Source organism: Lissotriton helveticus, chromosome 4_1 (assembly GCF_964261635.1).
Source record: "Lissotriton helveticus chromosome 4_1, aLisHel1.1, whole genome shotgun sequence".
Taxonomy (NCBI): domain Eukaryota; kingdom Metazoa; phylum Chordata; class Amphibia; order Caudata; family Salamandridae; genus Lissotriton; species Lissotriton helveticus.
Genome location: NC_136063.1, coordinates 240,090,942 through 240,235,120, shown reverse-complemented (window position 1 = coordinate 240,235,120; position 144,179 = coordinate 240,090,942).

The following is a 144,179-nucleotide window of genomic DNA, read 5'->3' as shown; positions in this document are numbered from 1 at the left end:
GCAATGACAGTTTGACGGATGGCTGATGGAGCAGTATGTCACACTTTTAGTATTTCTTTTATTTTCAAAAACAAAATGCTAGAGCAGGATTTCGTTTTTTAAAATAAAAAAATCAATGGCCTACTCACCCTAAGAGTTTCTCTCATGGCGTGAGGGTCAATTTGCAGTTTTCACTGCGCCTTACTGCCAGGTTTTACATGATGATGGCAGACAATGCAAACTTGCCATCTGTCTGCCCACTCTGAATAGGGCCATCAGACAAATGGCAAAACCTCCAATGGCCATTACTCTGTTGGGCCGTCAAAGTTGTATGTGGGTGGAGGAGACGGAGTAGACTCTGCTGTCGACAAGTTAATGGTCCGCCCGAAGTTAAATGAAATAGGCAGACATTCAGTTTGGTGGAGAGGGTACTCTGATGTTGTTGTGATCGAGTACACTCTCCATCAAACTATAAATCAGTCCCTAAGTCTGTAGGTAGAGATTTTCACTGTGTGAAGGGGCAAAAAATACCAGCCAGCATGGGCTATCCAAGGGTGCGAAATTCTAATTTCTCTGATTCTATGCTTTCCCACCAAAAATTAATGGCTTCACTAAACTTGGGGTGGTGTGTTCCACCAAGCAGAGGCTAAGAAAGAGGTGATCCCGGAGTGATACAGACAAAAACAGCTCAGAAAGGATGGCTTTTGTTATGAAGTGTGAATCTGTTTAGCCTTCTTTAAGAAATATGGGACAAGATTTACAAGCCCCTTGCGCCACTTTTGCATCACTTTTCCCTTGTTAAAAATTACGCAAAAGTGGCACAATGGCCTTGTAAATAAGTCCCTCTGTGTTTTAAGATGTGCTCAGGGTGCTCATGGAGCACTTAAAATTATTGTGCTATCTAGATAGTGGGTCTGGAGGGAGTCCTGCTGTACCTTCAATTTAGAAAATTGAGTGACCTGGTTGTCTGAGAGGGTTTTTCTTTCCTTCAGCCCTGCGGAATCTGTACCGTTATCGCAGGATCAAAGAATTTGATTGGCTTGGCGGCAACTTGGAGAAAAATGTTACGACATTACAGGACTTGGGTACATGGGGGCATATTATCAAGAAACAGCGTTAAAATTATCGCCGCTTTATCGGCAGGAAACAGCCGCTAAAGCGGCGATAATGGGCTTGATAATATGCCCTTGTGAAATCCCTTAGAAGCCCATGTTCTGGTGTGAACATGGGCTTCTATGGGAATTCTCAAGGGCATATTATCAAGCCCATTACCGCCGCTTTAGCTGCAGTTTCCTGCCGCTAAAAGTGGCGATAATTCTAACGCCCTTCTTGATAATATGCCCCTCAGTTCCTCTGTCCTTAGTTTATAAAAATATTAAAATACAAGTGGCAGGGTAGGGGTGCCCTGATGCCCTAGCCCTTATAGGGAGGCAGCCAAAATAATTAAAAAATAAATTGTGCCGTGGCTCCTGTATTATACTGCAGGACCCAGCACAATCTCTCCATGTAGTGTTGAGGGACTCTTGCGGGAGCCATCGTACAGGGAGACCACACAAGCTACAACAATTGAATCATGGAACCGTGGGTGGTGCTTTAGTTGCAGTACCACAGGAGTACCGTGGTACAGTGAAAAATAAATAAAATAATAAAATAATAAAAATAAACATTTGTATATATATTTTAATAACATTTTAATACAAATAGACACGGAAAATGTGGGGTGGGGGTTTGAGGGAGGTTGACCTCCTGTGGGGGTTAGGGGAAGGACCTGGCCAGAGGACCGGCTCTGCAGCTACCCACACACTTTACACAACCAAAGGTCTGGCATAGAAGGAGGTGGCCACCCACAGGGAGTTTGGTTTAGGCCCTGCTACAAATTCCATGCACTTATTGTAAAAAGCAATGCTCAGTGGGAAGGTTGGGTGAATAGGATAATAAAAACAAATGGTACTTTTCATTAAAAAAACTAGAAATTCAATGAAAAAACAAAGGTTAAAGTGGTTATAGTTAGGTAATTTAGGAAGAATTTAGCTTACATAAAAAACTAGAAATTTACTGAAAAAAACAAACATTAAAGTTAATATACAAAACACAGCGTTGCTCTCGCACACAAAAAACATAGGGTTTGCCACTGGTAGGTGATTAATTCAAACACAACAACAGTATCATAAAAGGACAGATGCAGAATCTTGGAAGTGTGTCTCAAGGCAGGTTGTTTTAATAGGTCCACAATCAGCCGACACGTGTTTCGTCGTGTGGGTGTAGTTCACAATGACTCTTCAGGGCTGATGACAGAAAAAACGATATGTGTATAGATTTCGTTCAAAAAACTGTTACAGCACTTTACCAAGTCAAAGTTGTGACTGTGTGTGACTGTTCAAACCCCCATGCCGTGCCGTTCATCCCTTAGAATCCAGAGTGTGAGAGGGTATTATATGTGACTCAAGTGACTGTTTTAAGAAAAAGCGTTAAAGCTACATTTATACGTTCACATGATGACATATCGTATGTCTTTTTCATATTATGGGGTCATGTACCACCATATATCTAGAAGTGGTAGGTGCTGTATTAACAACAAACATTAGAAGCAAAACGTATATCTAAATGCCAACAACGTCTCAGAGTAAGTGTATTTCAAATGATGTTATGTGAACTGCATGCAAGAGAACCTGGTGCATGCAGAAGAATCCAGAAGGAAAGTAAACATCACCAGAAGTAGCGGTAAACGGAAGAGAGAGCCTACCTTGTGGCTAGCCTGCACGTGAGCAGGTTTAGTAGAATAAATATTCATGTAGATGTCAATCTATTAGAATAACAGGAAAGCATAAGTAGAGGGCAGAACATTTCTTACGGAGAATCTTTTGTCATTGGAAAGGAAGGGGTCAAGAATACAGCTTACCAAGTGTTCACTGGGAGTCGATAAGTTGTGTAGATTGTAAGGCAAGTGTGTATGCCTCTGTTAATAGTAAGACCGTCGAGTCGAAGATGGTTTCCGTATGCTGTATAAAGAACCGGTGTATGGTATAAGTACCTGTAATGTGCTAATGGGCTATAACAAGTACTGACAAAAAAAAACCAGTTCCACAATAAAGGTAAGATAAGAAACACACTGTACCTTAATACGTGTGTGTATTAGGCTGTAACCGGGAGGGGATCCATTAAAAGTACATTTTTCGTCCTCTGGACGGTTGTATCGCACAGTCCTGGCGATTTGTTCTATTAATTGAATTCAAGAAAAGATCATTATAATTAATGAGTCAGCAATTCTAAGCTGTTTCTTTACTAATTAAAAGTTCCTGATTAAGAACTTTTATCTATTAGATAGAAAACGGGGGGTCGAGGAGAGCGTTCTTACCTGAAATGTGGTATCCCTCCTCCGAAGTTTCCCGGTCGCCGTTTTCCAGTGAACGGACACGTGACCCGGAAACAGGAAGTGTATTTATGTCCTTGCTAACAAAACTGCTAGACCGTAAACAAAAACTATGGGTCCACCATGTTGGGTGGTGTTTTCGTTAAGTGTGTCATTATAAGTATTTACACCCGCAGGTTGAAGTAAGGGTTTCGCGAAAAGGAGAAAACGGCGTTATTTGTAATCGTATTTACTAAATTAATAAAGAAAATTCCGTGAATATATGGTGGAAATTATCTGTTTTCAAATTTTTTTCGTCTATGTTAGTATTACCTCAACAAAAGAGATATGTCTGTCTCGAGGAAGTCTGTAAACAGATGGTTTCCTGGGAGATATCTTTCTCATGTGTCAAGTGTCGAGTTTAAAGAGCTCATGCCTCAATGTGTCGAGACCGATGGTTTGATCGTCAAAATAACGGACAAGTTAAGTGCTCTTGTGTGGACTGTCGAAATTCGAATAGTGTACAGAAAATTAGATCGAAAAGTTAGAATGCAAACGTGCGGTTGGTGGTAACGTGATTATCACAATGCATGATGTTTCCATATTGTCCAATACATATATTTTTATCTGTTTTTTTGTGTAAAAACCGTGGCATCCTGCAACATAGCGGTGCTCAGTGGTGTCTATGATGAGTAAGTTACAATCATTAAAATTTTTGTGACATGAGGCATGGTTTGTACATCACCGTATTCCCCTAATCTGAGTCCAGAGAGATATACATGAAATACATTATTATCATATTTCTCTTTCTATATGTACCCTTAAGCATCATCATTCTTTAGATCATTCAATACAATCTCTATTAAAATCACATATGTACAATGCATAGTGGATCCCTAAAAGTTGTTTAAAGAATCAATCGCCCAAGAAGAATTGCATCTCAGGGTCGTAATTGAGCCCGTGTTCCACGCACTGCAAGCGCATGATCCACATGGCTTCCCTTCTTCTCAATGTTAGTTCTCGGTTGCCACCTCTAATGTTCAGTGGGACTACATCAATGCCATAGAAGCGTACTTTGATATCATCCTCCATAGGTTGGCATTCAGCAACATGCAAGGCCACTGGATATTTCGGATCCCTTTTCTGAATTGCTCTCATATGTTCGGCCAGTCTATCCTTCAGAGCCCTGATGGTGCTGCCAACATAGAATTTGCCACAATGGCATTCAATAATGTAAACTACGTATTTAGTCAGACAGGTGATATTCTGTTTTATTTTGTACGTGGTTTTGTCAAAACCTTTAAAAGTTAGAGTTCTATGTTTTCTCCATATGCACATGGAACAAAAGCCACATTTGTAAAAGCCCAAACTCTTGGTGGTAAGCCAATTATGAGCTGTGGTATTTCGAGGAACAGTGGGACTAAGTATGTTCTTAAGTGTGTGGCCCTTCCTGTATGTAATCATTGGTCTGTTCGGAATCCATTCCTTGAGAACAGGAGATTCCAATGTTTATTGAAACTCTTCCTGATCGTATGATGTAAGGCATTGTATTCAGTGATTAGTCTCACTGGTGGTTTGGAGGATGTTGGTTTGGTACGTGTCTTATTAAAGTTAATATACAAATTAAATCTTAAAAACCAAAATAACCACTGGAATTTATCAGTTTTATCACATTTCCTCTCAGTTACGCCTGTCTACTCTGTTCCATAGCTGCCAAGGATTAAGCCAGGATTAAATCACTGAAACCTTTGGCCGGACCTACCAGGACAGTGACTTTGTTACTTTAGGTGGACCTCAGTTGACCCCAAATAAATAAACCACTTTCTCGCAACAACATTAACTAAATCACAAGCATCATTGATAGAGATCAAACAGATTTCATAAAAAGTTGATATACTTTAAATATGACTTGGAAAATATGAAATATGAGTTATTTTACCAGATCTAGATTAAATCCACGCTTGACAGAAAGAAAGACTCCCATAATGTTTTTTGGACCAATGTAAAGGCATTTATAAAAATCATGAATTTTGGTATGTAGGTTCTCCCTGCAGAGGTTTTACAAATAAATTAAATGGCAATGGACTTTTATCAGAGGATTTTGAACTTAATCAAGGCATCAGACAGAGTCGCCCTACATCACTGTCATTATGTAACATTCCTTTGGGACCATAACCAATAGAAATAAGAAAACCTTTCAAGTTATCATTCCTCACGATAGGTTACCAAGACTACAAAAGCCTGCTTTATGGAAATAACTTGCTAGTACTTATGATTTCTCCTGAAATGTCAGCACCATCACTTGTGGGTCATGTGAAAAAGTTTTTTTTTACTGCCCCTTAAATTAGCAGTGATGACAGTCTCTTAACTTGTTAGACAACATGATTATGAAATGTGGGTTTTCAAGTAAATGTTTGAAATACTGCGTATTATTCTTCCTAGCAATCCAACCATTTGTCCTTCTATAACTACCGAAACTCTCAATGCTAAACGTGACATTAATCTGCCAGCAATAGAAGAAAATGGATCTCAGCAGGTGGGTGCAAATAAATGATTTAAACATATTTGTTCCTCCACAAATTCTTTACTTATTCAGCAACTTTAAAAGCAAATGTACATTTATAAAACTCTTTAAAATTTGATGAGCTCTTTTTATAGTAACTTTTACAGAAAGTGAAAGTTGATGTTAACAAACAGAAAATACCTTTAAACACAATGGCTTTGCATTTTTTAATTTAAATGACTATAGTTCTACTTCTAATATTTTATTATGATCTATCAAAGATACGATTTTGGATCCCCCCCTTGCCCCCCCCGAAAAATGAACCTTTCAGATTGTTGTAATTAAAATGTGATGTGTAGTCTAAAGTACAGGCCTTTGGCATTTGCTTTACTCTCTAATGGTGAGATAGTGTGTACTCTTCTAGGTAGCATTGCCTTCACTCAATATATCTTTAGAAATGTGAATAAATCCACATACGCTTCACATAACACTCATCCTTAACTTTCAATCTAACATAATCCTCTGCTGAAATTGTAAGCCAAATCTTTTACTTAGAAAAAATGTTTTGATTATGAATACTAAACTACAAACAAATTAGAACTAAGCTGGGACGAGATTTCGGTTATATCAGCATAATCTTGTGGAATGTTTGTAATATCGTGTTACTCTTGTGATGTAAAATTCCTGAAATTACACTATTATGCCACATCCCTTAATTATTAACAGCTGTTAGCAGAAAAATATGTCCTCAAGCACATGAGAATAAAGCAACACCCTGGGAGGATTCTGTTTGCTACGTTTCTGTTTTTGGTCCTATTTTGGCGCAAATAGACTCCTCACACCCAAAATAGATACATGTTAAAATATAGCACCCTTTTGCTTACCTATGGACAGTTTCTCGTAATTTTCAGAACATTTTGAAATAACACGTATTTTTCATACCTCTAATTACAACTTGGACAAATTAGAACTTTGCAATTATTTTTATGTTAAGAAGTTGTATTTTACAAATGTTGCTTCTTATCATCTTCCACCAATAACACTTTTATTACTACTCACTGCGTTGGCAATGATGATCTCAGAAAAGGAATCAAAGAAATCTTAGGGGTATATTCACAAGAAGCCATCGCCGAATTAACGGCACAATGTCACAGAAGTCGTGATAAATTTACCCCACCATTCACAGCCATCTGCACCAGTATTCCCACAATAGCAGCTGCAAAAACATCGCCAAAGAGGACCTCCGCAGCTGTTGTTAATGAGATGCAGAGTAGGCGTTCCCATGCACAAATCCGAGACAACACCACAACTCAACATTCACAATGACCAGACAGATCGGTGATAAGAACACAAAACACGCGATAAGGCGCGTTAACAGCATAAAATTTACACCTGCTCCGACCTGGTGTAAAGTCGGACGGCAGCCTGCACCACAATAGGGAGCCCAGCCCAGGGCGTCATCGGAAGGGCAACAGATGCCATGGAGCAACTGAACATGCAGCCCGGACACCCAAGAGGGCCACAACACCCACCCGGCACAACCCCTCCGGACCACCACAGAGGCAGCACAGACAAAGACAGCGGCCCCCCAGGAAACGCACCTGCCTCACAAGCACAACATCTGACAATGTCACTGTCCACTACAGGCTAAATGGGACATCCATCCTACGCATCCTGGCCGTCATCTCCCAACAGGCCAACGGCACCAACATAGCGGACGACAAACATCCCACCCCACACCAAGCTGCTGGCCGTGCTGCACCTGTTGGCCCCTGGCAAACCCAACCAACACCCGCCAGAGTCGAAGGAGTCTCACAGACAGTCACATACAAGTTCCCCACACCTGTCCTGGGCATCACCATCACTCTGGCATCATAGGCCCCGTACGGCCAACACAATGCGCAGGAACTGCTGGAAACCAAGCAAGGACCATACGGCACAGCCGATGCACGCACGTGTTGGAGGTAATCCAATGCACACATGTCCCACCTTTGCCCACTGGTGACACAGCGCACAATCAGCACAACAGGAAGTACAAGTCACACATCTATGTTCAGGCAAGAGCAGAACACCGTGGGACCTTCACCAATGTCGCCTCAAAATGCACAGCCAGTGTGCATGATCCCTTCACCCTTGAACAGTCCATCAACAACCAGACTTCCCAGGATGGCACCAAGGGAAATGCACAGACTCACCTCGACTCAACAACCATATAATCCACAACTCTGGCAATGCACACGTCACAAACTCACAACCAACATGCACAATAACATGCCCACCCACCAGACACGATAGAACAACTTACAATCGTAACCTTGGCAAGCCATAAACATGACCAACCAATGGCATGGCACCTCAGCCACACAATAGACAAATGTGGGGAGAGGAGAGGAGGCAACCAGGCATGTGTGAAGGATGCAGTAGAACCATGATTGGGAAAGTACACAATGCCAAGAGTGGCGGTGAAGTGCTGGACAGTCCGCAGTATGCAGAACACACCCATATACACGCTGACATACACCTCTGGTGTATGGAGTGTAGTGGACAGTGGACGCAACAATGTTATCCCAGCCAGTGTGGGTCCTCGTGTAAATGTTGCTTGTTACACCCCCGTAAGCGTGAGCAGAGTGGGATGGGCCGGCATACACCAGGGCAGCGTAGGGGTGTGAATAATAAGCACATAGTCCTGGGTGTGGTCCTCTTCCGGAAAGCCTAACATCTCTGCCAGGGCGGCGCCTCCCACCCTGCCATGAGGCTGATGCCATCCTCATTAGCGGAGTTGCCTGGGATCCAATGCACCTGCCGTACCCCGGCCCACTGGAGCGCGAACCCATCAGGCCTGAGCCTATGCAGCCAAGACACACTGATCTGACTCCGGCATGTGTCATGCAGGGTCCACCATGTGCCAATGTAGGCTCCAAGCCCAAGGCCCATGACCCGACCAGCCTTTCAGACCACTGCTGTCCCCCCCCCCGACGTTGGCCCACATTACTCCTTCCTCGTTGACATATTCTACTGGCGTGCTCTGCTGCCTAGTGGGTTCTTATATGTGAAACTTTGTCCTGGCTCATGAATGGCAATGAACCCTAATTCGGGCCAGCGGCCTCAGCACCAGACCCCCACCGATCAGTGAGGCATAGTCCCATATTGGCATCTTGTGCTGTCACAAACCCTGTTCAACGCCAGCTGGTGACACATGCTGTCACAAACCTTGACCACTGGTAGCCGGCGACACATGGGTGAGGGACCAAGACTAACCTGCGGACCAGTAGGTCTCACATCCAGCACCTAGTCGCGATTCACGAGTGGCAGAGTACACACCAGTACACCACACACCAGTACACACCAGTGGTCGCACAGAGAGGAGTAAGAGGAAGATTCGTCTCAGTCTGGACGAAAGCAGGGTCACAGTCACGGAGGTGACCGAACACCTGGTGCCACTGAACCTGAACTACGCAGGCCTGTGGGGCCACCAACCTGTGCCGGCGACACTCGGTGTATGACCCGTGCTGACCGCTGCCTCTGGCCTACACTGCTCTCGGCCTGGGCTGCGCTCGAGTAGGTCACAGATTCTGAACTGAACATCGAGTTTGCAGATTACATATCATTACATGCAAGGAGAGGCGTAAGTTTGATGACTTGCATCTTGTTGGAGAGAAATGGATCATCGTTACGAAGGTAATCGTACACTACCGACAACTTCCCTGGTGTTACTAGCGCTGTGCATCACGAGCCAACAACACGTGGCTGTGGGCCACTGCTGACCGCTGCCCCCAGCCTACACTGTGGTCCAGTAGGTCACAGAGTCATAATTCAGCAATGGCGGAGTTCATATCAGTGTACCAGCATCATCGCAGAGTGCATCCCCACTCAGCCATGGTGTCACTAAGTCTGTTCCCCGACATTCACGGACACTCTCTGGTCGAACTTTGGTGGCGCCTGAGTCTATGGACTAGGGGACAGTTTTCATCCTCATGTAGCTGATACCGAATTGGTGGTGGCAACAAGGCTGTTGCATTCCACTCCTCCATTGCTGCTTCTGGCTAAAATCAAACCTTTCAGCATCTTGCCTTGGAGGACACCTTCCACTGTTCCCCGAAACCGTCTGCAACTTGCACCTCAAACATTGATGGTGACCCGCTCAGCTCGAATGGCCGATCTGACTGCTCCGCAAGTCACCGTCCCATGGCTGGGTGCCTGTGCCAGCCACAGTCCATCCTGGGCCACAAACTCTGTGCTGGTCAAGTCCGGGGCCCCTTCTCTGGGGACATGGGACGGGCCTTGCCCTGTACGCTGCCTCCGGGCCCAAAAGTGTCCCACCAGGGCTCACACACCAAAGCGAGTCCAGACCAGCACAGACTACGCATCACGGCAGGAGGCACACGCCACCATCGCAAGGACTACCTACAACCGCCAGAGTTGAAACGGTGGTCCTGACAGACTTACGTAGTTGCTCAGGCCTGTCGTGGGTGCCATCATTGGCCTGATGCCCTGCTCAGCATTCCAGGTGCCAGTGACTCAGTGCCCCACAGGCCATTGTCTGTTGCTGATTGTGTTTTGTGCTGTGGAGTGGTTGCGCAGGTATGTCACCTCAAACAGTGTGGGGGCTGAGACGTTGATGGGGAAAATTATGCAGGTCTAACACACTCCACTGCATCTGCATGAGGAATATATCGAAGGGACACAATCTGAGACTTTTTCTTCACATGAGCACGGTCATCTCTAGTGTCTAAACCCCAGTGACTGCAACTCATGGACACTACTGTTTGCATGTAGGCTGTCCTCTGGACTTTCTCCGGCTCACTCCATGTTGCTCAGCAGTTGACTCTGTATTGCATGTGTTTTCTGTTTCTGTAGCACTGGTGTCCAATGTTCAAGTGATTACCAGCACCAGACATGCCATGCGGAATGGCTTACACTCACCCCGCACACATCCAGGACAGGTGTCGCTGTACATGTGGCCCGGCCAATAAAGGGACCAGGCACATGTGTCCATAGCCAGTTCAACATGACCTGTGAGTGTGTCCCTGTGGTCTTGTAGTATGCATATGGGTCCTGGGCCCTACGACATTACATTGTGCTGTGTACATCGGATGCAGACATATTACCACAGGCAGCGGTTTTGAGCTTGGACATGTAGCTTTGTCGACACCCACTCAGTTCATAAGGGGAGTGGCCCGGGCCATCATACGCACAGCCAACATGGGTGTGTGACTGCTATTTGAGTGCCCCTGGGCATGGTTCCGTGCTGTGCATCTGCATGTGTCTCTATGGTAGTGTGGGTCTCCTTAGTGGGGTGTGGGTGAGCCCTGAATGGTGATAGACATCCACATATGTGTCCTTATTTGCATTCCATGGGTTCGGACTCCACCCACACCTGTTGGGCCACCTCCTTCTGGCATGCTGACACATGGCATTGGGGTGCCATGTGTGGGTGGGTAAAGTGTTGTGAGCCAGCTGTGCTTGATGCTGTGTGGTCTGTTGCAGGCTTGGTGTTCTCCTCTGAGTATCTTGGCTGGCCGGGTCCTGGTGGGGGGTTGCATGGGATATTCATAGACTGTTGTAGGGCATGTGTTGACGGTGTGATGGTCCGCTCCGGCATCATGGATATGTTGTCTTCTTTGCTCTGCTGAAGGTGTTGTGCTGAAGGTACTTGTTGACTTTGTGTTGACATATATGTTGGCACATTGTGCTGGTTTGCATTCAGGCTGTTTGGCAATGTACATTGTGACTGTTTGGGAGGTGCTAGATTCTCCTGCAGGTAAGTGTACATTTGGACTATATGATAAATGTGAGGTCGTATGCATAGATTTCCATTTTACTGTGCAGAGCCAGTTGTGTCCTCTGTTCTGCAGTGTCGTATTTGCGCATGGTGCCACGTTGTCATCAATGTGGGATTGCTGTTTGTGCTATGTGTGTGTGCTGCAGTGTGGCAAGGGATCAGGGACATGATCCTGGGTATTTGTGGGTATGTAGTGTGCTATGCCTCATTGTGCATGTATGCCATTGTGCCCATCTCCCCCCATCCCCCCAGTCCTGGTTCGCGGTACTTCCTGTTAATGTTGAGTCAGGTCCTCTAAAGTGTCCGTGTGTCCGTACTCCCTACTCCTTGCACCGTCTCCACACTGATGACTGTGGCCTGGGTTCCTCCAACTCCTCCGGTGGCACTTGACTACCACCTCCCATCCCCGTTGCTGCCTTCCTGTTATTTCTGGTGTAATATTTCTGTGGTTTTAATGGTGCACTGTCCCGCCAGACGCATTGGATTTGCAGGCCTGTGGCAGATTTTCACGACTTTTTTGTACCGCGTTTGGCCTCATCCCATGTTTTTTAGCGTTTGCGTATCGCATTTTAGCGGCGTGGCGTTGACTTGCACGCGGCCATTTGCCACGTTATCTGGTGTTTAACGCATGCTACCGCCTTTTTGTGAATTGGTGTCTATCGCATGCTACCGCCTTGTTGTGAATTCCACGTTGACACAGGGTTATTTTCCCGCGATAGGCTGCGATGTTGAAAGTTGCGTTACGCTACTCTTGCGGTAGTTATCACACGTTCTTGTGAATATACCCCTAAATTGTTTCTGGTTAACAATGAAATCATTTCAGACACTCTGCAGCATGACAAGAAGTGTACATGTGGGAATGCTTCTTCTGACAAAGCTACATTTATATATTTTCGTTTCATTTTCAATAAAGTGCTTTGAAAAGATTGACTCATTTTTGTCATTTCGACTTTAATCCCTTTAGCATCATTGCTAACATAAACGTTAATTTTTGTCACTCTCTAAGGCATGCTTCAGGCAAACCCTCTTAATCGGTTATTAGGAAGGATGTCATCATTTGTGAAACTAAACCGTTAACGCATTACGCTTTAAACAGATTTCATAGGCCTACGTAGTCGGCAGGTTAAAATTTGGAATTCTGTTCTTAGTGTTGTTTTCATATTTATTTGAGATCAATGCAATGGTAAAGATGTAGTCTGAAGTGTATATCAAGTACCAAGCAATACATTTCGAATTGGGAGTATAACAATGTCATATAATTTCATAAATATTATGAGAGTCTAAACAACTTCATATATTCATTTCTTGATTCTGTGCCCCGGCTATCAATCATGTTTAATTACTATCTGCAATTAATTTTCTTGATTGAGGTGGACCTTGTGCAAAATTAGGAGGAGGCGCTATTCTTCAAATAAAACAAACTGCAAAGGTATTTCAGAACATATAAGCCAAATTGTTCAACAAAGGATACTCCCTTTCTTAGGATAAAATCTAATCAGAAGATACAATCTGCAAGCTACAATGAATGTTTTATTACCTTATTGACTTCACATAGTGTGAAATTGCATCGTGCCATACGATGTTTTAGGTTATATTTCTGATGTTTGTGTGGTTGCAGCTACACTGGTGGGGTCAAGTCAAGTCAATTAACTTTATTCGATCGTGAGAAATCAGATCATAAAAGTACAGTACAACATAAAATGCATATTCAATAATCATCACACTTCCAATGACTTAAGTACAAATAGTAGTATTTATAAAAATATAAAATGCCATAGCTAAAAACAGAAGCTAAAAACCCACTATTACTAAAAACGGTCCAATTCATAGTGTAATGTGCAAAATTCCATACTAGGATTAAAGTAATGCTACAATGTAAATAATCTCCTAGGGGCAGATTTACAAGCCCATTGCACCACTTTTGCGTCACTTTTCTCAGGTTAAAAGTGACGCAAAAGTGTCGCAAGGGGCTTGTAAATCTGCCCCCTAGTTTTTAGGGCCATACATAAACAAGATGCAAGGGAAAACACACATAGGAATCAGAGAGCATTTGGAGGAAGTAAAGAGCTGGGGGGCATTGCACAAACTTATATTTCCGGAGAAGAGGAAATATAAACTTTTTACGATCTGACATACAAAATGTGCAAAAAAAGATAAGGTGAAGATTAGATTGGGAGCAGGTACCATCACAGGGGCAAACTGTCAGTTCATTAAGTGAGCAAAGTCCAGCGGGAAAACCCAGCATGCACGCATCAATACATTTCGATGTCGGATATTGGTCACAAAAAACAGGTAAGAATTTAAATCAAAAGGTATCGAGGGGAGCCCTAAATATGATGATACCGTAGTTTTGTTACAATTTTGTGCATGTCTTACATTTCCCCCTTGCATACTGAAATGAGTTTTAATTTCAACTTTAGAGATCGAGTGACAATTGAGTGGATCCTTATAAAGGGATTTGAGACCCAATACTATCAATATTTTTTTTACAAATTGAATCGATAGTACGTTATGAGCCTGCTCAAGAGTTAAGCAATCCCTAATTATATTTTGTGTCAATACCACCGTATCCCTTTCGCCAAATTGAATGCCAAAGTAAAACCGGAGCAAAGGATATTAAAACTGATATATAGGGATCGTTCAGCTCTTTATGTAAAATAACATTTTAGCAGTTTATAGAATAAGCTAATAATTTCTTGTAAAAATCATCTTGTATTCTTTGAAATGCATCAGCCTTCTTCATTCCCCAATTCCCTGCCCTGTACGTGGCTGAGGAAAAAACCTTCGGCTTGGGCCTTTAACGATTCAGCGGGCCTTTAATAGCCGGTATAGCCCGCTACGGCGGGCTATAAGGCTATATTATAGCTTCATCAACACCCATTTCTTTCATAATATTCCATAACGTACTATGTCAGACTCTGGTGGGGTCATTTAGCACATGTAAATTGCCTCACTTTCTGAGTAGTTTGGAATGTGGCGCATCATGCTTTTGAGCTGTTTTAAGGCACTTTGTTCAATGGATTTACAAGGCTAGGAAATTAAGGGCCTCATATATGAAATAAGGATTTTGCAATTACCAAATAGCGATTTTTACTGAATCGCTATTTGGTCATCACAAAATGCAATGAATGTAGGAATTGCCAAAGATTTTGCGATTCATTAATATTATCTAATAGCGATTCGGTAAATAGCGATTTGCTAATAGGTAATATTACTCCATTTGTTCCTAGGAGTCCAATGGTTTTTCACCTAACTTGAAATTACTTCATTGGTAATCGCAAATAAGGTAATGCAAAGACGAGGGTGTCTGGGGGCCTAAGGCCCCTCAGAAGCACCCCATCAACAGAGAGTTTGCAAATTTAAAGCACAAATATGCCTTAGAGGCATGTTTGTGCTACATGGCACTTTGAAAATTGCTCTTTTGTGCATTTTTCAAAGTTTGCACATGGCTACCATAAGCTTAAAGTTGATGGTAATAGTATTCCCTAAATGCATAGTTCGAATTTAGGAAAGGCTTCTTACATGGGCATTAGGCATTCGCAAATTGTGATTCCCTATTTGCATTCGCAATTTAGGTGATTGCTAAAAATTGCAATTACCTAAAGTTTGAAATCCAAAGTCTTTCATTCATTCAAAAAGGCCATTTTGCATTCGCAAACGGGGGAATTTAGCGATATGCACCGTTTGCAAATGCAAAATATTTTGATACATGTGGCCCCAAATCCACTGCGCAGGAGTACTTTAGTTAGTTGATGGTTCTGTGAATGTTCGAGACATGCATGTGCATATTTACTTGGTCATGAAAAAGTCTCTCATAATTTAGTAAAATTGCAAAAGTAGACACACGCAGTGGCAGCATCGGTTGGGAATTGTATATTGGTAGACACATTCTAGATTTCACTTTGTCTCTGGAATACCCACTCCACCACAGAACAGCATTTATCACTGAGCACCTCCACTCGCAGACTCTCTTTGGACTTTGCTGCTATCTCCGAGTCCTGGGTTGATCACAAGGCACCCACATACCAGCAGCACTCAAGGTAGACTATACCACATTTTCACATGTACCTTGAGACAAAAGGAATGGAGAGGGAATGGGCATTCTCCTTAACAAGTCATTTGTGCCAGCTACACCAATCGCCCTCCAAAAACCTTTTAAATATCACTGATTGTTATGATGGGATTGTCCACTGCATGGCATGCGTGCAAGGTCCTTCGTCCTAAGTGCCTGACTGCACAGGAATCAGGTACCCTGCCATTTATTTCACATTGGCAGAAGCCTTGGGCTTTACAACAGTTGGCTTCCCTAGGGAGGTGGTGTCAGACAGAGGTAGTAACTTCATATTTGGCTACCTAAAGGCAATGCGAAATGAATATCATCCACAAACCAATGGTTTAGTTGAGAGATTCAACACAATCATGAACGTTATGATCATGATGATCACGATACTCCCTGAAAAACTCAGGTGGAGAAGGGATGTAATTTTGCCATGCCTGCTTTTCTCCTACAGAGAAGTACCACAGAAGGGAGTAGGGCTGAGTCCCTTTGAATGTCTGTTGAGTATCTTGTAAGGAGACCACTGTGTCTAGTTAAGGAAGGCAGAGAGACACCTCTCGAAGAGCCTAAAAAAGACATTGTGGACTATGTACAAGGCCTATGTTCTAGGATGACAGAGTACATGGGTAAAGCATCCAAAAACCTTGAGGCCAGCTAAGAGCTCCACAAGTATTGGTATGACCAAAAGGCTTCACTGATGGAGTTCCAACCAGGGCAGAAGGTGTGGGATTTGGAGCCTGTGGCACTTATGATTCTCCAGGACACGTGGATTGGTCCCTACCCTATCCTTAAAAGGAAAGGTTTTGTCACTTATCTGGTCCCCTAGGAATTAGCAAGAGCCCTCACAGGGTCATACATGTTGTCCCTAGTAAATAATAACCCTGGTACCTAGGACAAGTAGGCTGGAACGTCAGCGGCAGTTTAAGTCTACAAACTGTAAAATTGAGATTGGCAAAAAGGAGCCATTTTCCCCAGTGGTCACGGGGGTCGGTGAAGTAGCATCTAACCAGGCCTTATCGTTGGTGTTCCGAGCCCTGAGGGGGACTAAAGAAGAAGAGAATTTAGAAAGATGGCACACGGCCAAAGTAAGAGCCCGTAAAACTATAAAAACTGGGAAAAAGACTGAGAAGAACATTCCAGAGATTGGGGAAGGGAGTGGAGTGGGCAAATCAAAGGGGGTGTTGAGTGAGCCAGCTGGAAGGAAGAAACAAGCTACAAGAAATATACAATCCTTGTCATTAACGCCCAAATCAGCGAAGCCAAAAGTATCAAGGGGTGGCTCATCAGTATCCAACTCGATTAAAGACTTCTTGGGAAGACATTTTAAGGGGAATGTAATAAGGAGGCAAGTGCCGTGGCATATCCAACCTCTGAGACCAGGAGCGATGGTGATTTAACCTCTCTAAATCAGGCTATATTCAATTTATCTGGGGTTCCGCTGAATCCACGGTTGTCTTCTTCGCCAAGAATGTTACAGCGGTCACTTGAACGTCAAATTGAGGATGAAGGTGAAGATGTATCCATAAGTAGTAAAGAAATAAGTTCAAAAGACTTAAATGAAATAATGACTCACCCTAAGGAGAATGTGGGTGTGGACTGCTCTTTTGGTATAGGAAAGGAACAATTGCACTCACCACTGCATGGGCTTGAGGTTACAGGTACCTCGAGTACTTCCATGCTTGAGGTTATGTGGATCCTTCAAAAAACCCTGCAAGGCTTGTTAGAGGTCTCTGTATTAAATAATGATCTTTTAAAAACCCAAGGGGAGCAGACTAAAGTAATTTTGGGTGAGCTGACTCAAATTAGAGGTTTAATGCCAATTTTAGTTAGACCGATTGGTGGAGATCAGGAGGGGGTAGATAGCAAAGAGGAGGAGGAAGCTGGGCTAAGGGTTCCTAATTCAAAGAAAGAGGAACCTTCTGTATAAATGTCCAGGCAGCCAATGATTGTGAAAAAATGGGGTGAAATGATACACTATATGAGAGGATTCCAGTGGTCAAGGGGAGGGGAGGTCGCCCGCACCAAAAGACGTTTAATAAAACATCCCGTAAGGAAGTTGAGAATAGAGAAAGGAGAAAAGATGGAACAAGTAGGAGAAGAGAGGGAAACAATGCAAAGACTAAAGGACAATAAGGTAAAGTTCCTAGTGGAACGTGAAGAATATCGGAAAAGTTTATTTAGAAAGACCAAAGATCAATAAAAGTGGTCTGGCACCTACAGTGAGTGAGATGGAGGGGAAAGAGGGGAAAAGTACAGAAAGGAGGACAATGATACAAGCATTTACCTTTACATTTTCCCTCTTATTTTTGCACTACAACAGTTGGAGGTCACAGTCTACAACTTTGCTGATGACCTCCAACTTATTTTAAATTTTTCTTCCCCTTCTTCAGGCATCACTAGCTTCCAGTCTGTCATGCTGTTTATCCGGGATTGGATGAATGCAAACCACCTTAAACTCAACCCGGATAAAACAGATTTGATTCTGACTGGAGGCAGTGGCAACCCCTGGTCTCCCTCATTCTGGCCCCCCTCTCTTGGCTCACCTCCCACCCCCTCTTTTTCAGTTAAGACCCTCGGCATCACACTCAATCATCATCTGTCACTTTCCACCCACATTAGTTCTGTAGTTTCTTCTTGTTTCTTTACCCTGCGTATTATTAGGAAAGTATCCCGGTTTTTCTCTCCCTCTGCTCTCAAACTGATTGTAATGGCCATGGTCTTATCTAAGATCGATTATGGGAACATTATTTATAACGGTGCTCCCGCCTATGCACTCCAACGCCTTCAGCTGGTGCAGAACCAGGCAGCTCGCCTGGTACATGGCCTATCTAAATATCACCACTCCTCACCCCTTCTCACTGCCCTTCACTGGCTCCCCATCAAACAACGGGGCCTTTTCAAACTTGGCTGCCTTACTTTTCAAGCCCGGGCGGGCACTGCTCCTGCTTTCATTAACTCTGCCATCACTAACTACTGCACTTCTAGGGATCTACGTTCCTCCACTAAATTCTTATTAGTTATCCCTCGTTTCAAGAAAAAAAGATCGGGAGGTCAGAAATTTTCGGTTCTCGCGCCCACTTTCTGGAACACTCTTCCGCCTCTTGTTAGATTCTCCCCCTCCTATATTGAGTTCCGCAAAGCCCTCAAGACTTTCCTGTTCCAGCAAGCTTTTTAGCCTATAGTCCCTTGTGTCCTCTCCAGCCCAGGAATCCTCTAGCGCCAAGAAACTGCATAGTGAATGTGCGCTCTATAAATTTTTAAAAATTCAAATTCAAATTCAAGATCTAGAGATCCCGGAAATCCTAGATGCAGGAAGGCCCCCATAGAAAAAGATAAGGGACATCATATGATAAAGAGAAGGGAAGCCAGTTTAAAGGGGGATACCTATGGGACAAGGCAAGTATGTACTTACGATCTATGGGTTTTCCTAAAACCTGATAGTAATGGCAAAGGTGGGAACAAATTTAGAAAATTCAACCCATTAAACCGATCTCAACTTCTATTGACTATGGCAAAATGTGCAAGTCTCAGGAGTATTGGCACAGAGGACCTTAGAGAAGTAGGGTTTGTTACAAGTAGCACAGGAGGTGATGTGACCAAGGTCCTTTTTAGGGCTCGGCTATGACGCGCTGAAAGCGCGTTCTCGCCGATAACTATTGTCGGCGTCTCAGCAGTCTGAGACGCCGAAGGGAGACAAGACCTGGCCACGCGCAGCGTTTCCCCATAGGATAACGTTGTGCGCGCGGCCAGGTCTTGTCTCCACAACATCGCAGGGCAGACAGGATCGCGTTGTGCGCCTCTCTGGAATGCGGGGGGGGTCTGCAGAGGGCCGCGCGGCGAAGCTTGTTTAAAGATTGTCTTTTCCTCCGCATAGCACAATATTTACTGTTGTTTTCACCCGGTTGCTATAGCGCGCTAACGGTAGTGATAGTTGCACACACTGCTGCTGTCTCCAATCGCAACTGTGCCCCCTCCCCCTGTGCCCTCATTCATACAGAAAACATATGGGCTGATGTTCCTTCCAACGGTGCTCGTGCGCAGCGTCCGATACTCACACACAAGCGAACAGAAACCCGTGTGGGGGAGGTTTCTGCCCCCTGCCCCCCCACCTCTATAGCCTGTTGTACTCAAACATACATGTATTCATTCAGGTAAAAGTACACAGAGATCAGGACTAGTGACGGATTAAGTTTCCATATCAGAACTCTGTATGGTGAGCGGATACCTGCATCAGCCAATCAAAATGCTTCTGCGAACAACTCTTTACTGCCTCTTTAAAGTCAATGAGATTGTGAAGCAGGGATATTAATCAGGCATGGGTCGAGGTGAGAGTTATGTTAGTAGCCTTATGGCATTAACGCTGCCGGGCATTAATAGGTGTTAATTGCCCCAGATCATCTTTACATAAAGGTCTTACAGAATTGCAGGATAGGAAATGAATAGTGGTTAGCGTCATCAGTTTCTGTGTTTCTGTTAACGCCCTGCGCAGAGTGCAATAATAATGCACATTCATATGACAACTAATAGTGTGAAGACGTTAGTCTTCTCAGCACTTCCAATCCACAGCTGTGTTTCTGGGGTTTTCAGTTTACAAACTCCCAACACCAAACACGGGTTCTAAAAAGGACAAACCTCTCTGGAGTAAAAGCAAACGTGACGCTGTACCTTAAATTCAAGTTAAAAGTAATAGGTATCAAAATAGTTTGTATCAGGGGCCAACTGGAAACAAATCAATGTTACGTCATAATACTACTACCTCATTTTAAATGTCACATTCAAGGACTCCACGCTCTTTCTCCCCTCCCTCGCCTCCCCAGGCTACTCTACAACAAACAACCACATTTCAAAATTGTTGTGGAAAGGGCACGGTCTGAATGTGGGAGCTTAGGTGGAAATCAGGCCATAAAGTATATGTCAAAAAGCAGGAGAAGGTCACATCTGTTTGAAATACACAGACGGATTCACTGGTTAACACGACCAATAAACCCGCAGACTCCAGCATGGATTGAGAAGAGCAGCCACAGATAACCCAGGGTTATCAGTACAAGGCACCGCTCACCTCCGGTCAGACTAGGAGACCAGGCGCTGCACAAGGAGGGCCCGGCGAGCAGGCATTTTCAGGGGCCATCTTGCATAGGCCTTATGGGAACTGCAGAGGTATCCAGGTCTAGAACATTATGGTACCCACCCTTATGACGCACATGCCTTCTTGCTGGCCGCTGAACTAGAGCATAAACTAGTTCATTCATAAAGCATCCTACCACGCAACACCAGACCATTCACAAAGAACCCAGACATTCCACACCGGACCAGTCAAAATGAACCCAGCCATGCAACACTAGTAGATTTAAAACGAATTCAGACATGCAACACCAGTACATTCAAAACAAATCCAGCCACACAACACAAGTCCATTCAAAACGAATCCAGCCATGCAGCACCAGTACATTCAAAACGAATCCAGCCATGCAACGCCAGTCCATTCAAAACAAATCCAGCCATGCAACACCAGTCCATTCAAAACTATTCCAGCCACGTGACGCCAGTCCATTCAAAACTAATCCAGCCACGTGACACCAGTCCATTTAAAACTAATTCAGCCACGTGACGCCAGTCCATTAAAAACTAATCCAGCCACGTGACGCCAGTCTATTCAAAACTAATCCCGCCACGTGACACCAGTCCATTTAAAACTAATCCAGCCATGTGACGCCAGTCCATTCAAAACTAATCCAGCCACGTGACCCCAGTCCATTCAAAACTAATCCAGCCACGTGACACCAGTCCATTCAAAACTAATCCAGCCACGCAACACCTGTTCCTCGATATGTGCCTCGAGGCGCCATACACCAGAGCTGTGCACGATGCATGGTCCTTTCAAACCTGGACACAGTTTCTTGCCCGAACTCCCAGCAGTTCTTGGCAGCTTCGGGCATGTCTGGAAGAACAGGTTGGCGGCGCCAACACACAGCGGTATTGCGATATGAATACAGTGTGTGAAAAGCGCAACACACAATGGGAAGGCCTGTCCCGACTATCGCACATTGTTTCAGTATTTCACCCTTCTGTTTTTAACGACAGGCTGCTCTGGCCCGCATTGTCGCAGCCACCCTGCAGGGTCAATGCAATAGGTCTCATCTTTATTACACTTAAAGCAATTCTGTTTGTAAACAGGTGGCTTTTTAGCTTTACTTTTATTACTGTTTGTAAAACTTTCATGTACATAACATGCATATATATGCATATGTATGTGTGTATATATATATACACATACAGATATAAACATATATAAACATCTGCATATCTATATAAATACCAATATTAATGCATCCATACATATACATACATATGCATGGTATGTACATAAATGTTAAAAACACACTAATAAAAGCAAAGCTAAAAGCTACCTAATTACAAACAGAATTGCTTAAGCTTCACTAAAGCCGAGACCGTTGCATTGCAAATGCTTGTTTATTCTGCCTGGGTGAAAGATGCGGTGAAAAAAGCTAAAAATGAGTTGCAAAAGGAGGGGATTAGATTGGTAAAAAAGGAGGAAATACAGGGACAGTATTTCCTGACGAACCATGCTAGCCTAGGGTTAAGTCAGATAAGGTTAATTAACTCAAATTGGAATAAAAAGGAGGATCTTGCAATAACCATAACTGACAGCGAATTTGCACGAAATGAAAAAGATATATTTGCCGGAAATAGGTATAACGCCTTAGCATCCCCAGAATTTAGGGAGTATGATGAGGACTGATTTCTGAGTGAAATCGACCAGGAGCATGGGTCGTCACACAGCCTATCAATCCTATCATGGAATATGAATGGTTATAAGAAAATATCGGCACAGGTTGAGTTTGATCAAATTATAAAGAGTAACGGTATTTTGTGCCTACAGGAGACATGGCTGTGTGACGATACCCTAGAAACCTTAGTTACAGAAGGATTCGCACAACACTCCAAAGCAGCAAAGAAAAATAACCTGGGGAGGCCATCGAGGGGTCAACTAACGCTGATCTCCTCACAGTCAGGAAAATTGAAAAGTTAAAACTATTTTGTGAGTGGGCATTAGGCTGCAGGATTCTACTGCAGAAGATAGATCCCCGTTATGATGGAATATGCATCATAAATGTATATATACAGAAGGGAAAGGATCACGAATATAAGGTGAACTTGGGAAAATTGAAAGAAGATTTAGAATCTGTCAGTGTTAAGTATCAGAAGGACATAGTATTGGTGGTAGGTGATTTCAATCATAGATTAGATCCCCGAAGGGTGGATAGCTGGTACAAAGAACTGTTAGAATCTAATAATATTGAAGTAACCATCTTTCCAATAGGTGAGATCTCACCTCAGGAGGAGACTTTTACCCAGTTAATGGGGTCACTGGGCATGGTATGTGCAAATGCGAGACTGCAGCTAGATCGGCCAGCGGGCGGACTTTTGTGAGGGGCCAGCAACTCTGACTAATAGATTATGTGTTCTGCCAGGCCTGGTGCTTTGATTTAATTAAAAACTTTGAGGTGATGAAAATGACAGGTAGTGACCACTTTCCATTGAGGGTAGAACTACACATACCAAGAAGTAAAAATAGAGAAAGGGCTCTGCAGGTACACGTGGACTATCCAAAACGGTTAACAACTTGTATGACGGATGAACATATTAAAAAGTTAAAGCTAATCCAGCAGACAATCTCAACTGAAGAAATTCAACTTGAAGTTGGAATCTATTAATTTGAATATACCATATGTAAGCTGGTGGACTCCCTAAAGAAGAAATTTAAGATAAAAAAGTCAGGGCTGGGTAGCCACGTTGCTAATAAAAATAGGATGACCTGGTTTGACGAAGATTGCAGGGTAGCCAAGGCACAGATAAGACAGAAGGAGGGAAGATTAAGGGCCATGTTTAAGGTGACCTATATCAGGCACTCCAGCAACTAAAGTTAAAATATAAAACATTAATTCGGAACAAAAAAAGAATGTATGAAGATAAGTGTTGGACAAATATGTTGGAGGTAATTGAAACTAGAGATGTGAGAGGTTTTTGGAAATTAGTCCAAGAAAGTGTGGGTAGGAAAACAGGTTCCTTCGACTGTATGGTCCCCGAAGATGACTGGGTGGGCTACCTGGGAGAAATCTATGGGAAATGGCCAACACAAGAAGCGCCAAGGACCCAAGATTGGCCACGGGTGAGGGATGACATAAAGGAATACTTTACCCCAAGATATATTTAAAAAGTCATAGCTAGCTTGAATCTTACCTGTGCTGCAGGCCCAGATAACCTTCCAGCAGTGATAATTAAAACGAGACCTGAATGGTGGGCTGAGCTTTTTGCAAAGATGTTCCTAGTAATCTTAGAAATGGGAATTGTACCAGAAAGTTGGAAGGGTGCAATTATAAGGCCAATACATAAAAAGGGTGATCATAAAATACCAAAAAATTATAGGTTGATAAACCTCCTAGATAATGGGGAAAAAGTCTTTGCAAAAGCCATACTGAATTTATTAAAAGACTGGGCAGAGGAAAACCAGATTATCCCCCGGGAACAGGGGGGGTTTAACGCTGGCCATTCCACAATTGACCATTGGTTTGCTCTTTGGGCCATAGCACGGAAGTCGATGGAAATACGGGGAAGTTTATTTTGTTGTTTTGTAGACTTTCGCGCAGCCTTTGATCTGGTGGATCGAGAGCTGTTGTAGGAAGCCCTAACTAGATATGGAATTTCAAATGATCTGCTACGCCTGATCCAAAAGCTCCACACTAAAAATTGGGCCCAGATAATTTTAGATATAGATAGTAGCCTATCTGGGTAAATAGAGATTGGAAATGGGCTGCGGCAGGGAGGTGCATTGGCTCCCCTGCTGTTTTCCTTGTTCTTAGCAGACTTGCCATTGACTTTGGGGAATGCCATTGGGGCGAGCCCGAAACTAAATGGCAAGCAGTTTGCATGTTTACTTTATGCCGACGATCTGGTGATCGTGGACCGGACAAGAGGTTGGCCTGCAAAGGAAACTGAATATATATTAAAGGCTATTGTTCCAGGAAAAAACTTGTGATTAATATGGATAATACCAAAACCTTGAGCTTTGGCTGGGTTCTCATGGTGGATAGGGTCAGAGAAAGTGGAATTGGTTACTGAATACAGATACTTGGTTCTATGGTTCGAGAAAAGTTTGAAATGGAACACTCACCTAGAGGCGTCAAAACTAAGAACCTCTGCATCGATTAGCGGCCTGAAATTGTTTAATAAAGCCTATGGCACAATGTCAGATAGACCAGTGCTAAAAGCAAATTCGGCTATTGTACCCCCGCAATTTCTGTATGGCATAGAACTGTTATATTGAAGCGGCAAGGAAGACTGGGATGTCGAGGAAGGTAAAAACTTAAAAAAGTTATTTACACTTCCATTGTCAGCAATGGTCCAGGCTGTAAGACTGGAACTAGAATTGACTTCATGGGGTATTCTAGCGGGTATGGCCCTACTTCGCTTCTGGCAACACCTCGGAGTAGGCGTAAACACCAAAATATCTCAATGGTGTAAAACTGAAATACAGAATAGCGAACTAAAATGGGCAAGAGAGATTAGGGTGATTATGACAAAGCTATGCCATAAGATGGAGATTAATGTGTACCCCACTATTTCTGTGGTTAACATTGATAAGAAGATACTTAGGTCGTTGGGGAAGGAAATATCTCATGCACAGGACCAAAATTATCTTGCAAATAAAACCTCAGTTTGTTTTATGACTGCTGCATGGAAAAATTATCAATGCTTCCCCTACATTGATAGGTTACCGGATTGCCGATTACGAAATGACGTTTTGAGGGTAAAAATTGGGGTAAACCCTTGTTATATAAACAAATCGGTAAAATGTGCAATGATTGATAAGACGGGAAGATGCATCTATTCCTTGGGCACCCAATGTGATCTGCTACATATTTTAATTGATTGTCAGAAGTTCCTGGATTTACGAATTATGTTCTTAAAACCAATATTTAAGAAATATGAGGTTAAAACAAGGGCCCAGGCTGTGACCCTGATGACTGAAATGATCCATCTAGCTAATCCCGTTGCTATGGGGAAATTTATGCAGAGAGTGAAGGCATTTTTTTATACCTTTTAAGGAGTTTTAGCAAATAGTTTACCCGCATTTTAGGTAACAGTGGGTTTTTAGATTGAACATGTTTTTAGGATGTATTTATGCGTGTTTAATGAAATGCTCTTTTAGCTGTATTTTTTTTTACTAAGATATGTATTGTTTGTGGACCAATGGTCCGAATAAATGTGAATTTACTACTAAGTAGGCTAAAGGGGGTCTCTAAGGCCTGCAGCATGTATTGTACTAACCTAAGAGACCCCTCAGCACCAACATGCAAACTGTCATTTCAGGCTGCATGTCATGGTGCAGAGAAAGTGAAGACATGACATGTCACATCTCCTGTGTGCCATGCCTGCAGACACTGCATGCAGTATAGGTAAATCACCCCTACAGCATTCCTTTTAGCCCTAAGGCAGGGTGCACTATACTACATGTGTGGACAAATCTGCATGAGCAGACTTGCCCCTGTAACGTCTAAATCGATTTTTAGAAATTGCAAGTGGACATGAAAGCCAATTTGAGTGCATGTGCTGGACACTGATAGCATAGGTTCACTAGCTACATGATGGCTTCACTGAAACTGCAACGTTCCATGCTCAAACTATGGTAAAACAAGCACCTTTTTGAGAGGTTTTGTGAAAATTCGTCAAACTGCACCAAAGTTATTAACGAAACAACAAAAGGCATTTCCTATCGAAACTCTGACCTAAATATAACTATAGTAGTTATAGTTAGGTATGAGTTTCCATAGGATTGGTATATTTTGCTAATAACTTTGGCACAGTTCAAAGAAACTTCACAAAGCTTTAAAAAAAGAGTTCATTCACCTTCTTTGGGGTGATCTGTGAAGTGGGGGCCAAGTTAAGGGGGTCCCCAAACATGTTTTCCCATACAAATTCTAATTGGAATTTTAAGAAGCAATACAGTCTAACCAGCTGAGCACTATTAAACTAAATGTTGCAGAAAGCTAGATCTTTACTCAGAATGCATGTTTTGACATATGGTGTGAATCTGTTCATCCTTTTTTGAGAAATTAAGGTTAAAAATATAGTCATATGAAAGTTAGTGTTTAGTTTCAGGGTTGAGGGGAGTGAATTACATAGAGTGGGGCCTTTGTAGGAAAGAGCACGACCTCCCTGTCTAGATTTTTTAACCCTTGGGACCTGGAGCAGTTGCTGACTGCTAGAACGCAGAATGCATCCAGGACTATAAGGGTTACATTTTTCTTTCAGATATTTAGGTCCAGTACCAAACAGACATTTGTGTATTGTGCAGCAGATTTTAAATTTTACACGCTGCCAGACCGGCAGCCAGTGAAGTTTGTCCAGGAGAGGACGTGAAGCTGTCCTAGGCTGGGCATTGAGAACAAGTCTCGCTGCGGTGTTCTGGACTACTTGTAGTCTTTGCAGTTGTTCCTCATTGGACGAAATGAACAGGCCATTGCAGTAATCTAGCCTACTAATTACCAACGTCTGGACAAGTGTTTTCCTATAGATGTCTGATAGGAATGGAAAGACACGTCGTAGCAGTCCGATGACACGAAAACAAGATCCTGCTACTTGATTTGTGTGTTGTTTAAACAAAAGTGCCTTATCAAGCCGCACAACGAGATTTTTTACGGTCTGTTTGGGACTCGGTACTGGTCCCAGATCCGGGGGCCACCATTCTGGAGACCACAAAAGGGTGGCCTCTCCGAACAGCATGACCTCCATCTTGCCTACATTGCACTGGAGGCAATTTAATGCCATCCAGTCCGATACTGCCCTCATTCCGTCCGCAAAAGATTTTTGTATTGCGGGCGTGAGGGTCCGAAAGGGGAACAAAAGCTGAGTGTCGTCAGCATACGACACTGGGGTGAACCCATGTGCTCCTACGATGTCTGCCAAGGGGGCCAAATACACATTAAACAGTGTAGGGCTTAGGCATGAGCCCTGTGGCACTCCCTTTGAAGTTATGGATTAGAATTTAGATTTTCCTAAGGGCCTTTGTGGATCAATCCTGAAACATTCAAATCCCTATTAGCAAAAATGAAAAGAGAGAAGAGTACTTTCTATTTGCAATAATTGAACATGGGTTTTCCCTACATTTTCAAGTTTTACACTCCTTTTAGAATGTTTAGTGGTCAGTTAAAAAGGTTAAAAGGTGTGCTATAGGAGTAACACTTTATATGCTTCACAATGCCTTTCGTTAATAGGCCCCTCTGTTGTTACTGTGATGGAAAATGCTTTCATGTATGTTATGATATAACACTCTTTTGATACCTTTCTAGTACCTTCATTTTCTGAATTTCTTCAAACAATGATTGAAATTGGCTGATTTGTCACTGGTGTGTCTCCGGGGTGTCTCTTCCAAAATGACCACCACCCTGGCAAATAACTATGGTGGATTTGGAATGCTGACTTAGCAGATGTTGTTGGGCTACCACGAAAGAAGAGAGGGAAATCCAAAGACTGTCCAAACCTCTTTCAAAGGGCCAAGGGGCAAGCAGGAATTGCTGTTTAAGGCATTTTACTCCTGATGTCCCGGGGCCCAGCCTACCATGGGCACTGAGCAGCTGAGCTAAGTACCCCTTCAGCAATTTTATTCTCAGCGGTAGCGTGGAATAAGCAGTCAAAGGCTTCTCAGTCAGAAGGGAGGTTTAAGGTAAGCAAAGACTCACAACTCAAAATACATACAACAACCCATCAATGTTTTTCCAGTCAAATATTTTCTTTTATGTAAAAAGAAGTATTTATCTACTACTACTAACACATAGTACAACACACTGCAAATAATACACACAGCCTTCTTGAGGCAAGCTCACTAGCATTACCCGGGTCATCTTTCCAGTTCCACTTCCCTGTTTATGGCTAATGGTTATTCCCCAATATGGAAATAACAAGGACCCCCTGTGAAGGTAAATACAGTTCCTAGGACAGGGAAAACAATTATGTGTATAACCCTAGGCATTCAATAACAACATGAAGGAAAAATGAGATCACAATAAGGGAGAACAAACAAGGCAAAAAATTCATTAAAAATTAACTTATTTTTAATCTACACAAGCATATAAAAAACAATTCATATCATACAAATGTAATCAAACTCGATAATACATAATTGGTCATATAAAAATTCAAACACAGTTTTAAACAAAACAATAAATCTAAAATCAACTGGTGGCATTAATAGGTCTCTACGCGCGTTTCGGCGTCAAACAAAACGCCTTCTTCAGGAGCCACGAATAATTTTAAAATAGCTTATAGATGTTGCCTTTCCTGACCAAACAAAGATATGTTGACAGGTAAACTCTATACGGTGTAATTGCGTTGTCTTGATACAACTATTGCAACCTGCACCAATTAAAAACTCTGACACCCGTTTCTACACAAATTAGTGTTCAATAACAGCTTCAAAAACGGGTATGTTTGATTACATTTGTATGATATGAATTGTTTTTTATATGCTTGTTTTGCCTTGTTTGTTCTCCCTTATTGTGATCTCATTTTTCCTTCATGTTGTTATTGAATGCCTAGGGTTATACACATAATGGTTATTCCCCATACATGTGTGGCGACATCCAAGCTAGGTCCTGCTAAGGTGTTCAAGTCTCAGAAGTTCTGTGGGGGCTCTTTAGTAAGATCCCCAAGCCCCTGTGCTAGAGCACGCCAATTCAGGGCAAGTTCCACAAGGAATCTCAGCCCATTTGCCAAGCATACACCAATTTACAGTGTGGCAGTTCAGAATACTTGGGTGCCCCTCAACAGCTCGGCTGTGTTCAGATGGCAAAATGATGTGCTGGTGGCAGCCGCTGTCCTCAGCCCTGTGATAATTCTCTCCTGAGATCTGGGGGCAGGTCTCCTACGTTCCCAAATGAGGCAGTTTAAGTTGCTGCTCTCACTCTCCATTTGTTTGCTGTAACACTCAGGATCCATGGGTCATGGGCCACTTTGTCTTCTTAGCTGCATGTGGATTCAGGGCAAGGGCCATCCTCCTCCTTCACAGCACTTTCTTTCAGGTAGAGTCACAGCAGTACATGCACACAATGGCCCTTACACTTCACCTTGGCCCCTAACTGGCATATGAGGGTCGCCGGTGGCATGAACAAGATTACAGCCCTTTTTAGTTCTTGCTGCTGTATCGGGCCCTCTCTCTTGGTCCAGCACCAAAGGTGATAACCCTTATTCTTCATCATAGCTCCCTCTTGGCAAGGAGGTTGTAGACTTTGGTGCACAGGGCGGCATTCCATTAGGTGTGGTGGTCCCAATGACCCAGAATTATTCTGACTCCACTTCCGGGGTTCATGTAATGGGATCCCTACTGGACTTTGCTTCCTCTAAGCAAGCCTCTTCACCTCACAGGGCCCACATGTCTCGTGCCATGCAGTAGGTGGTGCTACAAACTCCAGGTGAGTGTTCTTGGTTTTCCTGAGTGATGTTGCTTCACCCATCATAGGAGACTGGCAGACCCTTAGTTCCACGTCCTGGTCACAGCAGGCAGAATGTGTGCTGAGCTACTCCACACTGATGTACAGCTTCAGTTTGACAATTTTAGTTTCTCAAGTTCCCCTTTTCCTAATCCAATTCCAGGCACACTTGTGATTTAGTGTCTCTGTATTGGAAGTTCATGTTCTGGGGACTTCTCACTGTGAAATGTCTGCTATTTTAGATAACCCCAAGCACTTCTCAGTGACAGTGACTAGAGGTTTGCTTCTGGGTGTAAGTATCAGTGATATGTGCTTCAGAAGGTTGCAAAAGGGACCCTGTCCTAATCTTTATGATTCTCTTTTCAGTCCCATCTCCTTTCTCAGATATGCCCAAGACCATGAAATGAAAAGCCTGGCTTTTCCTTCCTCCGTTGTGCATCCAACCCAGGTCTCAGGATTGCATCAATCTACAAATCTGTCTGAGGGAAACCTCCACCTCTCCCTGCTCCTCCAGCAAGCCCTGTGTCTCCCTAAATGGAGTGCAGTGTCTTCCATGTTTTGTGCACAAGCACATACATACCTCCCGACTCACACGCATTCAAATGGGAGCAGTTGCCAATGTACTGTACCTCTTCCCAGGCAAATACATACATCCTAACGTGCTCCTGCAACATCACACGCTATAGCCAATGTGATGTACCCTTACACAGACACATACACTTAGCTGCTTATACTATTTTTCCCACACTGTACCATTACTCAGACACAGGCACAACATTGTGCACACATGCAACTGCTTGCCCTTTTTTGCCTGCACCATACCATCTCTCAGGCACACGTACATCCTCGAACTGCACACAGCCCAATGCAGGCCAAGGGTTGGGTTAAGCACACAGCAGCACAACTTTACTAGGATGAGCCAAGAGGCACTACTCTGATAAGACAGGTAAAATGGGTCTATTCACTCTACTGAACACTAACAATAGAGTATGCTTCCACCACTGTGCTTGTGTAACATACTCTAGGTGAAGGTAGTAGCCTTACTCCTCCTCAGGGTAAAGCTTAGGCTGACCCTTCCGGTCTAAGCAGATAATAGTCCATGAGACAGGCCTAGGTCATAATGCACACACATGATCCATATTTGCTCATGACCAAAAATTATTTCCAAGGATCCAGATATCACCACAGCTGGGACACTCTGGGCACTTTTCAATGCCCCACAAAGAACATATCTAAACCAGGCTATTAGCCTGGGGATGATATACTTACAATCTTTTTGTGACGGATTGTACTATTAAATGAACAAATATTTCGCTGGTGAACTCTACGAAGTAGGACCATGTGCATCAAGGTTAGTGACTAAATCAAAGACATGCTGCTTGCTTCACCACAGTCTGCAAAACATATATTATTAACGTCACAGAAACTATAATGTTTGTTGTCCTTTTATCTTTTTACCTTGAGATTTCAAGGGACATTTCAAATGCTATGGTGTGCAGCAGTCAACACTGACTGGCAAATAGGGCCTGTTCAAACGGCATCAACAGCCTATTTTCACCTGAGTTAAAACGAAAATTGGGCTACACAAAACAATAATGAATGCATATCACCAACACTTTCATTAGTCACATTGTAGTGCAAAATATCCTTTGTGCTTGGACTTTCTAGTTCTCTGAAATCCGACTGATAGCCTGAGTACATTTATAAATCATCATATGAAATTAAATGCCTCTGGTTCCTGATAAATTGTCAAATATAAGCCAATCAAACCCTCGTTCTCATTAGAAACCAATAGTAGTATAGATATAGTTAGAGCAAAATAAATAGTATGGGGATCTAAAAGTTCACTAGCTGCATTTTAATACTAAGAACATTGACAGAAATATATTGAACTATTTGTTTATATCTCAGAGCACAATTCTTTCAAAACAAATATACACTTCTACTAACCATCTAAGGGATCAGGCATTGCTTAATCACATCAGTAAACCTTTCATACCTCATTTTGTAACAATGTCACAACATAGATAGATGCGGTGTGCACCATGTAGAATTACCTGTCTGTCCAGGTGAAAGATTGACATTGAAAACTCTTGCAGTAAACAAACATTCCATGCGGACAAATTCCGTTCATCCTACAGGACCTAGAGACCAGATATCACATAATGATTAAGCATTTGAGATGATGGAAATCTTAGCTGGTAGTTCTCTCAGTGGGCTTTGTTATGGTAGATCACAGGCTTTCTATCTATATCCTATCCATCAAAAAGGATTTAAGCAGGATGTTCCTGGACTTCCATTGCAGACCTCACTTTCTGAAGATTTAAAAGGGGGACTCCCATTGACCCTGGCTTGATCAATTCCTATCATGGGCACTAGACTCAACCACATAAGTGGGGTCCCTGTTTTATTGAGGCACACGGGGAACGTTGGATGGTAGGAATTTTGTGGATCAATGCCGAATCTGGAAGCTTAGGTCACTGAAATGTAATTAAAATGTGCAATTTTAGGCAGAGGTTCAGGTTTGAAGGGCATTTTAGGTGAGAAACCAGTGTGGGATCAACACAAGACACACCACCCAGTCTAGTTTTCCAAAATGTCAAGGTTTGGTAGGTTTCCCTGGGCAGCCATCCAGCCAGGGACAAAATCTGTCAATACCACTTCTGCTGATTTTTCCATGTTTTATTTTGGGGCCTTTTGTGTTACGGGTGTAAGGGTGAGCTGCACATGTGGTACCGTTTTATCGGGACAAGTGTGAGAATGCTGAATGGCAGGAAATTTGTAAGTCCCCAAAGATTCTGGAACTTTCCTTCACAGAAATATGAGGGAAATGCATGATTTTAGGAACCGTTTGAGAGAGAACATGGTCCAGAATAGTGTAACCATTCACCATGACAAGTAGGAGGAAATTTAGATTTGCTCCTACTCTCCATATGTCAATATTACAGCCAAAAGATCAGTATTTCCTCTTGCTTACCATGGGGTTGGGGCTCTGCCCCACACCTGGAGGGCTGAAAGACTGTTCAGGTTTCCGGGTTGGAGAATAAGCCTAACTCAACGGTGGTCCATCCACATACCATATGTTTTTCCTACAGCAAAAGCATATATCACTGGTGTCTAATTGTCTCTCTGGTCCCACTAGGGGTAGAGGGCAGATTGGTGGTCAACACCTGCATTTACTGTCTGGGGGTGGCGGAGCACAGGCCAATTTCCGGGAGGGCATTCTCCCTCAAAAAATACTGTACTCTTAAAAAAAAACAATGGTGTCTAGTGGACTTTTCTGCCCCCATGGGAGGGGGGGACAGAGTAGCGTAACTACCCCTTCAATCCTCTGGGAGTCACAGAAAAGCTAAGCGAGACCAGGATGGGAGGATCACAGGTCCATGCCCAAGGGGGCCGCTCTTCTTCTAAAAAATACTAGAATCTAAAAAAAAAAACTGGTTTCTACAGAGTTTTCTGCCCGGGGGGTGGCAGATTTGGGGGGAACACCCTTCATCAAGAGGGAAACACTGCCTAGGAGGCCACCTGCAGGCAGGTTAATGCTTTTTAGCCCACTGGAGCTTTAGGCAGGAAAGGTCTACCTTCCTAAACATTACTTTCGCTGTATATTTATATAAATCCAACATTCCCCATTGAATTTGTTGTTTAATATATATTGAAAATAGTGATTAAATGGACTCTGTAGTGATAGAGCGCGCGAGGTCACCCAGCCAATAATTTCGCCGTTTCCGGCTTCGGGCCCATATACTTTCAATTCACACTATTCATTGACAGGGTGACTTCACGGGCTGCTACCAATTTGTGTGAATTTCCTACTGATATTACTCAGTGTACCCGACTTACCATCCACCGACACGGGTACCTATGACCTCAACGGATCAGGGAGCTAGCTGTAAAAGGAAAGGCAGCAAAATACCAACTCAAATGACATTCAATACTGTTGTAAAATGACCACGGACAACTGGAAGTTTTAAAAGCTGTATCTAAAGTTCGTTTTCATCAAGCATCAAGCTTACAAGAATAAGGCAATCAATAACCAAGATAATGAAAAGTACATAACTATAGAGAAATAAAGTCAGGGTAATCATGGAAATTGCTAATATGAGATGCAACAGGAAACGCTATGCATTTAAGGTAAAAATTCTTTAGACAAGTTAAGTAAGGCCGTTCTAGACCATATCAGAAAATGACAAACTGCAATGCAAAATATGATTTCTAAAAGGTAGGGTAACATGGGAACACGTTATGAAACTATGCAATGACTTTACGTTTCAATAGTTGCGGCAAAAGCATGGAAAAATCAACATGTGCAAGATGTCTCTTTATTGAAGCAAAGACAGAAAATTAGAAAGGTGCAAGTTTAAAGAGTTTAGAGCGATATTTACCTAGACTGGTGTGGAAACCAAACCCTGGCCACGGGTCAGTTAAGGACAGGAAAACCCTCAAGGAAGGATACCCCTCAAAGGACAGCAGGTGCAGAATGGACACCCAGGACAGGACAGGATACCCTCAGATTAGGAATCAGGACAGGACCCTCAGGACAGGACAGCAAACCCTCAGGACAGGACCGCTCAGGACAGGACCACACCCGCAGTTTGGAAGCAACGCCTGCGCTCCACCCTCTCTGCAGTTATCGATCAAGACCCCGATTGGGTCAGCGAACTCCCAGCAAAGTGCTTCGCCAGCACTTTAAGGTTCAGTAGAACCTTAGTCTATGGTCAAATTTCAGACAGAGTGCTCCGCAGCGCTCTGTATCTTCAGTCACCTATTGAGTATGATGGGTCAGTGACAGGTCAGCTAAACCAGACAAGTCGGACAATTTCCCTAGGTGAACCCAGGGTAGATATACAGTTTGGGGACGGTGTACCACCCCCCAATGTTGCAAAGTGTCAGAATCCCTCAATTTGGATTGGTCCTAAGGTAGGATTTGGGTAACACACCAATCATAACACACTATTTGGATGCCTAATTTGCATCTCTGGGTACCGCCTAGCAAGATTGGGGTTCCCATGAGAAACCGCAGGGAAATACAATGACAATTTACATTGTTGCAGAGTAGGGACACATGGCTCCATTTTCCTGGGTTTTCAGGTCAGTTCTCAGGAGCATCTTGCCCATCCCTGCCAGCTGGCCAAGTTCCACCAGTCAAGGCTGTCAGTTCCCCAGATAGAGGAGCATGCGCAGAAAGGCCCTCCAAGATGGCATTCAGCTCAGTCAGACCCCCATTCCCCGCGGTACATGAAAAGTAAGCGAGAACAAATTAATATATAGAAATAACATTATGAAAACATATCACAAGGTTTATACTTTTAACTTATCACTAAGAAATATACTTATGCAACCTAAATGTTAGCTACATATAAACAGACACAAGAGCAGTGGCACGAGCAGTACCACGTTGTTGACAAAGCTATGCATTACGCATGCGAATCTATTTCCCTCCAACTCTGCAAACACATCAGGACACGTGAGTGTGACTGACGCATGCGCAGACACTTACTTCCAAGCAGCGGCCATTTTAAAATACTCAAGTTAATTATTTTAGTAAAACACATAGGCAAGCGTCGGGAAACCTCGTTTAAACATAGAATAAACGTTAGTAAGACGTACAATTTATTACTGGATTACACACGGGCGAGGTTCATGAATAAAGCACGTCGCGAATGCGAAGCTTTGCTTCATCAATCCCCTCTTTGATGATATTTACTATCATCACAAAATAAATGGAACCAGATGCCAACTTCTCACACCTTATACATCTCTATCTCTTCCAACAATTTGCTCAACTTTTCTTTCTCATCTTTAGTAGGGTGAGAATTCTTCACCCTTTTGTATATCTTATTATTCATTTCCTCTAATTCAAGCTCATCCACACTTCGTTTCACTCCTCTGGCATTCACTTGATGCTTTCCGGTGTGTTTGCGACATTTGCAACAGGCAAATATGAAAAATAGGATAAGACCTATAATTCCAATTGGCATCAGTATCTTAAACAATAAGCTTTTACCTAAGCTAGCAAACCAATGACCTACATTTGAGAGACCATCTACCAGTCTCTTCCAGGCACTGTCAACCTCGAGTGGTTTGAGTTCCCTTTCCAAATTAGTAATGTTTTTCACATATCTTTTGAGCTGCACACTTTTGTCCGGAATATAAGTGCAACAATGTTGCGCCTTCAACATCCGGCAGACTCCGCCCTCCTTTGCTAATAAGGTATCAAGAGCAAGTCTGTTCTGCAAAACCATTGATCTGATCGCAACCATTTCGGTATTGACCAGCAGAAATCCATGAGCTGTGTCAGTAGACAACGCATCCACTATAGTGGACAATTTACAAATTCTGTGAGTGTTCAGAACCACTCCCACTCCAGGTATCAGTGCACTGAAAATACTACCCATTATTTCACCTATGCTTTCTCTTTTACTACGCACTAAGCCATTAGTATTTTCACTGCTTCCAGCAACTCCATTCACATGGTATATTTTCGGGAAGACAATGCCAAAATAGCAACTTCCATACCAGTGATCCGGCAATTTGAAATAAGCCTTGTCCCCACAAATATAATAAATTCCAGGAAACACAGGCTCTGACCCATTTTTGAAACCCCAACCTCCAATTACCTTGTAATTATGTTCGCATTCACTGGAACCAATGAAAATGTTATTATAATAGCTAGTCTTCTCGCGGTGAAGACATAGCTTGCCTTTCTTTTCAAAATCCAGCAACAGAGCAGGACCCGCCCCACCAGTTGAGGTGCCTTCCATGTTCTCTGCCCACCTTGGTCTTTTCTGACTTTCGTCATTTGCTTTCTTTTGTATTTTAATTCTCCTTTTCTCTGCCATGTTCAGGAACATCTTTTCCTGCTCACGCAAAGAACAAGTCAAGTTATCTCTGTGTGCGTCACCTATGTCAATATCACCAATAGTCAGAAAGTAGTCTCCCATGTATCGTATTACGTTGCTTTTTGTATGTACAGGATTCAAGTTCCCACGTATAGGAAGCTCAGAAAAGATCACGTCATTATTAGAGTAATAGTACTGTAACGGTCCTCTTTTGTAAAATAAACTAGCTAAAATGCTACAGGAGATTCCATATGTCAGCGGCAAGTGATGGTATGTCACGCCTTCAGCTACAGAAGTAGGTAGCTTCATGCAGACATAGCAATCTTCAATTTCCATAGTCTCTACGTAGTGTATTAACAAGTTTGCGAAAACATTTAAGTGTGTCCTGTTCTTAACTCCATGATAATGTAGTTCTCCCTCATCTGATGCTTCTAAGTCTTGTTTTGTTTGTCTCAGTGCTCTCTCATGTCTGGCTACACTCTGTGTTGTCAGCTCCTCACTGTCAGTATTTACAATTTCAGTAGGGACAATATTAGTATTTTTGCTTACAGCAAAGGGAATGAAAATTGTTAGTCCTATCCAGAGTAATATCAGTATAACTATACTACATACACATACCTTGCAGCATGTTTTGCAACGACTGCAACTAGGTCTACCATTCACGTTTGAATCAGACATTTTGGCTCAGAAGAAGTTTCTCGACCCCTCTTTGTGTCTTTACACCAGTAGCTTACTTTGTGCAAATTCACGGTGGCTCGTCTTCTTCTTCGGCAGAGTACTCAGGGACGGGTTCTCCGTCGCTCTCGTCAGTTAGATCAAGATCTTCAAATTCTTCCAACACAAGTGTCCATTCAGGTGACTTGTACTTTTTGTTTTGTCTTTTGATTCGATCACTCCTTCTCTTGGAAGTATCTTCTGGCTGTTCTGCTATGCGAGCACTTCTCCTTTCTTCTGCACGTTTTTCCTCTACTGTTTTTATTCTCAGTCTCAATTTCTTTATGTATCCAGGCTCAATGTGCTTTCTTTTCTTGAGTCTTTTAGTTGGTACTTGGACTTCGTTTTCTTCTCTTGCCCTTTTGTTTTCATTAGTTTGTGGCAATTCTGTTTCAGTTTCTTCCTTTTCTATCTGACTATTTCCAGGGCTAGCATCTATTTCTTCTGCCTGGTTACTAATCTGGCCTTGTTCAGGAGAATTTTGTTTTTGCTTTTCAAATGTCTCTGTTTCTGTTTCCTGAACACGTTCTTCTAATCCTATCTGATCCTGTTCAAGCACTTCGATCTCTGGACTTTCTTCTGCTCGAACTATTACGCTATGTCTAGTCTGTCCCTTCCCGATATCAGGAGTCAGTGGAGGAGTATCAATCACTTGCTCTGTATCCTTCACTTGTTCTGTATCAATCACTTGTTCTGTATCAATCACTTGTTCTGTATCAATCACTTGTTCTGTCCCTGTCTGACCTTCTCCTTCCTCAGTTTTGATGTGAATCTCAAGATTCTGAGGTTCTTCGCCTGTGCCTTGCTTTTCCTCTCTAGTCCACTCTCTACCTTCCCAAAGTCGCTCACTTGTTCGAATGGGGTCTTCAGTGAGATCAATCAATGGAATCCACTCCTCTGGCCATATGCTCGGCAGCTCGTCTTCAGCTACTTCTGGCTCAGCTTCTTGGACCCCTTCAGCAGGCTGGACTCTTGGTAGTTCGTTTTCAACTATTCTTGGGCCAACGTCTGCTGATTCTGCAGCTCGACTGGTACTGGGCTGTACGTCGTCAGCTACTTCTGGTCTGGCTCCTGCAGAGTCCTCCGCTGGACGCCCTTCTTCTTCAGGCTCTCCGTCTGGTAATACCTTCTGGGTGTGGCTGGCGTGTATCCAATGTGGAACCCCTGCACACTTTACTGCTGTGGTTGTTACCAGGATCACCTGACGCTTCTCTCCCCACCTTGGCTCCAGGCAGCTCTTCCGAGTATGCTTCTTTATCTTGACCCAGTCCCCCGGGACCAGTTTGTGGAGAGGAGTCGTTGGATTGAGGATGGCGTCTTCTCCGATCTGGCGAGAGATAGAACGCACTTGGTCACCCAATCTCTTGCAGTATTCAAGCACCAAATCATCAGTAATACTCAACAGTTTGCTTCCTGGCACCCATGCTTGTCTCATCACTCTTCCCATAATGAATTCATGGGGACTTAGGCCTGTCTTGCGGTCAGGAACACTTCTGAGTCCCATCAAGACCAGGGGCAGGGCCTTCACCCAGGTCATTTTAGTTGCATCACACAGTTTTGCTAGTCTGTTTTTGATAGTTCCATTTACTTGTTCCACTATTCCAGAAGCCTCTGGACGGTATGCACAGTGAAGCTTTTGTGAGATTCCAAAGGCCTTACAGAGTTCGTCGATCACTTCATTCTGAAAATGTCGGCCTCTATCTGATTCAATAGTGACTGGAACCCCGAACCTAGGTATCAGTTCCTTCAGTAAACACTTAGCTACTGTCATTGCGTCATTTTGGGGAGTAGGGAAGGCTTCCACCCACTTTGAAAATAAACAGACCATGACAAGGACATATCACTTCCCTTCACAACGGGGCATGGTGATGAAATCAACCTGTATTCTCACAAAGGGACCCCCGGACCTCCCAATTTTTCCCAGTTCCACCATAGTTTTCTTCCCTGCGTTCATCCTTTGACATGGCAGGCACCTCTGGCAGAGGGACTCTGCTACTTTCCTGAACTTTTTACTGTACCAAGTCTGTTGGAACACTAGAATCATGGCGTCCCTACCAATGTGTGATCCTTCATGTATCAATCTCGCCATTGTGCTAAGTAAGTGTCTAGGTAACACAGGCATACCAGTTGGACCTAAGATGACACCATCCACACGTCTTGGTCTACACCCATCTTCCTTCCACTTCTCTCTCTCTTGCCAAGGTGCCGCCTGCTGCCACTCTTTCACTTCATCCCATGTAGGCACTTCTTCAAACACCTGAAGTTGGCAGCTGGTTCCTGGCCCCCCTCGTTTTGGATTTACGATATACCGATCTCTGGCGCACCATTGGGCCACTCGATCAGCAAAATCATTTCCCAGTGATACAGTGTCCATGTCCTTCTTATGAGCGACACACTTTACCACTGCCAGTTCCTTTGGTAACTGGATTGCCTCTAAAAGGTCTTGAACAACTTTTCTATTTCGAATAGGGGTAACCGATGAAGTCAGGAACTCCCTCTGTAGCCATAACTGGCCAAAGTCATGCACAACCCCATAACAGTACTGACTGTCAGTATACACTGTTATGCGTAAGTTTTTCCCAATTTTGCAAGCTTTTATCATAGCAATCAATTCGGCTACTTGTGCAGACTTTACGTCAAATAGATAACCTGCTTCTTCAATTTTGGTTAAGGAGACTACCGCATAGGCAGCACTCAGGCCTCCTTGTTCATGTCTTAGACAAGAACCATCCACAAATAATTCCTTGTCATGCACAGGCAATGGTGTTTCTTTTATATCTGGGCGTGGCTTGGTATTGAATTCTGTTAAATCAATGCAATCATGCTCATCATCCACTCCACCTTCCATATCCATTGGGTCGGGGAGTAAAGTGGCAGGGTTCAAAATACTGCACCTAACAATGTTTACATTTGCAGCACCCACTCGTATTTAGTCAGCCGACTAGGGGTGAGATACTGAGTTTTTGTTCTGGTCAGTAAAATTACCACTCCATGTGGAACATACACAGTTACCGGATGTCCCATGACAATGGACTCACTCTGCTCTAAACTTGCGCAGGTAGCAGCTACTGCTTTCAGACAACCTGGTAATCCAGCAGCCACTGGATCCAGGGTGGCAGAGAAATATGCCACAGGCCTTCTCGTTGTGCCATGATCTTGTGTCAGGACTGACAACGCGCAATTATCGCGAGTGTCACAGAATAGGGCAAACTCTTTGGAATAGTCTGGCATTCCTAATGCAGGGGCTGTACAAAGACAATCTCGCAGTTTGGTGAAGGCTGTTAAGCTTTCATCATCCCATTCTACAATTTCTGGTGTTCCTCTCTTGGTCATTTTTATCAAAGGCCTAGCCAGGACTGCAAATCCCAGAATCCACTGCCTGCAGTATCCTATCACTCCCAGGAACATTCTGATCTCTTTCTGAGTACGGGGTAACTGCATCTTTTGTATTATTCTCACTCTTTCTGATGTCACTTTCCTGACCCCTTTCTCTATCTGGTGCCCCAGATATTTCACTGATTTTGCACAGAACTGTAATTTGTCAGGGGCCACTTTATGTCCTTTCTCACTCAGATGATTCAGGAGGGCAATGGTGTCAATCACACAATCCCTATGACTTTTAGACGCCACCAAGAGGTCGTCTATGTATTGCACTAGGACAGAGTTTCCAGGTAAGACCAAAGTTTCCAAACATTTTTTCAAGATCTGATTAAAGATAGAGGGGCTCTCTGTGTACCCTTGAGGGACCCGGTTCCAGACATACACGTGACCATTGAAGGCAAATGAGAAAAGAAATTTGCTATCTGGATGCAAGGGAATGGAAAAGAATGCATGACACAGGTCTATCACAGTGAACCACTCAGCATCCCATGGAATCTGATACAGAATCACTGCTGGGTTCGGGACAATAGGGCAGCAGGGGACTACTATCTTGTTGACTTTTCGTAGGTCCTGCACTACTCTGTACTTGCCACTAGGCTTCTTGATGCCCATAATCGGTGAGTTACATGGGCTACTCATTACTTCCTGTATGATGTTTCCTTCTAGCAATTTCTGTATTTCCAGAGTGACACCTGCTCTCACTTCTGCATTCATCCTGTAGGGTTTAGTATTGGGGTATACTGCATTGTCCTTGATTGCTATCTGGATGGGGTCCACGTTTTTCATTAACCCTACATCTTTCCCAGTAAAGTCCCATACCTCTGGCTTCACTGCTTCTTGGAGTTCTTTGGGCAAATCCTGCATGGTCATTCGTTTAATTTCTGAGTCAGGTCTGATTAACATTAATTTATAAATGCCGTCTTCATCTGGGGTCTGAATTTCAACACCCTTTGGTGTGCAAAAGATGGTACAGTTCATTTTGCACAGCAAATCACGTCCCAGTAAGTTCACTGGACTGGTGTCGAAAACGACAAATCTATGCATTTCCTTAAAGTTTCCAATTGAGATCTCCATTGGTTTGGTAACAGGAGTACTAATCAATTGATTAGATACACCCACTACTTGGATGGCTTCTCCCGAGAGGGGTAGGTTTGGAACGTCCACTGTTCTCACAGTAGAACGGGTAGCGCCAGTGTCCAACAGAAAAGTGACATCATTTCCGTCAACCTTTCCTTCAATGTATGGTCCGGACTGGTCTACCGGCAAGGAGGCGCCAAGTACGCACTCCTCGTCCTCCCCTCTCAGGCCCCGTCAGTACTGGTCATCACAAAGGAAGGTATCATTCAGTAAATACTGCGAAGTTGCTGCATTTCTGTTCTCATTGCTTTCCCAGACTTCTATCTCATCACCCTCTGTTCCTTTTCCCTTATGTACTTGCTTAGGAGCTCGGGGCACCTGAACCGTTTTTACCTGTGGTTGAGTCTTTCTTGGTCTTTCTTTCTGCGTCTGTGGAGTTAAATCAGGTGTTTTGGGGTTATCGTCAGGCAAATAAGGACACTCGTTACGCCAGTGTCCAATTTCCCCGCACTGGTGACAGGGAAATTTCTTCATAGCCTCCTCCCTGCTCATTTTGGGCCGGGGCTTACCTCCTCCCCCACCCCCAGGACTTTGGTTCTGAGTGTTTTTGACCATATTACTCAACTGTTTTTCCTGCTGTTCTGCGAGCTTCACCTGAGCCCACATGACCTTTTCCTTGAGTGCCTTCTTCTTTTCTGCCATCTCGTCCTCGCAGTACTTTGCGTACCGCAGGACCTCATCTATCTTTTTGGAGTGCCAAAAAATTTTGTTATCTTTTATCCACTGACAAATGTCAGGCCTTAAACCGTTTACGAACCTGTAAATAAAGTGCGTCATATCCTTCATCTCGATGTTATCTATACCACTGTACGTTTTAAACACCTGCAACAGCCTTTCATAATAGGAGTGCACTGTCTCGTCTCTCTCCTGTGTAGTTCTATCTATCCTGGTCCAATCTGTTTCCTTTGCCGGCACCTTATTTTTCAAATGCAGCATTACTTGTTCATATTTTTTCATCACTTCAATCGACGGCTCCCCTGTGTTAGAGTCCCTCGGGTACTCTTCACTAGGCCAGCCTATGGCAATTTTACACTCGGTCCATAGATCTACCGGGACCACAATGTCGAAAAATCCATCCCGGTCTTTCCACAGGCATTTCTGCACCTTTACGAACCTTTCCACTTGCCGGTACCAGTCAACTGGCTTCTCGCGTAATTTCGGGAAATCGTTAGTAAAAGACACAATATCCTGTCTGGACCATGGAACGTGCACATACCTCCCACCTGGCACTTCACGCATGGGGCATAATGTTTCGGGCTTGTCTACTTCTCTCAAAGGGTACTCAGGGGTGGCTTGTCTGGATCGAGCCTCATCTTTCTTTCGTGCCCACCTGCTTCTCCATTTTTCCACGTCTCCCCATCTTTGCAAAACTGCAAGCAACTCTTTAATCTGCAACTTTTTCCCTGACACATTCAAGTTCTCTATATCCTTGTCTGAGAATTCAGCTCTGTAAGGCTTTTGCAAGGGCTTGGATCGGGAAATATCTACTCCCATACTAGCTGCAGTGTCTGTCAGTTTTTCGTGGAGCACCCTGGTACTTCTGGTAAGGCTTTTACACATAAACAGCAACTCTTCTTCAGAGTAGGTATTTAATCTGTCTAATCCCACATTTCCTGCCATTAATTCCTCTATTTCTACCCTCAGTTTGTAGAGGTCTAAAGGTTTCGTCTGCGGAGTCTGTTTCTCTAATTCACGACTCCAATTTTCAATTTCTTCCGGAGTCACCAAGGAAACACTCCTAGTACCTGACGTGGATTCTAATTTTATCTCTTTCGCATTAAAAGGATTATGCCTCTTCTGCACTCCCTTCCCGGTCTGTTTGTTTGGCAGGTCCAAGAACACAACTTCGGACTCGCACTCACTGGACTGATCGTCTATCAGTAAGGGCTCCTGCCTCGGCGGGGCCATGATTGGGTTCATAACTGGAGGGTTTGGACTTCCTTGATTATTCCCATACAACGGAACCACTGGTCCGATTGTTACCGGAATAGTCAAAGCCTCAGGACTGGCATTTAACTGGGAGATCTTCTGAATTATTTCTGTTCTCTGTCTAGCTATGGCCTCTTGCTCCCTTTCATCTAGTACTCTTCCTAAGGTTCGGTCAGGTATTATCTGTGGGGTCAGGTGAGGGGTAAAACTCGGGGCAGTAGAATGCGTTTCACTTGGTCCCCCACCATAATTTGGTTTAGGGAACAAAGTCCCTGTGCCAAATGACCTGCGCTCTTCCCCATATGGAGGCTGCAAAAAGGGCACTCCTGAACCTAATGGCTTTTCTTCGTTTTCATAAAGAGGTCTGGGGAAGAAGGCTCTTTCACGGGAATATTTTTCCTCCGGGCTCACGGGCATACTAGGATATATATTTCGTACCTCCGCGGGTCCGGGATTTTCAAAATAGGGCAGTACTTGACCACCTCCCCCCCTACTTAGGGATCTGTCCTCCTCCTTAATAGATGGACGCTGGGGATTCTCTCCTACACTGGAAGGTCGGGCTCCCTCATTATAAGGGGGCGGGCTTCTCGTAAAAATGTCATCTAATAATTCATCGTCTGACTCCCCAAGCGCTCCCCAGTGCTTACTCTTTTCTGTCCTTTTCTCTCCCGCAGAAGGGTTACCTGCTGGCATCATGGGAAACAGACCCTCAACAATCGTGCTCTGCCTCCACCTTTTATCTCTGGTCTCTTGTTTCAGCCTTGGGTACCACTTGGTCAGACCTTTGTCCAACCGGGGTTTCTCTCTTTCAAAAGCCTCAATCTCCCATTCCTCTAATGCCTCATACTGCGTTAGTCTCGGTCTGGGATGCAATTCATTCATGCGGGTTCTCAAATTAAATAAAATCCTGCCATTGAAAGTACCGTCTAACGGAAACGCCAATATTCCGTCATCTTTTGTGTACTTCACCCAATTCTCCAACCACACACAGGTATTGTACCCCCGGTCAAACATCATGAACGAGGCGGGAGTATTCGGTGGCGGGACAATAACACCCTCTCTGGACTTAATTGGTTTGTCCGTTTTGAAATAATTCTTTACCCTATTTACAAGGGACATTTTTCTCTTAGCTCCGTACATAATATCGTATCTATTGGCTTTCCACTGATCCCTTTCAAACCCTTGGTTTCTTGGATCGGGTCTAGTCTCTGGACAATACGAGTGCCACATACGATTTCTACGCTTAACTCTGTTTACAATGTCACCTCCAATCAGAACGCCTTTTGCAATTTCGTGCGACCTATGGGAGCACGCGTTCAAAAATAATTTCGACCAATGGGTGCGCGGCCCCTTCGTGAGACTGTCCTCACGCTCCGGCGCTTCACCCCTCCTTTACAATTCCAGCCCCGCTACCCGCCCGCTGCTTCTACCAATCCCAGCGCGGCACGGAGTGACGTCAGAGACGCTTCGCGGCTGACTCCCTCCCTTCACAAGGTAACGGAAACTTTCTTTCTTTCTAAAGTGCTAGTGCTTGGTTATTTAACAACGAATACACATTCGCCACAGTGCTCAAGTGTCTAGACAGGATAGCGTTGTTTTACTGCAAGTAAACTACTTCCATTTACTTTTCACGCGCTGCGGGTAGATCTCTTCCGCCCACCCTTCACTCTAGCATCGGTGAACCTGTTATTCCCCTAAACTCATCCACTTCTCCGGGATATATCCGAGTCTAAGGTTTCCCAGCGGACCCCTCTGCTTTCACCCAAGCTCCGAGGAACCTGCTACTCTTCCGATGTGACCCTTACTAGGTTACGCCACTATGGGAATTTTGCCAATGAACCTCGTTACTGACATTTATTCACATACGTATTCAGAAAAACCCTAGTTAGTGCTTCCCGGTTATCCTAACCTGCACCTAACTTTCCTTAAGCCTGTGACCTCAAGGCAATGGATTCTATTCACCACTTGCCTTTTCAATTCCCCGGGGAGTTCGGACAACACTGACTGACACGGTTTACAAATGCATGGATTAATACATATAACAAGATAAGAACAAGAATAACAATAATAAAACAATTCATGAATTGTTTTCACAAGAGATTATTCATGCGTATTCACAAGGGATTGATCAGGTCCCTCGGAACGACCGCTCTTATAGCAGCATTAATGTACTAGCAGCTACCGACTTAGCTAGCCTAACTAATCCTGCCTAACCTTCAACTAGTGAAGTGAAGGGGTCCCAGTAGCCATGGAACATAAAACCACACAATTGAAAAATAATCAAGAACACATAAATTGAAACCACATTGTTTACTTCACAATGGGAATGCGTATCGAATATGCAAGGATAAATACACACAATAATAGAACACTCGTTTCGGTGGTGCCCCAAGGAGGGAGAGGGGATGGGACGGTGTAGTGAAGGTGAGGAATTAGTGAGGAAAGAAGTGGCGATTCAATAGTGACAGTAAAATCAGCAATTGTCAATCGTTTGACAGAGTTACACGCTATGTACAGAAAAAATAAGACACAAAATGTTCATAAGAAAGTTCGAAAAAGTCATCCTCCAGGTTATCCAATAAATGTAGACAGTGGGGAATGGAGATGACACACGGAAATGGATATCGACGTTTCGACCCTCAGGGATGCAGATATCAATGGTTATCTTGCTGGGGGGTCTTCATCAGGACTGGGGCACATAACCTAGTAGATGTATAGAAATATATATACGTTGTGAATACGGGATAGAACTCCCTGTATAAAGTTCAAACAAAGTAGCACATCACACTGGGGTTAGGATGCAGTAAATGAATTAAAGTCCCATACGTTTGGTTGGGACACAATAATTACTAACAATCGCGTTATATTGGGGTGTCAGTATAAATTTACACTGGTCATGAGCAAGTGGCAAAAAGCTGGATCCAACAGGGTGGATGGGGTGCACGATGGCACTAGGATGGTTGGTGCCGGCTAGGGTCTGGTAAATAAAGTGCCAGATCAAGGAAAAGCCAAAAAGGACTATGGGGACTGCATGAGACTGTACATATATACCGGAACTACAATGTAGAAGTAGGACTAGGAAGGACTTACCACAGTAGTGGTGTCTGAAGGACCGAATCAATTGCGCAGAGAGACACCCTGGATGATCTGGGGAATAAATCCGAGGTTGAAATGCGTACCTTGCAAGTTGCAGGGCAAAAATGGGTGGAGGTGGTTGGAGAAACTCACCGTCATAGGCACCAAACGTGGTAAGGTGGTACCGGATAGGGCATAGAGTCGAGGATGTCTTCGAGGTACACTTCTATCTAAAAATGAGGTAGAGGTGTGTTAGGGAACTTGGCGCGAAAGACGTCAGCACAGTGAGCGGGGCAGAGGAAAAGGGATATGGACTTACCCCGATATCGTGGAACGGGCGAATCCGGCGAGGATAATTGAATAAGACAGTCAGGTAGCTCAACAGTGGCGGTCTAGTGGGGAAAACATGAATTGCATAAGGAATTGCTGGTGTATGTCGTGTGGAAACACAGACATATGAAAACCTAGTTGCAGTTTGGCCCAACTCGAGCACTGCTTACCGGTCTGGGAGGTAATCCGTCTCCGATCGCAGACTCAGCAGAAAGCTAAAAGCAGGATACTCCAACACATGAGCAGAATTCGCTGCCAAGTCCAAGGTGCCCCCATGGTCGACCATGCAGTCCCCATAGTCCTTTTTGGCTTTTCCTTGATCTGGCACTTTATTTACCAGACCCTAGCCGGCACCAACCATCCTAGTGCCATCGTGCCCCCCATCCACCCTGTTGGATCCAGCTTTTTGCCACTTGCTCATGACCAGTGTAAATTTATACTGACACCCCAATATAACGCGATTGTTAGTAATTATTGTGTCCCAACCAAACGTATGGGACTTTAATTCATTTACTGCATCCTAACCCCAGTGTGATGTGCTACTTTGTTTGAACTTTATACAGGGAGTTCTATCCCGTATTCACAACGTATATATATTTCTATACATCTACTAGGTTATGTGCCCCAGTCCTGATGAAGACCCCCCAGCAAGATAACCATTGATATCTGCATCCCTGAGGGTCGAAACGTCGATATCCATTTCCGTGTGTCATCTCCATTCCCCACTGTCTACATTTATTGGATAACCTGGAGGATGACTTTTTCGAACTTTCTTATGAACATTTTGTGTCTTATTTTTTCTGTACATAGCGTGTAACTCTGTCAAACGATTGACAATTGCTGATTTTACTGTCACTATTGAATCGCCACTTCTTTCCTCACTAATTCCTCACCTTCACTACACCGTCCCATCCCCTCTCCCTCCTTGGGGCACCACCGAAACGAGTGTTCTATTATTGTGTGTATTTATCCTTGCATATTCGATACGCATTCCCATTGTGAAGTAAACAATGTGGTTTCAATTTATGTGTTCTTGATTATTTTTCAATTGTGTGGTTTTATGTTCCATGGCTACTGGGACCCCTTCTCTTCACTGATTTAACTACCCAGGTCCCCGTACCTTCCACTGGGTCAAACCCCCCCTATTAATAATTTAACCTTCAACTAGTCCCTAACCATCCTCTGCTAGCCAGAAAAACTGATAGAGCGCGCGAGGTCACCCAGCCAATAATTTCGCTGTTTCCGGCTTCGGGCCCATATACTTTCAATTCACACTATTCATTGACAGGGTGACTTCACGGGCTGCTACCAATTTGTGTGAATTTCCTACTGATATTACTCAGTGTACCCGACTTACCATCCACCGACACGGGTACCTATGACCTCAACGGATCAGGGAGCTAGCTGTATAAGGAAAGGCAGCAAAATACCAACTCAAATGACATTCAATACTGTTGTAAAATGACCACGGACAACTGGAAGTTTTAAAAGCTTTATCTAAAGTTCGTTTTCATCAAGCATCAAGCTTACAAGAATAAGGCAATCAATAACCAAGATAATGAAAAGTACATAACTATAGAGAAATAAAGTGAGGGTAATCATGGAAATTGCTAATATGAGATGCAACAGGAAACGCTATGCATTTAAGGTAAAAATTCTTTAGACAAGTTAAGTAAGGCCGTTCTAGACCATATCAGAAAATGACAAACTGCAATGCAAAATATGATTTCTAAAAGGTAGGGTAACATGGGAACACGTTATGAAACTATGCAATGACTTTACGTTTCAATAGTTGCGGCAAAAGCATGGAAAAATCAACATGTGCAAGATGTCTCTTTATTGAAGCAAAGACAGAAAATTAGAAAGGTGCAAGTTTAAAGAGTTTAGAGCGATATTTACCTAGACTGGTGTGGAAACCAAACCCTGGCCACGGGTCAGTTAAGGACAGGAAAACCCTCAAGGAAGGATACCCCTCAAAGGACAGCAGGTGCAGAATGGACACCCAGGACAGGACAGGATACCCTCAGATTAGGAATCAGGACAGGACCCTCAGGACAGGACAGCAAACCCTCAGGACAGGACCGCTCAGGACAGGACCACACCCGCAGTTTGGAAGCAACGCCTGCGCTCCACCCTCTCTGCAGTTATCGATCAAGACCCCGATTGGGTCAGCGAACTCCCAGCAAAGTGCTTCGCCAGCACTTTAAGGTTCAGTAGAACCTTAGTCTATGGTCAAATTTCAGACAGAGTGCTCCGCAGCGCTCTGTATCTTCAGTCACCTATTGAGTATGATGGGTCAGTGACAGGTCAGCTAAACCAGACAAGTCGGACAATTTCCCTAGGCGAACCCAGGGTAGATATACAGTTTGGGGACAGTGTACCACCCCCCAATGTTGCAAAGTGTCAGAATCCCTCAATTTGGATTGGTCCTAAGGTAGGATTTGGGTAACACACCAATCATAACACACTATTTGGATGCCTAATTTGCATCTCTGGGTACCGCCTAGCAAGATTGGGGTTCCCATGAGAAACTGCAGGGAAATACAATGACAATTTACATTGTTGCAGAGTAGGGACACATGGCTCCATTTTCCTGGGTTTTCAGGTCAGTTCTCAGGAGCATCTTGCCCATCCCTGCCAGCTGGCCAAGTTCCACCAGTCAAGGCTGTCAGTTCCCCAGATGGAGGAGCATGCGCAGAAAGGCCCTCCAAGATGGCATTCAGCTCAGTCAGACCCCCATTCCCCGCGGTACATGAAAAGTAAGCGAGAACAAATTAATATATAGAAATAACATTATGAAAACATATCACAAGGTTTATACTTTTAACTTATCACTAAGAAATATACTTATGCAACCTAAATGTTAGCTACATATAAACAGACACAAGAGCAGTGGCACGAGCAGTACCACGTTGTTGACAAAGCTATGCATTACGCATGCGCATCTATTTCCCTCCAACTCTGCAAACACATCAGGACACGTGAGTGTGACTGACGCATGCGCAGACACTTACTTCCAAGCAGCGGCCATTTTAAAATACTCGAGTTAATTATTTTAGTAAAACACATAGGCAAGCGTCGGGAAACCTCGTTTAAACATAGAATAAACGTTAGTAAGACGTACAATTTATTACTGGATTACACACGGGCGAGGTTCATGAATAAAGCACGTCGCGAATGCGAAGCTTTGCTTCATCAGTAGTGTATTCCAATCTAAAGTAACAAAGACAGCATTTTAATTGTACTTTAATTTATAGTCATATACAGTGTCACTGTAGGAACATGTCAAGCTTAAGTTCTTACATGTTCCACTTTCAACACTAGGGAGCCTGCTTTGTGGGTTACAAAGCCTCCTGGGATGGTACTTACATAGGGCATGAATTAGAATTTGGTGGATGCAGTTAGGTTGTCCAAACCACCTGTTTAGTTGTCCACTGCCCTGCAGGTCCGTCCATCAGATCTATTTCTTAGTGGTTAGATGGACAAAAGTCCATCAACAGTCTGCTGCCTTTAGGTTTTTTAGATTTCTCTAGATCCTCTGGCAGCAAGAGCAAAGTGTAACTCGAATCATAAAACCAGTTGTATTACAACCAACTTACAACTCACTGAGCGGTATTTGTGTGCGATGTATTTCAATTAATGAGCAATACCATGAAACATTACAGAGGTAGTTAATGGATCCCAAACCCTCTTTCATTAAACAATTACATACCCAAGAGCACTAAAACACTAGGTATACATTTCAAATACTTATTTAAAATTCTAGTCCAGTGCACATTACATTAATTGTAACCAAAATAAAGGCAAAAAAAACAGAAGCAGCAATGTTCGCCAACGCGTAATTAAGAGTAACAGCTCTAACATGGCTGCAGTGACAAATCTACAGCAAACCTATCCTCATTCTACTACTTCTAAATGCTCATTTATTTCTAGCACAGCAGAAAATAAAGTCTATTTAGAATCAGAGATGCATACCTGCATACCTGTTTAAACAGTAGATCTTATATTCAATTCAGTCACAACGTTTGTTATTCTCGTCTATTGAGGCCAGGTGCACATATTAGTCAGTAAGCAAAGGCTAAATGCTTCCCATCCTGGTATCATTTAAATGGGATAAAAAAATATGATTCTATGCAGCCTGTCCCAGTGTCACCTGGTGTGACAATTCCCCTCTCCTCTTCACTCGTTGTGCTCAACATTTATAACTTAGTCTCACTGTTGATCACAGAAAAATTTACAGAAAGTGGCCTGATGCCCTTTCAATTATTTTCACTCAACAATATTGTGTTCTTTTGAACAACAGTATTTGAAATACATATGGGTATATTTACAAGGAAACTGTTGTAGCTCTGCGTTAAGCCGATTGTTAAAGCTGTGCTCCAACAGTGTCCAAATGCAGGGATGAGCCGTATTTACAAGAATGCGGTGCACCCCTGCGTTTCCCCTAGCGCTGCCACTAAATTTAGCGCCAACACAAGCACTCCTGAACCATAGTGCAAGGGTGCCTTCGCTGCGGGGAATGATTGTTATCGTCCCTTCCTCTACGTAAACAATCAGTAATGGCAATTTATAACTTCTATGTGTGCTGCAGAATGCAGAACACATGGAGACAGCAAAAACGAAGAGAAATTAATAATTTCTCCTTGATTTGTCAGGTAAAGACCAGGTTTTCCCTGGTCCTATTTTTGGCACTGCCCCATATTTACACCACGTTTGTAAATAGGAGGTAGCATCAAAAAAGCAATGGTTGTGTAAGGGGGCATTATTCATAACTTGGCTTAACACCACCTTGTGAACAAAGCAAAGGGTCTATCGCCACCAGTAAGTAAAAAAATTCTTTATTGTGTAGTTAATAAAAACCATTACAATGTAAGATGCAACATTGATTTAAGATGGATCAGAGAAAGCACGTTCTTATAGAATAATAAAACAGACATTGATTTAAAAGGTAAACATAATAGTACTGGTATAAAAAATTGTAAATGCTAATTCAAATTCTATAAAATACAGGTTAAAAAGTTCAGGAAAATCAAATTTGTAATAGGTCTTGACACAATTTCTGGGGTTTTTCAAAATTGATAACATATTTAATTGTTCGACAGATAAATTGAGGGTCCGCTGAGTCCAACACTTGGACTATGGCTGAGCGGCATGTGCGGATTCCTAGTTTGTTAAATTTTGCCTTGAGCAGGTGCCGACGTTCACTGTCTAGTTGCGGGCAAATGCAGATCTGATGAATGAGATCTTGTACCGCAGCGCCACATAAGTTACACTCCTTTGAGCCTGGTGTCCTCCAGCCCGGTTGGTCAGCATTTGTGGGCAAATTACCCGTTCGTAGGGTTAGGTATTTGGATTTCAGATGTGAGGAAAAGGCTAGCCCTAGATAGGGTGCCGGGGCCAGCTTCTTATATGATTGGATTATCATCCAGGAGTGTGAGCGTTGTCTCAGGATTGTTTTATCGTCAATCAACGAGTGCCAATTAGCTGCCTTTTTTGTAGCCTGTTTGAATGAAGACACGGGTAACTGCTTTTGCCACAAAGACGCCAGCGCTGTGGTTTCTAGGGATGATTTTAAATACTTTACATGCTGGGAGTTTGGGTTGCTTTGCATGGCTTCCCAGAGAGCAAGGTTAATTTGTATCTCACGGTTTCGCCACACATTGTACCAGAATCTAACTGTGTCATATTTTGTTTCCAATGTTTGACATTTCAATCCAAATTCAAGCCGAACCTGGGCGGGTGAGGCGTCACATGGCAATCTGAATATGCGTTTATACACCCTTGTTTGGATTTTGTCCAAGAGCGGCGCGCTCTTTCACAATGAACCACACTGCCATAAGCTATTGTTGGAAGTAGCTTGGCTTTGATGACTGTTAAAAGGGGGGTGAACAGGGGGCCCTTAAGTGATTTAGATAAACTGCTGAATGCATGGAGTAGCGCTGTCCCTTCTCGATGTCATTGAAGTGTGCGGAGAAGGTGGACTGTGTATCCAAGTATATTCCCAAGTACTTATAATTGTCCACTACTTCCAATTTGTTATTGTGAATTATATAATTGGGTACTTTTATGCGACGATGAGTTATAATCATGACCTTTGTTTTCGTGGTGTTTATTTGTAGAATATTCTATTTGGTGTATTCAGCCAGTTCGTTTATGAGACGTTGCAATCCTATTTTCGTCTGACTAAGGAGAACAACGTCATCAGCGTAGGAGAGATGCGTGAAGGGCATTATTCCTAAGCAAGGAGGGTGTGCATGGGTCCCATCAAGCCTTGGTGTCAAGTCAGCCATGAATAAGTTAAACAGATGGGGGGCCAGGACACAGCCTTGTTTTAGACCATCACAGGTGCCGATCTTCCTCGTGAGCCGATTGCCATTATCAATCTTTACCTGCATTCAGGTGTTGGTGTATAGGTCCATTATTGGGTTTAAGATCGCGTCCGGCAGGCCCTGCTGCTTTAATTTTGCCCAGAGTAATTGTCGGCTGACACGGTCAAAAGCCGCCTTAAAATCCACGAAGCATAAGTGTAGTACTTGATGATTTTGAAGGCTTTTTTCTGCAATCAGGCTTATCGCTACGGCGTTTGCCATGGTACCAATGCCACGGCGGAACCCTGACTGGTTTACAGGTATTTTGTTGTTACTGTCAGACCATTTTGTAAGGTCGGCTAATACCAATGAGGCATAGTACTTTACCTCAGCGTCAATGAGCGCTATCAGGCGGTAATTTACAGGATTTTTTCGGTCACCACCTTTGTAGATTCGGTTGATGATCGCCCCTCGCCAGATTTCCGGGATCCGACCACCGATGTTTATTATCCGAAACAATTTGTAAAAGTTGCTGGCCCAGAAGTGAGGATCCTCCTTGTAAATTGCCTGAGGAACGCCGTTCTGTCCTGGAGCACTATCTTTCCTGCTTTTCTATATTATTTGTAGTATGTCTGCTTCCTCATGTGGTTCAGGATCTTGCTGATTGATGTTAATAAGATCAAGCGCTATTGTATCAGCATTAGATCTTTGAAATGTTGAAATTTCTGTTAGCGGAGGAGATTTCATAGGGTTTATTGAGCAGGTATCAACTAGATGCTGTGTCCATGCCTTTTCAGTAATGCAGGTCATGCATATAGGGCTAGATGATCTGTTAAGTGTGTTTACTTGAGACCAAAATGCTCTAGAATCAGATTTTTTTGCATTATGTATTATTTTTCTCCAAAAATCAGTGACCTCGTGTTTTTTTTCGATCCAAATTTGTTTCTTATAAAGTTTCTTTATGTAACGTACGTCCTGCCATGCCTTGGATTGTGGACTGTGACATTGTGCTCTCCTCACGGTCTGTCGCAAGCGCCTTCTTAGAGAGCGTATTGCATGGCTGAAATGGCTAATGTTCTTTGCCTTATGCCTTGTGTTGACATGGAGTTTGGTCTTTGGTAATTTATCCACAAAGGCAACCCACGTTTCAATGGCTAGTTCATTTTCTAGGGTAAGCTTATGCAGCAAATTCTTTGCATCTTGAGCTATTTGCGGGAGTGTGGCACTTGTCCACTTTAACCGTTTCAAGTTTATCGTTGAAGTGTCCCCTGCTAATTTTGGTGCATTTAGATGTTTTGAAGGTGTTAGTTTAATTTCAATGTGCTGGGCCAAATGATCACTATCTGGAGAGCATATGATTTGGAACTTTTTAATTAATCCCAAGAGTGGAAGGGAGACAACGGTGTAATCCAGAATTGTTGATGAGCTAGGGCCAATGTAGGTGCTGTTCGGGGGTCTGTCCTGGCTTATTCTCCCATTTAACACTCGTAGTCCTTGTTGTTCTAACTCCCACAACAACTGTCGTCCCGTTTTATCCAATCTCTTCGTGTGCGGGATTTCCTGTGTTTCGACAGCCCAGAGTTCATTAGCTGTGATGATATTTTCTTCATCCTCATGAGGGTGTAGTAAATTGGCATTGAAATAGCCTGTGAGTATTATTTCCCATGTTGGCTCTTCTAGGCGGAATTTTGTTATTACCCCACTTAGTTTCTTGAATAACTCTTGTTTAACCTTAGATTTTGGGTGGGCGTAGATATTAATAAGAATAACAGTTCCGATACCAACCGGGGATCCCATTTCTAGTTTAATTATTTGCATATCTGCAGTGGATGCTGGTATCTGGGAGGACTTGATGTTTAGTGCTGTGGAGATATGGACTGAAAGACCCCCCTTTGCTCTGCCGTAGTTTTGGGTTCGAATGGCACTAACATGGAATCCTATCCTGCCCTGGACATCAACTATAGATGTTAGCCATGTTTCCTGTAGTGCAATGATGTCATAAGTGTCCCAGGAGTCCGTTTTATTTTTATCACTTACGATGTTTTTTGCTCCCGCGATATTCCAGGATAGAATTTTTACTAGGTTTTGATCCAAGTGGGTGCCCTGAGTATTAGTTCAGGCCTCTCGTGTTCCATGGATTAATCGGAATTGAACTTCGGGCTTCCGATTTTCCGCGCCCCTGGCACCTTGCAGTACCGAGTATGTGATTCTTTTTGCCACTGGACTATTTGCTCTTGTACGGTGTTTCATCAAGAGAGGGTACGGCTAACCTGGTGTTACCTCTGCTTTCAGGGTTATCCCCCACTCATCAAATTTAGTGGTTTCGTTGAGTAATTTCGTGACCGTTTCGCTATTCCTCCAGACTGTTAAGGTGCAGTCCTGCATTGAGTAGTTGTCTGAGTTTACAAATTCTATTGATAGTAAATCATCAGTTGTTAGATGACTGAGACTCGAAATTACAGATGTCAAGTGTAGGATGTTTACTCTATTTAGGTAGTCTTGTAGGCCTTGTGGTTTATAATTTGGAATGAAGAGGATCGCCACCAGAATGTCACAAAAAGCGATCTTTTGGTGGTGCAAAGCTCTTGTAAATATGCCACATGATTGTGAACCTTCTATACACTCTGAGAAATCAAAAGTAAACACTGAAAATATATTCATGTAAGCTTGATTATCTCATTGTAGTGTAGAATATAAATAAAATGTGTATCATATTAATAACACACAATCAGCATTTTATCAGTCTAGCTTAGTCACTTTTTGATTGTCTGACTGCTACATGTAGCTCAAGTAGGATATTACCGAGAAAAGAAAAGATTTAATATGGATAACATGTCTGGCTCATTTGACTTCCTCCATCGAAAGAGTTATACCCTAAAAAGAAGGATCTAAAGACTACTCCGTTGAAATATTTGTTGAATGATTTCCATTGATGGAAACATGGTAGTTCATCCTACACACCTATTTTGGAGGCAAAAGAGCCGAAATAGACAAACCGTTCCCACTACAGAAAAACAACCTGTTGTATCAACATCTCCCTTCTACTCTAAAACCAGGGGCTGGATAATCAATAACACAATGCAGAACAAAATAGAAGGTAAGTACAATTTGTAAAACCTTTTTAAATTCACTGTTAACGATCAATAGCATGAAAACTAACTTTATGTTCATCAAACAATATCTAAAAGCAATTTATTTAAAATTCCATCATAATTTCATAAATTATGTGGATTCAAATTTCATCATAAGCACAGCCAATACGTGTTTCACAGAAGAACGAGACCTTTTTCATGGCTGCTACACTTATCTCCTTTTTCAGCCACAAACACTTAATTTACTGAATAAACTGGTTCACCATAGAGGATGCTTCTTCATGGTTGAAAGCAGCATATCTGCTTTCATAGACCATAGAATCAGAGCCCACATACAAACATATAAAAATGCAACAGAACTTGAAGCTTTTTAGCTTTAAGTTTAAATAAAACATCTATAGGAGATGTTCAGATGCAAAATTGTCCTTTCTACAAGATATTAATTGATCAAGAAAATATACTGATTGAATGAACTGTGATTTACTATGGAACTAATGTTTAATTACCTCCTATACCAGAGTTCTTGACACCTCAGTTACATACTACAGAGATGAATAGCAAAATACACTCACGTCACACAGGGCCAAACCTATGATATTTTACCATAATAATGTCAAAAAAGGCACACAATAGGACATCGTTAAGGGCCTCATTTTCATTGAGGAAGAACAGTTGCTTCATTACATATTTCATGGATATTCTATCTTCCTTATTACTATTGTATTATATTATATAGGACCTGTACTAAGGTATACAGAATATCCATCACTAGTAAAGCTATACTTAAGTAAGGGCCTGATTTAGAATTTGGGGGATGGGTTCCTCCATTATAAGCAAAGGATATCCCATCCACCTTATTAAAAGTGCCATAGGATATAATTCAATTGTAATGAGGCAGACAGGATATCCGTCACATTCATGACATAAAAACCCATCTGCAAACTCAATACATTTGGAAAATGGTGTATGGCTGTTAGGCCATGTCTTTAAAGACCAAACCTATCTGGAAAAGTGAAACACAGGCAGTTATTGATATTTTTTGACTTTGAAATTTTGTTGACAGGAATGTTGCACACATGGTGCAAGCCATGCCCAACAATCACATTTTTATTATCTGATCTCTTCTATTGATAGAAAGAATATTCTAGAACTGGGGGTTTCTGGTTGGCAGTGGTATGCATACTGTCCAAGCGGGAACCACCTCTCTAGTCAGGGTAAACTAGATACACACTAAAAGATAGCCTGTGCTCACCCTCTGGTAGCTTGGCACAGAGCAGTCAGGCTTATCTAAAGAGGCAATGTGTAAATTATTTGTGTAACACACGCACACACAAAGTAACGCAATGAGAACATCATGAAAATACTCCATACATGTTTAAAAAAGTAGATTACATTTTCATGAGTAAAACAAGACTAAAACGACAAAAACACAATAAGTAGAAATGGAGTTATGAATCTTTAAAGAATAAGTAAAAAAGTAGTGCTTACACAGAAATAGCGCTTATGGTTCACTTTAGGTTGCATTGGACCGGGGTAAATCCCATGTTCAGACCACCCATGATGGAGGGCATGCTGGTTACAGGACTCATGCAGGTCCCGATGAAAAAGTACCTTGGATGGAGCAAGCGTCGACGTGGAAGACTCGATGCGTTGGTTCCGATACGTACAGGTAATGAAGGTGTCATCAATAACCCCTTTACAGTGCAGGAACTGCATCATCACCAAGTCACACAGTCCGTCATCATTGAGCCACGCAGTCCAACTAAGCCATGCAGTCTTTAGGCTCTTACATCAGCATCGAAGAGCAATGCGTCAGTTCTGATCGGCGCAAAGTTGTCACTGCATTGATTTTGATGGTACTGTACAGCAGAAGCTCACTTTCAAGTGCACAGGACTGGGTTGGTACAACTTGGAAGGGCAGGACTCACAGATGGCAGAGTGATGTTGCAAAGTTGTTGGATGTCTGTAATGCCCCTAAGACTTCACAACATGGGGCATGCCGGCATCCCTTGGAGTCACTCTGGGTTTAAGTGAGATTGGTCCAGTCATTGCCCTCAACAGGGCAGAGATCAGCATGCAGCAGGCAGCAGGGCAGCACAGAAAAGCAGTTCTTCCACAGTAGTAGTCAAGCAGAGTGGCAATCCTTGTAGCACAGCAGTCTTTACTCCTAGCAGAATTCTTCACAGGTCCAGTAGTACTCTGTCTTGGTAGGGGCAGAGGCCCAGTACATATACCCAGTTGTGCCTTGAAGTGGGGGTAATTTCATAGAAGTCCCTTTCTTCCCATCCTTGGCTCCAGACTTTCAGTAGGGGATAATGTGCCCTTTGTGTGGGACAAATGGTACTGCCTATCTAGGTGTAAGTGTCAGCTCCCCCCTCTCTTCCTGGCCAGGAAGAGCTATCAGAATGCATGTAAGCTCGTTGACACACCTTCCCTTCCTTTGTTTGTGGCTGTCTTGTTTGTGGCTGTCTAGAGGGAATGCACAGAGTTTACCTGTCACCCACCCTTGACGTGTCTTATAAACAGGCTGCAGGCACACAGAGAAGTAAGAGCAGAGAAATTTCCACTTTCTAAAAGTGGCATTTCTAAAATAGGAATATTAAATTCAACTTTACCACTAAAGAGGATTTATCATCACAATTTCAAAGATATAAAACATGATGCAGCCACTCTTTTCTAATCAGGAATTACAGCTTAGAAGTGTTTTAAGGAATTCTCAATGTTAGCCTAAGAGAGGCGTAGGGCTTGCAGCAGTGAAAAACGAATTTAGATGTATGTCGCTACTAGAACATTTAAAACATAAAAGTATATGTCCTAACTTTTATTTACACAGCACCCTGCCCTTAGGGCTACCTTGGGCCTATCTTAGGGTTGATGACTAATATGTAATACAATAGGTGTTTAAGGCTTGGCAAGTGGTTTTAAATGCCATGTCGAAGTGGCAGCAAACTGCACACAGAGTCCCTGCAAAGGTAGGCCTGAGACAGGTTTGAAAGACTACTGGTGTAGGTGGCACAATCAATGCTGCAGGCCCACTAGTAGAATTTAAGTTACAGGCCCTGGGTATATGGTATACCACTTTACAAGTAAAAATAATGTGTCAATGGTGTATACACCAATGTTACAATGTTTAGGGGAGAAGCTCTAGTCAGCAGTGGTAAAGTGCTCAGAGTCCCAAAGCCTCAAACACAATGTTAGAAAATGAGAAGCAAGGCAAAAGGTTTGGGGTGACCCTTCAGAAAAGGCCATTTTCCAACAAAAGAACTTAGTGTGCGTTAATGCCTAGGCCAACCATCCAACCATAGTGTGTTCACACACTTTTCCAGGACCTGGATGTCTTATACAAAACATAAAATGTAGTACTAGCCAAAGGATAAAATCTGTGCAAACAGAATATTATTTAAAACACAGTTGTGGTAATAAAGATATGAGCTTGTCCAAACCTGTGTATGTATACTACAGGAGTGTGAGTCTCATGTACCACATGATGAAAGGGTAGGATTGAAATATTTAGTAGGGCATAATACACACAGTTGCAGAAATGACAGCAGCGACACTACAAATATTCTTTAAGAACACCAGAAGAATGGTTATGGTTTGATATCACTGCACTCTGTTTATCAGGTGCTCACACCCAGGGCCAACCATCCAGAATGCTCCAATAATTACACATTTCTCAACAGGAGGAAGAAGAACTCATACTAGTGTTTGACTAAAATGTCCTCTGATCTAAAATAGGGCCAAATATGGCATTGAGAGTCCATACACAGAAGTATGCACATAGAGTTATGTTACATAGAGTTTCAATCATTGAGTACAAACATCACGAGACACATGTATTCAGGATGTTCATTTTTTATTTCTTTACTTCCACTTTAAAACTACAGCTTGAAATTATTTGACGTCTACCTCGGAAAAGCCTCTGTATTTTCGTACTTACAAACTTTCTGGAAAGTTGACATTTTTTCAGTTGGGGAAACCTGCTTGGTAAGTCCAACTGGCGAATTAACATCAGCGGCTATGGTTTTTCTTCCGGTTTTGGAAGACTCTTTGGAGGAAAAGTACAGAAACATTTTCTACATGACCATTCTTTAAGGTCCGAGGGGTATACTCTAATACCAGCCAGGGGTCCAGGACCTTGTGGGCACCACTTGAGAGTTAGGACATTCCAGGGCAAATCCTTTTTAAACGGGTCAGATGGGCTTTTGGAAAAAATGGGCATCTTGCTACTTTTGTGGCACTCTTGCTTGATCTAGCCCTTGGAATCTCTCTCCACAGGTTCAATAGCAGGTGTTGTCGTGGGTGTGAAAGACTCCCTGCGCAATAGGGAAAAGCTTCCTACAGGCAACCCTGCCTACTTTGACATCATTTGCTGGGGATTGGTTCTAAAAAAATCCCCTACTGCAGTGCTCTGCCAAATCCAACATGGAAGAAACGTTCTTCCTATTGGCAGAGCTCTGACCACATCCCTGAGATGTGTCTAGGGAAACGAGAAACTCCCCCTGCAAACCAATTCTGAAACAGGTTTCCCCTCCACTGGGATTGTTGTCAGACTGACTACCTGGACAATGGAAAGAGAAGGCCTAGGTGTGAGCTGCATCTGCCTGCGACAGGGGTTGCACCATTGAAACGTGTGCCGTTGGTGGAAACATCCCGCAGTGCACCCTGTCAGGAGGAGGTCATACCCCCCGTCCCCCAGCCAAGGTCCTTTTGTTCCCATTCCTTGGAGCCATTCCTACCAGGCAGACAAGTGACAGTTGGGGATTAATTCTGGACAGCCTACCTGAAAAGGCAACCAGAAGCCTGATTCAGAAAAATAGTGACTTTCTAAAGTTACTATTTCTGAAATAGTGATATGATATTTGACTTTAGCATTACGTTGGATTTGGTTTAACTATAAAAGTGAGTGTGTGAATCATTTTACTGGCTAGTTCCAATCTGAAGTCAGCTTTCTTTAGTGTAATAAAGTAAACAAGCGTTTCCTACAGCACACCCAGCCTTGCTATAGTGAAAACGGAAAAGGGGTTGGGCCCTTTTTTATTGTAGGGAAATGTAAAAACATTAAATACATATTCCTAATTGTAAATACTATGTGGCTTGCCTTAGGGCTGGCAAGACTTACTTCTGGTGGGACTTACTATTATTGAAAAATATGATCTAGGCTTGTTAAAAGGGTAGTTTTAATACAACCTAGCTTGGCTGCTGTGGCAGGCCTAAGAGTCATGTTTTACCTTGACACTTCAGTGGTGGCACAATAAGTAGTGCAGTCCACTAGTGGCATTTAACTTACGGGCCCTGGGTATACAGAGTACCATATACTAGGGCATTGAGGGTAAGTTAAACAAGCTAGTCAGGAATTAGACAACTGTAAGATGTTTTAGGAGTTAGAGCCCATGCACTGGGGACTGGTTAGCAGGGTATCAGTACAACAGAGTCGAAAAACTGGCAGCATCAATCCCAAAATTAGAGGTGATCTTGCAAAGGGAGGTATTTTCGAACAATCGCTCTTCCTGATATCGGCCAGTGTTGTGTTGTTAGGGTGAAGTATTGCCATCTTTACAACCTAATATCTGCCTTTTGTGGACCATTAAACTGCTTTGATCGAAACTATTTTATTTTCAAGACTTTTTAATTCCATGGCAATCTACCAGAATGGGCTGCAGTTTTCTAGGGCCAAGCTTGAAACTATCCAAAAGAGTCCCACAAGCAGTGTGCATGACAAACCTATGCATAACCATACTCGAAGACTAGGAAAGAGCCTAGGATAATCATCCATATCTATTTAGCTTGGTTTGAGAGTACTTTGTATAGTCGAGAATGCCCTTTATGGGTTGTCCCCTAATAATCTTGCAAAAAGCTTCAATTTTGCTACTCCATTAAGTGTATTGCATTCTAAAGCTGATCCCATACCTATTGTTCGTAGAAAGCAGCATTCGATTTTTCAGCTTCGGCACATTTCGGCATCTGGTGCTCTGCTTTGGAGCCATCTACCTGCCGTCAATCATACTATCTCCCTTTTTAATGGTTTCTCAGAATAGCTTAAAAGGTACTGTTAATAAATAATAAATAATCAGAACAGAGAATATTGTACAGTATTTTAAAACTGTTTTCATAAATCTCTTTTGTTTGGACATGCTCAGTTTAGATTGGCTGGGAGCGAGAAACGAATGGCCTTAATCAAAGAAAAAATTCTGAGAAAGTGCTATCAGAATTTTGTATTTCCACTTGAACATACTTTTATGATTTAAAAAAAAATTGCATACAATCCAAGAAGCTGTGCTATGTGTATGTTTCCAGGTGAAATACTGGGAATGTCATACGACATCTCCTGGGTGCTCCTATTCCTTCTGTAAGAATATCTACATACAGTCGATATCAGCCCATGTGAAAGGAGTTCGCTGTGTAAATTATTATTTCTTTTCTTTTTCTCTGTGAGGAAAATATTTTCCAATCTGGAGAAAGCCCCTCTGTTACAACAACGCCTAATGTGTGGGTGATCTGCCTCTCCTCTTTTCTGGGAGCCATGTTACTCCAGCCCTTCGCTGGCATAACTTGCTGACTATTTCCAGTCGGGGAAGGGGTTTGGTCCGTGTTTGTGAATGCCTTAAATATATATGTTTGTTGATGTTCACAAACTTAGTAGGCAAACAACGACCTATATTGCCCACTCCCAATTCTTGTGTGAAATTGACTACTTTTCTCTATATTTGATTGCGGAGAAATCTGCAGTAGTAAATGCATTTGCACCTGCCTGCTAATAATTCTTTTGTCAATTCTTTGCAGTGGTAAATGAGGTACCTTTACCGCCAAAAATACCTTTGTGAATGGGACCCTTGTGTTTTTTCCTGTAACGATTTAACTGACTGCATGAGCAAATACATACATGCTAAATTGGATCTTTCAGTATTGCACAAACTAAAGGTAAAGTGATTTTCACCTTCTTTCGCACCCCAAGTCAAGTCTCAAGGATTCAACATTCATCCAACTCTCACTCTGAATCTCTCATCAACTAAATAGTTACTTCAGCAACATGTCACTCACATACAGCTGTGGGAGTGAATTTAGAATGAATAAATAATGTGTGTTTAGTAAGCATGAGTAAGTCACAAATACTGTAGTTGAGTTGTGTTTGCTATAACAATGCTTTTAAAAGCGAGCATGTCTAGGCCTCAAAGCCACATGCATTTGTTGCACAGTGCACATTTTTAAAATATAGTTTCTTGTTTCTCTGACTAAGGAGCTCGAGTTAAAATGTGTCCATCAGCATTTTATAAAATACCCTTTTACTTAAGTCGTTTTATGGGCCAGAGCCTCTTGTATCTTACAATGTATTTTTCTTGGAGTTCCTATTGTTCCTAAGGAAGAATCAGAGTTTGAGCTATATCTTTGCAAGTCCACTTTCAATGGATAACAGAGGTTTTGTATATAATTTCAAATGTGCCTTTATTTTAATCTTTATGACTCTTTGCCAGTTTTTTAAGGGTAAAAGGTCACCTCATTCTTTATGTAGGAAATTATTCTTATTTTCCATGTGATATGTTTTCTGTTTTACCATTGTATATTGTGAGGTATCATTTGTTTCACATCAAGCCAACAGTTTGTCTCTCTGTTTGAAAAACTAAATAACATGCAGTATTTGGGTCAGAAGCCAAGTTCTTTTTTGTTTTACTAAAGAGCGGACTCTATCCCTCAATACAACATTTGAGAGCTTCCATTTGAGTTAACGCTTGACAGGCTTCATGTCTATCCTATCACTAATGCATTATTTTGCTTTGTGCCAGACCTTATTTGTTTCTTGCAACTTAACTAAAATAGATATCGAGCCCTGTATTTATTCCAATGTATTTGCATTTTAAGATTTATTGCCATTGTCATTTGATCTGATCACTACTTTTGCCTTCTATTATGATTCTAAATTTGAAATAAACCTTCTTGGTTTTGACTTCGAAGCTTGTCTGGTGTAAGTGATTTGACTTGATTTATCTTTATTCAGGGGTCATTGTCTTTGGGACCTACACAAGTCCCCTGATTCAAAAAATGAGCACTTAAGAACAATTTTTAGTGTCAACAGTTTTTGGCAGAACAAATTAGCAGCAACACTCTCAGGGTGGTAGAAAATTCTAACACTGACCAGCCTAAGAACTACAATACAATCACTTGTTATAGGTCGTCTACATTTAATAATTTTTCAAAGAAATAAATTAAAGTACTTTTCAACATTGTTTGAGTCACTCAGACACTCTCTGTAAGGAACTTTCATTATAGAGTTTATTGTGCCTTGTGGAAATCCTGGTTGTAATATAATAACCTCAGCTTTACTCTGATGCTATTGTTCACCTGTGGTCTAGTTCTATGTAAAGTACGCTTATACATTTATCAGTGCTGATGTGCTTCATAAAATAATTTAAAACAAAAAGAGTGAGGTTTTAGTTATGTCAAAATGTTTATGGTGAAAGGTTAGTTAAACCATTACAATAAATAAAATGCATTTGATAGGAAAACAAAGTGAAAATAATCTCCACTTCACTGAAACATTTCCCTATACATAACATCAATGCAGTAAATTATTTCAAGTGCTCCATACCTCCTACCCAGATGCATCCATGCTCTTGATTACCCAGTCATTCATACATGTTGCAGAAACTTCACATTGACTTTGCGAATTTACTGAATTTATACAGAACCGAACAGCCTTTTTACATGTGGGTAGCTTCAATCCCTTCTGCCAGAAATATTTTTCTCAACCAAAATCTTCTATCGTTAATTAATACCCTCCATATACATAGCATGTGTGTCAAGGTTTCCTTAACTTCATTTTACTACATGGCCTGCTGAAGTCGGATTTACTGGAAATTACTCCTAAATTCTTATTTTTCAAGCGGCAAAAACATCTTTCTGTAAGTGTCATGCTTGGCCTTACAATATATAGGGGAACAAATATATGACTGTCTATGGCCCACTGTACAAGAAGTAGCCATGAGGTGACGAATGTGCCTCAAAGAGACTCCCTGAGACTGCCAGGTTTTGTAAGATACAACAAGACAGATTTTGCTTAAATAACAAATGAAGTTGGGATAGTCCAGGTCTAATTTAAAACATTTCGCTTATGGGTTATCCCTACTGTCAGCTTGTTGGGCGTGCAATGAAATAGTCCAAAGCCTCATGTAACCATCAACAGCTAATCTTGCTCAAAAGGCAGGCTCCACAAGCTGGGAAAATGTAGCCGAGTCCTGTTTCAACAGTGATATATCAAAGGAGCAATGTAGCAAGTTAGAAATTCACTAGCTATATATAGTATAGAGTATAGTAAGAGTTGTCATCTATTGTCTTCAGTGATGTTCCCTAGGCATAAATGTACTGTGATTTTGTATTTAGTTTGCACCACTTTTTTGGCGCAGCCCAGATGCAAAATCTATTTTGGTATTTACCAACCTATGCAAAGCCGGATTTGTGTGCCTTTGCTAGACTTTGTAAAATATATTTTGAAAAATAATGCAACGCAGCTCATAATACTGCCTTTTTTTATTAAAACTGGATATTCTAAAGCACTGGTGTTCTTGAATAGCCTACTGCCTGAATTGAAGGGGATTGCAGTAGATAGGCTTTACAGGGGTGGAGCATAGGCGTTCCCGGGTATCCGTCAATGTTTTTTGATGCAAATCCATATTTTTAAATGGTGTGCCATATGAAGCTGGCATAACGAGGAGAAATATCTTACTCTTTATTTATACTTTCTCTTTGCATGTGTGCTCTGAAGCACACATACAAATAGACAGAAGCCTCAAGGAAAATTTAAGTACAGGAAGGAATCGTTTCTTGTACAAAAGGTATCCTGACCACAGCGCAGGCACCCTAGTGCTTTGGCACAATGTTGCCTGCATCGGAGCTAGGCAGCCCAAACTGCACCAGAGCTATGAATGAGCAGAACTGTGACATATTTTTGTAAATTTAGAGCTGTTCTGCTCTCTTCCTTTCACACAGCACAGTAACCTCCACTGCTGTGTTGCATGAACTCTTAGTAAATCCAGGCCTATATATTTAGCATGAAACTCTGATTACAAGGCTGCTGCTAGTGCGTGAGGGGAGTTTGCCAGAAGGAGAGGGACACTCCTCTACCTCTCTTTCAGAGAGATGGAGATGTGTGGTATCTACAAACCCTCCTCATGAGCTTTGCCTTTTGTATGACTCTATCTCTACCTGCTTACTGCCCATGATTTTATTGTCGCTGTACGGTATTAAAGTTATTGGCAGAATTCTACTGGACTTTATACAGCAGTTTTATTGATTGAACATCCTATAAATCCGAATAAATAGTGTATTTCGGCATAGTATGCCAATGCGCCACTTTAGTTCAAAAGATAAAAATCACTTCTGAAAAGTATTATATGTACATATGCACCACACAATCGAGTGCACAAAAACATTATATTGAATGCACAAGTCTTATTATATGTTTGTGTTAGCCATGGTTTGGAAGAGCTACCCTAAAAATAAATTCTGCCATCAGCAAGACACATTTACTGCTTAAATCATTTAAAAACAGTAAATCCCTTACCTAGGTGACATTTTCCATACGTGACACCTCTGTGATTCGTGGAAGGCTTCATGTCGATTAAAGTCTGTGAGGATCCAGTGATTGATGACATTGAAAGGAAAATGGATGTAAAGATGGCTATTATCAACTCGAAAATTGCCCATAGATAATCCAAAGCAAAGGCCTTTGTGGAAATGTAAACTTCTTCCATGTGCTATAAAGTGAATCATGTCATCTCTGAGTGGGTTGAATGCGCTGCCTGCCTCGAGCCTTTCCTACCTACCACTTTTCTATTTCTCCTAGGAGCACACGCAGCCATTCCACTGTCTCCCGTCATTCTCCTTTGACATGCTACTCCATCTAAGCCCAAGCACAAAGTTATTTATGGCAGCAGTGTATTGAAAGACAAATGGGCTTCTTTGCAAGTACATTGCGCCGGCGGTGCCGGTGCGTCACTTCTTTGCACGCAGCACAGTGTGCTTGCCCATATTTAAAAGGCCACCTAAAGTCACCCTGCGTGACTTTTCATGGCCTTGTAAATATGGGTCCCTTTCACTTATTACTCTGCATAAATGGGGCATTCCATGCAGTGGCGTAACAAATGCTGCTGCAGCCCTCGCAGTGCGGGGGGCCTGCCGAGCTTTAGGGGGGCCCCTCAGCACAGTACCCTGGCCTGAGAGCTCCTGAGTGGGTATGCGGCCCCTCAAGTTTCGTTATGCCAGTGGTTCCATGGGTGGGATGTTCCCACACAACATCCATGGGACCTGACACATTCCCAGATTTACAAAGTGTGGCAAACCTAGGAACGCGTCAAAATACTTCCACTCCTCAGGAAAAGCTTAGGAGTGGCATAACGAGGAGAAACACTTTTGTTTCTCCTTCTTTTTTGCTCTTTCTATGTGTGATGCATTGTGCAGCACACATAGAAGGACACACATAGAAGGAGCCAAACGCCATTAATGATTGTTTTTGTGCAGGAAGGTGCAACAATCATCCATGCAACACAGGCACCCTTGCACCACGGCGCAAGGGTGTCTGCGTTGGGGTACAGCTGCTGTTTGTGCACCGGCACAGGGGAGAAAGACAGGAATGCGCCATATATTGTAGATACATTGCATTCCTGCCCTTTTATTTTGATGAACTGCAGCACAGAAGGAAGGCTTGCTGCAATGCGACAAAATATAGTAAATAAGGCCCCAAATCCCTTATCGCTGGACAATTAGTATCCTCTTGAGGAAATGAGCGCAAATGGACTCTTCACAGATGTTGCTTCAGCCCTGCGCACAGCATTTAGCATGGGTCGGCCACTGACTCCCTTCACTGTGAGTGCCAGCGTTTTGCCCCTGCCGTGTATGTGCACATCCGCCTAACATGTAGACTTCTACAGAGGAAGTGCTCATGGCATGCGGTCGCTTTCACTGTAAAAAAAAAATTTTACCTTTTTTTTAGGCTTTGATCTTTTTTTTAATTTTCAAGAGCACAGGAGTTGGGCACTTTTATCACAGAGGTTTCTCAGAAAAGGGGAGATTCTCTTTATTTTTTGATCATTAGAATGTTCTTCATTGGAGCACTGATCTTGGAGACATCATGCAGTGCAGTGGTAAACAATGTGTAGATGGAGTTCTGAATATTTTATTTTCAGGTTTACTTGTTGCACTCGGCACACTTGTCGCCATTTTTAAAACCCACAAAACCATTTTTTTCTGTTGAAGATGGGGTTCTGCTTTGACGTTCTGTTCTCACCGTCATACACCCACCTTCAGTGCAGCAGCAAGCATAAGCTTAAAGGTGCTCGAGATGGAAGCAATCTTGTATCTCAATGCACACTGCCCTGCAGGCGCGGCACAGCGTTGTTGGTTATTCAAATAAATTAAATGATCCTAGGTTGCTCTCCAGGCTCCAGTGGTTACTGTGGGCGAAGTTGGCTATTGTTTTGGGCAATGGGAAGAAGATGCATTCTAATGGAAGACCGTCTTTTGTGTCATCGATACATTTTTGGGAAGACTAACAACTTGTGCTTCCAGCACTTTCAAATTCACGGGTGAAGAGAATCAGGTATTCATGGTTATTGTTATGAAATGTAGTTAATGTATTTTTTTGATTTTGACAAGGGTTCACAGAACTAACTTAAGACAAAATCCTAAACTTACTACGATTTTGGTATTCACAGAAAGCACTTACTCATTTTGGTATTCACAGAAGGCACTTACTCATTTCGGTATTCACAGAAGTTAGGAGTCCTAACTTTAGGACTCCTAAATGCCTTCTGTGAATACCAAAAGTCTTAAAGTTAGGATTTTTCTCAGTTTGGGAGTAGTAAAGTTAGGACTCCTAAACTAAGAAAAATCCTAACTTTAAGACTTTCAGTATTCACAGAAGGAATTTAGGAGTCTTGAAGTTAGGAGTCCTAACTTTATTACTCCCAAACTGAGAAAAATTCTAACTTTAAGACTTTCGATATTCACAGAAGGCATTTAGGAGTCCTAAATTTAGGAATCCTAAGTTCTGTGAATACCGAAATGAGTAGGTGCCTTCTGTGAATACCAAAATGAGTAAGTGCCTTCTGTGAATACCAAAATGGTAGTAAATTTAGGATTTTGCCTTAAGTTAGTTCTGTGAATCGGGCCCGTGGTCTTGCAGAAATTCGAACTTGTGACCTGCAGTTCACCTCAGATGTCAGAAATGTCAATGAATCAATGTGGTGCAATACCATATTATGTAACAAAATATGGATAACGTCAATGTGTCAATATTTCTATCAAGTCTATTAAAAATATCAAATATATCAATACATAATCCATTGTTTTTTGATTAGCCTATCTCTCTTACATGTGCAAAATATCTCCAGTTGAATTACGATCAAAAGCAGTCTTCTGCATTTGCTTATGGAAGATTTATTGCAGCATCTCCTCCTACATTCGTGTTTGATTGCGCTTACCAGGCTAGTCCATCTACACATTGTAGTGCCAGGCAAGAATGTGGGAAAAATATAACTCCAGTTGTGCCTGGGTTTTAATGAAAACTTGCAGGTGAGAGTGAGAAAGATATATTGCAGGGTCTGAAGAAAGTGGTGCATTATATGGTATAGTTATGTGACCTCGCCGTCTAGCATACCCTCGATACCAACTTGGGTGCAGTCTGGCTTGTTTTTTAAACCTTAGCTCAACCCTGGGATGCTGTGGCTTTGAGCAGTCAGGTTTAATCAAAAAAACAAATGTAAACCATTTATCAGTACCAAAACAGCAAAACAGGAAAGTCATGCAACATGACCAATTTATAAAGATAGATCTTATTTCTATTAATGTTTAAGACACCAACACAAGCACAATGACTGTCGGGTTCTAGAGTTATAGGTAAAACGTAAATCTCTTCTTTGTCTGCAAAGTTTCAACAAGCACTGGAAAGCAGAAAGTTTGGAAACTTTGCAAAACTTTAAAAAGGTGTGTTTGGCTATTCCGGCCTGCTTTACATGGCCAACTACAGCAGGTATAGGCCAAGGGGGCCTGTAAGGATTTGTAGGACCTTGTCATCAAAGCAGTCTCAAGTCAAGTTCCAGGCTCTATGAGGAAACTGCCATACATTTTAATGGAGTGGTCTTTATGCTAGGCATGCAGGATGCTGAAGATGCTGTAAGATGTTGAGAATGTTGTGCTATCAATTGGGGCTTCTCCTCAGTCCATGGTTTAGGTGGGGCGGCTTTGCCCACAGGGGTCAATGTCCCTCGAAGTTCTCTTGGGTCAGCAAAAGTCCAGCTGCCACTAGACTACTTGTCTCTGGTCACAGCAAAACTACTCTTCTAGGACTAGCAGATGCAAGTTCAAATTTTGAGCATCAGGTCTTCCCAGCTGGTGGTTGGTGGTCAGTAGCAATCAGGCGATTGTGGCTACTGACTAGCGGAGACAGGCTATTTAAGCTTTTGTGACATTTGTGCTGTAACAGGAAGTCAGCCAACTGACTCTTGGAGTTCGCCTCTTCTGCCTGGGGCTCGGGAGCAACTTTTTTTATGAGCCACGCTCCACAGGCACAGTCCTCTCTTTGCTAGCCCAAGGATCAGCACGTGCAGTCCAGCGGTTGGTGAAGCCTCTCGCCAGGTCTAGTGAATATCACAGCAGTCCGTCTTTGGTCCTCTCTCCAGTCCAGATGTGATCTGAGATCTGGGCAACAGGATTGTCATAATTATGCATAGAATGTGCCCCCAGGAGATGCAGCAGTTACTAGGCAAATGGTAACCAGCGCCGTTCCCACCTGATGATGACTTCCTGCAATGTGTGTCATCGAGCTATCTGAGTGTGCACTATTCTGTCAACTCCCAAGATGGTAGAATACCTTTCTTGGTGGTTGGAGCTTGGTAGTCATCCCTATAGGTGTGGTTACCTGAGGGCTACACTCCCATGGAAAAACTGGTTTGGCAACTGGTCTTCCCTCTCTGTCCCTGATGCCAACCGGTCTACCTGAACCAAAGAACAGCACCTCTTGTGTGTACCTACCATTTGCTCCTCAAGAGCAGCTTCCACTTTGAAGCTTACCTTTTGGGCTCACACCCTGTGTTACTTCCTGCCAGCCCGAGGTAACACCTCTTCCAATGACAGGCCTCTATTTTTCTCAGTACCGGCAGTAATTACGCTTCTCACCAGGAGGGTAGAAAGCTGTTTGGTGGTCAGCATCTGCAAATAGCCAGGAAAAACACACGAACAACAGAATGGCAACTTTCTAAAAGTTTCATTTCTTTAAAAGTTATGTTAAATTTGACTGAGGCATTCTCTTGGGTTATATTTGCAATGATTATTTTAATACTTTGAAATACCAACTTTAGTAGTCCCATTCTGAAGTTGCCACAGCAGAATTGAGTTTGCAGTTCAAAAATGCTCTGCCTGTCTGAAGTGGCAGGTTGTGAGACACGTCACATTGTCACATCCAGGGTGGCACAATAAGTGCTGCAGCCCTGGTAGAACATTTTAAGGTACAGGCTCTGAGCACCCTAGGTGCTATATACTAGGGACATATAAGTAAGTACAGTTATTCCAATGGGGCATATCCCAATCATACATATATTTTATATGGGAGTAAGACCTCTGACCCCCGGACTAGGTCCACTCTCTCCCTGCAGCTCTGCTGTGCCATCTCCTGCCTCCAGACATGACCTCCTCCTTGGGAGGTTCGAGGCTGCTGCCCACTGCTGCGCCTGCTGCCTGCTCCAACTGGCACTAGACTGCCTGCAATAACAGTAACCTTTCTCAGCTGCTTTTTTTTCTGAATTTTTCCCTGTTGTGTCACTGTTATTGTGCCCATCTGTGTATTTCTCTTATTCCACCACTGTTTATATTTTCTCATGCCTGCATGTTCCTTTTGCCGCTGCTTCCCCTGTGGCTCCTCCCCACCCGGAATTCCCCCCGGAATTCCCCCCGGAATTCCCCCCAGAATTCCCCTGCTCCCGCCTCCCAGCCTCTCCTCCCTTCCACCTCCCCTACTTGATGGCGGCCGCGTGCAGCGGGCTCGCAGCCGGTGTGCCGCAGGCTCACCAAAGGCAAGCTCGTCTGTGCCCGTCTGTGACCTGACTGCAGCCAGCACCAGGAACCCTGGACCTTCCACTACCCATCGCTACGACAACACCAACCCTGGAAGACTTAGAGAATGCCAACAGGCCTTCCCGAACATGACCCACGGCCAGTTCTCCTGCCTCCACTGCCACCAGACACTCACCGTCACCCCGGCCTCGAACACCACTGACGCCAGCTACTGCGACACCCTAAAATGCATCCTCCTCAACGTATGCTCTGTACACAAACAAGCCATGGAAATCTGGAACCTACTCGACTCTATGTCGCCGGACATCGCCTTCTTCTCAGAGACCTGGACCAACGCATCCTCCGCCCCGACATGAGCACCGTCATCCCAGATGGATACAAGATCCAAAGGAAAGACTGCCCCAATCACCTAGGAGGGGGCCTCGCCATCGCCCACAAGAGCACCCTCCACCTCACCACCTCCAGCGAAGCCTTTCCCTCTGCCAAACACCTGCACTTCCTGGTCCAGACCACCCCCAAAGCCCCATTTTCAGGAACACTGGTCTACAGACCCTCCGACCCCTGAACACCCTTCCCCACTACCATCACCAACTTCGTCGCACCCCACACCATCGCCTCAACAAACTACATTCTAATTAGAGACCTGAACTTCCACCTCGACAACACCAGCAACCCCAACTCCACTATCCTTCATGACAACCTCGCCAGCATCGGACTTAAACAACTCATCAACACACCGACCCACAGAGCGGGACACACCCTTGAACCCACCTTCACGGCAGAAAACAGCATCCAATTCAGCCACACATCGCAGCCGCCATGGACTGACCACCACTGCGTATACTTCGCCATCAACAAACCCAAGGCACCCAAACTAGCCCCCCCCCCCATGAAGGTACTGGAGCAAGTTTACCAACGAGGAACTTAACTCCACCCGAACCCGAGACAGCTACACCTGGGCACCCAACGCAAACGACGCAGCCAGAGAACTCAACACCTGGATCTCTGACTGCGCAGGCGAGCTCACCCCGCTGAGCAACCCTGACAGACAACGCCCCAGGAAATCCGCCTGGTTCACCACCGCTCTCCAAGAAGCCAGACACACCTGCAGACAGCTGGAGAAGAACTGGAGAAACACCCAGACAACCGAAAACCAACCACCTAAAAGGACACTGTTAGACTTGGAATCTTTTGACGTGTTTCCCATGAGTTTTTGCTTTCTGACCTCCCGGTTTTGACTCTGTTTTGGCTTGCCTAACATTTCTGCGCACTTTTCGCTCTGCTGATCAGTGGTAAAGTGCAGGCGCTCCCTGTGTCAATTCAATTATAGATTAATGTTTCCCCGATTGGATATTTGATTTACTTGTTAGTCCCTAGTAAAGTGCACTGAGTGTGCCAGGGCCTGTGAATCAAATGCTACTCGTGGGCCTGCAGCACTGATTGTGCCACCCACGTGAGTAGCCCTGAAAAGGTACCTCAGACCTGCCATTGCAGAGTCTGCGCGTAGTTTGCAACTGCCATGTCGACTCACACTTGCCAGTCCCTAATTTTCCCTTTTCCTACATGTCAGGCACCCCTAAGGTAGGCCCAAGGTACCCCTGCAGGCAGTGTGCAGTGTATGTGAAAGGACATACATTTTTGCGGCATGTCCTGATAGTGAATAACAGCCAATTTCGTTTTTCACTATTACAATTCTTTCTGTTCTCGTAGGCCAGAATGGGCAGTTTGATAATAACATCTTATAATCCTAAACTGACCCAGGGAACAAGATAGAAATTCGAATTTAGTATGCCTGAACTCAGAATGTTAAAATACATATTTTAGTGAAGGTGATTGCTCAGTCAGATCCCTTGTGCCTCTGCCGGAATATGGACTGCCTGTCTGGGTTTCGGATGACAGAAGGCTGGGGAGCAGGAGGCCTCCAGATAGTCTAGGTAGGGTCAGGAAATGGCCGAATAGACCTGGGCTGCAATGGGGGAAGGGGGAGGAGATTTCCTTGCACCTCTAAGGGCTTGTTCTGCCTCTGGCAATGCTGTTTCCACCTCCTGCCAGGAATTCACACCAGAGAAGGCAGAACTGGTTCTGGCTGGGCACAGACACCCTCTGCCTAGAGGAACAAAGTATTTTTGGATACAAATACTGGGGCCCAGACCCCTTTACTTTAGAGCTCATCTGGATCAGGAAGACTGCCAAGAAGAAGAGCTGGAGAAGAACTACCACTTTGCAGTGTGCTTTGCTGGGCTGACCTGCAGTGGGTGCTTCTGTATTGGGCAGTGAAAGGCCTGGACTGGACTTTCTGCAACCTATTTTGTCAGTCTTTCCAATTGCTTGAAGTAGCGCTTGCCCCCTGTTAACGAAGTCTCAGGAACAGCAAAGACTTCCCAGCTCTTCACCCCGCATCACTGGGGACTGTGTGTTTGGTGCTGTATCAGAGGAAAAGCAACACAACGAAGACTACGACGCCACTGCCAACTCCGTGTCCTGAAGGCACCGCAGAGGGCGGTCCCGCAATACTGCACCGCAACCTTGGTCTCACCGACGACGTCTGTTGATGCTGCCACCGAGCCACTGCTTGCACCGCGACCTGTGGGCACCGCACTCTTCACAGCCTCGCTTCATGCCGAAGCCTTGGCACCACAGAGAGCACCACCACAATGCCGCACTGTGACCTTGGTCTCACCAACTACACCTTTGATGTCGCCACTGACTAGCTGCTTTCACCGTGACCTGTGGGCACCGCACTCCGCAACTCCTTGTTTCACGACAATGCCTTGGCCTCCCCGACGCTCCACACCAAAATCAACGCTGCTGCTTGCACCGTGGTTCAAGGGCCCTGCTTGTAATTCACACAGAGCACTGCCCTCATCCTGCACCGCAGCCTTAGCCCACCGACTCCAGCACCATCGACTCCCACTCATAAGCCAACGACATTGCTTCAGCAACGACGACGTCACTGCTTGCACCATGACCTGCTAGCACCGTGATGAACACCGCCTTTATCTCGCACCGTGAACCTGGTCTCACCGACAGCGCCATCCAACGACGCCACCGAGCCACAGCTCGCACTGCGACCTGAGGGCACCGCACGCCGCACCACTGCACTTTGCACTGCAGCACCCGTGCCTGCCGATGCTAGCACACCTGATTCCATCAGAGAGGAGCTCGTCCTGCAACGCAAGTGGCTTCGAGGGCCTCATCGCCCTGCATTTCTCACAGGTACTGTTTTCAGGTCTTCCCGACACCGTAGCAGGCCTGCAACCCCACGGACAGCCAGAACTATTGGATTTGTTGTTCACGACGCCGTGGTAGCCTCGGACAGAGCTATCGACATCGAGGAACTTTGTGTGAAACTTATTTTGATAACTATGGACTTTTTTTACATATAGTATTGTAGATTTTTGTCATTTTTGGTCTTGCTTTATTTATATAAAAATATTGGGAATTTTTCTAAACTGGTGTGTTGTCCTTTTGTAGTGCGTACACTGTATTACTGTGGGTTATGTGCAAATGCTTTACACACTGCCTCTAAGATAAGCCTGACTGCTCGTGCCAAGCTACCAAGGGGGTGAGCAGGGGTTATTTTAGGAGTGTAACGCCCTTATCCTGACCAGAGTGGAGATGTTTGCCTGACTTCTGCCCTTGCCCTAGCCTACCAGAAATCCCATTTCTATCAGACACCATGACGGACTACCACAACCAGATCAGAGCCACCAAGAGGAACTTCATCCACAACAAAATCCTCGCCAACTCCACCAACTCCAAGGAATTTTTCAGTGTCATTCAAGAATTCACCAACCCACGCAGCGGAGCCACAGATATCACCATATCCCAAGACATCTGCGACAAGCTTGGAACCTATTTCCACCTCAATATCAAAAACCTCTATTACAACTTCATCGACCATCCACCTGCCACACACACAGCCCCCCTCCCCCCTGAAACACTGGTAATCCCACCATCTCCAACTGGACACCATTTACGGCCAAAGACACCTCCTCAACCATGAAAAGCATCCACTCGGGTCCCCCACTGACCCCTGCCCCCCTCAAATGTACCAAAGAGCAGCGACCGCCATCGCACATCGAACTACAACGCACCATCAACCCCACCTTCAAACAGGCACCTTCCCAGACGACTGGAAGCATGCAGAATTCAGACCTCTGCTCAAGAAGCCCACAGCTGACCCCACCGACCTCAAGAACTATCGGCTCATCTCGCTCCTCCCCTTCGCAGCCAAAGTTGCAGAGAAAACAGTCAACAGGAAACTGACATGATTCATTGAAGAGAACGCCATACTTGACCCCTCCCAATCCGGAACCCGAAGCAACCACAGCAAAGGGACCGCCCTACTTACTGCCACAGATGACATCCGCACCCTCCTGGACCAAGGCCACTCCAAAGCCCTCATCCTACTCGACCTATCAGCGGCCTTCGACACCGTCTCCCACTGCACACTGGTCACCAGACTACACAACGCCGGCATACAAGTAACAGCCCTGGACAGGATCCGATCATTCCTCACCGGAAGATGCCAAAGGATCAGACTCCCACCCTTCCTCTCTAACCCCATGAAAATCACCTGCGGAGTCCCACAGGGTTCATCCCTGAGCCCCACCCTCTTCATCATCTACCTGGCCCCCCTCGCAGCCATCATCTGACAACAAGGCCTCAACATCGTATCCTATGCCGATGACAGCCAGCTCATCGTCTCCCTCACCAAAGACCCCACCACTGCCAAAATCAACTTCCAGAAAGGAATGGAAGACATTGCACTCTGGATGACCAACAGCTGCCTGAAGCTCAACGCCAAGAATACAGAAGCCCTTATCCTCAATACCAACCCTTCTGCTTTGACAACACCTAGTGGTTGACCGCCCTCGGAAGCCCACCTGCCCCCTCAGACCATGCTGAGAACCTTGGCATCATACTTGACTCATCACTCACAATGAACCGTCAGGTCAATGCCGTCACCTCCAGCTTCTTCAACACCCTCTGCATCCTCCGCAAGACCTTCAAGTGGATCCCCACTGAGTCAAGGAAGACAGTCACCCTCGCACTCATCACCAGCAGACTGGACTGTGGAAACGCACTTTACGTCGGCATCAACAAGTCCCTACTCCGCAAACTCCAGACAATACAGAACACCGCCAGACTCGTCCTCTGCAACCCCCGACACAAACACATCAGTCAACTCCTACGAAGTCTCCACTGGTTCCCCGTGGAGAAAAGAGTCACTTTCAAAATCCTCACTCATGCTTACAAATGCACTTACAACAACAGACCCAAATACCTCAACAACATAATCAACTTCCAAGTACCCAAAAGAAACCAACCTCGCACTGGCCGAAACTCCGCGCATCCACACAGGCAGAGCAGGTAGAAGATCCTTCTCTTACATTGTAGCCAAGACCTGGAATGAGCTACCGGCAGACATCAGACGCGCACCCTCCCTGAACAGCATCAGGAAGACCCTCAAGTCCTGGCTCTTCGGCTAAACAGATCTGCGGACCCCCCCACTTCAGCACCTTGAGACCCTCACGGGTGAGTAGCTCACTTACAATTCCCTGATTGATTGATTGATGGTCACAGCAATGACACTAAGTTCTAGTCTTAGTGCACACTCAGAGTTGGAAAACCAGCAGCATCAGTCCAATAATCTGGGGTGATCATGCAAAAAGAGGCAGTTCCTTACACAGAGGATGTGAGCAGGAGAGCTGTGTGAAAGTGGGAGCTTCCTCTGGGCAAGTCAAGATCAGTTTAGACCTTGTGTACTGCTCTTTAAGCTCAAGAATGCATTGACACCCTCTTACTGCAAAACCCAGCCCAGTGGACCTCACTGAAGCTAAACCTAGATTTCTTTTTGATTCATCCAAATCCCACTTCAAACCATAAACTAGTGAGAAATATTTCATAATCTTTTTACAGGAGCCCATTAATTTAAGCACCATGTAGATAACATAGTTGTTTCTGTGTTAAAGAAAATGGTGTACAAGAGTCAGTGAACAATAGAATATGTCCCAAAGGGAATGTAGTGAGTTGTGACAGACAGCTGGCAGCATGCTTGTGTGAATATTTTCTTATTTTTGTAGACTTGTGAAAGCAATTAGGGATAGTACAGTGCTGGGAGGGTGAATTGGTTACTGTGCTAGAGCTAGTGTTTGTACTTACCAGTCTCTACTCCACCTGGAATTCTCATGTTTCCTTCAGTGTGGATTATGGATAACACTTTCTCCTTCCAGGGTATGAGGTTGAGGGGCGAGAGAAAATCATAATCTTATGCCAAGTCTTCTTCTCGTGGTGTGCCCAGGAAGTGAGGGAACACATTATCCCCAGCAGGTTGCTTCACTGCTTGCAAATATCCTACTGTGAGTGTCTTGGTGGTTGCTGGAGACATCATTCACCTTATCCATGATTCTGTCCCATATTTACCAACTCTCGCTCATGGTTTTTGTCTGGACCTGTGCTTTAAAACCCTAGGTGTCAACCATAATTATCTCATCCACCATCACAGTTAACGCATCAGGATGGTGTTCTTCCAGACATTTTAAGCAATATTTATTAAGTATCTCTACTCCTGGGGCATGGGTGAGCCAAGCTTCAAGATGGCTGACATCTAGAGACTCCACACTATCCTTCACATACAAGCCACTTTTGGGCTAATATTGAGGCAATAGGTGGGCAATCATTAGATGCTGTAGGGCTAGGATAATGTTGACGGCCGATTGTGGCAATGAGGACTTTCACTAGTAATTGTGACATTTGGGGCCTGCTGCAGCGCAATGCACTTCCTTCAGCCGGCCCTGCTCTGGGGAAGCGGTGTGCAGAGGGTCTGGAGGGGATGAGACCATAGCTGCGTTTGTGGCATCTGTGCTGACTATGAGGGTGGTTGCCTGCTGAGCCTGCCCCCGCCTTCAGGCATCAGGAGAGCAATGGCCATCCAGATTTTGAGGAGGAGCCACAGTTTTGTGCAGTGCTGCCTGGGACCTTGGGCTGCAGCCAGTTACCCTTGCTGTGCCTGGCTACTGGCACCTGTTGTGGCTCTATGACAGTACTGAGGCAAGTATGGGGGTGGCTGCAAGTCGAGCCTGCCCTTCCCCTGTTTTGATCCAGACAGATCTGCTGCCTTGCTTGGGCTCCTGTAGAGGTGCCACAGCCTGTGCTTGTGTGCCAGCAGCCAAGTTGCAGCCCTGTGCAGGGTCGCTGGGGATCCCAGTCAGTGGCTTGCAGGCTGATTCCACTGCCATGCCAAATAGCTGACCGCAGCTGGGGCCACAAGATGGTGCTGAAGCCTCTGCTGATAAAGGAATAGTCCCCCACCCCTTGGCCCTCCTGGCTTGCTGTATCTGGGTGACAAATGAGGGCCACGCTGCGGTATTGTGGTGTTGCTGGGGTCCTACAACACTAACCTGCTGCTAGCTTCTTGGCATGCTCATGCCACCCCGGGAAAATTAGGTGAGGTTGGGCTGGACTCTCTTGACTGGGATCTGCTGTGGGGGTCCCTGTGTGGAGAGCCACCTCCTGCCCTGCTTGTGCCCCCTAGGCAACCAGGGCAAGGTAAGGCACAGAATCGTCTGAAGCAGACTGTCTACCTTAGAGATCCTGTAGCACCAGCTGCTGGACACCCAAACATCCATCCCCAAGCAGTGTATTTACGAGGAAGATAAATAGACACCAAACTAAGCTGACATTTGATAAAAAAAACACCCCCAGCTTTGCTGAGAAGGCTCACTTGACGATTGGGGGCTGGATATAGACGATAATGGTGTTGCCCTCAAGGATCTTTTTGCTGATGTTTGCAAGAACGTAAAATAAATTAATACCAACATTGACATGCTCACTAACAGGGTCTCATGGACAACTGACTTGACAAACTTGAGGAAAGGCTGTCCCAGCTGGAGCAGCGGGTGTCTGACTAGAACGATGGTGCAGTGGCAAATACTGAATGGTTCCTCCATACGCTCTAATAAAATCCAAGAAAAGGAATCTAGAGACATGTCCAAGGAGGAACGACATTCAAATATTGGCCTACCCGAATCCACTGCTATGTTCACTGATGATGATTATGTAGAGGTCTTAATTCGTTCCATTTTTGGGGATCGCCCAACTCCCCTTTTTTCAGTTGAACACAGCCAACAAGCCTTGGGACCTGACACACCATCCCACCCCTTTTTGCTCGACTTATACATTACAGGGAACGAGACAAGATCAAGCTCAAGCGGAAAGAGAGACACAATACCAAAGCAATAAGCTCTCTTTCTATCCAGATTTCACTCTGATGGTTCAAACAGCTAACAAAGAGATTCTGCCTGCCAACAGCTGCAAGCAAAGATGAACCTCACCTATGCCCTTCTGTATCCAGTTGGCTTTCTTGTCCTCTACAAGGGCAAACCCCATTATTTCACAGAGCCCAAGCATACTGTGAAGTTCTGCCATAAACATGCCCATGATTTTATATCTACTGGCTCTCAGGACTCCCAATGATTTCACCAGCTGCCTCGATGACAATGATTGAGCTGGTCATTCCACAGTCCGAGAACACTGGTACCCCCCCCCCATCCCCCACCTCTTGAGAGGGTAGGGAGAATGTCCACCTCACCGTCACGCCCCCAGGGATTATTCCTAGTTGGCTCTATTTTACTCTCAATGTTTTGGGGTTCATTTTTCTTCAACTAGTTGGGGTGGTTGAATTGGGAGGGGGAGAGAGAGAATGCTGGGATTTATTTGTTTTATGCTAGTTCCCAAACACTACTGCTGCCTGCGCTTCTTGTTGTGGCGTTCGCTCACCTAGGTCGCTTAGGCTCCATGCACTGGCAGAGGAATCTATCTGGAGCCGTCTCCCTGAACTTGCCATTAGCATGTACATTGTGAGGGATATCACTCTTGTCTCCTAGATTTTACCTTGATGCATCTATGCCTAGGTGTTTAAAATTGTAAACAATTTATACAAAAGTTGTTTGCACTTTTGTGCTCCATTTGTACGACATTTGTAGCAGTTAGGAGTCAGTTTTGTAAACCAACTTATTGCTGGTGAGAAAACTGAACTGTAAACTCGAGCAAGCATAGTAAGCCTAGATGGACTAATATCTGTGCTGGCAAATGCAGTGCTAAAAATGCTTCAATTGCATCAAGACCATCATTTTGCACTGGACCCACAAAGCGTTGCACCGCAATTACATCTGCATTGTTGCACATACAAAAATGCAACACACAGGCAATGTTGCACTACATCGTGGGGTAAAGCAAAGTCATTTCCCAGAAACCAACCCAATTTGTAAAAGTGTGCCTGCAGAGAGGCACCACATAAGGGGGTCAAACAATAGAAGAAACCTCTACACTCTAATCAATTAAAATATTAATTCATGGATAGTTGTCTTATTACATACACAATATCATAAGTACAATAAATGTGTATGCTTTTTGTACATTAAAATATGACTGAACAGTAAGCTATAGTTGTTTGAAGATTGCTTAAATTGATTTGTGTATGTAATAGGACAACTAACCAAGAATGAATATTTGAATTAATTAGAGTGCCGAGGTTCGTTCTATTGTTTGATACTTACACTGAGTTCGGCAGAACTACAGTGGACTGTCACCTGAGGTAGTGGGGTGCGTGTTCTTAACCTCGAGGGGCACCAAGACTGTAATTCAATCTTTATTATACACAAATGCTGATGTGTTACCGTTAGAACTACCGCTACCTTCTGTAAATCACAATAAGGGGGTGTTTAAGGACAAAATATGGTGCGGTCTGCAAGCAAAAGAAACTAAGGAGCCATTAACAAGAAGACAATGACGGCAGAAAAAGTAAACGTGTCCATTGTGTCGGTACAATGACATTATTGAAGATCAATGAAATAAATTACTTTTGAAAATAAAACATCCCGCGAGACCCCATTTTCCATTCAGCTGACACAAACGAAACTGCCTGAAAATCCAGCAAGCACTCCATAGTATATATTCTGGAATATTTAAGCAGATGGCACAGCACATAACAATGAAAGCAGTATGCCAAGCCATACTAAAGTGCTACACAAAAAAAGGTAGAATTGAGCTCAACAAACAAAAAACAAACTCGCCATGATTTCAAAACTGAATTTCAGAAAACTAATACATTGTGAAATGGCATTCATACAAAAATCATTGCTGTGACACCTACCAAAAGACTGTTAAAATAATTAAAGAAAGGTGATTTGAAAAAAAATAGAAATCTGTGCAAGAAATAAGCGGTGGAACAGAAACTCAGAAAGGACTCGGTGCAAATAGGATAAATATGAGGGGCAGCCACAAGGAAGAGAGGACTGTTGCAATGGAGGAGGAACCCATACCAAGTAGGAAAATCCATACAAGCACAGATGAAGTCACTGTACCTTAAAATAATTACTTTCATGGGGAGCACAAAAAAAATATGACTTTTACAGAAACAATCAAACTGAATTTATTTTACTGCCTGTATAAACAAATGTATATGCACTTCTATACAGATTCCTAAAAACAATCAATTTTAGCTCAAAGAGTACATTTATTAAGGTAATAGTGAACATGGATAGTAAAATACAAAAAAATTATAACAATCTTACATGCATAAATGGAATTCAAAAACAATATCAACGTGAAGCTATGGGTAATGCATGTGTAAAAAAAAATGTATAGGAAAGGGTAATGATAAAATTAGTAATAGTTCAAAAAGCAGCTCCTAATAATAAATGCAGGAGTTTAATACTGGAAGAGCTAATGGTTCAGGCCTTGGATAGGCTTCCCAGAAATAAGTTGACTACAGAAAAGGGAGTTGTAGAGGAAAAATCAAGTTAATCTGATTCCATTAATTTTCCACAAATTATGAACATAAGGGCAAGTGAAAGGTAAATGTTTTATATCTACATGTTCAGAAACACAAGTCCAACAGGAACCAGGAAGTTCAGCATTCATTTTGTGTTAGGCCACAGAAGAAAGAAGTAGTCTATTTTATATGAAAAACAGTGTTTGTATGGTATTGGCTGCTCTAGAGGATTTTCTAATTTTGGTCCATATCCTATTCCAGAGTAGGGTAGACTACTCAACTTCTAAGTCATGCTCCCATGAAATGTCCACCTTATTTTTTCTCTATCTGCAATAGGTACAAGTAGATGCGAGTATACTGTTGAGGCTTTGGGATGTGTAAAAAGAAGAATGTGTAAACGTTTGGTAGTGAGAGATGTTTGAGGTGTGGGGAGGATAAATTGGGGAAGAGCAGTAACTAAAGCTTGTTGAAGAAGGCTGTATTTTGCTTGGAAAGAGTGAGGAAGGCCATAAAGACAACTGGCTTGTGAAAAAAACATGATCTCATTCTTCTCAAATAATTGAGAAATTCAAATTAGACCCTTATTTCTCCAGGGTTTCCAAAAAAAGGGTTTATCCTGTATCAGTACAAACTTATTGTGCCAGATTGTAGAGTTAAGACAAGAGTTGAAGTCTGTAGGTATAGGTGATGATACAGATTCTAGATGTTTGCATGAGTGTTTAAGGATAGAAGTGGACACCATTTGCGGCTTGCGCGTAAAAAATATGAACTCCTTAAAATAAAAGGGTGAAAGATAAGAAAGTTCTATCTCAACCCATAATTGATGGTCCGAAGAAGGGTCAGAAAGACACGAAGAGTATTGGCAAAGGAAGAACGCCTTGTGGTAGTTAGGAAAATCAGGCAAATTCACCCACCCACCATTTTTGGACGTATTTACCTTGAAATCAGCATACGGGATCTCTTATTATTCCATAGAAACAAAGTTAGTACAGAATAATCTTTTTTTTAAACTTTTGAGGGATAGAAACTGGGATGTTAGAAACAGTATAGAGTATAGTAGGAGCTAACATCATTTTAATGGGATCTGAACATCACACCAGGATAGATGTAAACAATGCCATTTATTTCTTCAGGTAGAAATTCTCTGTATACATTTGTCCATACATATAGATAGCGATGATTCAATTGATGAAGTAAAGCATTAACCCAAATATTTTATATGTTGAGGACTACATCTAAAGTTTGAGGTTACGAAGTCTTTTCAAAAAGTTAATTTTGTTAAGGGTAAGATCTCACATTTCTCATTACTCAATTTATACCCAGAAACAGAAGCATAGGAGGCAACTTCCTGTAAGGAAGTGGGAAGAGAAGTCTGGGGCTGTGAGAGAAAAAATAACACATCAGCATAAACCTCTCGTTTATTTTGTTTATTTTTAAATCAAATATGTGTATGTGTTGATTTTGAAGTATTCTGGAAAAGAAGGGATCTAAAGCTAAATTAAAAAGAAATGTGTAATGAGGGAAGCCTTGACGGACACCTCTACTCAAATTGTAGTAAGGAGAGGTAAGGCCATTAACAAAAACTGCTGCTCGAGGTTGAGAATAGAGAATAGAGATCAAGGATAATATTTTTGGGTCAACCCCGAACTATTTAAGTGTTTGAATAAGAAAAGGCTGATATATATGATCGAACACTTTTTCCGCATCAAGGGTGATTGTTGCTAAAGGCTCACAGGGTTTTAATAAAAATATGAAAAAACAAGCAAGCGTTGTCAGAGATCCATCGTTCCTTAACAAAACTCTATTGTCCCCTTCCCAACAACTTAGGGAGATAGTCTTCTAGTCCTGGGGCCAAGGCTTTAGAGAAAATCTTGTAGTCAATATTGACTTGGGATATATGTCTATAGTTGTTACAATACCTTGTGTCTTTTCCTTCTTTTGGGATAAGACAAATTAGAGCTTCTAGAAAGGAACCAGAGGGATTATGCGAATGTAGAAAGGAAGTGATAAGAATATGTAACTTGGGGAGAAGTAAATGTGAAACGTACCTGAAAAATTCAACTGTATATCTGTCAGGAACTGGAGCTTTGTCTTTTTTAAGGGCATGTAATGCTGTGTGGAGTTCTGAGTGTGTAATATCAGATTCAAATAAAAGTGAGGTCAATTTGAGTTCCTAAAGGTTTTTGAGTAGTAGAGAGATATTGAGAAATTAGATTTTCTGAAGGAGAGTCCTCTGGTGTATGTAACAAATTATAAAATTGCAGGAATTCGCCTAAGATATCAGAGTCTTTATACTTTAGTGTTTGTTTTGTATCCATAATAGATTCAATATTAAGTTTGTTATGTTTGACCTTAAGGTAATTTGCCAATAATTTACCTGCTTTATTTTGGCCCCCATAAAATTTAGCATTAGATTTAAGCAAATAAAGTGAGGCATTGTCTGTCGATTCCTTGTTAAACTGAAATTTAGCTTCAATAAGTTCAGAGAGACATTCCTTTGATTTAGAATAGGAAAATAAGTGCTCCAAACTCTTTATCTTTGTCATAAGTTCTGTGGTAAGCTTAGTGGAATTTTTGTGTTTTTTGGAGACATAGCTAATGATAAAGTCATGAGCAGATGCCTTCAATGCATCCATGATAGTGGAAAAGAGCAGACAGTCAGTTTGATACAATGAGAAGTACTGATTAAAAAACGAGGTAAAGCATGAGGTAAATAAAGGATCTGAAAGAAGTGAATTATTAAAATGCCAACATTTAGGAATGTTGGGTTTCTGCAGAATGTCCAACTGGATAGAAATAGGGGCATGGTCAGATATTAAAATAGAACCTATGTCTGCAGCTTTCAAGGATTGCGATATGTTATGTGAAATGAAAAAATAATAAATCAGTGATTGAGTGTAATGTATCAGGGACAAATAAGAATAATCTCTTAAGGTAGGATTGCAGAGTCTGCAAGCATCTACTAACTTGCATGGTTGGATAGTTTGAACGAAAGATCTATGAGCCTTAAGTGGTATTTTGACCTCAGTGTTGACTGTAGTGTCAACATTATAGTCAATGTAGACTGCAGTGTTGACACTACAGTCAACACTGAGGTGAGCGCAAATTGTGCACTGCATGTGCCATGATGCAAGGGAGAAAACTTTTCTGGGTTATGATGTAGTGTCTGGCTGTACCCTTTTCCCTGCCCAAACTTTTTTTCTTGACCTCCTCTACCATTTATCACACATTCCTAATGTTCCTTATTTTAAATTGCAATCCAGCCCATTGATTACACTCTATCCGGCCCAAGCCGGAGATAAAGGCCCTAGCCGGAGAATACGGTCCGGGTGTGGAGAGTATGGTCCGGGTGCAGAGAGTACGGTCCGGGTGTCGAAATCCCAACCCCAGTGCGGACGTAAAGTTAGGAGTCATAAGTGCATTCTGTGAATACCAAAAATCGTAAGTGTCTTCTGTGAATACCAAAAGTAGTAAGTTTAGGATTTTGTCTCAGATTAGTTCTGTGAATCAGCCCCAGGGGTGTGAGATCTCATGGAATAGATGACAAGTCTAGACAAGACAAAAAAGGAGGGTGAGGAGGGGCCACAGCTCACAGGACAGGGAGTAGCTACAACAGGCATAAACAGAGATGTTCCTGTAAGGAAGGCAAAAGGTAGTAGATCAAAGTGAACAATAAAGCTAAATTTAAATTATAACACATTAGAACAGTTTCTAAAATAAGCAATATCTCAGCGAAGATTAAAACAGATCTAACACATTAGATGACGATCAAAACGTTTCTGTAGCTTTGCAGAGACTGTGATCCAGAGGCTCCGGACACTTCCATGGTTTCTATCTTGCAAGAGATAATGAAACTTTTCAGCCGGATCAGATCTTCATACGATGTAATTTTATTTTTGTAGGTAACTTTAAATTGGCTGGGATGGAATTGGCCTTAACGAGCTCCGAGAGACCTAACATCAGGCCTCAAGTTGAGGAATTCTTTGCGTCTGTCAGCTGTGCTTTTGGCATAATCTTGAGAGAAATAAAGATTATGTCCAGACCATTGAATGTGCTTGGTTATCTTGACCGCTATTAGGACAGTAAGCAAGTCTGCGTACTCTAAAAAGATAACACCTCTAGGTCTTCTTGAAGGAGACTCATTGACATGTGGACGTCCAAGTCTATGGACACATTGAATATTAAGAGAAGTACCCTCAGTTATGTTCAATATTTTTTGGAATAAATGATTTGAAAAAGTGAGAGACAAACCATAAATGCATAAAATATTCCTTCTATTCATATATTCAAGATCTTCCACCTGTTTCTGGAGAGAGGATACTTGAGACTGAAGATCATTGAAATTAACCATATTTAGCCCAAGTGATGAAACGCTTTGTTCTACTGCAGACACTCTTTCATTCATCCTTGACTAATTTTCAGTGTGAAATTGCGTTGGTTTCCTCCATAAATGGACGCAATGAACTTATCTCCTCAAGCAACAAATCCAAGGAGACAGCACAGGATGATGTAGGAGGAGAGGGTGGGTCCTTCTTTAAGCGTTTCATGGAATCCTTGCCTGAGGCAAGTGGAACAGGAACTGAAGAAGAGGAACCTTTGAATATAAAAACCAAAGAGTCAAGAGAAAATAATGGAATTTTCAATTAAAGAGTGTGTGGAACAAGATACAAAGGTGGTTACCCTTCTCAGCCTTCCAATAGATAGGATATCGTAAACTTTGTAGGACATTATGTAGGGAAAAAAGATGGGCAGCGGGACAAAAATAGTGAACTATTACATCCAGGCATAAAAATAATAAATTGCACAGTCAATTAATTAATAATATCCAGCTAGTCCAACAGGCTCATGGAGAATGGCATTGATATGCCTTCTTGATTAAAGGGGTAGCGAAACACAGCTTTGCTGTGAGGAGCCATTGTGCATGTGAAATGGCGGCTGCCATCACTCTGAGAGGAGCCTTGCCTCGGGTGTTAGAAAGACGGCAGAGCAAGCCCGCAGTCCAAAAATTATTTTTTTAAAACACCTCGATTGCTCCCGGACCGTTAGCGTCTACAGCCGACACCTGAGACACAAGGAAAATGGCATTAAGCTGCTGCTGAACCAGGCTACTCCGTGGTGCCTCACTTGGATGCCGCCATCTTCCATGACCTTCAAGCCACACCTTAAAAAAAAGAATACATTTTAAATGGCACACTTTTAAAGAAAGTTTTAAAACAGTTTGTTATTTCAATGCGATCAGATTCGGCAATTATGGGTTATGCAAACGTCATGGTTCCATGCATAGGTAGCTTGTCTAGCCCATATATAAGTGTGTACGTTGGCACCCAGATGCTAAATCTATATTATGTCTCACATGAACAAAAACTCATTCAATGGATAAAAGGAAGTGTGTACAGGAGAGGCAGGGAATTGAATGATACTCTCAGTGAATGGTGAACTGATAGCTCAGTACTTGAACACTACCTTAGTCGGAAATCACAGTAGACCACATGTGAAAAGTACTTTAAAGTGTTTATAATGCACACATCAGCAGTTCTATATATTCATAGTAGATGAGTATGTGACCACATGATTTATTAGCAGACAGTTTAGTATTAGGAGTATATACTTTGTCTCAGACATGTCAGCTACTCATGGAAAACAACTGTAAAGTCCTTGTGACCATGAAGTTGTTATCCTACACAGTGCATTTTCCATGAATTGTTCTAGTACAAATATGTATTCTGTAATACAATGAGTACAACATGTCACACTTTACAATGTCGCAGCGCCGGTAAGCCATGTCAAATTTGCAACATATGTAAATGTTAAGGCATCACTCAATGGACATAATTACTTTGAAACGCATGAAGAAAAAACACATTTCTCTCCTGTGAAGGCAATTGCCCAATTAGGGTCACGTGGGTCACTCACGACCACCTTTCAGCCTTCCATACCAAATAAAGAGTTGTTCAGATAGTAGAGAATAAAAACCAAATATCTATTTATTTAGGTACATTAAGAGTGGAGCTCAATATGCCCAGTTGCTAGGAGTGCTGCGGAGGGACTGGCATCAGCAAGCAAAACGATACATTATGTACAGTTTGAAACCAATGGAAGCACACCCACCATGGAATTTTTCAAGGACATGCAGCTGGACAGTTTATTACAAAGGAGTATGTTTCGATTCTGAGGCCGGGCACACATTATCTACTATTCAAGGTCACTCTGCCTGTACCCACCACTAGACATGTGGGAGAAGGCCGAAAAAGCTTTAAAAAACCCATCTTTTCATTATAACAATCTGATTTTTACTCTAGCTGCTTTCTGCCTTTCCCCATGAGACCGCGCCAGGATACTCCTGAGTAATTGAGCGCGATATAAAACTCTCTATAACATAACAAAACATAACATATCTAAAAGGAAATGCATACACTAATAAGAACAGTGAATTCATATGTAGCAAAACTCAACTCTGAAGAAACATAACCTAGAGAAGGCCATTTCTCGGAAATGGCAAAGGATTCGTTTCAATTATAATTCAAAATGGAGGCCATACACAAAATGGTGCCACAGGATCCTAACATTACATAAAACATTGCAAAAGCCTGTGTAGAGAGACCAAGTGTGGCAGACTAAGGCAGAGAATCTACTGAAGACATTGCCATATCACGGCCAGTGATTGATTGATGCAGTGATTATGACATATTGGAGTAGCTGCTGACGAATATCTCAGAATCACCTGAGGAACAAAGGATTGGCTTATAGCAGCAAGAGCAACAGCAAAAGCACCATCCATACCAACTACTGTGAAAGATGTGCCTCCAACAGTCAGGATGTCAGCTGAACTATGAGACTATCTCATCGACTTCAACAACTGCATCATGGAATAGTAGAGTTATATTGACACTGTTGTTGGAGATTGCCTGGCATGCATTCATGCTGAACTTGAAGAATATGGAAGGTTCTATGAATGAGGCATGCATGGCTAAACTATGCATGCCTCTACAACGCTGCCCGAACAACGAATGTCACTGAGCAACACATTCCTTTACCACACATGCATTTACTGTGCATGCCTTTGCCACACAATTTTGTGGTAAAGGCATGACTGGTAAAGGGACATGTGTGGTAAAGATCACACCCCTACGTCCCCGCCCTGAGCCCTAAAAACTACCTGATCACCCAGAACCCTAAAAACTACCCTGACCTCCCCCTGAGCACCAAAAACTAAACTGACCATGAGCCCTAAAATCAACCCAACCCCGAGCCCTGAAAACAACACTGACCCCTCCCCAAGCCCTGAAAACACGCTGACTTCCCTCAGCCCTAAAACCTACTCCAACCCATAAAAATGACACCCCACCAGTCTAAAACCCAGCCCCACTTGCGGGACTGCGTCCTCTCCATATGCTTCCTCTTCCCGTGCCCACCTATTCCAGCATCTAGACCATGCACTACGTTAACCATGCATATGAGTGGTTAACAATATGCATAGTTAAGGCAAGCCTGGTTCCGCTTGTGGGGAAACGACACACGTAGCTCAGCCCTCGCTGTAAAGGTGATTTCGCAGTAAGGAACCCGTGGATGTATTATTAGGACAGGCAAAGTAGCAATATAACTTCCAACTGGTTTGGAGGATACCTTGAGGATTGTCAAGGATGCCTTTATAGACAATATAGTAGTGACTGGCACTAAGGGGCCCATTGATTATATTTAAGTTATGCTGACGGCTTCTATCGACCTAATGTCGGAAGACAAGAAGAAGACTACACCAGGCGACACCAATGAGTGGCTAAGGACACTGACTAGAAAGTTCAACAGTCTTCCGCGTGGCATATATGTCTTGGTAAAGCAGAAATATCCAGATCACTAGGGAGGATTGATATGGCATTACAGCACATCATTGAGGTGTGTGATCCTTTTTTAGCACCCTCCCCCATTAGGTCTCAGAGTGGGAGTCACCCAACAGTTCTTGCCTAACTCATCTTCAACTTTGGTGACAGGGTATTGATGACAGAGAGCCAATACCAAGGTTTACTGTATGCAGTCTGTAGAACATTATGACGCAAGCAACCACAACCTGAAAAAGAAATATCCCTGGTTCGATGTTGAAAATGAACATCAATTTTGATCACAGTGTCTCACATTTCAATTGATGACTTGATTGTTTTAAGTTCAGTCATGTACATGTCAAGTTGTGTCAGGATAAGCTTCTGTCATATTACTAGATATATGCATCTATATACTTGTGTGACTATTTCTGAATTGTCAGTGGCCACGTTTGTGATCTTATGTTTGAGGCAAAACTCTACAATCAGCAGCACACGTTTTAAAGAAAAACATGTTTACAAAGTGTGCTTAGACTCAGAATTACAGTGTAATTGGTGTCTCCTCATCTTTCCAGGCTTTGGATGTCTGACAGGGTTGTGACCTGTGTACAAAACATCACCCTGCTGGTGCGTATCACGTTACATTCTGTTTACTTTTTTAGGAGATTTCACCTGGTACTGCTACATTATGTAAAATGCAGCTGACTCCTATATTTCCTGTGCTATTTTTGGTCTGTACAATTATCTACAATCAGACAATCAATCAAACAAATCTAGGCATCTGAGTCATGAGTTCGGAATGCCAAACACCTCTATTGGATGCTGTACAGTAATGCATATTTCTGAAGGTTCACTCATAGGATGTTGAATTCTGTCATCAGTCGTGGGGTCCAGGTATAATTCTGGTCACACTTGCCAAGGAGTTGAGAACACATTACACGTGTTGTATGCAATTTGACATCTGCTTTCTTGATGTGCCTGAGAGTGTCATACATACCTACCAGTAGGCTTTGTCTGTACAGTCTGTTTTCAAGCCATTGGCTGTGCCAATGATGAGTGCTCCTTGGGAGTTTGGCATGGAATTTGAAAAGCAGCACCTCGCATTACTTTCCAATTGCACATTATTGGTGTGCCTGTGTCTCCTGTTCCTGTAAATGTGTTCCATACCACAAACCGGTACTAATGACGTGTGTAATCTGTCTAATCTCCGACATGAAGGAAATTGGCTAAGAAACAGTTGGACGCCTTTGCTGGCTGCACCTGATGCCTGGTTTAGGGAACCTCGGGTGCTGTGATGTAATGAGTGCATGCAATATATAGGGCACACATGCAGCGCAGTTTGTCGTACACCAGCTGCCCGTGCAGTACCTTGACATGCATTAGTATAGCAAAGGACCCACTTATTGTTGGTTAAATTAGTTGAAGGAGTTCTAATGATATTGTACTGCTTAGTCTATGACTAGATGACGTCTTCTGGGACACTGTATAAGCCTCACTCATATTATTTTGCACTACTCAGCCTTCCAATAGATTCATTTCTTGCCAATTGTTTTGCATGTATTGTCGTATTGTGACCTCTATTGTAGTTCACTGAGAAGCGCTTTTATGTACCGTTCATTTTGATGTGATTGTTGCACACGTGTTTTTTCTGTGCAAAGTTTGTGCACTATTTTCACAAGCACCTGGTACGTTTACATTGCATGAAGTTTGTAAATTCCAGTTTGTGTAACTAATTTTTGATTGTTCCTGAGCAATTACTCTCAGTTCTGCTTAATTACCCCCTTGCATATTTAATTAGGCTTGGGTAAAACACTGCACAATGTAATTTCATGCAGCATTAACTTGATCTTTGCTGCTGATGTGCACGTTAGTGCAAAAACGAACACCAAACAAAAAGGGGTGCAGCTAATGGGCTAAAACCAGAGCCATACAAAAAGCTCTGAGTGTTGCAGATTGGTTGCATCGGTTTTTGCTTGCTCCAGGGTTTTTGTACTATTTTCACAAACACCAAGGGGTACATTTATGAACATGTTCTCCATTCAATGAGGTGCAAGGGTGATGGAAAAACGAATTCATCAAGCCTTGCGAAGTTCTGCATCCCTTGACAAATCCAGAGCTTCGCAACGCAGTGCGAAGTGCTGTGTTGCGCTACTCTGCCCCAGGGAGGCATTCCATGTGTGGTGTGTCGGTGTTCCCCCCACGCATCCACCCATGGATTTTGGCGCATTCCCCGATTTACCAACATTATAAATTGGGAATGCATCAAAATGCTATGCCTCAGCAGGTGCGGCGTAATGAGGAGGAATATCTTTATTTCTGCTTGTTTTTCCTCTTTCTATATATGCTGCATTCTGCAGCACACATAGAGAGAGGAAACCGTCTCAGAGTATTGTTTGTGCACAGGAAGGTGTCCATTCCTGCACAAAAGCAATCCTATCTGCAACGCAGGCACCCTTGCACCACAGCACAAGGGTGCCTGCAGTAGCGCTAGGCAGCTAAGAGTGCCAGTGCAAGCACAGGGAAGGAATGATTCCTATCATGTTAAATATGGCACATTCCTTCCCTTTCCATTTCACGCAGAACAGCAAGGTGGCTTGCTGGCGCTGTGCTGCACCGTGCTGCGTTAAAGCTACATAAATATGCCCCTAAGTACTTAACATTGCATGAAATTAACAAATTCCAATTTGTGTTACTGGTTATTGATTGTTACTGATCAATTGCCCGCATTTGCTCTCAATTACTCCCACTTGTTTAATTGGGATGGGGGATGCACAGAATAAAGCAGTTTCATGCAGCACTAACTTGATTTTGGATGCGGATGTACTATTGTGCCCAAATAATTAGTTCTCGCTAATATTTGTACTTCATTCTGATGGCCCAGTATTGTGAGCCGGTCTGGGCTTTAGTACTCTGCTTATATTTAGTACATCGCTAAAAATAAGCATGGAAAAAATGTGCATCACTTTTTATCGCTATACTCAGTATGTAAAGAGAGTATTCAGCTACCGCCCTGAGAGGCATAAGCAATAACTTACTGCCAGTGTATGTATTCTGTAATTGATTCCTGTTTGGCTGGCAACTAGCAGCATGGACTTCCATAAAAATGTTTGAAAAATGACTAATGATAGATTTCACGCCAATGCTTGTGTGAATGTCGTTGCTCATTACCGCGTCTATTGTACAAGGAACAATAGGAAGCAAAGGCCCTTTGGGTACAGATATTGATTTAATGGCAGTGAATTCTAGGGACATTAAAAAGGCCTTTGAATCTTTCATCTTAAAACGGAATTAGGTAGCTGTGCTTTTGAAACCTGGGGAACAGCAATCAGCATCTGAAGGCTACTGGCGTCACTGCATGGATGTGAATTTGGAGTAGCCAAGGGAAGCAACTGCTAGTCCTGCCATGCCCTTTGACATCCCTTACACTGCCCTTGCAAGCCCTGGTTTCATGAAGTTAGTGGCAGGAGTGAAGTTTCACATATGGTAGGAGCTGTGTTTGCTTTCTGAATGTTCCACTCCTTGCCATCTACCCACCCACAGTGGCAAACGGAAGACTGCTGACCTACAAAGGGAGGAACACGGGTTCGACCCTGTGATGTCATCAGAGATCAAAGAGTACAGATATCACTTTCATGCTCCTGACAATGGGGGGACATGACATTCATGCCTTTTGCGTTTTGTGTGGGACAGGAAATCCTCTGATTTCTGAATGAAGTGGTGAATCCTAGGTTGAGGGATTTTCTTTGCTTAGATTGGCAGTTGTATGTCCGCACAACGAATTCGGCAACAGAGGAGGACCCTGCATCAATGCAATCTGTACCACCACCACATTTCAGAGGAACTTTCTGTTACCAGACATATCAGGCAATAAATCATAGAATGCAGAGTGAGGCAGAAAAGTCACTGGAAACACTCAACATAAATACACATTGGATTTATGAAACACAGCAGCAAATATTAACAGAAGTATAAATAATAAATTAGGACATGTACAAATAACAGCACTTTGGCAAACGTAGGCAAAAGAGATCTGTGTAGGGCCTGCACGAAGCAAGCAGTAGTCGTGCTGTAGTATAAGCCAACTTCTTAGCCACATGTGATGGCAACATAATTACTCAGTAGGAGTGCCAGACCCGGCGGGGTAAGGGAGCAGCCAAGAGTCTATTTAAAGCCAGAAAAACAAATATAACATCTATACATAACTAGCAGCAAGCATAAGTGTTGAAACAGCATTGAACACTGTTGAAGATGTTGTCCTTACTGGCACCTTTACCGTGGTAGGAGATATAGCCCACACTTCATTCTGCCACATGTTCCAGCACTCACTGCAAGCTATGCATAGGATGAGCAGTCAACTTTACCTATATTAAGTTTACTACCCCAGGAGACCGACACACATGAAAATGAAGAAACCATGGCCATATTTTCTAGAAAATGTCGCAGCACACCGTGGCCAGCCTTCTTGCTGCACCGAGCTGCCTCATTAGGAAAGTGCAGGAATGCGTTGTATTTACAGCAATACAACGCATCCCTGTGCTTTTATCTGCTCTTGTGCACCTTTGCCTGACTTAAAGTCAGCTCAGCACCCCTAACGCATGTTCCTTGGCCACGGCAGCCTTGAAAGAAGGTTGTTTTGATATTTCAGGTCCATTTCAAAACTTGTTTGCCGATTCCAGGTAATCATTACTTTCAGTGGATTACGAGTCAAAATGACCTGAAGTAAAATTTGTTGTCAGAATCACCACAAGTATTCAGTAGAGAGGGACACCTGACTACCTTAGCTATGGATAATGGGGTACAGCTAAGCTTGTGTGAAATCAAAAGTGTACCAAATGTAGGATGGTATTAAGCCACTGTATGACCCTCAGGCAATGGTCACATGGAAAGATTCAATTGTGTTCTTGCATAGTGTGGGAACGCAGGTCTAGACTTCACTGGAAAGAGTATGTTGATGATAAATGGTGGTTATATATACCATGTCGCACCTCATTCTCTAAGTGAAGCAAGCCCATTCTGTGTAACAAGGGCATGGAGCCTGTCACCAAGAAGGAAATTGGTTCTAAAAGCATAATATCCTGTAACCAGGTATAAGTGGCTAGAAGAATAGCTGACAGACAAGAGTGTGTTAAACAAATGCAAGACTGTACCAGCCTCAGGCCAGGTTTGGTGGCTTAGTGGACTATGCACCCACTGTAGGGGCTTGTGTTCAACCTCCATGTCACATGTTCACATCCCGGTGGGTCCACTCAGACTTTCATCCTTCTGAGGTCAATAAAATGAGTACTATTAAGTTGGGTAACAATTAACATCTGTTATTGAGTGCCAATACTTCAAGGTAAGTGATGGAGTAAGAATTCTGAAAATAGGTTGGGGCAATAAAGGTTGCTCAAAATTTGGTAAACCTATTAAGGTTGTGAAGGTCAATCCTCATAGTGTGTTTTTTCAAAATGAATGGATCTGGGATGTTAGGCGGATTGGGAAATGTAAGAATAAAAATGACTTCGGTGAATTCAGGAGTGGATCTTCTTAATTGAGAATCAATACCCGCATGCACCATTCTGGAGGAGGAAATAGTGTTGATGGCAAAGAATCCTAGGTTATGAGTTCACTTGGAAAGTGCTCTTTATGAGTGTCTGGTACCGGACGTTCTAGTGAATGTATGAATTCCCAAGTTTATACACTTCCATCAAATTTTGACAATATAGCTAGCAGAATAAAACACAATTCTGGAGTAAAAAACTATTTCTGTTACATCTTTTTTCAAGGCAGTTGCTCTCTCTTTTTTTTCCTTTCTTTAAGTGGATTGTTTCCTCCTAAATTTCTGTTTCTTATGAAAACATTGTAAGTTCTGTTTTGTCTTCGCCAGTTATTTCTTTCTTTAAGAGAGAAGAAGTTCTATATAGGTTTATTATATGGGTTTAGATTTAGGAAGCGTTTGCAAATCGCTAATCAGCTGCAAATAGGTTAGCAACTGGGAAAAGGTATGTTTGGAAAGTGTCAATGTGTAAGTCTGTTCCAATCACAAGCATAGAGATATAAACCAAATCTTGCTGATTTGCTGTTTTTGTGACTGGAAATAGCAATTACATTTTAACAAATGTCAATTTGCATTGCTTATTTTGGAATGTACTAATTGTTGCAAATATCAAATAGCTGAAAAAACCGTTTTAGTACTTGCAGATTTGCATCCAGTAGGTGACAATCAGATGCAAACTATAAAATGGGTGAAAACTCAAACTTTTTCACAATGATTGCTCTGTATGCTATAGTGAGGAGGATGAGTGGTCTGCAGAGGTGAAGGAGTCAGACTTTATTCCAGCAGACTGAAATATTTGTCTCTATATCTGTAGGGAACGTGTGTAATATGATATGCAAAAAATTGTAGTATGTCATAAATGCCATATGGACATATGTAAAAGTATGTAAAAGTATTAGTATGATAAATGTATGTTTCAATATCATTTTATTTCATTTATTTTTTAACATGAATATTGAAATGGAAATTAGTCACTTTGGTATAGGTTCTCATTGTCAAATCATATATTATAGTGTAAATTAATAGTTTCCTGAAAAAAATTGTAATGGAATATACATTCCATAATCCCTTTTAAAATACAATAATACACATGCAGCATTTTTATGTAAACTTAAAACTGGTGAGGTCAAACCTGCTTCATATAAATGATGTTAAAGTTCTCATTAAAGTCACTTATTGATTATAAATGTTGTTTTATATTTTTTTTTAAAAATACACTAACCTGGGTTTGGCTGAGGAGGTTCTGGCATGGCTATATTGAAAGTCCAGTTATTCCTTATGCCAATAAAGTGCTTTCAATGGCCTCATCCAAAGCTTGGGTGGTGGCCATGTGGGTGGGCCCCCTCTAGTGCAAGCAACTTCCTTCCTCCTATTTACCAGCTTCTCATTGGTTCTGGAGTGATGGTCATATCCCCTTTTCCGCATTTCAGCCACACCGTGTGAAGTAACCCCCCGCCGCATCAATTCGCTCTCCGATACGGCTCCTGATGCACTTAATCGCTTCAGGAACAACTAAGGGAACTTTAAAAAATGGGTAATTGTTTGCAACACATTCCTCAAGAAGGATTTACATTTCCGCATTTGAAAATGTTTTCTTTTTTCTAGCAGAGTCCTCCTCTTGCACTTCTTGACATGCCATTGCTGGAAAATCCAGTAGCTGGTAGTCCCAAAACTTGCTTCTTGGCAGCTCCTGTGCTACTGAATGTGATTGCAACAACGCACTTCCTAATTTTAATGTCAGCCGTGTGTGTGCCTGGGTGCCATTCACATTTTGTGAATGCGACCAAATCGTTTATTGCTATTTTTTGGGTATTTAAAGAAAGTGAGTCCTAAGAAATAGATAATTGGAAGATGTACGCGATAGTACATTTCATGTGCTGAATCACAAAATGCAATTTCTTAAGAATTGTAAATAATGATTCAGTAAAGTCAGCCATTTGGCCCATAGTCTTTTGCTTCCCTATTTCGTAGAATGGATAATGAGAATTTCTTCACTGACAGTTAAATTGAGAGCTGTGCACTGTGTTCCATTAAACAAAGTCTTACCTTTAATTGGCTCTGATTCATCAATGGTATAAACTAACTGCTCAATACACCTAGATTATTTGTGATATTTTTCTGCAAAATTGCATTAATTTGTCTGTAGAGACAAGAAAAACCCTCATTTAGTCACTCTTGGTGAGTCGGCTTGATTACAGTAATGCATTGCTTGTGGGAATAAGGGAAGATCTACAATCCAAGCTACAGGTGGTGCAGAATATGGCAGCCCGACTTGCCCTTAACAAGTCGGTGTGGACCTCTTCTGCCCCCTCCTGAGCCAGCTTCACTGGCTCCCGGTTAGGAAATAAGCCATCTTTAAGGTGCTCTGTGTGGTCTTTAAATCACTACAGGGAAAAGGACCCGCTTATATTGAGAACAAACTCATCTGGTACCAACCGGTTCGACAGCTAATATCAAGTAGCTGCAAGCTCCTGTGCATCCAAAGAATACACAGGGCTAAGATGGGAGAAAGAGCCTTCTCCCATTTGGCTGCCAGTGACTGGAATAGTCTGTCACAGAATATCAGAGCCTGTGTTGAGCTAACAAGCTTTAAGAAACTACTAAAGACTTGGCTGTTTTAGATGAGCATGGCCTAGGAGTACCCATTTCTCGAAGCGCCGAGAGATCCCCCTGGGGATGATTCGCTTGCGCTCTACAAATGAGTAAATAAATAAATAAATAAGATGTTGCAAGAATGTGCCCACTCATAAGTGAACACACATGTTGATTAGCAAGAGGAGTCAATATATTTTGAAGTATATGGTCAAAAATGCTAATGGTCTCAGTAAAATGGTGGACTATTACTTTAGAGTAGCGTGAAGACTTCCTAGTAGGGTATGGGCCAGTAAGAAATAAATATTTAAACATAAGGGAGCTGATCCTATAGTCAGGTCCTGTCTTAACTAGGGGTCAATGCAGGGATTTCATGTGCAGAACTGTGTTTCTTCTATCCCAGTTCATTCACTTGAATAGAGAACACTATTCCAGTCTGTGATTGGCTTATATTGTTAATGGTGCAGAGTGGGACAGTGTGCCCTATTGGTAGAGGCCCAAAAGCTAAACACAATAATGATTCTCAGGAGCCAAAATAGGCTTCCTTAAAAAGTAATTATGCTTTGAAAACCTCATGTCTCTTCATCATTATTTTAAAAACAGAATAGGAAAAATATACTTTTTTCAGTCATGATATGGAAGGAAAACAAGTAGTCTTGTTAAAATAAATCATGTATATTCTCAACCAGTCATTAACATCACTACTGAATGGAAATGCAAAAACAAATATGAAGTTACACTGGGGTGGATGGTAGATATTGCAGTTTTGCATGGCCCAAGAATAAGATTGATAGTACGGCAACTCTGAAAAAATAATGTATACACGCAAAATTAATTTAAAATTAAAAAAAGTTAAAATCATTAGTTTCTGCATGAACAGTAAGGGTCAGATTTATCAAGGTTTTGCATCGCCTTTGCGCAACAAAAGTGGATGCAAGAGATACAGAAAAATCTAAGTGAGATTTATGAAACCATGCAAGGCCTCCTTTTGTGGCCCTGCATTACCTTATAAATTTTGGGTAAAACAAAGCAGCGCAAATCGATGTGTTGTGTTACTCTGCCCCAAGGAGGCGTTCCATGGGTGTGAGGGTGAGTGTTCCCATGCAGCCACCCATGGATGTTGGCACATTTCCAGTTTTACCATTAGTGGTAGACCTGGTTATGTGTCAAAATGACGCCTCCCCAGGTGAAGCGTAACAAGGAGAAATATCTTTATGTCTCCTTGTGTCTCTTTCTACATGTGCGGCATTGTGCAACACATGAAGAAAGAGAAAAATGACTCTCAGGATCAGTGGTCGCTCCTCCGCTAAAGCGGAGGAGTGTCACCCCACTGCTCGTGGAGCAATGTAAAAGAAAAAAGAAAATGATAATAACACAAGTTATTATCATTTTATTTTTAATATCCACCAGGGTCGGGTGGGGCCAGGCTCCTGTGATGAGGGAGGTGGAGTGGTTGCTGCACTTTAAAGTGCGAGTGATGGTTTGGCCAGCCGTCTTGACCTGGCCAAACAGCCATGTGCTCTTTGCATATTCTCCACCCAGGCTGCATTACAGCATGGGTGGAGATCATGCCCTGGCTCCCATTCATTATCTGAGCGCTGAACCGCGGCGTTCAGACCAACAACAACGCTGCATTGCAGCCTTGTGATTGGCTCAGGGGAGCCTGGGTGCTTTTCTTCCAGCCAGATCAGAGGGACGACATGGGAGAGATGGAGAAGAGATGCGGCGATCAGGTAAGTGAATTTTCTTTTAAAACACCTGCCATTCCCCCTCCCAGCCTTGCCAACCTGCCTGTACCGGCTGCCACTGCCCAGGGTTGTTTTGCTCAATGACGCAAGGGTGGCCAAATTGGTGCTAGGCAGCCAAATGTGTACCATTTGGCTGCCTAGTAAAGGACAGGAATACGGTGTATAATGTTAAATACGGCACATTCCTGCCCATTCCCTTTCACGTAACGCAGTGCAGCAAGGTGGCTTGCTGCATTGCTTTGTATGCAAAATTGAAATATATGGGCCTAAGTACATGGAGACGAACTAGCACATCTTAATAGAATGTATATTGAAAGTCCCCAAGTGGGATGCAAGGTTACTGCATTTCAGGATCCATTAAAGAGGACACACTCTGCCAAGAGAAATTGTGTTCTTCATATATTGCATGACGCATCTGTTGAAACCCGGGCACAAGGTCAGAAAAGCCACAGTACAGCTACAATGGTTCTATACTTTTTAGGTCTGGCTAGACAGCGCACCTGTCTGCTGACTTTTTTACCAATTCTAGAAAGAGTAGGCTTCGGTTCCACCAGAGAACGATTTCTCTCTCATGTCTCACTATTGGCTGTTTGGTATATTATACTCCTATAGAGAGCTTACTTTCCAAATCATGTAGGACTATTTTAGGTATCAAACTTACACTGAGCCATCATCCATTAAATTAATTATTTCATAGCTGCTATACTGTTGAGAAAGCAATTATTTGGTGTGTTTCTTTAATGAACTAGGCGTTTTAATGTTTTAATCAGGAATCAGAATGCTAGGCAGAGCTACTGCCTTTCCAATGCTTGTTCGTTAAGGTTGTTCCAAACTATGGTCATATTCTCTGTCCATCTTGTTTCTTGATATTGCTTGTGCAGAGGAGATGATTAGGTCTCCATGATTAAAGAACACAGAAAGGCTGAAAAGCATAGAACAGGCTGTTCCCTAGTCTACAAAGCGGTGTAATCCATCAAACAAGAATTGTTATCCACAATTTAATAATGGTTTCATTGCACCATTATAAACTGCCCTGCGTGTGCCAATACAACACCAGCTAAATGGGATACTTATAGAAAGGCGATGAGTGGAAAAACATGCATTAAGCAGAAGCAGAGGATGAGACTACTGTGATAGACGCAAACAAATTAAATATGGGGACAAACGTGTGTTGGCTCACCCTCTAAAATAAACCGTTATCTTGTCATTTGCATGCCGTATTGTTTCCTTGTGTTTCCTTGTATTTAAACATGGTCATCGATTGGGAAGGAGGCCCCAGGTTTGCATAAAATGGTCACCTGTTCTAGGAATCTGATAACAGGAGATAATGACTTTTCAAAACAGGTGAGAATATGTCAGTGATTAGTGAGAGAAGAAAATGTCGTTGCATTTGGAAGCAAGACGTTGGAAACATAGGAATAATTTTGCAGGGGTGCAGTAACAAAGTTGCACAAGGCTCAGAGAGATACAATAGATGTTATCTTTTGCTCTTGCTCCATGACTAGCACAATTCCATCGCTAATAAACTTATTTGAATTTCTGACGCATAATTATTCTAGACCACATGAAGAAGTAATGGCGAGGTTTGCCTAAGAGAAGCACAACAACAATTGTTTATTAATTCAATATACTTTAAAATGACTAATACCTGCTGCCCAAGTCATTCTTAAAGCTTTGGGAGCCTCGAATAATCCGAATTCTCACCCTTGTGGGAGTGAACTGGTTTGTAGTTGCGTTGTTAATGTTATTGGCAGCTCTGGCAAGGGTAATGGGTGCTTCACGGTGCAATGACCTCTTGACGAGGGCCCTGGCACTTAGGACCTTATTACTAGTTTGGCAGTCCATGGGACTGCGGTCAGGCTGAGTAATATGCTGGTGGTGCTGCTGTGGCACCACCGAACATATTACGAGTTGCTTCACTGCTACCTTTTCCATGGCTGTGAGTCCACCATGAAAAGGGTGGTGGTTATGTATCTAAGGGGGGGCCTAGCAGGTACAAGGCCTGGGGGTGTATGCACGGGAGCACATGCTGCCCCCCTCGGCAGATGCACCCCTAGTTCCTGTATGGTATGGAATGCGCAACATGGTGTATTCCATAATGTGCAGAAACGTGCTGCGGTAGTGTCACAGGGCTGCCAGTGTAAGGCTCTCCTATGAGCCTTAGACAGGTACCACCATGACACCACCGCAGCACCGCCTGCCCGCCAGTTATTGCTATTGTATTCAGGAGGGCAGTCACATTACCAGCTTGGCAGTCCTCCTCAGAAGCACTGCCATGGCAGACCACAGGAAGACCACCAAACCCATAATAAAGCCCTTAGTTTTTTTTACAAATTAAGCAGACTTTCTCACAGAAACTAATACATGGCACAACTGATATGCTAACCGAATTTGTGACAAAGAACTACTCTTTCCTGACGTAGCAAGGAATTAGGAATGGATGAAGAAGCACAACATGGCAACTTGAAATTCAACAAACTATCAAAAAACATCATCTCTCAACAATGAAACAGTAATCTTTAATTCCAACTAAACTCTTTAAATCACCTTCCACACATTGCCTTTACTGCAGACTCAAAACTAAAACAGTTAACCACACTGTGTAACAATCACTAGCAAGCCAATGGCTGCATATAACATACATATGCTTGCAAAGAAATGTGTAAATTTAAAATCATCACATATCATTTTTATACAACAGTACAGGTACATTCTAGAAGGGAGGTGTAGAAAAAACCATACAAACCTCTTTTTATTATCTTAATTCACATTACAGGAAAATGTAATTCTGATTGGTGCAAAGAATAGCTACTCTTGGCTTAGAATTTTCTGTAACCTTGGATAGTTTAAACTCAGTAGGATGACTAACAAAAAAAAAAAAGATTGAAGAATAGTGGCTGAAGTGCACTTTCTTTTAGGTGGATGTGCACATATGAGAATAGTCAATGTCACCCCTTTATTGTTCAACACCTTCTCCAAGTTTGCTTATATTGGAGTGGGAATTGTAATTTAGTATAATAAAAAGATGTCACACATTTAAATAACAATTGGCAATTTTTATTTATTGTATACTTTTACATTTTGTCAAATACATTTAAAAAAAATAATAATTTTGATTTAAATGTAAATAAAATAATACATTTTTTTAACTGTAAAAGACAGCAATAAAATAGACTTTATACAAATTTGTGTTATGGTACATTTTCTCTTGTCCTTTCAATATCAATATTTTTTACATATATTTTTAAACATCATTTATCACATATATATATAGCATGTATGAAATAATTGAATATATGGTATACTATTATTTAATTTATACTTTACAATTTCTAGAAACATTTTTACCACATTGTTGGACATGTTTAATATTTTCAAAAATCTTTTACATTTTTTAACATTTAGTAAACATTTTTACTATATTTCCCATTGATTTCTATGGGGAGATAGTACTTTTTTAGTTTTGTTTGGCAGACGTTTTATTTTACTGATAACTCTATTTTGCAGTCTATTGGTGTTATTATGGGTCTTTTTTTCCAGGAGCCAAGTTGCGGTTAGATGTTGCTGTTCGTCGGAACAGGTAAGTCCTTTTTTAGGGAATTTGTAGGGGTTTTGAGGGTGGGGGGATTTAAACTGGATGTTTAAAAGTTGTTTAGGAGAGTTTGTTACGTTTAAATGGGTTTTTGTTAGTGTTTTGCACTATATTGTGGTATTCTGTATACAGGCTTACTGTGTTACAGACCACCAGGGGGTGCTACCCATGTCTATCAAGATTTGATCAATGCCATATATAATCTTTCATCCTCCCACTCTAATCTACTGATCCTCTGAGATTTTAATCTCTAGGAGAATGGCACCCTCGACAGAGCCTTTAGAAATCTTTGCCAGGCCTGTAAGAATGTTAACCTACAACAGTTTGTACTTCACTCTACTCACCAGAAGGGCCATATGCTCGACCTCATCTTTACTGATGAAAACAATGTAGTTGTAAAGGAAATACTTACACAGTATTGGACAGATCACTTTTTGGTCCATTTCGCCTTGAAAGTTGACAAGCATCAATATTATGATGCCTATATGTCAGCCACCCGTACTAATAGAGAATGGTCAAAAATATCAAAACTAAAGGATCTTCCTTGGCTTGTTGATGACAGCTATGTCATGCACGATTCGGTGGAATCAAACTACCTGAATCTATGCCATCAAATTACCAACTCGCTGGACCAGCTAGCACCTTTGAGGAAAGCTAATAGTTGCAAAAAATCTCCTGCTCCCTGGTACAACGAAGAGTTGAGGTTGATGAAGACTAGTTGTAGGCAGAAAGCCGGGGGTTAGGAAGCGTGTTGGTGTTTTTAAATTCTTTACTTTGTTTCATTTCCTTTGTTAGTTCGTGTCCTTGATTTTTAAAACTGACCTGCACATTGAAGTGCTGACTCTCAGACTCCGCCGATTCGGTGCGGTGGCTATTCCTCCCCTGAACGCTGCGGTCACATTCCACGCCCACCTCGGAGGCGGGGCGGTGGGGGTGCGGCTCAGGCAGCTGATGCGAGCGGCATCATTATAAAAGTACACGGTGATGCCTCCGCGCAGCGGACGCGGGCAGCGGGCACGCCTTTGGGACGCCTAAGGTGCGCCAAGGGTAAGCCCGTCTGTGCCCGTCCGCGGCAGGTCGGGGCTAAGGGCTATGTCCCCTGCCAGCTCCCTATTAGTCGTGACCCACACGAAGCCCCTAGTCTACTCTTCAGCTGAAATTCATAAAATCCGGAGGACGACCTGTAGCTCAGGAGGGAATATGCCTAACTGCCATATTAAGTCCCGGCACAGTTAGAAGGTCCTGTTGCCTGTCGTTGCTGTAGACTTCACGGGGACCCACTTGTAAGTCACTCAGAACCAAGTCATATTTCAAGGCTTGCAAATGAGGAGGCGTACACCTTCATGCTATGTAATGTTAGGTCTCTAGCCAGACACCAGTTCGAAATATGGGACATGCTAAACTCTCCCTCCTCTGATATTTGCTTCATGACCGAAACTTGTCTGAACTCTACCAACTACCCTACTATTAATATTGCCATCCCTGAAAATTATAAATTTTTACATTTGGACAGAAAGGGAAAGGTGGGGGGAGGCATAGCTATTGCATGTAAACAGTATATTAACATCTCTTGGTCGCTCGTGCAAATGGATGAGGCGCTGGAATTGGGTATTTTCAAAGTAACGTTCTCAGCTTCAGAGAGCTGGACGGCAGCATTGGTCTATCGGCCTCCAGGACTGAAAAATGATTTTTCGGACACACTGATAGATTCGATAGCCACGCATGCCCTGGCAGCCACCAAGTTTGTAGTACTCGGTGACTTTAACTACCATGGGGAACTCAATTCCTTGCCTGAGGTAAACAAATTACCTACAGATATGGAACAAGTGGGACTCCACCAAAGAATACAAGGGCCCACTCACGATGGCGGTCACACTCTCGACCTAGTTTTTACTAACATAGAGGAGCTCAAATTCGATCTCCCACAACCCCTCGTCTGGACTAACCATCGTATGATCAAGTTAGCTTCCTCCCTGCCCGTTTAGGGCCCCTGCAGCCCACCTGCTGGCAGGTGCCCCATGGTGCACAGGCAGTGGGACAAGCTTTCCCCCCAAGTATATGAGGAGGCCTACCGGACTACCACACTGACGGGGGAGCAGGGGGTGGAAAATAGGCTGATAGAATTTAATGAGGGGTTGAAGAAAGTGTTGGATGTTATCATCCCAATGAAACAGAAAGCTAGATTTACTCCTAGACTTAACTCAGCCAAATGGTTTACCCCAGAACTGAGCCAGGAGAAATCTGCATGCAAGAAACTCGAAAGACAATGAAGACGCAATAAATCAGTCCAATTAAAACAACAACATAAAGCTGCCCTGGCAGCATACCATCGAAATCTTAAAGCTGCACAGTGTGTGTTCATCACAAATCAAATCGAGCACTCCAATAAACCCGCCAAGGCCCTCTTTGATATAGTAAAGGACTTTGTGAAGTGAACCCTCGGTGTGTAAACAACCTGCCATTGAGACAAAGGATCTCTGTGACTCACTGGCTGAGTTTTTCTATAAGAAAATCGAAAAAGTCTACGCAAACTTCTCCATAGAGAACCTGGCTAGTTTTTCGGATATAGATAACTCAAATGGGGACACCACAGGGCCCAGGTGTTCTCTTGAACACTTTGAACCTTTTACGCTACTTGAAATCCAAACGGCGCTTACATCTGCCAAATCTGGGTCACCAATGGACCTTTGTCCACCCAAAATAATGTCGCTCTTATCCCACATTCTGGCCCCCTCAGTACAAAAGATCTTCAATTTATCTATTAGGGAAGGAGTAATTCGGACATCTTGGAAGGAAGCCCTCGTGCGCCCCATTTTAAAAAAACCTTCGGCCGACCCGTTAGAGCTGGGCAATTACCGGCCTATCTCCTTGCTACCTCTTCTGGGTAAAATATTGGAAAGCCTGGTCAATAGGCAACTGAACAGATACCCGGAGGAAAATAGGATTCTGGTTGCATCCCAGTGCGGCTTCCACCGAGGATTCAGCACAGAAACTGCCCTCCTATCTGTGACGGATTCTCTGAGAACAAAATTAGATACGGGCGGCTCAGCAATCCTGATTCTGCTTGACCTCTCCGCGGCCTTTGATGCCATCTCCCATTCCAGGCTCGCGGAGAGGATAAGCGCATGTGGCATTCAGGGACTGGCTCATAAATGGCTCCGGAACTTCCTGGCAGACCGCTCCCAAACGGTAATTTTGGGCCCCCACCAATCTGAAAGAACATCACTGGATAAGGGCGTCCCCCAGGGCTCCTGCCTTAGCCCTACACTTTTTAATATCTATTTGGCCCCTTTGGCTAAGGTGGTGGAAGCACTGGGGTTTGATATTATATCGTACGCTGATGATACCCAGCTGCTTTTTAACATTGGCCAAGACCCAGAAGCTGACAGACTCCGCTTTGCTAGGGGAATCTCCGCAATTTTCAGCTGGTTGACCAACAACTGCTTACAGTTAAATCCAATCAAGACGGAAGTCATGCTTCTGGGGAAGGCCGAAGCCGTCTGGTCAAAAGATTGGTGGCCACCTAAACACGGCCCTCCTCCAATACCGAAGCCTTGTGTCAACAATTTGGGCATAAAATTAAATCAGTCCTTGTCCATGCAAAATCAGGTAGCCGCAATATCAGGGGCTTGTTACTATAGATTAAGATTACTACGGAAGATCCTGACGTTCATCCCCTTAGAACATCGCAGATCAATAACTCAGGCCGTGGTGATGTGCAGCATGGAATATGGGAACGCCCTGTTAGCCCAAGTGGGAGCTACGGCTCTGAAAAAACTACAGGTGATTCAGAACACAGCTGCCAGGCTAGTTCTGAATATGCCGGCTGGCACCTCCTACAACCACTGTTAAGGCAGCTACACTGGCTTCCATTCAAGCAGAGAGCCTTTTTTAAGATCTGCTGCCTTACCTTCCGTGCACTTCAGGGTCAGGGTCCAGAATATCTCCAGAATAAATTGGAAAGATATGTGCCAACTCGCTGCTTAAGATCCTGCACACAGTAGCTGCTTCTTGTGTCCCGTATCAGACGCCAGCGATCCGGGGGCATGGCTTTCTCTTATATCGCCCCCAAATACTGGAATAGTCTCCCACTTTCCTTACGAGAAATTCCCTACTACCTCGTTTTTAGGAAACATTTAAAAGCTCTCCTGTAATAAATTTGTCCTCTTACTGTCCTACCTCAGAGGTGAGTTAGAGTAAAGCGCCGAGATGCCCCCAGGTGATTCAAGCGCGATACAAAAGCGAATAACATAACATAACATAACATAAACAAGCGGAAAGGAAATGGAGGAGGAACTACTCTGAGATAGATAAAGTAGCCTTAAAAAATCTGCTTCACATCTACAAAGAGTCGATAGGCACAGCCAAGGCTAAATACCTTAAGGAGACCATTTTACATTCGGTGAACAAATCTCAAACGCTCTTTAGATTAGTCAGAGGCCTGTCTAACCCAGACTGTGTGAAGCCCAATACCCGGACTTCACAAGAAGTATGTGAGGACCTGGCGTTATTCTTCTAGGAGAAAATCAGTAAAATCTTAACTGGTCTTAAACCCTCTGGAGATGACGACACATACCAGCCTACTGGCAATGATATTGTAACAAATGGTGGCATTACTGAAAGGGAACATGTGACAGTTCTGGATCATTTTCAGGCTCCTTCACTAGAGGAATTTAATGCTATCGCTGTTGGCATCTCCTCAGGCTCCACTGCGGATCCACTTCCTCACACATTTTGGAAACATTTTTGGCGGTGAGCTTTTCCCCTATTAATATCAGATCTTCTGCCAATCTTTAAGCACTGCTGTAGTTCCAGACTGTTGGAAAAAGGCAGTTGTTTCTCCACTGCTAAAAAAGGCGTCTTTGGACCCTCAGAGCCTTGCTAACTACAGACCTATTTTCTTGCTGCCCTTCCCAATTAAGATTCTGGAGAGGTTAGCGACCGAATCACTTTCAAAATATGTCACGGATAACAAGCTGTTGGACGAAGCCCAATTTGGGTTTCGCCCTGCACATGGAACCAAGACAGCCTTTGTAGCAGTCTTGGATGACCTGAGAATGTGGGCCGACAGTGGTCAAGCAGCCTTTTTAGTGCTGCTTGACATGTCGGCCGCGTTCGACACGGTCAATCACCAGATCCTGATCCAGAGATTGGAGGAACTAGGTGTTGTTGGCAGGGCCAGGGACTGGTTCCGCTTTTATTTTTCCAACAGACAGCAGGCAGTGGCACTATCGCCGTTTATTTCCCAGTACAGAGAGGTTAAACAGGGAGTCCCCCAAGGCAAGGCCATCAGCCCAATCTTGTTTAATCTTTATCATTGCACCCTCATTGTTCTAATAAAATAATTTGGCATCTATGTTATTAACTACGCCGACGACACTCAGCTTGTCCTTGCGGCTGAGGGCAATGATGCAGTCTCCCTGGAAAAATTCCATAATTGTACGCACAGGACAGCGAATTGGCTGAGAGAGAATTCCCTTCAATTTAATGGGGAAAAAACTGAAGTCCTGTGCTGCACTTCAGGTAAAGTTCAGCGCCCCCTTTCAGCTAACAACTCTCTAGGGCCCGCTAATACAGTGCGCAACCTGGGAGTGCTGCTGGACATCAATTTACAATTGGATTCTCAGGTGAATAAAACAGTAAGCACTTGTCTATCTCTGCTCCAAGCTCTCCGGAAGATTCTGCCATATCTTCCCACTTCTGTTAGACCTCAAGTGGTACGGAGTATTGTTCTGAGCAGAATAGACTATTGTAATGCACTCCTTTTGTGTGCTCCAGCCTCTCTGGTAAAGAAACTACAAAGAGTTCAGATCATGGCAGCCAAATTGGCACTGAATCGGCCACGAGGAGCCTCGGCCTCCTTGGCCTTAAGAGACCTTCACTGGCTGACTGTTTTGCAAATAACCCATTTTAAGGCACTATGCATTGTCCATAGAGCAGTACATGAAGCAAGGCCAAAAGTACCACAAAGAAAATTTGGCTGGTAGTCCCCTGCCAGATCCTCGCGATCTTCTTCTGCCAACCTGGTTTGTGTCCCTCATGTTAAAAAAGCTTGAATGGGAGGCAGATCTTTCAGCTTCACAGCATCCAGACTTTGGAATGCGGTACCTATGGAGCTCAGACAACTTGACACCTTGTCCTGTTTTAAGAAGGATGTGAAAACTAGATTGTTTCCTAGGGGTTAGATCTCTGCTTATTTCCGATCTGTTCTCGCCAGCTGGTAATCTAAGCACCATGATACCCTTGGGGTGACAGCAGCGCTATACAAGTGTATGTTACATTACATTGTGCCATGTTTTTTATTGTACTAATAACATTTAATTAGGTCATTTTAAAATATGTCATGTTACCTATATTTTCATCATTAAAAGCTATGTATGTGTATATTTGGGACAGTAATGTATTGTATGGGTGGGTGTTTTAATTTATTATAAACCAATTGTTTTTACTTAGATTTCCTTTTTGCAGGTTTTCTGGAGTGGTTCTTTCAAAAAAATATGGAACCTACAGATTGGATTGCTTTGAGGGATTTGAGTTGGATTGTTAATACTTTTGTATTTTGGGGGAGTTATGTATATGTTTTCCTACTTTTTTGGTGGATTACTATTTTTTGTTATGTGGTGATTTGCAGCTACAAAACAGTAAGTTTTATAATAATATTTTGTTGTGGATTAGAAGTGTGATATTGTAGTGTTGATGTTATGTTGATGTTATTATTATGTGGAATTGTTTGCAATATGTGTTGTATTTATTTGATGTGATGATTTGAATTTGTTTTAAAGTTGTTAAGTATTATATATTTTTTAATTATTACTATTTATATTTACATCATATCAGTGATTTTCAGATTTTATATAATGTTTTCAGTCATGTAATAAAATAGTCCTATTAGTATTTAAAAAAACACATTTGGTTTATTGTGTTTTAGTATGTTGTAGATTGTTTTTTAGGTCTTTAAATGTATATGTATTGAAGAGGATTGATGTGGCTGTTATTTCTAAGTAGTCCAGTTCTTTGTTATTCATGAAGATTTTGACTTTCCATTGTACCATGCAAAAACAACAATTGATGGACAGAATGCAGGACAATGTCATACATGCAACCAAGTACAGAGATCTGGGGCTACATCCATCCTTTTTTTGCTCACCATGCCATTCCAGTTTGAACCCAGCCATATGCAAATCAGTCTGGACCCTGTGCCCAATTTGAACAGTCCAGTCCGAACTGCCAGACCAGGTCCTCCCTGGACTGGAAAAAAGCATCCTAGGACCGGGTTCGGGGTTTCACCCCTCATCAGCCAGGATGGCTTGACTCCAGTGGCATAGAGAGCACGGGACCCACATCTGGGCATACCCATCCCACTCGTGGTGACAAATGGAAAAACAACAATTGATGGACAGAATGCTGAACAATGTCATACATTCGCCCCTGTACAGAGATCTGGGCCTAAATCCATCGTTTTTTTGCTAACCATTCCATTCCAGTTTGAACTCAGCCATATGCATATCAGTCTTGACCCTGTGCCCAATGGGAACAGTCCAGCCCAAACCGCCAGGCCAGATCCTCCCTGGACTGGAAACAAGCATCCTAGGATCGAATCGTGTTGTCAAGGCATGATTGATAAAGGTATATGTGTGGTAAAGATCCCACCGCAGCCACCCCTGCCCTGAGCCTTATAACCTGAACCCCTACACCACAAAAAATCCATGGCCCCAGCACCCCTCACCCAGAGCCTTAAAAACTTCGCCCCAGCCCTGACAACTGCCCCTTCTGGGGCCTGCCCTGAGCCCCAAAAGATTTGGCCCACTGCCCTAAAAACTACCCTGAGCCCTAAAACCAGCCCCCACCTCTAAAACCTACCCCACCCCTACCCCGGCCCCAACCCAACTTACCAAGCCACATCCTGGTCCTTCTTCCTACCGCGATCATGAGGCACTAGCCTTCTATACAACAAATATGTATCCCTGTGTGACATCATTTTGTACTTCCCACAATTTGACTGTAATATTTCTCCAGACCCTACATAGTCAACCATGGAGTTCTTTCATGTAGTGTGTGTGTTTTCTGTTAAATGTTTGTGCGTCTTGATTGTCTCTTTTTTACAGGACACTGCACCAGTGGATATAGATCACATCTAAGTCAAAGATGATTAGTAAGCGCTGTATATATCACTCCTTTACGGGTCACCACTGTTGCACTCGGAAAGCATTGCAAACCTGACGTTTCTAAATTCTGTGTTTCTCTTTCAGATTACACTTAAGGAATTTCCTTTTGGTATCCTATTTTATATTAAGACAATTGGTCTCTAACACGTAGCATTCACTACCTGTCTATGTAGCACCACATCATTGATGACAGTGTCAAAACTAGCTATGTGAGAACTTTAGGGATCTGTTGACCTGTCATGAAGAAGAAACAGCACACTTCGAAACATGTTGACACACACAGGAGGCTTTCTACATTGAAACAATACACCTCCAACCCACACCTTTTTAACACTACTGGTTCCATTGAATATTAAAGTTTCTACTCCACAGGAGCTAGGTATTTTGTAAACATTCACTTTTCACTCACTTCTGACCCTTCCACTCACACAATTCTACACCACACATAGTGAAGAATATCAGTGCTCCAGCGTACTCGCAGGTAGTCGCAGGGTGATGAGCCTTAGAAACGAGGGGGACAAGGTGCCTTTTGCACTCTGTAGGTGAAAAAAGTAGCCATTAGACTGGTCTCTAGTCCATTTTGGATATAGACACAATATTAGGAACTGGAAAACCGAGGGTCCAATGGTCGATTGCTATGCCGTGCTTACATGTAGCACAACACATCCCGTAGAGGGGCGCGAAGACCCCTATGATGAAGCATGACACCAAGGGCCCCTTTTGGTGCGTGAGGGGTATTTAAGAAACACTATGTGCTTCCAACCAATGTAGGTAATGCACATGGCTCTGGATTTATAATAATCTCAAGGGTGGATCCTAGTGTTTATGATAAATTGCATGGGGAGGTTGAATCCACCCCCTCCTTTGTTAGTTATAGTATTAAGGCAGCATGCAGCTGTGGGAGTCTACTAGAAGTCCTGCCACTAGAACTTCGGACTCAGTACCGAAGTTCAGAAGTGGTCATTGAACCCCTTTTTACCTACACAATTACAGAAAGGCACCATTTATACACTAGACACACACACTCTCAATACCCACCACTTGACCCAATTTCATAACGATGGACGAAAGGCACTGGAGAAGAAGAAGTAGATAGAATACTTGCAACTATCAACCCTTTTGAGGGACTAAGTAGTACCGATCCAGGTCCTAGCAATGCAGACTGGGATGAGTTAGCTTACCTGAGAAAAACACAAATCAAAATAGCTCTACATGGCCTCCTAATGACTGAGTACCTGAGGGTGAATGTGGCACCCCCAGGGCCTAATTGTCCTCAGCGAGCCGTTCATTTTTCAGAACGATAAATCACTCAAGAAGGACTGGTCACTTATATCGTGGCACTGTCCCCGTGATTGGTTGGTTTTAACAATAAAGACAGCAACTCGACTGGCACAGGAACTTAAGTCAGACATTCAGAAATTAGAGGTACAGCTGAAGAGCTATCAATCCCTGACCATATTGAGGAAACGTCTGGAGGAACTGAACCAGCAGATGACTGGATTCGAGGTCACACTCAAACAAAGTAAGTATAACAAACTGAAAAATGACACAGCCTGTTTCAGCCATGAGAGAGCGTACCCATATGCACAAGATGACTACACAACCAAAGATATCAACAGTGACTAGGTCAGTGAAGGGTCTGACACGAGTACCAGCAGCTCAAACTCCAGCAAGAAAAGCTTGTATACGAGGTGGGTCGCAATATCAACGACCTTACAACCACAGACAGAGAGGATGGGGCAACTATCAAGGACCACCCTCATACTGACCATACCCCTATGGGCCACCACCGATGGGGGGTCTGTACCAACAATGGGCACCAGATTATGACTACAACTACTACGGACCGCCACCTTTTTTAGGGTCAGGCCCAGGACCACGACGGGCCAGAATAGGAGAGGCAACAATGAACATTGGACAATGGAAGAAGAGAACTCATGTGTCTCGACAAGGAGCATGACGGGCTCACTGAACAACCAGCCGTCCACCAGCAGAAGGGGCAACTAGTGCTCAACCTAATGGAGTACAAACTCACGGAGGTTCAGACACATGTCCTGGAAAAAGCTAGGTTTCGTACCAACCAACAGGATGGATAAGTTCAAGGTTCATGCAGAAATTAAAGAATTTATACGCACATCAAAGCTATGGGCATTCTTCGAGGAGAAGGATACCACCATGGAAGAATCATCCGACACAGGATTATGGCAAAAGTCCACCTTCACTCCACCGGACTCCACACTACCAGTTGAATTACTGACTTTGAAAAAGCAGTCATGGAAGAACTGGGGCAGATTTCCACACAAGACATCACCCATTTCCAGAACACCTCAAAAGTCGAGAAGCAAACCATAAAACAGTTGTCCACCAACAAATAAATCATAATCAAACCAGCTGATAAAGGGGTTGCAATAGTGATCCAGACAGCAGTGGCCTATGACAATGAATGTAAGAAGCTTCTGGGAGACAGAAGGTACTACGAGATCTTACATAATGACCCAGCAGAATCCTTACGGATCTGGATAACTGGGATGGTGGAGTAAGCAACGGCACACAACTGGGTGTCCAAAAACGAGGCAGAATTCTTGATTCAGAAATCTCCTAGGACACCCTATTTCTACACCGTCCCGAAGATACACAACAATTTGCAACAGCCACGAGGCCGTCCAATAGTCTCGGGCATAGACTCTATTTTGGAGCCTTTATCAAAATGTGCCGACCCTTTCCTCCATCCCCTCATTCAAAAGACCGGAACCTGCTTATAAGATACAAAAGCTGTTCTCCAATTGCTACAAGTCATCACCTTTGATCCTGACACCCATTGCTATTAGGGCTTGATGTGAGAGTCTCTACATGAGTCTACACCACGAAGAGACTCAAAACATATTTGACGAGATCCTTTTCTCGACCATCTGGGATTACCAAACACCCCGTAATTTAGTAATGAAATGAATTTCTCCGGCCCTCCCTAAGAACTTCTTCTTGTATGAGGACACATTCTACCTACAGAGGCACGGTACCAGAATGGGGAGCACCTTTGCTCCCAGCCTGGCTGGTCTCTACATGCACCATCTTGAAACCAGCAGGAACCTACATTGAGATAACCCTTTCTGGCATAATATCAAAACCTGGAAAAGGTACATAGACGACGTGCTGGTTATCTGGGAAGGCGATATCCTCTCAACCGAAGCCTTCATGGTGTGGCTCAACCAGCAAAATGCTTTCCTAAAACTCCCCAACACCACGTCACATGACAATCTAGTATTTCTAGATCTAAACATATACCCTGACAGCGGCACACTTAAGACCACCACACATTTTAAACCAACTGCCATAAACTGTCTGTTACTATACAACAGTTTTCACCCATGCCACCTCCGTGACAACCTTCCTTATGGACAGTTTCCCCGCTCACGGAGGAACTGCACAGAACTGGCAGACTATAAAACACAAGCCTCCGACTTGAAAATGAAACTCACTTATCTGAAATACCTCACCAAGATCATTGACAAAGCCATGAAAAGAGCCCGCAATAACAACAGAGAGGCCCTTCTGGAAGAGAGAGTGCAAAAAGATCAAGCGGACAGACCAATCTGTGTGACAACGTTTAACACTCATTCTAACCTTATATGAAAAATTGTGAATAAACACTGGAGAATCCTGAACTGTGGCAAGTTAAATCTAGAAAAACCATTGTTCGCACACAAGAGAGGGAGAAACATGAAAGACATGCTTGTCCATGCACAACCCCGCACACGTACACCGACAACTAGAGGGAACCCTTCTCTCCCACCCATCCAGGACCACCATCTGTGCGGAAATCGCAGCACTTGCTATCTCACGAAAAAAAGCAGACGGATCCGATTCAGGAACAGCAGTGAGTGGGAACAGAGAAGATTCACACATTGTAATAGCGGGACTGTCATTTACATGATTACATGTCCCTGCATGTTGGAGCACGTTGGCATGATATCACAACCAATCAAAATCCATATTGGTGAACATAAGAGCAATGTCCAATGCAAGAGGAGCACAACCAAAATGGCATCACACTACCTGTCAGAAGCACATACTGTGGAGGACTTACAACGGACAATCATTGAGCAAATACACTCAGAGAGTGGCTTACTAGAGAAAGAACAACAATGGGTGTTTCGTCTGGGCACCCACATAGAGGGCCTCAATGATGACATACCAGGGAGCCAGTTCACCTAAACTGAATATACACGTGAGATTTCCTTAAGTATAGCAATCTCCAGTGTCCTTTGCAGTAACTATCTTAATTCACAAATTTTATGACACTGGAACTACCAATAATGTACATACGTTATTTAAACCAGCATCAATGTGGCCTCTTGATGAGCATTTTTTCTATGGGAGACCAGGGGAAAAGCCCTCCCAACCATTACTCTTCCTTCAATAGTCACCCTTCCTATTTCATTACCATCTGAAAGGCCATGTGCCTCGTCCTGAGGAGTGTAGCAGTGACTACAAGACTGCATCCCCCATACTGGGGTGAACTTCTTTGATTCTATCTTCTTTTATTCTAATTTGTTTTTACCTGCTGTATTAGACCAGACAATCGTCAACCATCATGGTTGTCCTAGCCATCTACAACCCTCTCCTTAACTATAGCCAACTACACGAGAGGTGATGCGATTGCGTTTGACCTCCATTCTATGTGTATTTAGATTGTAATCTGTTGTGTCCTTTCCATGAGTATTCACACTTTAAATTGCTGAAACCGGTATTCCATTTTTTGCCCATCGATCTTTGTAAAAATGGCGCCTATTTTATTTTTTTCGCGCTCAGAGCAAAGCTCTAACAATATTGGTTAGCGCTCTAGTGGAAAAAGACGGGATGCTCCTGTGTAGCATTCCTCTTCCGGGGCAATCAGGGCACTGCAAACCCTGATCAGACACCACATCCAGCCTTTCAGGATCAGAGCTCTAGAAGAAATGCTCTGCGAATATCAAATCCGGGTCAAAAAAGGACTTGTGCACCCTCAGGCAAAGAAAACTGGGCAGGACGCAAGAGTCCTTCCGGGTCAAACTCGCGCAGCAATTAGATCACTGTTGGCGGGAGAATCTAACCAATTAAGGTTAGTATAAATAGAGGCCCATCGCGTTCTCATTGTATCTATGGAGCCACGAGGAGGGGAAGATCGTACGAGGTAGTAGCCTGGTGCATGTAAGTATCGCATAGCCACTATAGGGAAGTCGACCATTGGACCCTCGATTTTTCAGTTCCTAATATTGCGTCTATTTCCAAAATGGACAAGAGACCAGTCTATTGCCTATTTTTCTCACCTACATAGTGCAAAAGGCACCTTGTCTCCCTCGTTTCTAAGGCTCATGAGGCACTCGCCTTCCATACAACAAGTTTGTCATTTTGTACTTCCCACAATTTGACGGCAATATTTCTCCAGACCCTACATAGTAAACCATGTAGTGTGTGTGTTTTCTGTTAAATGGTTGTGCGTCTTGTATTGTCTCTTTTTTACAGGACACTGCACCAGTGGATATAGATCACATCTAAGTCAACGATACTTAAGAAGCACTGTATATATCACGCCTTTGTAGGTCACCACTGTTGCACTCGGATTGCATTGCATACCTGACATTTCTAAATTCTGTGTTTCTCTTTTAGATTACCCTTAAGGAATTTCCTTTTGGTATCGTATTTTATATTCAGATAATTGTTCTCTAACACATAGCTAGGCTGTGCGGTTTTAGGTTTATACCTATAATAACTGATAAAACCCCACTGAAAGAGAAATAGCCCTCACCAGTGAAAACATATAAACACTGAAAAAACACCTGCACAACCACAAACTAAATTTCATTCAAAGAAAGGAAAAAGAGAGTGAAAGTAATTTATTTTCATCCTGACGGGGCCAATACAATGTAACGTTGTTATACAAGCTAGCAGTAACAAAGCCTGGGCTAACATTATTCTGCTTGAGTTTTGTTGTTTAGGGATGCCACTAAAACATTGTTTCTTAATCCTTTTGCTTTTTTTCAGTTTTGTGGTCTTTGGTCTAAAGATGCAGGGTTTAGAAGCATGTTTTAGGTCTTGTTTAAATATTTTATAAATTGTAGAGATTCAGGAAATATCAAAACCATATTTGATATTTTGGCTGCGTTTGATTCTCACTGATCGGGAAAATGGCTTGTTTCATAAGAATCTTTCCTAATATGTGTAATCACATTTACCCAAAGAGAATGGGTAAAATCTATTAATACGTCAGCACACAGTTTCTAGTGGGTCAGTATTGACAGTAGGTGGATTGCCAACACCTTAGGCTTTAAACATTTAATGCAAGGTATAGTGACAAGTATATGTATAAAGAGTGCTATCACCAAGCATCTGGGATAGTTATGAAAACTTGACACCAGACTTTTGGAAAACATGGAGTGTCACTTAGAAAGCTCTGCAAAAAATGTTATTTTCAAGTTCAACAAAGATTGGAGTGATATTGTTTGTATTTGCAGTGATTCAGCTACATATATGAAAAAGTTGTGTTATGACCTATCAACATTGATACCTGAGCTGAAGTGATTCCCTGTAGGAGATCCTTTACACTTGTTAGAAGGTATGTTGAAAGCATCTTTGCAATCCTCAGAGTTAATGAGGGATGCTATTGACTTTTTAGTCCATTCGGGTGCACTGTTTCCTTATGCACAGGAACTAAAACGCAAATATTTATAATTTTGTGCTGTGTGTGGCATCAAAGAAAGAGTCATCTCAACTGTTTCCCTTAGCTGATGGTTCTCACTCCAAGAGGCTATGAATGCTATATTATTAATGTGGCAAGCGTTTACAGAATGTTTGCTGAGTGATGGTGCCAAAGGCAAGAAATGTGAGGATCTTTGGTCGCATAAAGATAGTGATGTGAAAAAAGTGCACTCTACTGCATTATTAGATTTTTACAGGAAAACATAACTTTTGTAGTAGACATAATCAAAAAAACTAGAGTTTGAAAAACCCATTGTCTGCCAAGTGTTCAGCATAATTGGTGTAGATGTGAAACCTCTCCTTGAGAGTAGGATAGGCGACACCTTTAGTGGCTTTGGCACTGCAACCAGTATTGGCAGGGAAAGCTATGTCAGTGGCCAGAGTTAACAAATTGTGTACTGGCTGTTTTGGAGTTGCCCATCTCAAGTGCCAATGTTGAGAGGGGCTTTTCACAGAAGTTTACATGGGAAGGAATGGGCGAATGCACATGACCAAAGGCTCACTGAAGAAGTATTGTATGGTGTATTACAATAAGTTTAATTTCAAAACTCTATTTGGACCTGATATATACTATACGTACATTGTCTATATATCATGTTCTATAAGTGCAGAAAGCAAGCAATAATAAAAGCAAAACGTTTCATAAACACCAGAAAAACACTTTTTCTGTGGTTTTTAGTGGTGCGAAAATGTGTAACCACTGACAACAACTGTTTTTAAGGTATTGAAAACACTGAAAAAACCCCACCAGAATTTACCAAAAATAGAAACTGAAAACAGGAAAGCCTACACATAGCATTTACTACCCGTCTATTATGCACCACATCATTGATGACAGTGTCAAAACTAGCTATGTGAGAATGGTAGGGATCTGTTAACCTGTCCTGAAGAAGAAGCATCACGCTTCGAAATATGTTGACACACACAGGAGGCTTTGTACATTGAAACAATACACCTCCGACCCACACCTTTTTAACAATACTGGCACCATGGAATATTAAAGTTTCTACTCCAAGGGAGCTAATTATTTTTTTTTAAATTCACTTTTTACTCATTCCTGACCCTTCCACTCACTCATTTCTACACCACACATAGTGAAGAATATCAGTGCTCCCGCGTACTCGCAGGTAGTAGCACGCCGCGTCGCGTAGAGGGGCGCAAACACCCCTATGATGAAGCATGACACCAAGGGCTCTTTTGGTATGTGAGGGGTATTTAACAAACACTATATGCTTCCAACCAATGTAGGTAATGCACATGACCCTGGATTTAAATAATCTTCTATCAAATTCCCTCAAGGGTGGATCCTAGTGTTACTGCCACTTTGCTAAAGGGACCCTGATGTGCCGACCTGCTGATTTTTCTCTGCTCTCGGTTCTCCATTTGTTCTCCTGGGTTAATTGACTGCCCAGAACTGGCCAGGGGACTCTGAGTCTGGCCTCCCAAGTCACCCGCAACTAGCACATGGTGAGCACTTCATTTGGTCTTTGATCTGTCCTAAGGAGAAGTGCGTGCTGAGCGCTTCATTTGACCATTGATCTGTCCTGAGGAGAAGAGCGTAGCGAGCACTCTGGCAAGGAGGATCAACGCGTGCTGAGCGCTCTTATCGCTGTGCTGACAGATCTGTGAGACTGAGTGGTTTTGATTGTGCCTCGATCTGCAACCACAAAAAGCTCAGCGCTTCCACGCAGAGTTTGATTGTGCATGGGTGCCCCTCCTCCCCAATTGATCCGTACTGGGAACCACTGGCACTGACCAGCCCCATTAACCTGTCTAGCTTGATCAGACTGAATATCTCTTTACAAGATTGTGATTTCAACATTAGTTTGTTCCTCGAAGGTTGAATGTCCAGACCAAATGTTCCTATGGATAATGGTGAAGGTGTAGCGGATGATAATTTTTTCCAAATGTGGTTATTATTGATTAATTAGATGCTGTAGCTGATTTCAATTCTGCAATTTTCCCAAATGAATGGCAAGAAAATTATGTAGTGCAGCGTTGCAAGCCATCTTTCTGCACCAAGCTGTGTCATTAGGAAAATGCAGGTATAAGTCACATTTAAATTAATACGATGCATCCCTGTGCTTTCCTCTCTGCTGGTGCACAACTGGCTGCCTAGCACCAATGTAAACACTCTTGCACCATGGTGAAAGGGTGCCTGCATTGCAGGGATGATTGTTTTTGTGCAGGAAGAGACCCCTTCATGCACAAAAGCAATGATTGATGCAGTTGTCCTCCTTCTATGTCTGCTGCAGAAATAAAGGTATTTGGGGGCGTTAAAATCTGATGCATTCCCAGGTGTATGATCCTTGTAAATCTGGGAATGCATCAGAATCCATGGGAGTTGTGTGGGAACACACTCAGCAACACCCGGTAAATGTCCCTTTCACGCACAGTAATGCATGAAAGGGGTCTATATTTACAAGGCCATGAAGAGCCATGCAGGGTGGTTTGCATGGCCTTGTAAATATGGGCAATCACACTGCGCCACCGTAGCACCAAAACAAATGACTCTCCGGTGGTGCAAAAAGCTTGTAAATCTGCCCCTGAATGTGTAAAAGATACTCAGTATCAAGAGATCATAGATATCATCAATATTGTAACAATCAGTATGCCAGAACTGCTTTTTACCTTGTGTTGCCCGAATTTAGGGGCATATTAGCAAGAACCTCATCAAAAATATCGCCGTTTTAGTGGCAGGAAACTGCTGCTAAAACGGCGATAATGGGCTTGCTAATATGCATTATAGAATTCAATTAGAAGCCCAGGTCAGATGTGCAGAACATCTAACCTGGTCTCACAGTTCTGACAGCACAGCGATAAGGGCGCTCAGCATGCGTTGATCCTCCTTGCCAGAGTGCTCGCTACGCGCTTCTCCTCAGGACAGATCAATGGCCAAATGAAGCGCTCAGCACGCACTTCTCCTTAGGACAGATCAAAGACCAAATGAAGTGCTCACCATGTGCTAGTTGCGGGTGACTTGGGAGGCCTGACTCAGAGTCCACTGGCCAGTTCTGGGCAGTCAATTAACCGAGGAGAACAACTGGAGAACCGAGAGCAGAGAAAAAGCAGCAGGTCGGCACAGCAGGGTTCCTGTAGCAAAGTGGCAGTAACACTAGGATCCACCCTTGAGGGAATTTGATAGAATATTATTTAAATCCAAGCCCAATATCGCCATTTTAGCGGCAGTTTCCTGTTGCTAAAACGGCGATCATTTTAACAAGGTTCTTGCTAATATGCCCCTATGTTTTGAAAATGGCATAACACAGAGGAGTGATTTATTTGTTACTCCAGAGAATGTAAGAAAAAGGTTAATTAAAATAGCTTGTTTGGGTCATCCAGGATTGTCTTCTACTAAGAACATTTTACGCAACCATAATTGGCGGCCTGGTGTAGACAGAATGGTTGAAAATTATGTAAATAATAGTCAAGAATGTTTATTATCTGAGAAACATTGATGTGTAGAAAAAACTAATTTGATGAATATTGAGATGCATGCTAAACCATGGGATACATGTGCCATGGACTTTTTGGGACGGGTTAGTTGTCTAACAGCTGAACAGAAATATTTTATGGTCATCATTGATTATTTTTCAAGGTAGATTTATTTGAAGTAGGTAAGAGAGATTATACTAATTCGAAAATTGATTTTTTGAAATCTGTTTTTGCCCTAGAAGGTGTACCAACGTTTTAGTTTCTGAAATGGCATGCAATTTGTTTATTCAAAAGTGAAGCATTTTCCTAAAAGAAGTGGCGGTGGTCATTTAAAGGTTGCTCTTTACTCGCTTCAGTCCAATGGTTTGCCAGAAAGAGCTAACAAAATAATTAAGAAGGGTGTTCAAACAGCCATTTCATCTAACGTAGATGTAAGTGAATATATAAAATGAAACCACATTTTTTAAAATATTTTAATCATGCTGAAACCACAACAATGCTACATACTCACTGCCCTTGTGATATGTATCCAAGGTCGAAACTCTGACACTCTCGGGTGAAAATATGTTTTGGAAGATGGTAGAGTTCAAGTGTTGCTAGGGGACCAGGAAACAGTGTAAAGCACATTGCCAGCCACCACAATGAAGAGGTGGTGGGAGCGGGTGGATGGGGCACGGGGGAGCATAGGAGGGGAGCCTCTCGTGTCATGCTTCATTCTTCCTAAGGCAGCATCCCAGACTCCCAGTGCAATTCTGAGCTGTTCTAATAGCATGAGAGCAACGAGGGGATTTTCCTGAGTGGGCTGGAAAGATGCTCCACTCAGAACAGGGAGTCTGTGGGGGTTTCTTCAACCCGGCTGTTTAATGCAACTGAGCTGGAGACACCTAAGTGCGCCTGTGTGTTTTGGTCGACCTGAAATGGCCAGCCAAACACATATGTTCACTTAGGGAGTGCACAAAGCACTCCTCCCCATGCCCCGCGCCTCCCTGCACAATAAAATGATGTTAGGACATAGTTTTATTTTTGATTTGGTGGCTCTGAGCTAGGCAGTAGGCGAAGCTCCTCCGCCATTGTGGAGGGAGCCACCGCTGATAAAGCGTGACTGCCACTACAACACCAGCCAAGTGGCTTCTGGGAGGGAGAGTAGCGCGACTGCCACTGCACTGAAGGCACCTGAAGCAGCTTTGATGAAGGCTGTGTCTTTCATTAGCAGGCAAAGCACACTAACAACTGTTAATTGCACTGTTATACTGCCGAGATGAGGAGTCTATGATCAGGAAAATGTTCTACTAAGTGCACGGAGGTTGGCGCTAACAATGCATAAAAGTACCAACAACTCCCTGGTACTGACCGGACATAGGCTCTGTGTGGATGACGTGATTTTGCTGCATGGCGTTACCCACACAGAAAGGAATTAGTTACGGAAGTGGGCTGACCAACCGCCCCATGCTGTTTGCTGTAGTGGGAGTAAGTAAAACGTGAATTACCCTACAGCAGCCCAATGGATGAAGAAGGCTGCTTTAAAGAACTTGTGTAGAATATTACATATTTATCAATTTTACTAAACTCAAAGGGGCAGATTTACTAGCCCCTTGCGTCTCTTTTACACCGCAGTTGCGTCACTTTTGTGACGCAGCAGCGGCGCTAAGCCAGCGCCATGCTGCGGGGTATTTACAACGTGACGCATCTGGAAGATGCGTCACGTTGTAAAGCCCTGCGCCACATGTAGGCGTTCCAGCGTGGGGGGTGCGTTCCAGCGCAGGATCTACAAGATTTCACTCAGTCACTTTTAAGTCCATGCTGCATCAAAACCCTGCGCCCGCTTGAAGCAGGCGTAAGGATTGATGCAGCATGTTAGGGATAGGGCACCCCCGAGCCTTGCTGGAGCTGCGTTGGGCTTGGAGGCAACTCCAGCAATGCGTCGCCTTTCCGACGGGGGATGCGACACGCATCTGCCCATCCGTGCGCCACGGTGCATCGCATTGTAAATGCAACGCATCAGTGGTGGCGCACTGGTGGGCAGATGCATCGCAACTGTTCTGGCGCATCACTGCTGATTAGCAGAGATGCGCCAGAAGTAGTAAATTTGCCCAAAAAGATCTTGGCTTACGCCAGACTTAAAAATCAAAGTCTTCCTCTGTGATATAATCTTTGGACTAATTGCTGTCAAGGTTGCATTGCTGCACACATCAGTGACCTAGAAGTAATTACAGTACACCAAGTGCTCAGACACCAAACACACAAGTCCAAGGCATAGCCGGACTATTTCTTTCAGCAGAACGTGCTAATGAACGCGTGATGTAGGACATTTCTATCCTGGACTGCATGCTGAGCAATATCAGAAAAACAGCCCCTGATATTAAATCAGTCATTCAAAACAATCCTAAACTAAAGAACAAAATAGACTAAATGCCCCAGTGTTCTGAAACACTTTCCAAAGGACAGACCTTCAGCCATTTATATATTTCATTGCTGAATAATTAAATTGATTACAATACTTGCCATCCCAACATAAGATTATCCAAAATGTAAAATTATAGATAAATATAATACAATTGCCAAAGAAGACCCTCAGTACAGAATCTAAAATGGGTTAATGCTTCTGGTGGTTTAATGTACTCCAAAGTGCATAATATGCTTGCACACTGTGAATAAAATCATGCTAGAATAACTGAAACCCAATAATAACCAGTCAAATTACCAAAAATAGGAAAGAAAGAATGCAAAACTAATGGGAATAAAACTAACAACAATTTAGCATTTCGTATTATGTTGCATTCATGCACCAGTTCAGCATGCTACAGGTAAATTACCAGATTTCATGCTGACCTACATACAGAAAACAGGCTGAAAGGGATGAAATAGCACTACCATTGCAAAACAAAAAACATGTTAGCAAAAGGAACTGTGAACAAGTATAATCAAAACAAACACCTTAGCTTACAGTAAAAATACTGAAAAGTATAGGGTTGAAGAAAACAGTTTTTTGTTAATATCAATATTTAAAGTAATTGGTAATTTCATTAAAAAAATTCAAGAGTGCTGCAAAATGAGATTGTCTGCAAACTGAGCACCTGAAGCACTATAGGATAATCACCACATAATACTATTAATACTATCAACCATTCTACCACGTGTTATTATTAGTATTATTATTGTTAGTGGTAGTAGTACTAGTATTATTATTGTTGTTATTATTATTAGTATTAATATTACTATTATTATTAACTCCAAAGGAACACATGGCCATTTAGGGATAATGAAGAGCCCTGAGGGACAATGCACAGTACCATAGGGTTGGTTAGTCTAAAATATTGTAGGCTGCAACTGAGCACATCCTTATAGAAATGACTCAGACCGCTTGGTTACAACTCGGCCTACACTAATCTCCTCCAGCCAGGGCAATTAGTATATTATGGTACTCAGCATCAAATACATCTATGATGTCCTATAGGACCAATCCTACCATGTGACCATCCTACAAGATAAGTCTTTCGTCTACTGTGCCTGAAGGGGCTGTCTCAGTGCCACTGTCAACCCATAGCCCAAAATAAAATATCCACGTATAGGGTCATCTTTAAGACTGGAGACCATATCTGCCTGGACTTTCTATTAGAAGCCATAATTAACATTGTGATCATTTAATAATTGCATCAATAACACCAGCAGAATTTGTTGTAGATTTCAATTATACCGAGGTGCCCACTGTCCAGTTCTCAGCCATTCCTTCATTGACTGGCGTATGGCAGATCAATAATGGATCATTTATTTTTCATGCACACAGGTACTTCCGCCTCACCCGCTTAAAGTCACATTGTTTATTGTACCTTTCCTGACAATAGCAATCCAATCCAGTGCTTATGATCGATGACATGGGCCTGTGTGTTTTGACCAGAATGGTTGGGGGTATGGGGAATCATTTGAAGACTATGTGCATGGCTACAAATATGGAAGTTTGCTTTCCACATTCTCTTTGTATATGTCAGGGTATGTGGAATTTCCTTTTCTTCTCAATAACATGCAAAGCCTGATGGCGGGGTGTGTTTCCCATTGTCCTCTCCGGTTGTTTCTGAAGCAGGAGTTATTTCCCTCAAATGAGGATTTTTTTATTTAATAGACACTGTTCTTCGCTCTCTGAACAATCTATGAGAGAATTTTTGAGAATAATTTTAAGAACATTGTTCTTGTAGTGAATTGTATTGAGTGTTTGCCTGATACAATTTTGTTGGCCTTACGTTTAGCAGCTTAGATTCTTACGCACTGAATATGAGGGACTGGTATATGATTTTTACCCTTGTTGCTACACATATTAAAAATATACATTTTGACCAACATCACAGTCCCCTAGTTTTCACCAGGTACATTTCAGAAGGTCAAATCTGCTGAAAATGATCAGGGAAAAATGCCCAGTAATTACCAAAATGCACTTGATAAATTCTGAATCAGGAGCATTAGATGCAATAAATATAGCACCAAACATGGGGCCACTCGCAATGAGGGTCTTATTAAACCTCACTGAGATCCAGCCCAGTAAAGGTTAAAGTACAAGGCAACCCATCATCTGTCACTCCCTAGCCAGGAACTGTATTAGAAGTCAGTTACCAGGAGGTAATAGGACATGTATACAGACAGGGTTAATCCCTTCTCCTCACTCCTGTTATGAAAAACACCAATGATGAGACCACCCGGACACTGTACATTCTGCACAGTTCTTCTATTGGTGCTCATGTGATGTGATGATTTGACTAATAGGATGTGTCTAGGGAATAATTAACATGGTAGTCAAATGAACTGGATATTTCCCTTACAGTATTTAGTGTAATAATGCACAGGCACAACTCGGAAGGTAAAAACAAAATATTGTAAAATAGAAATCGCCCACACTGTACAGTAATCACTGCCATTGCTTCAATTGTATGCCAATCTCCTTGTTTGCACTCAGGGCCGGACTGGGAACTGAAAGCAGCCCTGGCAAATTTTCCCAGACCAGCTCCCATCCAGCGCATAGTGAGCGCAGCGAGCGAGCCCCACCGCTACTAGGGGGGTTTACCCCCCCCAGAAAATTTTAGAAACCGACAGACCAACATGGTGAATTTTACAGCACATTTTTCATTACATATTCAATTGTATCATCTTTCAAAGCACAGTAAATAGTAGATGATGACCTTAAAGACACTGGGGAATCATGCGCTTTTGAGGCTGCTGCGTTTTGCGCGCTAATTATGGATTTGCTGCCTTTCACAAATGACCCATCAACTGCAGATTTTGACAACAACAAAAAAATTAAGCTCCCACGGAACTAAAGTTACTAAAAATGCAGAAATGCATTGCAGCACACTGGAGGATCCTTCCTAAAGTTTGGCTGGTCCCCTTTATGTTCCTTATTTCTGTATTTGGAGTGTTAAACTGGTAATAATGAGGTGCAACATTTGAAAAAAAGTGTTTACATATATTAAAAAGCAAAAATAATAAGCTTATGCTAACACAACATGTGCAGCATTATTTGCCTTTTGCTGCCACATAATTTAGTCAACCTACTGCATAAGTTGGTCCTCCCCTATGTATAAGTCCATTGGCCCTGGTTATGAGGGGACTCACTCCGTCCACACAGGTCCTCCCCGCCCTTGTACTTTGATTCAGGCAATGCTAGCATGTAAGTCAACGAAGATTAACTCAGCATCCCATGATTCCAAGATTTGTAAAATTAATAACAGCGAACGGGTTAAAAGCAATAACTGCTACTGAAAACACTAAGAAAGGGAAAAGTGTGGTAGGAAGCACTATATAAAACAAGCATAGGCATAGCCAATAGGTCTCGCCTTTGGGACCTTATAAGTGTTTAGCCATGCAACAGTTAATGTTGTTCCAGCAAGGATATTGTGCTGCATAACTAAATACTTAGAAGGTCCCAAAAGCGAGACTTATTGGCTATGCCAATGCTTGTTGTTAAGCTGTATTTTGGGGGACGTGAGGGGGGTTGGATGGGCTGCTCTCTGGCGCCCACATTAGCCAAATACAGGAAACGTCAACTAGCCGCGAAACCAGCCATGTCCCTACCTCTTGTTGTCAACAAGCCATGAAGCCATGCCCCCTCCCTGTTTGTGTGTGTCTGTTTACGAGCGCCAGGGAGAGTGTTGTTTGGCCCATGGCTGCCAAGTGCCAACTCGCTAGCCAAGCGGAACTGATTGGGGCCATTTCTGTTTCCTCACAGCAAAAGAGCAGGCCCAAGCAGGAGGCAGGACCAGCACTCCGCACTGAACACACAAGTGCGCATTTTACCAGCACAAACTCCTTTCTTAGAAAGGAGCTTTCTTGTGAAATAAACCCGGACTGAAATCCGGACGATTAAAAAAAATATAGGACACAACAAGAACTGAGCCAGCGTCAACTGGTCTGCTTAAAATATATTTTTCAGTACAAGCACCAAGTTAGGGCTTGTACTGAAAAATGTATTTTAAGCAGACTTGCTGACCCCAACCTTCGCCCCAGTTACTTACAACAGCATCACACTCACAACCTCACCCCTGGACATTTGGTTCATGAACATGGAAGTGCGGTCTCATTTGTTTGTATCACTACTGATAAAATGTGCACATTGCACTCTTGAATAACTCTGCTGTTAATTTATCATTTGCACATTTCTATTTGGTGATATAACTGAGGGGTATTTTCAATTACAAGGTTGTCACTAATGGGTGATGGTGTAGGTTGTTATGCAGGAAGAATGGTTTGTGCCTACAAATGTCATGTGATTGCTCCTTAACAGCCTGGCGAAAGCTCTGTGATAAATGCAAGCTTGAACCACGTGTTTCCTGCTGTTCTCCTCTAAGGATGAGTTGCAAAATTTTGTCATTACTTCAATTACCACTTTTCAGGAAGTACAGAGTGGAGGGCTACAAGTCTTCATACCTAAAATGTCACACACATTCTGGGTTTGAGGGGCACTGATCAAAGACATTACGAGGTGCTCGAGCACATCGATTTAGGATTGCAGTGATCAGTCAGGTTAAACTTAAAAATATACATTCATATACAATGCACCTTTGGATGCATGGATGGTTGGATGGGCAAATAGGTAGATGGATTGGGGGGGTGTGGCGGGATACACAATAGGCGCAGAGAAGTTGGCTTAATTTTTAGACCCCCTGCCAAGGAAGTAGTATTTTAGGTAGATAAAGGAGTGGTGTGTCTAGTCCCACTGTCTTTTCCACGTTTTGAAAAAATAGCTTCCATTGAGTAATAAAAGACATAGCCGCACCAGCACACACAGCTTAGTAAGCATACCTTGATAAATGGGCACACAGGCATTTGTGCATGCAGATCAGCAAGTAGACAGAACAGCAGACAGGACCTGTGCACACACCTACAGACAAAGAAGTACTCCCGTTACTGACAGAAGAACACACATACAGAGAAACATATTGCAACATACATTGTGCATCTAATCACAAACACGATATTAGAGCTTGCATGGATTGACAGTTGAACAAACTGAGATGGGGTTCATGGTGATAACACATCTGCAGGCACCTTGTGCACACATGCAAAATGAACATGCCTAGAGATACCTCTGCACACAGACCAACAAACAGCCAGAAAGCCACCTGGACACACAAGCATACATGAACATACTTATACCAGTGAAAAAAGACCAATCAACAGAAAAGTACCTATGTGCAGAGGCAAACCTACAGGAGCTCAACCACACACACAAGCCAATAGATAATCAAGAAGACCTTCATTCATGACTTATGGGTACATATTTCCACAAACAGTACAGGTACCTGCACGCATAATCAGACACACATCATGCACCCATGCACGGAGGCCAAGTCAACAAGCATAGAGGAATTTTTGCACACATACTAACAGGCATAAATGTACCTATGCACAAAGAGAGAACAAAATATAGTGGCAAAGCAACATCCTTAGATAGGATGAAGGTACACTTACGCTCACATAAAGCACTAATAAGTACCCGCATACAGGCACCCATGGATGGTGTGATGGAACACAAAGTGCGATACCACGGATGGAAGCATGAATGGATAGCTCAATGGATGTATGCAACATTGGTGCAGGGCTGATAGAAAATGGAATTCAAGGTGGAGAAAAGAGTGGATTTTCAACACCCATTCACTCTTTGTATAGTCACTGGTTAACATACTTCTACAGGGAAATGGAATGATTCAGTCTCCATGCCCTTCCATGCCTCACACACCCTGAAATTATCACCTGTAAGCAACACACCTTGCCATGCCCATTTGATCCCAGGTGTAAGCGTGTTCAAGTCGCACTGCTATTCAATGTCTGTATGTCAAATAGTAACTCACAGGGATTCCAGATTACTCCGTGTATCCAGAGAGGAGCTTTCACAGACCATTGCTATTAGATGAGTTGAGTGAGTCGATTCAAACCAAAGACAGCCTCGCCCCAAATACTCATTAATGCATGTTTTGTGTCAGACGCTAATTGCGCAGATAACACTAGACACAGGTAGTTAATGTTTAATAACCTCTCTTCCCTTCACAGCACATACTCGCCTTTGTCTCAGCGTGCGTAGCTCAGTGAGCGGAAGGCTGTCTAATTTCTTGCGTATCCGCCGGGTTGTACGGTTCAGGACTCCAGTTGTCCGCCATGGGCAGTAGATCATGCTGAGTGCCCGTTAGCATGAGTGACCATGGTGATCGTTGCATTGTGCAATGTGGTGTGCTTCTGTATTCTCTCAAGAAGTGTCGGAGAGCCACTTCTGGGTCCTTCTCCTCAGCTGTTGCTATGCGCAGAACCTTGTTGATGGTGCGCATGAACCATACAACTTCTCCGTTGGCTTGTGGCCATTGCGGAATGATCTGATGGTGTTTTATTACGAGTTCTGTCAGAAAATCTTTGAAGTCGCTGCCTTGGAATGGAGGCCTGTTATCTGTCTTGATGACTTGAGGTAGGCCGAATAGAGCAAATCATTTGTTCAGGATCGGTTGAATGTTTGCGAAGCTGGTGGACGGTGCCACCTCTACTATAGGATACTTGGTGTAGCTGTCGACTACAACCACGGTGATTCTTCCATCAGGAAAACTCCCGAAATCAAAACTGAGCCATGACCATGGTGACGGAGCTGGATATTCTGTAATTATCGGAGTTGGGGCTTCCGAGTTGCTGGTGAGTTGGCAGGCGCTGCAGTTGCGAACTACTGTGTCAACACTTACTTCTAAGTTCGGGAACCACACCTTTTCCCTCATCCTTGATTTCATCCTCCCAGTGCCTTGGTGGCCTTCATGTGCGAGGATTGTGGCTTGTTCTTGCAAGTCTTTTGGTATCACGACCCGTGATCCTCTCAGGATGATGCCATTGCCTGCTGCACCAAGTTCATCATGAACTCTCCAAAATTGTCCTAGGCGAGTTCTGTCGGCTTCATTCCACCCTTGGACATTTTTGAGAAAACCTTCCCAAGATCCGCTCTTTAGTGCCTCGGCTACTCATTTGAGGACTACATCTGTGTCTATGTGTGTTTTGATCACGTCAATCGACATTGCACGGGGGCATGACCATTGGGAGACTACATTGATAAACTCTTCGGTCTTCGACTCTTGGTCTCCATCCGATTCAGCTGTTAGCGCGGGGTGACGAGACAGAAAATCTGCAGGGTTTTTCGCCTCAGGTCTGTATATCAGCTCCATCTGATAATGTTGCAGCTGTATCGCCCACCGTTCAATCCTGGGAGGTGGGTGGGGAGCCGTCCCCTTGAATAAAGGCAGAAGCGGTTGGTGGTCTGTCACCACTCGAAAAGGGTTTCCACACATATAAGTGAAAATGATTGCATGCCCACTTGACGGCTAGTGCTTCGCGCTCAATTTGTGAGTATCGAGCCTATGTTGCGGTGAGTGCTTTGTTCGCAAATGCTAGCGGGACCCAGCTCCCTGGGTTTGTCTTCTGGGTAAGTAGTGCCCCTAAACCAACTGGGCTGGCATCGACTAAGACCTCTGTGGGTCGAATAGTGTCAAAGTAAGCCATCGTGGTACTGTCTAACAGAGCCGATTTTATTTGGTTGAAAGCTCTGATCTTCATCGGATATCCATTGCCACAGTTTTTCTTTCTTCGTGAGGTTCCGTAAGGGCTCTGCAATGGTGGCTAGGTTCGGGATGAATCTTGCACAGTAAGTTGCCATCCCTAGGAAGCTTCTCACTTCAGACGCACTGGTTGGAGCCGGAGCAAGCTGAATAGCTTGGGACTTCCAGGGGTCCACCTTGACACCATCTGAGCTAAACACATATCCGAAAAAGTCGATTGTTTTGCGAAACAATTGGCACTTTTCTTTATGAAGAGTCACGCCGTGATTTGCTAACCTTTGCAAGGTAGCTCTAATCCGTCGGTGGTGCTCTTTGATTGTTCTGGAGTGGATCAAAATATCATCGCTTACGTTAAGGACACCTTGGAGGCCTGGCAAGATCTCCCTCACCGAGTTCTGAAATATCTCGGCCGCAGATGATATCCCAAAATTTAGTCTCTTATATCGGGGGAGTCCAAGGTGGGTCGAGAACGTTGTAATGTATCTACTTTCCTCAGCCAGCCTTAGCTGGTGATAACCAGCGTTTAGATCCAACTTCGAGAACCATTGTGAGCGGTTGAGGTCGGCTAATATGTCGTCTACCGTTGGCGTGAGACGTCTTTCCCGTTTTATGGCCTGGTTGGGAATTCTCTGGTTGCTTCGTTTTTTATGCTATGACCATGGGCGACACCCATGGAGTGGGACCTGTAACTTTTTCAATCACCCCCCTGTTGCTTTAGTTTTAGGAGTTCTTGCTCAACCAAAGGTCGGAGGTGAAACGGGATCCGTCGGTATCTTAAAGCGACTGGCTATAATGCTTTGTCGATGTGCAGCTTTACTGGTTGCCTCTTAATAGTTCTTAGTCCTTTAAAGAGTTGTGGGAACAGCTCTAGAATGTCATCTGTTTGGAGTACTTTCACTGCGTTGGCAAACGCAATTAGGTTTGAGGTCTTCCACGGTGTGGCTCCCGACGAGTATGTCCGCTTCTCTGTCTACGACGTGAAACGTCGTTGTGACTTCTTGGTCCTCCGATTTCACTTGAACTTGAGGGGAAGCGGCTTTTGACTTCCGTACGTTAGAATTTTGATTTTGGATGGGGTGAGTTGCGGCCTTGGTTTTAGGCTCTTATAATGTTGTAGGCCCATCACGTTGACGGTTGCTCCTGTGTCAATCAATCCAGTTACTGGGGACCCATCAATTTCGATGTTGCACTTCGGCTGCAGTCTCTGTCTTTTCTTTAGGTCACCTGCAAATGACACAAAATAGCACTCCTCATCTTCTGTTGAAGAGTCATCTAAGCGTGGATGGTGGTGAGAGTGTGTCTTCATTGGACGTGACGTTGTCTGCTCTTCCAGTGAGAGGTGTCTTACTGCCCCAGTAATTGTTCTTTTCCCTGGGTTGCCCCTGGATTGTGTTCGTCTCTCCCGCAATAGCCACATAGTGGGCGTCGTGACGTTCTAGTGGGCCACCTCCCTCGCCCACTCCGGGTCGGTGTGCAGACTGCGTCGACCTGCTCTGACTTTACGCTGACGACTGGGTCAGCCTGTTGGTTAAGTGCAGCTTCCATCACGGTTGCTCGAATATCGGACAGTTCATGCGATCGAGCGAGTATCAGGATCTCCTCTAGGGTTATTCGTGGCTGTCGAAGTATGAGTGTCCTCAGAGTCTTGTTGCGGCAGCCTTGAATGAGTTGCGCTGTTACTTCTTTGGTCTGATCGTCCTCGGTGCACATGCTCACTAGCTCTCTAAGGCGTGCGTGGAATGCGTCCTTTGACTCCCCTTCTCTTTTTCTGGCCTGTCTGAACTTAAAACGCTCATAGTGAGGGTTAAGTTGGGGGTCAAAGTGATCATTTAACGCCTTGACTGCGGCGTCATAGTCGGTGGGCGCACCGGTGTTCGGGAGGTGTACAAACAGCTTATAAATTTCATCCCCTGCGAAATGCAGGAATAGCGATCTTTTGTGCTCCATCTGTCTCTCGAGTTGCCACGAAGTAGTTGTTGAGGCGACCAACCCACACCATCCACCTCGGCGAAGCGGTAGATTGATCAATTAACTCACTAAATGGCAGTAGTGCATGAATTTGAGAGTGCACTAGCGGAGGTGGCAGTTGCGCAGTGCGGCTTGGTGCTGGGCTGCTGGGGCTGGCTGATTCTACATGGTGTGTTATCTTGCACTGCTAGCTGTCGTTCTGGTGTCTTTGCCTCTTCTCTCTTGCTCCTGCTAGTGCTTGTTTGCCAATTGGGCGCTGGGTTAACGGCCTCTGCTACTGTGGTGTTTTGATTTTGATTTTTTTTTGTCTGTGGTTTTACCAGTGCTTGTTTCTGTTTTCTCTCCTAATTGGTTGTCTCGGCTTGTGCTTGCTACTTTGGGCTTATCTGCCCTCTGTCCATGCTGTTATTGTGGCATATAGTGGTATATTGTGGGTTAATTGCATCCCACCCTCGTCGCCAGTGTAAAGGGGGGGACTGCACACACGCCTGGTACGCTGCGGGGTCAATATGGGTTACATGAGGGTTACGCTAATATAACGACGATCTCACTCTGGTTAGCTGGTGTGGACCGGAAGTCCCGAGCGACTCCGGTCCCTTTATTTAAGCCCTCTGGCCACGCCTGGCCAGAGGGTGATACATTGTTGGGTGGTGCTTCCGGGGCTTGCCCCGCTAGGGCATAACCACTAGACCGTTACAAACTACTCTGATTCTACTTCTGACTAACGACGCTGGACCAAAACCCGCCCCCCTGCCAAAAAAAATGCCCCCACCCCATCCAGCCTACCGGGGAATTGCCCGGTGCCCGGCATTGTCAGTCCGGCCCTGTTTGCACTCCTCTAAAGAACCCTTATTAACCATGTCAAAACATTGTCACGTGCAAGTAGCATACAGGAAAGGATCATATAACACACCTCCATAAATATAAAAATGCAAACAGTCATATAATACATAATTATGACAAACTACGAAAAAAAATTGTAAACCATAATACAACCCTAAACAGAGAAATACAACAAACAAAACAGCTAAATAATATACAATTATAACACATTATATAGATAAACATATTGAGCATAAGACACGAAGAAAGACTTATTTTGACACAAGTGGTGGATCCCTTCTGGATCGCACAGAAAGATTTTGAAACCTACACATTTATCCATTATCTCTATATTTAATCACACCTGTATTTCAAAGTACAAAAAATATAAACTGCATTATTAGATTAATTGATCAATCCATAAGTTAAAATATATAAAATATTCCAACCTTGCTTTGTATGCTCTCCTGTATATTCCATTCAGATGAAATTGAGTTAGCTATTCTTCATTCGTCTCATCATAGATGGAATTATGCATTTTCAAATATTCATCACAAACTTATAGGATTTCCTTATAATGTAACAACAATTATGTGTAAGAGTTTCAGAATCCATGTTACATCAGTGGCATGTTCTATTTTCTTTGGTAATTCTCAACTATCTCCCTTTTACTTCAAGGTAAGGAATTGACTGACCCTTGTCAACATCATGCTCTTGCTTTGTTTCATTTCTGTAAATTAATCATAAGTCATAAATGAGTGATCTTTGAGGAGCAATGTAAAATATTTTTCATGTCTTTTCATACTTAGGCTGTTTTTAGATAGGTGTTGTAGTCATTCATTTATATTTTCAATGTAACCTTTATCAGATTGATCAATGCCCTTCTATCCTGTAGGGATCTGCATTACTCTAGTTTGATAGTCCAGTAATCAAATTATGTTTTATAATGATTGTATATTGGGGATCAGGTGTTTACAGTTCTTTAAAAATGCATTCAGATATTAAACAGGTAGAGACTGATATACCAGCACTGGGCCTATTGAAGAACTCTGAAATTTGTTGCAGCCACTTTGATTTTAATATGAATTGCCTCCATCTGGACACTTTTGATTAGGTTCAGAAGGTCTCACCTTATGTCAGCTTCACAGTTTTTAATCATTGTTATTTAAGCTGGGAGCCATATAGTACCACCCGTTTCACATTTGAGGGATAGGCGCACTAAGGGTGCTAAATGCCACCCCCATATTTTTGGTTTTATCTTTTAGATCACATTGGCTGTATGTCCATATGGATTTTATTTTTAGTTTATCTACCTCCATTTCGGGAAACAACCTTTACAACGCAACATTTACATCGCACTATCATTACAACAAAACTTTTACAACGCAACATCCATTACAACGCATGCATTTACAACGCAACAATTACAACGCATGACACTACAATGCACACCACTACAACGCATGTCATTACAACTCAGTCATTACAACGCATACCATTACAACGCATAACATTACCATCCAACACTTACCTTACTGTTGCACCCCCTGGAGTTAGAATAGTAATTTTTACCCCTACACTATCCAACACTTACCCTACTGTTGCACCCCCTGGAGTTAGAATAGTAATTTTTACCCCTACACTATCCAACACTTACCCTACTGTTGTACCCCCTGGAGTTAGAATAGTAAATTTTACCCCAACACTATCCAATACTTACCAAACATGCAATGTAATGTAATGCGTTGTAATGGTATGCGTTGTAAAGGTAGTATGCGTTGTAATGGAATGCGTTGTAAATGTCATTTTAAAAATTTTGTTGTAATGGCATGCGTTGTAATGGAATGCGTTGTAATGGATGTTGCGTTGTAAAAAATGTGTTGTAAAGGTATGCGTTGTAAAAGTGTGCCTTGTAACGTCATACATCCTCCATTTCATATCCTTGTTAAATATTTACTCCAGGTTCCTATATTCCTGCACTTTGGCCAGTTTTTGCTTATAAATGTACCAGGATCATCTAGAGGTAGATTTCCCATATATCAAAACTTGGCGTTTTTCTATATTTATTGGTAAAGGATTTTACCTGGAATAACTACTAATGTGAACAGTCTCCAGATATGAATATGCAATATGTAATAGATTTGAAATTTCCATATATCTTTGTATAGTTTGCAGGCTGATCCAAACGTAATCTGCCATTTAGAAGTTTCACATATGTTTCTGTGCATAGGGCTAACATTAATTCCATTCACTTATTTGGCTTTGTAATTGGCAATACTCGAATTTCTATTTTGGCATCTCATTGACCTTAATCTTATGTGCTATTTAATATAACCTTAAAATCCTCGGTCCGACACATCATTTTTGATTATTTTGACAACATGGTTGATTGCTTTTTAATGATTGTAATGGGATTTACCAGGCAAAAAATATCTGTTTAATAATAGAATAGTATTTATCAGCATTTCCAGTTTTTTTTAACTAAATGTAATTTTAACGCTATTGATCAGATTGAAAATTAGAAGTTCTATATTTGTGATTATTGTTGAATGTATCCCTGCTAGGAATAATCATCCACTCGCTCTTCCAAATGTATTCATTTCCGTATTGCTACTATACTCTGCATAACTAAACATAACATTCTTTACTTATCCATGTTTCCTGTAGCATGATGATCTGATGTCTTTTTAGAAATTGCATAATTTCCTAATTGCTATGCTTTTTTTAAACTCATCTGTGTTCCATGAAATTGTTCCCAAGTTAACTGCTTTCAATACTTGGGTTGGTAAAGCATTTTGTCATGATTACTGGCTAGTTTGCTTAAATGACTGGAGTCCTGCTTGTCAATTACTGACAATCAACTATTAGCTTCAAACAGGAAATGGAAAGGAATAAAAACAGAACTCAAAAGAAACTCTTCATACTGAAGCTCCTCCACTCCACAGACAGCTAATCAGGTTGGCTAAACCAAAGTGCTAGACTGACAATGTCAATTAAGCCACCAATAAAAGCAGAACTCTGTTCAAGACAATCAACCGCTGCATCAAACCCTGCCAGATCCACCTATTTCTCACTCCACAGACAAGTGCAATCTCATCAACTTCTAATCCAGTAGAAAAATACAAAATATTGGACAGCAGTTTGATAACACTAAGCCTGCTTCAGTTCTTACATCCACCCCTTCCCTTAGAATCCTGCAATGGTTTGCCTTTGAAGCCCTATCTCTCCCAGATCTCCTTGACATACTCAATGACCTGAAGGCCACTTCTAATGAAGATGATGTTGTAGCGTCGTTTTTAAAAGTTCACTTTGGTGATGTTGTAGTACTCCTACTTTCTATTGTAAATACCTCCCTCACCCAAGGCAACTTCCCAGAAGCACTGAAAACAGTCCAGATGCTCCTTCTCCTACAGACAATCACACTAGATCCTAATTACCTCACCAACTATTGGCCCATCCTTCACCTAGGATTCATTGGCAACATTATTGAAAAAACTGTTAATGTTCAACTCCAGGACAACATCAATGTTAGCCATTTCCTGCATGACTACCAGTTCTGGCAATATTGCACTCTGCAGCATGAAGATCGCCACATTACACATTGTTGACGGTTCCCTCTTGACCACTAATGAAGATTACCCTTGCCCCCTGATATTGTTGGATCTCTTAGCTGCCTTCGACACAGTCGCCCATCTCACCCTCACATGCACCCTGGAGTCTCAAATGGAATTCTTCAGCAATGACCGCCACTGATTTTCCTCCTACCTGTTCAACCTACTGCAGGTCACAAAACATCCCTATAACCTGCGGAGTTCCTCATGGCTCCATACTGTTTCCTGTCAGAATACTTGTTATTTGCTAAGATTAATAAACAATAGATAGTACAAACTTGGTTCAATTATATGAATCTAGATGGCTTCGAAGCCCAATTTTCACTGAAGCCAAGTCACTAGGAATCATCCTGGACACCAACGGCATCCTCAAGGAACACACTGCCCAAAAAAACAAAATTGGCCAAGTACTTAGGGGCTCATTACGGTGGTGTAACAATCACCACCACCCGCCCAGCGGTGGGGATCATTACGCCATTGACACAAGATTTACCCCCGCCATATTACGATGGCGGTGGGTATCGCGGCGGAAGAAAAGTACGTCTGCCGCTATTCCGCCAGTGGCAATCGTCATGATTGCCTGCTGGGCGTAGCAGGCACCATCCGCCATATTAGGATGTCATTTTTCAAAGGCCTTGCCATGGCAGCGATGCCGCCATGGAAAAGCTGGCGAGGATTGGCATTGGGGGCTCGTTGCGGGCCCTCCTTCTGTCTGGTGGTGGTGGGGTGCACTTGGGATGTACCTGTGGTACCCCCTACATTTTACTGCACCAAGTGGCAGGCACTGTGTGATGCCCGTCATGTGGTGCAGTGATTTTAACATCGCTGCGGGTGCTATTGTTAATTTGCAGAATGTGACCACTATGGTGGCGGTCACATCCTAATTCACTTGTCGGGCAGCTGGTCCCAACACCACAGGGATGGCGAGCGGACTGAGCCCCTAAGTCTCTCTCTTTTATAGAAAGTCATACAATTTCTTCCAGAAAGCATCTTCAGAACTGCTGTTCAAGCCCTCGTCCTCAAACATCTGAATGGTGGCAATGCCCTACTCTATGACTCCTCATTGACACTCCTTAGGTGCATCCTACAGGCCACTGCACATCTTATCCAGAGCTTGAAGACATGATCACATCACCCCATCTTGATTGAACTGGCTCCACTTGAAGGCCCACACAATCATTATCTTTTACAAAGCCATCTCGAACAGCACCTCAGTTTATCTTGCAAACAAACTCACCATCTCTTTTGAGACTCAGCACACCTGCAGTCAGAATACTTCAAACTACAAACTAAGAAGTGTGAAAATGAAAAACAAGACAGTAGGCCTTTTCCATCTGTCTATACAGGACCTGAAACATCCCTGGGTCCACCAGGATCGCCCCATCACTGCCCCAATTTTGGAAAGACTTGCCTCTTTAAAGAACACTACATCACATGTATTAATCATTCACAAACCAGCTTCCTCTCCCCTTACTCCTTGAATGTATGCTTTTCTTTGACTGCATACAGTGCTCTATTTCCATTTAGCTAAATTTGCTCTATAGAAACATACATGTATACATTTGATAATGTGGAGTTTTTAGTTGAATTTGTGTTTCTGTGGTTAAGCAGGGGGCTCCTAATTATGACGTTATTTTTATTGTTGCCATAACAGTTCACTGTCCAGATGATTCTATTGTAAAACTGCACCGTATACATGTTTTTAATAATTATTATGTTGTGCCACTAAGGCTATCAGTTCAATGTCTCCAGATGAATAGAATCTTAGTTCAGTGACAGTATTGAAGATTTCAAGAATGCAATTATGGTTTAGTTCATACGTGCCTCCTTCTTTCAGAAAGATAGTGTATATCTCTTGTTGCGAAGGAAAAGTCCCTCACGTATGCCCTGAGTACCACTGCAGCAATGATGTCTAGATCCCTGCTGCTGATTTCTGTGGGCATGGACGAACACAGATCCTGAATGTGCGCTTTGACATCAGCCTGTATCACAGATTGCTGTCTTTTTCGACTGGGTGGGGTGCACAAACCGATACCCTCATAGTGATAAAAGGCTACTTCTATTGCCAGGAGTTAATTAGGTGGTGACAACATACCTTGTAGTGTTTAGCAGGAGTGAACAGGCCTTTTTACCTTTGTAACTGGAGTGAGGCCTTCAGGCTCACTCATTTAATGTTCAGCTGCTGTGTACCCAACCCACCCTTAGCCTACATCAGTTTAGTGTTTAATGCTGTACAGTGCATGTCTATAATACATGTGTTAGGCATTTGTGTGCCTGTAAATGGTGTAATACAGGGATCGTGCAGTGCTGTGAATTGCATGTATCTTATACACATATGCAGGATGTGTGTATGCCAAGGAGCGCTTGAAGATCCCAAAACTGTCAAGCAGCCAGGCAGGCAGTGCAAGACTTCTGTCTGTGACCAGGACAGGGGGCCAAGGCCTGCCAGTCACTTGCTGGGTAAGGGGATAGCCCCCAGGGAATCTAAGATCACATGCCTTTGGAGCACCAGTGCCTGCCTGCTTTCCAAGATCAGTGTGAACTGGTAGGAGAGGGAGAGCATTGAAGGGAGCAAGGTCCAGTGGAAGAGCCTGATGATTAGATCTCTGAAGGGAGGTGTGAGGAGATGGCTGCTGTACCATTCAAGTCATTTCCAGTTCACAGGGTAAAGTCTGTGACCCTGATGTCAGTGGAGGGTCCTGATGAAGTGAGCCGTGAAACCTTGCAGCACCCATTGGGCCATTGCCCATTTGATATTTGAAATCGGCGACCTTGTGTGCCAGGTTAGATCGCCATGAACATTGCTGCTGTGCCGATTGGGCAGTAGCTGATTAGCTGGGTACAGAGTGAGAACGGTGACCTCTTATACCAGGGAAATCAGGGCAACGCAAGAAGCATGGTCTGGTTGAGACCATTGTTGTGAGGAGGCCACCTTGGTGACCTGAGCGGGCCCAAGCTCTGACTGAGGACCAGGAACTGAAACCCCATCTGTGGAAGAACACAAGAATTTACCACCATTGGATGAACTATGAGGACCCTCCGGCCATTGCCTAAGCAGGACCTCTCATAAAGAACTCAAGGACACCTGAATACTGTGCCTTCCAGGCCGCATGTGAAGAACTTACTGGAGACAGCTGCTGTTGCGTCAGTGCCTGAGAAGGGGGCACACACTGAGATGTCAGTTGTTCAGATTCTGCTGGAGCGGGTAAGGCTTATTTACAGGCCAGATGACCTTGGTGGTACTTGCCTGCCATATAGCATTTTGACTTCAAGAAAAAGTTGGTGTGGGGATCCTCACATTTGGACTACTAGTGGGGCTTAATTTAAATGTCTGTAGTGAATAGGAAATTACCACTATCACTGGCAAGAGGGGAGTAAGACTCAAGAGCATGCCTATAAAACACTTATGGCTCTGACCGACGGGGGCTGTGTGCATTGTTCATGAATGTTGTATTTTACTTTGTGTTTGTATATAAATACATCTTTTTTCATAAAAGCAAGTATTTACCTGCACAATCACTTATGGCTGCTACTGAACATATTTTGAGGTGTGTGCCTATGTTTACCCCTCAGTGTCTACTTCCCCCCTCCTGAGAAGCTTTAGACTGCTCAACCTGTGCTACAAGTGAATGCCAAGTGCTGAGGGGTGTTTGGCCCAGTTGCTTAGGAGCCATAGTAGGTCAGGCCCTAGGACCACAGGAGTAAAAGAGCTTAACCCCCATGGATAGGGCCAGTAGCTCCTGCTTGCCCTGTGAAACTCAGAATGGGGTTTGTACATGTATATATGGTGTCTTTCATCAAGCTGTTGCTTTTTTAAATGTTATTTTCTTGATTTCCCTCTTCAGCTTTTCTAGCGGTCTACTCTTATGAGTGATGTTGAAATTACCAGATTTTCAATGCTTGCTGAGGCTGTTCCTCCTCTAATTTTACTATTTGTATTCACAATGATATGTATAGAGCCCTAACTGTCTGAGATGCAATTGTTCCGTTATGTGTTCTATTCTTTATACAAATTCTCTTCTTTCAGGACTGTATGTGAAACCATTTAGTATTAAAAGAATTGCATTTCAGTTTTTGCTTATCCGAGCTATGTTCTTTCTCTAGCTCTCTCTTGCTCTCATCCTCAACCAGAAAGTGAACTGCTTCACCCTTTCAGGTGGCACTACTGCCTATTGGTGATTCCCTATTTATTATCTTGATTTCTGTCACCTTGCCCAAGTGAAAGGCTACATGTGGATTTCTCATTACTTGTTTCTCTTGAAGCTGTCCTCCATTT